At 43.6% G+C, this 144,179-nt stretch overlaps 2 protein-coding genes and 1 non-coding gene across 8 annotated transcripts; 1 reads left to right on the top strand and 2 right to left on the bottom strand.

The window, feature by feature from the left end:
• Positions 1-50,569: 50,569 nt before the first annotated feature.
• THBS4 (thrombospondin 4) lies at positions 50,570-101,000 on the bottom strand. Its single transcript, XM_047778185.1, has 22 exons — positions 100,721-101,000; positions 94,219-94,422; positions 81,866-82,113; positions 79,246-79,354; positions 78,757-78,839; positions 78,364-78,415; positions 77,942-78,144; positions 76,041-76,178; positions 72,463-72,531; positions 70,447-70,599; positions 67,033-67,137; positions 65,868-65,975; positions 65,158-65,317; positions 63,147-63,265; positions 61,939-61,991; positions 58,949-59,142; positions 56,243-56,421; positions 55,323-55,371; positions 55,028-55,224; positions 54,259-54,431; positions 51,345-51,484; positions 50,570-50,795 (listed from the first exon to the last, which is right to left on the bottom strand). Exons 1-22 carry the CDS (start codon positions 100,806-100,808, stop codon positions 50,734-50,736), a joined length of 2,886 nt encoding a protein of 961 aa, XP_047634141.1. The 5' UTR covers positions 100,809-101,000; the 3' UTR covers positions 50,570-50,733.
• On the top strand, positions 53,498-62,781 carry LOC125126128 (uncharacterized). 6 transcript variants are annotated; one of them, XR_007134510.1, is made up of 5 exons: positions 53,498-53,727; positions 54,587-54,886; positions 59,252-59,318; positions 59,903-59,960; positions 60,792-62,781. XR_007134510.1 is itself a non-coding variant. In XM_047778189.1 (4 exons), exons 1-4 carry the CDS (start codon positions 54,399-54,401, stop codon positions 61,001-61,003), a joined length of 729 nt encoding a protein of 242 aa, XP_047634145.1. In that variant the 5' UTR covers positions 53,498-54,398; the 3' UTR covers positions 61,004-62,781. The 6 variants fall into 6 exon arrangements, 3 of the variants coding, with proteins under 3 accessions (XP_047634145.1, XP_047634143.1, XP_047634142.1); XR_007134509.1 differs by having other exon boundaries at positions 53,498-54,886; positions 60,792-62,254; positions 62,344-62,781; XM_047778189.1 differs by having other exon boundaries at positions 53,498-54,886; positions 60,888-62,781.
• On the bottom strand, positions 72,215-72,286 carry TRNAE-UUC (transfer RNA glutamic acid (anticodon UUC)). Its single transcript has one exon. It is a non-coding gene; the product is annotated as a tRNA-Glu (tRNA).
• Positions 101,001-144,179: the final 43,179 nt, after the last annotated feature.

Raw genomic sequence — 144,179 nt, 5'->3', positions numbered from 1 at the left:
TTGTTTTTTTGTTTTGTTTTGTTTTTACACAGCAGCCACAGAAAAATATATACCTTATTTGCTTGAAGCAAAAACACCAGGGAGCATATAATTCAAGGCTTAATTATGTTGTGTGCTGACAGATTGAAAAAAAACAAACCAACCAACTCTGAAAATCAGACAAAGAGACCACTGAAATTGGGGATCAGTTGGCCCTACCTAATTATCTGTTAGTACCCAGCTCTTTCTTTGTGTCAGACGTACATCGTCATTGTCAGTTTCTTCATTTGTTATTATTATTTTTTTTTCCCTTTGGCTGTGCCTGTGGCGTATGGAACTTCCTGAGCCAGGGATCGAACCTGCATCACAGCAGGGACAATGTTGAAACCTTAATCCACTGCACCACAAGAGAACTCTCGTTTCTGTTATTGCTGAGGTCTTAATATGAGGTAGGTTCCAGACTAAGTGCTTGACCTGCATCACCTCGGTTAAAATGCCACTCAGTTCTAGGGGGTAAGTATTAATCTCGGCCTATTTTACAGATACGAAAACTGAGGCCGAGGGTGATGATTTCCCACCTGTGGTTGTAAGTGAATACGTGACAGAGGGAAGACTAGGTCTTAGGTCTGTCTTGCTCCTGAGTCTTGGCTTAGCAGTTCCATATACCATCTTCTCTGTTAGCAAATTCTTACACTAATGCTTCGTCGTTATAGTGAAGGGTACCCCCATCTCTGGAGGCCAGAGCCATAAGGGTGGATTGAGCAATGGTCCATGAACCTGAGTCCTCTGGAGAACAGCATATGCCCCTCCGGGCCAGAGCAGACCTGGCTCCTTGGTTGTGTATTAATAAGTGAGTGAATGATGGGAATGGATGGGATGCGATAGCTGAGGTCTGGCTGCTTCAGGGTCATTGGAGGAGTGCAGGACATCCTGTTGGAGGTGAACCACCAGTTCCTGAGCTGGTGCACACGGTGGGGAAGGAAGCAGGTGAGGTCTCATTCCTGGCCTCATCCTCAGGGCTTGGAAGGACAGCATGCAAATCCCAGTGTAGGAAATGGGGCCTATGGACTGGCGTTTCCTTTGGATTCATAGAGATCTGGATGAACTGGGCCCATCCCACCCTCTGTTCAGCTGCAGGAGGCTAGATTTTCATTTCTTTCTTTTTTTTTTTTTTTGTCTTTTTGCCTTTTCTAGGGCTGCTCCCTCGGCATGTGGAGGTTCCCAGGCTAGGGGTTGAATTGGAGCTGTTGCCCCGGCCTACGCCACAGCCACAGCAACTCGGGATCCACACCACAGCTCAGGGCAATGCCAGATCCTTAACCCACTGAGCAAGGCCAGGGATCGAACCCACAACCTCATGGTTCCTAGTCGGATTCGTTAACCACTGAGCCACGACGGGAACTCCTAGATTTTCATTTCTATTCCTTTCCCAGAAACTATCAATGTTAAGGACCTCAGACTTAGGTAAAACATTCTCAGTGCAAGAGGGGATGGAAAGTCTCTGACAGGAAAGCCTGGTTTTAGAATTTGAAAAGATGATTGAATACAGTTTGATTTTTTTCCACGTAGAGGCAAGACAAGACGAAATGTTGGAGGGGCCAAAGGTAAGCGGCCTGATTTGGCATTTTGCCGCAGCCAAGAGGCACTTTCTCCTCTGCCCCCCACTTCTCATCCACCCACCTCCCCAGCCTTGACCAGCATGGGTTTCCATGAGGCCAGATGGTTGATTTCTTTTACATTTGTGTAGAATTGACATCTTCTATCCCTTCCGATGTTGAAGTAACTTTGTGACTACTCTGTTAGGCACCCTGGTCTAGGAGATTTCTCTCCTTTCTGGAATTTTCTCCACTGGTCAGCAAAGGTAGGAATCCCATTGAAGTTTTGTTAAAGAGCCATGGAAGAGTTCTAGATGGCCCTGCTTGCAGAAGGCAAATACACTTGATCTCTGTATTTTTTTTTTTTTTCTTTTTAGGGCCACACACATGGCATATGGAGGTTCCCAGGCTAGGGGTTGAATTGGAGCTGCAGCCACCGGCCTACGCCACAGCTCAAGGCAATGCCAGATCCTTAACCTACTGAACAAGTTCAGGGATCGAACTCAAATCCTCATGGATACTAGTTGGGTTCTTAACCTGCTAAGCCACAAGGGGAACTCTGAACTTTGTATTTTTTAATTTTAATTTTTTTATTACTCAATGAATTTATTACATTTGTAGTTGTACAATGATCATCATAATCCAATTTTATAGAATTTCCACCCCACAACTCCAGCACATTCCTCCACCCCCCAAACTATCTCCTTTGGAGGCCATAAAAATTTTTCAAAGTCTGTGAGTCAGTATCTGTTCTGCCAAGAAGTTCAGTCTGTCATTTTTTCAGATTCCACATGTCAATGAAAGCATTTGATGTTGGTGTCTCATTGTATGGCTGACTTCTCTTAGCATGATAATTTCTGGGTCCATCTATGTTGCTAAAAATTCTGGTATTTCATTCCTTTTAATGGCTGAGTAATATTCCACTGTGTAAATGTACCATATCTTCTTGATCCACTCCTCTGTGGACATTTAGGTTGTTTCCATGTCTTGGCTATTGACAATAGTGCTGCAATGAATCTCGGAGTACATGTGTCTTTGTGAGTCGTGGTTTTCTCTGGATAGATGTCCAGGAGTGGGATTGCTGGATCAAATGGTAGTTCTATTTTTAGTTTTCTGAGGAATCTCCATACTGTTTTCCACAGTGGTTGCACCAATGTGCAATCCCACCAACAGTGTAATAGGGTTCCCTCCGTATTTTTTTTTAATACGCTTAGTAAGCCTTCAGAGGGTCAGGTGGAATTGAAATTGTATTAAATTTCAGCATCACCTTAAAATAAGTGAATGTAAGACAGCAAAAAATGTATAGACTTTTATGCAATAAATAGTAAACTCAGGAAAGTTTCATTTAGTCAATCAAAGTTTGTTGTCTACCTACTGTTTGTCAAATTATAGAAATTTGGAAAAGAACAGATCCTGCCTTCAACTTGCCCAAATTTTGGGGAAACTATTATACAGTTATTGAAAATCTTGCTTTCAAAGAATTTGGGGGGCCCAATGTGGAAATGTTAGGGAACCAGCAACTGAAACTGTCCACCATGGCCATGCACAAGAATAACAAATTTTCTTAAGTCTCCCACACAGGATGTAGCACCTTTGTTTTTTTGTTTTGTTTTGTTTGCTTTTTTAGGGCCACACCTGTGTCATATGAAGGTTCCCAGGCTAGGGGTCCAATTGGAGCTACAGCTGCCAACCTACACCACCGCCATAGCAATGCCAGATCCGAACTGTGTCTGCGACCTACACCACAGCTCACGGCAATGCCAGATCCTTAACCCACTGAGTGAGGCCAGGGATCGAACCCACAACGTCATGGTTCCTCATCGATTCGTTTCCACTTGCACCACGACAGGAACTCCGCATGTAGCACATTTGGTTGAATGTCTCACCTCATGATGCTTCAAAAGAATACAGATGGATGAAGAGCCCAAAAATAACCTGGGGAAACCCCAGGATATGCCAAGAAGGAGAGAAGACACCAGTCCATAATGTGTCTTGCCAACCTCCCAGAAACCTTTGGCTGGAAATCCTTTTGGCTGAGAGATGCATGTGTCACCAGGAATGGTCCTGCATTGGGCCAGATGAAGGCACAGCAAGATGATTGGCCAGAGACAGGCTGCAAAGCTAACTCCACTTCCATAAAGCCTAAGACTGCAAGCCACATGGCAGAGCAGTGCTCTGGGGTTACCTTACCCTGCTGCTCTCCACTCCAGTGCCCCTTTTCTTTTCTTCCTTTCTTTCTTTCTTTCTTTCTTTTTTTCTTTTTCTTTTTTTTGTGTGTGTTTTAGGGCCATACCTGCGGCATATGGAGTTTCCCAGGCTAGAGGTTGAATCAGAGCTGCAGCTGCTGGCCTACACCACAGCCACAGCAATGCCAGATTCAAGCCACATCTGCAACCTACCCCACAGCTTGTGGTAATACTGGATGCTTGACCCACTGAATGAGGGCAGAGATCAAACTGCATCCTCGTGGATACTAGTCAGGTTCACAACCCACTGAGCCACAACGGGAACTCCAAGTGCCCCTTTTCAATAAAGTCTTGCTTTGTCAGTATGTGTGTCTCTTCAGACAATTCCTTTCCAAGTGTTAGACAAGAGCCTGTTCTCAGGCCCTTGCAGGGGCCCCCTCCAGTAACAGAGTTGTATCACGACACCACCTAAGCACAAAAAACCTGGAAGGAGATTTTTCAAAATGTTAAAATGGGTTATTTTGGCATCGTAGAATTTCGGGATTATATCTTCTTTATACTTTTCAATATTTTAAATTCCTAAAGCAAGTGGCATGATTTTGATCATTAGAGGGAAGAAGATGCCATTAAAAAATGATTGCACCTGATTAGCCACAGCCCACGCTCCCTGTTGCCAGCTGATCCTCTGCCTTTGGCAAGAGATGAATTTCATGAGCCTGGAAGCCCTTCCAGGAAAAATGCAATTACCCAGAACGAATCCACCCTGGGGCTTGGCCAGCCCCCGATGAAGGGAGGGAAGGTGCAGAGAGGCCCATCTGGAGAGGGGCTGTGTGGTGGTTTCTCGGGGACACCCCAAAGCTGAGCTGTGCCCGCCTATGGATTCCCAGGGCCCTAACTTCAAGACGAATTGCTGGTGATGGACTGACAGCTGGCGAAATGCTGCCTTGCCTCCGGTGGGGGGAGAGGGGGGCTGTGTGTCCACCTTGAAGTGTGAGGAGACACAGCTGGGCAGAAGCTCAGGTGACTCTGCATCCCCCTCTGGGCTGCCTGGGGGAGCCTCATGTTAATCTCCAAACAATCAGCTAGCTGCTTGCCTGGGGGAGGGTGGGTCTAGGCTTGCACGCTGGAGAGACCGTTCCCTCCTGCTATATGGACAAGCTAGCGTGGTTCCAGCCTGACCATCTGCATCACAGGGGCAATGGCCGAAGCTCAGGGCCTTGGCCCAGATTTGCTGCATCAGGCAAATCCCCAGGTCACTTAAGAGCATGGCAGCTGACTGGGTGGTTGAATTCACTTGGGCCGCAGGGGGTGGGGGCGGGGCAGGAAGAGGCCCCTGAGGAGGGGGAGCCTGTGGGAAGCCTACCTTCCGGCTGGAGACATGTGGGCTGGAAGCAGTGGCCGCTCCTCCAGAGGCCAGGCCAGAGCAGCTGGAGAGAGCATTGAGAAGCGTCTTACTTCTGCTCTTTAGGAAGGTCCGGACCAGAGGCCCTTCCAGGTCAGCCTCCTCCAGGAATGTGGGGGCTTAGTGGATAATCTCTCTCTGTCTCTCCCAGGGTCCCCGGAGCCTGGTATGAAGAAGAGGCATTATTTTCATTTTCCAGATGGTTTGGGGTGGGGGTTGGGAGGAGGGAAGCTGGGTTGCGGCCAGAGTACTGAGAAAGCTCAGCGCTCTCTCCTTGGCCTCATGGTGCCAGCTGGCTCTCGGGCCAGATACGAAGGCCTTGTCCAGACACCCCATTCTTCCTGATCTCCAGAGAGTTGCCATTTGTGCTGCTGGATTCTCTCCATCAGCTGAAGCCCTGCCTTGGGGCTGCTCAGAGCTACGGACTCCTGGGCCGCCTTCAGGGTGGGTGATGGTGGTTTCCAAGACGTTTAAAATGCTGAAATGCCAGAATGGGTTAAATGCTACCGTATTTTGCAAAATTTTGCATGTTTAAAATTAATGTTAAAAAACCCAAACAATATGAATATAGATTAACTTTGTGTGAGTTTGCCATAAAAAAAAGTATACAATGTTGGTGGCTTAAACAGCAGAAATTGTCTCAGTTTTGGAGCAGGGCAGCGGGGTGAGGGTGGGGGGTGGCTAGGAGTCTGAGATTAGGATCTGTGTCTGCAAATTTGCTTCTCAGAGGCCTCTCCCTTCCACGTGTAGATGGCTCTCTGCTCCCCATGTTGCTAAATGATCTTTTCTCTGTGTCTGTGTCCATTTGCTCTCTTGTAAAAACAGCAGTCATACTGGATTAGGGTCCACCCTAATGGTCTCATTTTAACGTAACCCCTTCTTTTTCTTTCTTTTATGGTCGCGCCCGCGGCATAGGGAAGTTCTCAGGCCAGGGATCGAATCAGAGCTGCAGCTGACAGCCTACACTACAAGCTGCATCTGTGACCTACACCCCAGCTTGTAGCCATGCCAGATCCTTTACCCACTGAGCGAGGCCAGGGATTGAATCCTCATCCTTAATCTGCTGAGCCACCACAGGAACTCCACTTAACCACTTTTTTTAAAGACTCTATTTTCAAATACAGTTACATTCTGAAGTCCTGGGGATTAGGAATTTTGGGAGGATACAACTCAGCTCATAACAAACCTCATTTGGAAATAATACCAAAGTCTAAAATAGGAGTTCCCAGGTGTTCCCTTCAAGGCTCAGCGGAAACGAATCTGACTAGAATCCATGAGGACGCAGGTTTGATTTGTGGCCTTGCTAAGTGGGTTAAGAATCCAGCATTGCCGTGAGCTGTGGTGTAGGTTGCAGATGTGGCATTGCTGTGGCTGTGGCATAGGTCAGCAGCTATAGCTTCAGTTCAACCCGTAGCCTGGGAACTTCCATACTTGCAGAAAAAAAATTTATTTCCTTATTTTGCAGTCTCCCTCCCCTCCTACCCATCCCACATTTGAACTTTATTTTTTTAAATTTATTTTTATTATAGTTGATTTGCAGTGTTCTGTCCATTTTTGCTGTACATGCATTTGAACTTTAAATCAGCCATCTCCCTGGCCCTTTGGCTCAGGTGAGGAATGTGACAGAGAGGAAAGTAGGACCAGACTCCAGGTTCTGAGAGGCTAAAGTGTCTCCAGATGGACCAGAGACTCTGGATCTAGTCCAGGTGTTTGGGTGGTTGGTGAAAGGGTGATATTTCCTCTGGACTGGGCGAAAGACTCCTTCAGGTGGGAGAAGGGAGGAAGAAGCAAAGCAATGACAATTCAGAAATGGGTTTCTAGGGTGTGGGGGGATGTCCTGTGCTCTGGGAACTAGAAGAGCTCCAGGAGACCCCAGAGAGGAAGTGTTTTGTGTGATGTGTGCAGGCAGAGTGATTGCTTGGCCCCAGAAGTTCCCTCCCTGCATGGTTCAAAGCAGAGCAAGTTCCTTCTCAGAAAGGGCACAGCAGTAGTAGCCAAGTTCAGCCTCAAGAGGACTGTGACCTTGTCTTTTTCTTAGGGCTGCACCCAAGGCATATGGAGGATCCCAGGCTAGGGGGCCAATCGGAGCTATAGCCGCTGGCCTACCCCACAACCACAGCAACGTCAGATCTGAGCCCCATGTGCGACCTATACCACAGCTCACGGCAATGCCAGATCCTTAACCCACAGATCGAGGCCAGGGAGCAAATCAGCGTCCTCATGGATGCTAGTCAGATTTGTTTCTGCTGAGCCACGATGGGAACTCCGGAGGTTCTCATTTTTCAGGGGCTGTGGACCGATGTCTCAGCGGGCATGCAGGGCACCACTCCCCAGGTGGTGCCTTCACACTGTGGCCTATGTGGTCAGTGGGATTACAAAGATCTCCTCCCTTCCCTGAGCCATTCTCCCCTCCTCTGGTTATTGAATCAAACACTGACTTAGTACAGCTGGGAAGCGACTTTGCAAATGGAATTAAGGGAACTAATCAGCTGTTGTCAAATAGGGCCGGCAGCCTGGATTACCCAGGCTCCCTGATGGAGTCAAGAAGATGAGGAAGGCAGAAGGGTCCATCAGAGAGATGCTGCGGGCAGCAAGGCAGAGATCTCCTGCGTGTGGGGAGGATTTGCCGCCTCTTTGCTGGTGCCGAGGGGCCCATGTGCAAGGTCCAGAGAGGCTTCCAGGAACTCGGGGTGACCCGGCTGGCAGAGAATGGGGCTTGCAGCCCCTCTACTACAAAGGACTAAATTGTGCCCAAACCTGGACCCGCTTGGAAGATGATTCTTCTCTCAGGTCTTCGATAGGAGCCCTGCTCGGCCTACCTCACCATTGCCTCTGATTTAAGTTCCGAGCAACCGTGTTGGACGTCTGACCTGCAGAAACGGTGAGATAATAATAATAATATAATTAATAATAACAATAATAACAATGGTGTTGTTTTAAGCCACTAAGGTTGTGGGAATTTGTTCTAGCAGCCATAGAAAATGTTTGAATGAGCACAAAGTAAATGACAATATGTGACCGTGTCCAGACACGGACAAGCAGCAGACATTGAAGATCCAGACCCTTAAAGCTCAGGGGAAGTTTTGACGAGATCCTAGGTTCAGATGGTGGCTAAATTCCAAATTGAGTTTATGTTTCTGCCACATTGGTGGGCTAGGGATCAAGACAAAATAAATTCAGTGACAGAGTGTTTGTATTCTGCACACCTGAATTTGTGGCCTGAGATTGGGACTTCATTAGTTTTTAATAGAGGCCGAGAGCTCGATGGGGTTAGAATGAATGTTTCCTAACTGCTGAGAGGTTTTCTGTCCAGGTCAGCATTTTATTTTTGTCTTTTTTGTCTCTTTTAGGGCCATACCTGCAGCATATGGAGGTTCCCAGGCTAGGGGTCCTATCCCAGCTACAGCTGCCAGCCACAGCAATGCCAGATCTGAGCCTCGTCTGCAACCTACACCACAACTCATGGCAACACCAGATCCTTAACCCACTGAGCGAGGCCAGAGATCAAACCTGCAGCCTCATGGTTCCTAGTCGGATTCGTTTCCAATGTGCCATGATAGGAACTCCCAGGTCAGCATTTTAAAGGAAAGGAGCAAGTAAGAAAGAGGCAGAAAAGATAAGAGGTGGGAGCTCTATGTCGGGTCTCCACCCAACCCACAGCCTGCAGAACCTTCCATGGGTGCAAACAAGTAACAGAGGCTGGCTCGTTGCATAGCTGCTCTCATGCTCGTGAAGCTATGGAGCCTTATCTGTCACTGTTTGCGAGGTAGTGTCAGCTGCCTGGGGCTCCCCAAACCACGAGCTTCTGCTTTTTCTGGGTTTCCAGCTGGGAAAGAGTTGGCATTCCTGTTTCATAGCCTGAGCAAACCAGCGGGCAGCCCCTGAGTGAGCCTTGAGAAGAGGAGGAGAGGGGTGGGAGGTGGGAGAAATGGGTGAAAAAGGTCAAAGAGTAGAAACTTCCAGATATAAAATAAGTCATGAGGATGGCCACATGATGGACAGCATGGTGACTGTAGGTCTTTTTGCTGCCAGCTTTATTGAGATGGAATTGACATAGAGCACTGTTTAAGTTTAAAGTATACAGACTAATGATTTGACTTACATGCATCCTGAAGTGATTATCACAATACGTTTAGTGAAACATCCATTATCTCATTTAGATGCAAAATTAAATAGAAAAATTTTTTTCTTGTGATTGAAAACTCTTAGGATTTACTCTCTTAACTTTCCTGTATAACATACAGCGGTGTTGATTATATGTGTCATTTTTACATTACTTCCACTTCCCTAATACTAATTTATCTTTTTAGGGCGGCACTTGTGGCATATCAAAGTTCCCAGGCTAGGGGTCAAATTGGAGCTGCAGCTGCTGGCTTACACCACACCCACTGCAACGTCAGATCCAAGCTGCATCTGCAACCTACGTTGCAAAACAGCAACACCAGCTCCTTAACCCACTGAGGGAGGCCAGGAATCGAGCCCGCATCCTCATGGATATTAGGTTCATTACCACTGCTCCACAACAGGAACTCCAATACTTATTTATCTTATAACTGGAAGTTTGACCCTTTTTTTTTTTTTTGGATGCACCCATGGTGTGTGGAAGTTCCTGGACCAGGGATCAAACCTGCACCACAGCAGTGACTTAACCCACTTTGCCACAAGAAAATACCTGGAAGTTTGTGCGTTTTGACTGCCTTCATCCAGTTCTCCTCCACCACACCCAACCCTGCCTGTAGTAATCACAAATCTGATCTCTTTTTCCTAGGAGTTTGTTTACATATATGTTTGTTTTTGATGTACAGTTGACCTATAACACTGTTAGTTCTTGTTACACCACATCCAGATTTGATGTTTCTATACTCTGTTATCACACAAAGATACTACATAACTATTGACTGTATTCCCCACCCAGTACCTTTCATACCTGTGACTCAGTTATGTTGCAACTGAAAGTTTGTGCTTCTTAATTTCTTCACCTATTTCTTTCCTCCCCTAACTCCTTTTCTCTCTAGCAACCACCTATTCATTCCATCTATAACTTTGTTTCTGTTTTGCTATATGTTTGTTTTCAGATTCCACACGTTAGTGAAATCATACAGTATTTGTCTTCCTCTGTTTGACTTATTTCACTTAGCGTAATGCCCTCTAGGTCCATCCATGTTGTCACAAATGGTAAGTTTTCATTTTTAATGGCTAAGTAATATTCCATTATGTATATATAACCACATTATCTTCTTTAATTTATCTATCAGTGGGCACTTAAGTTGCTTCCATATCTTGGCTATTGTAAGTAATGCTGCATTGAACACAGGGGTGCATATATCATTTCTAATTACTGTTATTTTTTATATTTTGGATAAATCACCAGAAGTAAAATTGCTGAATCATATGGTAATTCTATTTTTGATTTTTTGAGAAATCTCCATACTGTTTTCTAGAGTGGCTGTGCCAATTTACATTTTTACCAGCAGTGCATGAGGTTCCATTTTCTCCACATTTTTACCAATACCTGTTATTTGTTATCTTGCTACCTTTTTAATAATAGCCATTCTATCAGGTATAAGGTGATATCTCATTGTGATTTTGATTTTTATTTCCCTCATGATTACTGATGCTGACAATTTTTCAAGTACCTGTTAGCCATCAGTATGTCTCGGAAAAATATCTAAGATCCTCTGCCCATAAACTGGGTTGTTTGCTTTTTTGATGTTGAGCTGTATGAACGATTGTATGTTTTGGATAATTACCCCTTATTGTAGATATCGCATGCAAATATCTTCTCCCATTCAGTAGGTAGATTTTCATTTTATTGACAGTTTCATTCACTGTGCAGAAGCTTGTTAGTTTGATGTAGGTTTTTTTTTTGTCTTTTGTCTTTTGTCATTTTAGGACCACACCCATGGCATATGGAAGTTCCCAGGCTAGGGGTCGAATTGGAGCTACAGCTGCCAGTCTATGGCACAGCCATAGCAACACAGGATCCGAGCCACATCTGCAACCTATAACACAGCTCAGGCCAACACCAGATCCTTAACCCACCGATGGAGGCCAGGGATCAAAACCGCATCCTCATGGATGCTAGTCGGGTTCGCTAACCACTGAGCCACAATGGGAACTCCTGATGTAGTCTTTTTTGCTTTTGTTTCCCTTGCCTGAGGAGACATATCCAAAATAATATTACTAAGACTGGTGTCAGAGAACATATTGCCTATGTTTTCTTCTAGAAGTTTAATGGTGTCATGTCTTTCATATGTCTTTAATCTGTTTTGAATTTATTTTTGTGCATGGCATGAGATAGTAGTCTAGTTTTATTCCTTTGCATGTACCTTACCAGTTTTCCCAACATTGCTTATTGAAGAGGTTGTCTTTTTCCCATTTTATGTCCTTGCCTCTTTTGTTGTCATTTAATTACCCATATAATGGAGGGCTCATTTCTGGACTATATATTCTGTTTCATTAATCTACATGTCTGCTTTGGGGCAGAACTCACTGTTTTGATGAATTTGGCTTTGTTGTATAGTTTGAAATCAGGGAATGTGATACCTCCAGCTTTGTTCTTCCTTCTCAAGTTTGCTTTGATTATTCAGGGTTTTTAGTGTTTCCATGCAAATTTTATTATTTTTTTTGTCTTTTGTCTTTTTAGGACCACACTTGTGGCATATGGAGGCTCCCAGGCTAGGGGATGAATTAGAGCTGCAGCTGCCAGCCTGCACCACAGCCATACAGGATCAAGCCACGTCTGTGACCTACATACACCACAGCTCACAGCAACGCCAGATTCTTAACCCACTGAGTAAGCCCTGGGATTGAACCTTGTGGATACTAGTCGGGTTTGTTAACCCCTGAGCCATGACGGGAACTCCCTCCATACAAATTTTAGGATTGTTTGCTTTAGTTCTGTGCCATTGATTTTGTGATAGGGATTGCATTGAATTTGTAGATTGTGTAATATTGTCATTTTAACAACATTAATTGTTCCGGTCTGTGAGCATGGTGTATCTTTCCACCTATTTATGTGGCCTTAAGTTTCTTTCATCAGTATCTTACAGTTTTCCAACTATAAGCTTTTACCTCCTTAGTTAGATTTATTCCAAGATATTTTGTTCTTTTTGATGTAATTATAGATGGAATTGTTTTCTTAATTCCTCTTTCTGATAAGTCTACGGTAGTGTATAGAAATGAAACAGATTTCTGTATATTCAGAATGTATCCTGCAATTCCACTGACTTCATAGATGAGTACTAGCAGTTTTTTTGCTGGCATTTTTAGGATTTTCTTTGTATAGTATCATGTGATCTGTTTTAGTTCTTCCTTTCTGATTTGGATGCCTTTATTTCTTATTGTCTGCTTACTGTGGCTAGGACTTTGAATACTAGGAATGGTATTGCAACGTTGAATAAAAGTGGTAAGAGTGGGCATCTTCATCTTGTTCCTGATCCTGTAGGAAATACTTGCAGCTTTTACTCTTGAGTCTGATGTTAGTTGTGGGCTTATGATATTTGTCCTTTGGGTTGAGGTATGTTCCTTATGTACTGACTTTGTTGATGTTTCTATCATGAATGGATGTCAAATTTTGTCAAAAGCTTTTTCTGTATCTATTGCAATGATTGTATGATTTTTGTTTCTTCAGTTTGTTAATGTGGTGTATCACATTGACTGATTTGCAGATATTGAACCATCCTTACATTCCTGGGATACATCCCTCATGATCACGCTGTATGATCTTTTTAATGTATGATTGGATTTGTTTGCTAATATTTTGAGGATTTTACATCTGTGTTTAACAGGGATATTGGCCTGTAATTTTCATTATTTGTGATGTATTTTTCTGGTTTTGATATCAGGGTGAGGCTGGCCTTGTAGAATGAGTTTGGAAGCATTCCCTTCTCTGAAATTTTTTGGAATAATTTGAGAAGGATAGATGTTGACTCAGCTTTGTATGTTTGGTAGGGAGTTCCTGTTGTGGCTCAGTGGTAAACAAACCCAACTAGTGTCCATGAAGATGCGAGTTTGATACCTGGCCTTGCTCAGTGGGTTTTAACCCACTGTGTGGTGTAGGTCACAGACGAGGCTCGGATCCTGAGTTGCTGTGGCTGGCAGCTACAGTTGTGATTCAACCCCTACCCTGGGAACCTCCATTTGCTGCGGGTGTGGCCCTAAAAAGACAAAAAAAAAAAGTTTGGAAGAATTCACCTATGAAGTCATCTGGTGTTGGACTTTTGTTTGTTGGGATTTTTTTTTTTCAATTATTGACTCAATTTCATTACTGATACTTGGTTTGTTTATATTTTCTATTTCTTCCTGGTTCCATTTTAGGAGATTATAAGTTTCTAGGAATTTGTTAATTTCCATTTTATTGGAATGTAATTGTTCATAGTAATCTCTTATGATCTGTGATATCAGTTGTAACTTCTTTTTTATTTCTGATGTTACTAATTTGGGCCCTCTTTTTTTCTTGATGGGTCTGGCTAAAGCCTTATCAATTTCTTTATATTTTTAAAGAACCAGCTCTTAGTTTCATTTATCTTTTTTTTTGTCTTTTTTAGGACCGCACCTGTGCCATGCAGAGGTTCCCAGGCTAGGGTCCAATTGGAACTCTAGCTGCCTTCCTACACCACAGCCACAGCAATGCCAGATCCAAGCTGCATTTGCAATCTACACCACAGCTCATGGCAACAACTGATCCTTAACCCATTGAATGAGGCCAAGGATTGAACCTGCATCCTCATGGATGCTAGTTGGTTTTGTTAACTGCTTAGCCACAATGGGAGCTCCTAATTTATCTTTTCTATTATATTTAGTCTTTATTTCATCAATTTCTTCTCTGATCTTTATGATTTCTTCCCTTCTACTAGCTTTGGTTTGTGTTTGTTTTGCTTTTTCTAGTTCCTTTGGGTATAAATTAAGTTTTTTATTTGAGATTTTTCTTGCTTTGTAAAGAAGGCTGTATCACTGTAAACTTCCTTCTTAGAACTGCTTTTGCTGCATCCCATAAATTTGGGATCATTGTATTTTCATTAGTTTCCAGATACTTATTAATTTTCTCTTTGATTTCTTCAGTAACCCACTGAAGGTTGAGTAGTATGTTCTTTAGCTTCCATGTGTTTATATTCTTAGTAGTTTTTTTCTTGTAGTTGACGGCTAGGCTTATTGCATTGTGGTTGGAAAAGATGCTTGATATGATTTCAATTAAATTTACTGAGACTTTTTTTGTGGCCTAGCACATGATCTATTGGGGAGAACATTTCTTGACTATAGTTAACAATACTATAATGCATATTGAAAGTTGCTAAGAGAGTAAATCTTTTTTTTTTTTTTTTGGCTTTTTGCCATTTTCTTGGGCGGCTCCTGCGGCACATGGCGGTTCCCAGGCTAGGGGTCTAATTGGAGCTGTAGCCACCAGCCTATGCCAGAGCCACAGCAACGCGGGATCTGAGCCGCATCTACAACCTACACCACAGCTCACGGCAACACCGGATCGTCAACCCACTGAGCAAGGGCAGGGATCGAACCCGCAACCTCATGGTTCCTAGTCGGGTTCGTTAACCACTATGCCACAATGCGAACTCCTAAGAGAGTAAATCTTAAAATTTCTCATCATAAGAAGAAAACATTTGTCTTGTGTGTGGTGAAGGATGGTAAATAGACTTAAGCGGGTGATTGTTTTGCAATGTATACAGATATTGTATCATTATGCTCTACAACTGAAACTAATATAATGTCAATCAACTAGAAAAAAAGTGACTGGAGAAGGTTCATAACCGTCCTGTGGGTGACCAGGGGTGCCAAGGGCTCTCTGAGCTGAGGTATTGAACTACATGCTGTTGGTACGTGGCTCTGCTGAAGCTCTCATGGCTATTAAATGTTATATTCTCTTTAGAGTCCTGAGTCCAGTGGAACATCTGGGTCTCTGGGAGCACTGGGAAGCCTTGTGGGAGAGGCCTATTAAGTCCTGTGGTATATGGGTAGGGGAGCACACTCCCCAATCGCATGAACTCAATCCAAATCCTGGCTTTCCTTTTTATTAGATTTTTATTAGATGGGTGAACTTGCAGTTTAACCTCTCTGAGCAGTTGTTTCCTTATTTATAAAATGGAAATATATGTATGTATTTGGTCTTTTTGTCCTTCTTAGGGCCGTACCCTGCGGCATGTGGAGGTTCCCAGGATAGGAGTCCAATTGGAGCTGTAACTGCTGGCCTACACCAGAGCCACAGCAATGCCAGATTTGAGCCACCTCTCTGACCTACACCATAGCTCATGGCAATGCCGGATCCTTAACCCACTGAGCGAGGTCAGGGATTGAACCCGCAACCTCATGGTTCCTAGTTGGATTTGTTTCCACTGTGCCACAACGGGAACTCTCTAAAATGGGGATATTAAAAGTACTTTCTTTCTGCTTTGTTGCAAGTCTTTAATGAAATAACCCATGTGAAGCAAACTGGCATGAAGGACACACACAAGAGATCTTCCTATGATGAAACATAAATGGTCTAGAGTGAGAGATACTGCGTTTGATAGGATTCTAAGGTGTTTATCAGAAGTTAGAGAAAAATGTCTGTTTACTAGGAGTCAACATGTTATAATGTAGTGACATTTGTAGTTTTTGGCTTTCATCTAAACCCCACTTCTTTATAGCACCTATTACTTTCTCTCTTGGAGACCGTACTCCTGGGTACAGTTGTGGTGGAGGCAGTTCTCTTGCCCTAAAGAAGTCAGAGGGACCAGAGCCTCCCCTCCTTGCACAGCTATGGGTTGAATACATGCCTTTGGCTTGGCCAGTTAAACTCTCTATCCTGGAAATTGTCTCTGATCTCCTTTTCTGGACTCTTATTAGATAGATACTAAGCCTTCCAGATGAGTCACCTTTTCTCTCCCATTTTCTGTTTATTTTGTTCCCTTTATTAGATAGCTCCTATATTTTATTTTCCAGGGGTTCTATTGATTTTAATATTTTAGCTATCATAATTCTAACTCCCAAGAGTTCTTTTCGCTTGTTGTTGCGTGGTTTGTTTTTTTTTTTTTTTTTTTTTTTTTTTTTTGTCCTTTGTATGGCTGAACCTGTGGCATATGGAAGTTTTCAGACTAGGGGCTGAATCAGAGCTGCAGCTACCGGCCTGTACCACAGCTGCAGCAAAGCGGGATCCAAGCCTGCTCTGTGACTTAGGCCGTAGCTTGTAGCAACACCAGATCCTTAACCCACTGAGTGAGGCCAGGGATCAAACCTGCATCTTCACAGACACTATGTTGGCTTCCTAACCTACCACAACAGGAACTCCTCTTTTCTGTTTTCTGATTATTCCTTTCCTTCCCTAAAGACAGCATTCTGTTCTTGTTTTGTGGATGCATATTGTCTTAGTTCAATCAGGCTGCTAGGAAAAAAAATACTGCTGACTGGGTAGCTTTTAAACAACAGCAATGTCTTGCTCATACTTGAGGAAGCTGCAAGTCCAAGATCAAGGTGCCAGCCTGTTTGCCTTCAGGTGAGAGCGCCCTTCCTGGCTCACAGCCAGCACCTTCGCACTGGGAACTCACATGGTGGAAGAGGTTGGGATCTCTCCGGAGTCTTTTTTTTTTTTTTTTTGTCTTTTTGCCATTTCTTGGGCTGCTCCCGCGGCATACAGAGGTTCTCAGGCTAGGGGTCAAATCGGAGCTGTAGCCGCCGGCCTGCTCCAGAGCCACAGCAGCGTGGGATCCGAGCCGCATCTGCAACCTACACCACAGCTCACGGCAATGCCGGATCGTTAACCCACTGAGCAAGGGCAGGGATCGAACCCACATCCTCATGGTTCCTAGTCGGATTCGTTAACCACTGAGCCACCATGGGAACTCCATCTCCAGAGTCTTTTTTATAAGGCACTAGTCCTGTCGATGAAGGCTCCACTCTCATGACATCAATGCCTTCCAGAAGCCCTGCCTGCTAATACTATGACCTTTGGGGGTTAGGATTTCATCTTAAGCATTTAGGGAGGGCATACTATTTGGACTGTGGCACAGGTCTTCTCTGATTTCAAGGAGGGTATTATTTAGAGTTTCCAGTATGCCTTTGATTCCTTTATAGTCTCTCTCGGACTCCTTTGACCTGCTTTTATTTTTATTGTTTGGTCTCTCACCTTTTAGAGTGAGGCATTGAAGAGCAAACTGAAAGCTTCCTGGGCATTCCTGCCGTATCCTTCCCTAAGGAGCAACAATCATGATGTTCTTTCTCTGTTATACTTTTTTTCTCTGAGTCTTATTATAACACTTTCCATTGTTTGATATGTTCCATTATGTTAATGAGACTTACAATTTCTTCGTTGTTTTGTTGGGCATAACATTTTTCCTTTTTTTTTTTCTTTTGGAGGTAAATTTTGCTATAAACATCTTTCCACATATGGTTTTTTGTTTCCACCTAAATCATTGTCTGGAATAGATTCTGGGAGTGGAATTGTCAAGTCAAAACTTGTGAGCCTTTTCATCACTCCTTCCTCTGTGTGTTGCCAAATTTCTTTCCAAAGGTAGTGGATGCAGTCTAATGTCAGCAGCAACAAATGAGTACAACCCACAAGCACACAGTTTTCAAGTCTGTGTTTATTGTTGCTTCTTTTAAATGAACATAATAGAAGTCATTATTGTTTATATTTCATTATTGTTTAAATTTGTCTGTCTTCGGTTACCAGGGAGGTTGAAATTCTTTCCTATGGAGCTGGGCAAATTTCGCCTCGGGAAACATGAGAAAGCCCAGTGGATATAGAAAAACTCCTCAAATGATCTTCAAATGGAGGCAAAAGCAAAATATTCTGGGCTGGTGTGTTGGCAGGGGTTCCTAATCTCTGTGTCATGAACTGGGCCAGGTTGACACCCTGAAATTACATGCAAAATGTGTCCGTATGCACAGCAGCAAAGCAGGGAGGGTCCTTGGCTTGCATCATAGTCTCACAAGAATCTGGACCTAAGGCTCACTCTGGGGTGGGACTTGCTTGATTTGAAATCTCATTCTGCCAATTGCCAGCTCTGTGATCTTGGGCAAGCTCTTAACTTCTCTGTGCTGTGAAGTGCAAATGATAACAATAGCAGCTATTTTATAGGATTGTTGTTGTGATTAAATGAGTTCACACAGGGAATGCATTTTTATTTAAAAATTTTTTTTTGCCTTTTCTAGGGCTGATCCCATGGTATATGGAGGTTCCCAGGCTAGGGGTCTAATTGGAGCTGTAGACACTGGCCTACACCAGAGCCACAGCAATGCAGGATCCAAGCCATGTCTGCAACCTACACCACAGCTCACGGCAACACCAGATCCTTAACCCACTGAGCGAGGCCAGGGATCAAACCCGCAACCTCAAGGTTCCTAGTCGGACTCATTAACCACTGAGCCACGACAGAAGCTCTGTAAGTAACACATTTTTAGTAGTGCCTGGCGTCTGGTAAATGTTTAATAAATGTCTATTATTTAGAGCTGTTATAATTAGAGCCTTCCCACAATACAATAGGCTACCTCGTGCAGCTTCTCAGGTCAAAAGTTTGTAGGTGGTGAGTTCCCTGTCACACGAGGTCTTTATGGAATGGATGACAACTGTCAGGGAGGCTCTTGAAACGATCCCTGAATAGGGAGGCACTCTAAATTTCTGTGAATTAAATTTTCCCTCTGGGAGGGTGGCAGGGGTGAGACCAGCAGGCCTCCAGCTGGAGCGACAGCTGTGCTTGCTAAAATGGAAATACACTTATGAACGAGCAGGCTGTTTCAAGAACTGCTCCTGGCACACGCTTCTGAAGATGCCAAAGAGTCACTTGGAACAACCGAGTTGCTGCACCCTGAAGTGCCGAGAGAGTAGAGGTGGGAGAATCATCCTTGGTGCCTGAGAACCCGGTAGAGTAGGGGATTGTGGGTGGGGTGTTGGGGAGCATAAGCTGCCTGCTTCCAGTTACTTCTCTGATGAACAGCACTTGATGCGCATTCACCAATGTCTGTGACTGGAATGTGATGGTGGATGTGGGGCGGGGGTGAAGTTAAAACATGAATAAGACCCAGGACCACGATTCCCAAATGGTTCTAGTTTTCTTTTAATTTAATTTTATTATTATTTTGTTTATTTATTTTTGTCTTTTTGCCTTTTCTAGGGCCACTCCCACAGCATATGGAAGTTCCCAGGCTAGGGGTCTAATCGGAGCCGTAGCCACCGGCCTATACTAGAGCCACAGCAACACAGGATCCGAGCCGTGTCTGCAACCTACACCACAGCTCATGGCAACGCTGGATCCTTAACCCACTGAGCAAGCCCAGGAATCAAACCCGCAACCTCATGTTTGCTAGTCGGATTCGTTAACCACTGCGCCACGACAGGAACTCCTCTTTTAATTTTAAATTCATTTTTTTAGCTGCACCTGCAATATGTGGAAGTTCCCCAACCAGGGATGAAACCTGAGGTACAGCTGCGACCTGTGCTGCAGGTGCGGCAATGCCAGATCCTTTAACCCCCTTCACTGGGCAGGAAATTCAACCTGCACCTCCACAGCGACCCCAGCCACTGCAGTCGGATGCTTCACCCACTGTGCCATGGCGGAAACTCCTCATTGTTCTAGTTTTTGTTTTATTCACTAGACCTCTGCACTATTCTTGGAGGGCAGGTGAAGCCTGGCTAAGAGGTGGAGGCATGAGGATGGCTTGGGGATGCCTGGTCCAGAGGGACCTGGACATTGCTGTCTATGAGCACAGGGTATCCACTTAAGCAAGCTGCAGATTCCTTAGCTCTGGATCAAGAGACATCTGAGTGATCCAGGACAGAGGGAGCTTTGCTTCTGGTTGGTTTATCCAGAAGCAGACGTGGAGTTGCGGATTGGAGTACATGTTTATGTGGAAGGAAGCCCAGGTAGGGGAGCAGAGGGTGAGGCAGGGAGAGGAAGGCAATTACCACCAAGGCCATGGGAGCCTCATCCTGCAAGGTGGGGGGCTGCTTGGAGCCTGTTCTGGGCGGGGGGCGGGTGGTGGTGGTGGTGGTCTTAGTTTCCCTGCCCTCCAAGCCCACGGCATGGGTAGAAAAAGTGGTCTCAGAAGGCTCTAGAAGGCTCTGAAATGAAGAGCCATGGGTGCTGGCAGTTTGACGTCGGTGTATCATGAGGGCCAATGGAGATGGAACCCAAATGCACCTGCCACGGTGTTTGCAGTAGGAAGGTACGTTCCCCTGATGGAACCAAGACCAAGCGTGTTTTGGGAAGCAAGGTGGACCCCACTGAGTGCTTTCTCAGCCGTTGACCCAGGGTCAACACAGAGGTTGGGGTGCTTGCTGACCCTCCTGCACGGTAGAAAATCCAGTATAACCTCACAACTGGCCCTGCTTATTGTGTGATTCTTCATCTGGGGATTCCGCCAACCGCAGAGCATGTTGTACTGTGGCACATATTTATTGTGGTATGTGTATAAGTGGACCTGCACAGTTTAAGCCTGTCTTTTTCCAAGGTCAAGATCAAGCTGTATAAACCTGCTGCTTTTTTGTGCTTCATGAAGGCAGCCAGCCAAGGAGGCACAGGTGGAGCTGAAGTCCAGCCTGGGTTCTGCTCAGAACACACCGTATGGGTCAGAGATACCCCGTGAGCCTCAGGTTCAAAGCCCCAGGGGAGATGAAGGCATGAAGGAAGGTGCGGGTGCGAGGAAGGTATGGAGAAGCCAAGCTGGGGCATTTGAGGTCCCAGGATGAGCTGCCTTTCACTGCTGGGTCTTCTCCATCAAAACAGGAGGGGTGGATGGCCTTCCCAGAGACCCCTGGAATTCTGTCATGTACATCCCATCAGCACTTTCTTTTTTTTCCTCTGCCTTTGTTTTTTAGGGCCCTATCTCAGCATATGAAAGTTGCTAGGCTAGGGGTCGAATTGGAGCTGTAGCTACCGGCCTGCACCACAGCCACAGCAATGTGCCTCTGGCTCTAAAAGCAATTTGTGGTTTTTTACCTCTGGGTCCCTCTTTCTCATTCCTTCCTCGCACATGATGCAGAAATAGAATTACATTGAGTCTTTGCACTTTGCCCTCTCCATGGCCTCACTCAGCTACTGGGGAGAAGTGCCTGACGTTTCGGGGTGCCCAAGACCACCCCTCATTCAAGGACTTGCTAGGAGGAACATAGGCCTCCGCAGACAGCTGAATGCATAGTGAAGATTAATTTGGCAAAGGATAAGAGCAGATTCAGCAAAGGAAAAAGGTGCGTGGGGCAAAATCTCGAGGACGCTAGGTGCAAGCTTCCAGGATTCCACTCCCAGAGAAGTCACACAGGATGAGTTTAATGCCCCCCCCCCACCCCCCCGGCAAGGAGTTGCCACAACAGATGGGAAGTACCCACCAGGGAGGCTCATTAGATTCAATACCCAGGTTTTCCCTGGGGGCTGGGCATGGGAGTGCGCTCTGCCTAGTGTGTTCCGAACTTACAGATGCCTGGGAGAAAGCAGGTATTCAGCGCAGCCACACTGTACAGTATGGGCCACACTCACCTGTTCGGGGAATGGAGGTGGCCCTTCCCCAAACCCAAGCTCTCAGGTACCAGCCAATGGCTGACTTGGCAAGCTGCATCCCCCACCCCCCTACCCTGCCAGGAATGACTTGATGTTATAAGACACTTAAAAATATAATTGATTGTAGAAACAAAGTAAAGCAGAATAACCCAATAGTCTTTGTAGTGGATGCAGAAAAAAAATTTTTTTTTCTTTTTAGGGCTACACCCATGGTATATGGAGGTTCCTAGGCTAGGGGTCGAATCGGAGCAACAGCCCCTGGGCTACTCCACAGCCACAGCAACACCAGATCCGAGCTATGTCTGTGACTTCCACCACAGCTCATGGCAACTCCGGATTCTTAACCCACTGGGTGAGGCCAGGGATCAAACCCGCAACCTCATGGTTCCTAGTTAGATTTGTTTCTGCTGCGCTATGACGGGAACTCCCAGAAAAAACATTTTTATCATTCAGCCTCTGTTCATGATCAAAACTGCAAGCAGGCTTTTGGGATAGCCATCTCAGGCCTGCTGTGTTATTTTGTTTCTGCACAATTGGTGCATGTTTTCTTTAACTATATAATAATTTCATGTTGTAGAACCAGTGACCCCAGATTTGAATTTCGCCTCTGCCGTTTATGAAGGGGAGGTCCTTTGGCAAGTCCCTTTACCATTCTGTACCTTGGTTTCTTCAGTTACAGAAAGGAATCTTCCCTCTCTTCCTCCCCCTCTCCTCCCCCACCCCCAGTGCTCCCCACCCCCCAAGCAGGTCGTTGTCAGGATGAAAGGTAATGTGTACAATGTGTCCGGAATGCTCTCTAGGTCAAGTTAGTGTTAGTGATGATATTAGTGTATAACTATTAATGATAGGAATTACTTTCATGAATCTTTTTTCTCCCTGTCTTGGTTGGTGTGTGAAATTTTGGTCTGATGACTGAGCCGAGGGCAGTGGGATGGAGCTGAATTAAGGCCAAGTAAGAGTCGTGGGTCTTTGTTCTGGGGCAAAAGTGGAGTTCCCCCACCCCACCCCTCCCCTGCTCTTTATCTTCAGGGTAGCAGTGGACCCCCTGGCCCACCGGCTCTGGCTGAGGTTGGGTAATCAGGAAGGGAGGGGCGGTTGGGGGCGGGCCCCCCATTTCCTTGGCTCCTGCGTGGGGTTGTGCAGGGCAGCTGTGCCCCTCAAGGTCCTGTGGGTTGGCACTCCCTGCACCCCACCCTCTCCAGAAATGGTGACGGCTCTTTCCACTGGCTCTGTCAAGGCTGGTGGGGAGAAGTGGGAACAGCTCCCGTCTCCTGCTTGGAGGGCAGAGGTGATGGGAAATGTTGGAAGGGATCCTGGCTTTTCTCAGTTTCCTGAAACTGCCTCCACCTTCAGAAATAGCCCCTTTGTGAATCTCTTCTCAGTTATGAATTGGAGGGCCTTCTGTTTCTTGCGGCGCAAGGCTGGGACAAGAGATCAGGGCACCTGCCTTAGAATCCAGGCACTGCTGTTCCGTAGCTATGGGGCTGGGGACAAGCTGCCTAACAGGCTGTCAGCCGAAGGGCTGGAGTACCACCCTTCTCTGTATTCCCAGCAGGCCTCGCAGAGAGCCCTGGACGTGGCAAGTCGAGGGGGTCAGACTCAGTTCACCGGCAGGGGCCAGGCAGGGGCCTAATGCATGAAGGTGGTTGAAGGGGGCTTGGTGCACGTGGAGGACACAGCCCGGGCCGAGGGTCCTGTGCAGGAAAGCCCGTGGTGTGGCCAGTGTCTGATTTCTTGAGGGCACGTGGAAATCCAGATTTGTATGTGAACTCTTCCAAGTTGTAAAATGTGTGCTCAGGTTAACAAAACCAACAAAACCAAACAACAGTGAAAGCACTGTGTAGGCCAAAGAGTTTATGAGTCAATCAACTTATGTCAAGCCTCTTGTCCCGGCCTGGGAAGCTGCCCTCTGCTCCCTGCAAAATCATTTTTCCTCGTGGGACATGTAGGACAAGGCTCTTTAGACCCAGCTAAAAACTCTCAGGATTAAGTAAGTAGGTTTTATAATTAGACAAATGCTTTATAAATAGAGTCCAAGGGCAAGGGAATCTAGAGACTGGCTTTACAATTCATCTGACTCTAAAATAAATTATACTTTAGCAATTATGATCAGTATTAGAATGAAAATGGCTTTCACTCATACAGAGGGCTGGACTGAGGGCTTTTTTGTAGCCCTCACAGTGCCTAGCACAGTGCCTGGCCCATGGTAATTGCTTATTGGGTATCTGATGAATGACTGAGTGAGTGAATGAATGAATGTGTGAATGGACGAATGGCTCTTTCTTGGCTCACAGAGAAGACTGTTGTGAGGATTTAGGCTGAGGGACATGGAAAAAGTCTTCTCTAGTTAAGTCCTGAAAGAAACAAAAGAAAGTGAGGCCTCAGGGTTCATTCAGAGCCTAATTTGCAATAGTTCAAGTATAGGTTGTTTCATGTAGGGTGCTTATTTTTGTTTAATTGTATGATTTGGTAACTGAGAGTTCTTAAGCACTGAACCACTAGCAGTTAGCATAGTGCTAGGAGTAGAGCAAGTTTTTAATAAGTTGTAGTATTATTTTACTTTGAACATTAGGATTGTCTTTTAGCTAAAAAAGAAAAAAAAAAGCACTTATGGAGTTCCCTGGTGGCTCAACAGGTTAAGGATCTGATCCAGTGTTGTCCCTGCTGTGGTGTGAGTTCAATCCCTGGCCCTGGAGCTTCCACCTAGTGTGGGCACAGCCAAAAGAAAAAGAAAAACAAAAATCAAAAACAAAAACCGGAGTTCCTGTCGTGGCACAGTGGTTAACGAATCCAACTAAGAACCATGAGGTTGCAAGTTCGATCCCTGGCCTCGCTCAGTGGGTGAAGGATCTGGCATTGCAGTGAGCTGTGGTGTAGGTTGCAGACGCAGCTGGTATCCCGCGTTGCTGTGGCTGTGGTGTAGGCCGGCGGCTATAGCTCCGATTAGACCCCTAGCCTGGGAACCTCCATATTCCGCGGGAGCGGCCCTAGGAAAGACAAAAAACAAAAAAAAACAAAAACAAAAAATAACAAAAACCAAGCAGCATTTCTTTCAGAACAGGCCTATTTTTAGAGGATTGCTGCCACCTAGTGGATTCTATGGGAACGACAGGAAGTTGAAGCCTACCGCTAGTGGGCTAGATGCAACTAGCTTTTCTTTTCTTTTTTTTTTTTTGTCTTTTTTGTTGTTGTTGTTGCTATTTCTTGGGCCGCTCCCACGGCATATGGAGGTTCCCAAGCCAGGGGTTGAATTGGAGCTGTAGCCACCGGCCTATGCCAGAGCCACAGCAACGCGGGATCCGAGCCACGTCTGCAACATACACCATAGCCCACGGCAACACCGGATCGTTAACCCACTGAGCAAGGGCAGGGACCGAACCCGCAACCTCATGGTTCCTAGTCGGATTCGTTAACCACTGCGCCACGACGGGAACTCCCGTAACTAGCTTTTCTAATTGAACAAACGTTCTAGCGAAGGCCCCCGGGTAGGGTATGAGGAGTGTTGCAAGTCCTCGTCCTCCAGGAGTTCACAGAAACCACAGGATGGGAAGAGACTTGCGATACATTAGTTCTCAAACCCTGATCCTCAGAATTCTGCTGGGAGAGGCATGGGAATAGGGCAGACTTGGGAGGATAACTCATTAAAAATAAACTAATGGAGAAATTTTTCAGTGAAACTTTAGTGAGAATTTTCTTTCCATACATTTCTTAGACATTAGAAGTCTGCTGCTATTTACTCTAGTGGATGCTATAAAATAAACAATTAATGGACAAGTATTTAGACAAAAACCTGAAATTTGGCAACCCATGGTTATACATAGCCAGACAAGTCTTTTTCTGTAGACGTGTATACTCTTGACAGTGATTCCCGGTGTGCTTTATAGGGTATACATTTGGTAATACTTAGCAAGTTAAACTTCATAGAGGGAAAATTTGTGTCCTAGTTCACAGCTTAGGTAAAAGACTGAAATGAATCCTTTTTTCAGAGTACTTTGTGTTTGTTTATTTGTTTTTTTGTCCTTTTAGGGCCACACCCACGGCACATGGAAGTTCCCAGGCTGGGGGTCTGATCAGAGCTGTAGCTGCCGGCCTACACCACAGCCACAGCAATGCCAGATCCAAGCTGCGTCTGTGACCTACACCACAGCTTGGCCTATGCCACAGCTCAGGGCAATGCTGGATCCTTAACCCACTGAGCAAGGCCAGGGGTTGAACCTGCAACCTCGTTGGTCCTAGTTGGATTCGTTTCCGCTGTGCCATGACGGGAACTCCATTTTTTCAGAGTACTTAGAGCTGAAACTGTGACTTCCGAGGGCTCTCCTCCAGAGCAGGATTGGGACCTGGCTCCACCACCCAGCCACAGATCAGAAGCACTTGGCTTGGGGCTATTTTGTAGAATTACTAGGATGAAGGATGTGGCCCAGTCTAAACACAGGCAGCTTTTAGTTAAATTAATCAATTAAATTTTTCTTTTTTTATTCTGTTGGCCACTCCATTGCGTATGGTGTTCCTGAGGCAGGGATCAGATCTGAGCTGTAGTTGTGACCTAAGCTGCAGCTGTGGCAATGCTGTATCCTTAACCCACTGTGCTGGGCAGGGGATCAAATCTGTGTCCCAGGGCTCCCAAGACTCCCGCCAATCCTGTTGCACCACCGTGGGAACTCCTGATTTTTCTTTTTATGGCAGCACCCACGGCATATGGAAGTTCCCAGGCTGGAGGTTGGATCATAGCTGCAGCTGTAGGCCTACAGCTGTGCAACATCAGATCTGAGCCACAGTTACCATGTATGCCACGGCTTGCCGCAATACCGAATCCTTAACCCACTGAGTGAGGCCAGGGATCGAACCCACATCCTCACGGACACTGTGTCGGGTTCTTAACCCACTGAGCCACAGGAGGAACTCTAACTTTTAATTTTAAGGGTCAGTTTAAACAGTAGGAGCTGAATCCAAGTCTGATTTGTAGTGGCTCAGGAAGCTGAGTTGGGGTCCAGCCTTGGTGGTGTGAGTTGGGAGTTAAAATCAAGGCTGTGTGTTTTGTTTCTATTTTAATTGCTTCCATTTATATCACTTAATCATCTATACTCCTCTTAGCCAACTTTCTCCTTAGCCCATTTAAACTGCTCATGGGTTGGACGCTTTCTTATCGCATATTCCAATTCTTCTTATAGAAACAACACATGCACAGGAGTTTTATTTTAGAATAGTTCATGTGCTTTGCAGCCTCCCCATTTCTGCATGTGGATCTGGAGCTGCCTGTGTCTGCCTCTGGGGAATGCAGTTGGATGGACTGTGTCCCCAGAGACACCCTCTGGAGCTGGGGGTGTGGGTGGGGGAGTGGTCCTGCTCCCCTACTTCTCTATTCCAAGCGCAGATCCCTTTAGCCCGGCCCCTCCCATCCGCCCTTGACTTTTCTTTTGTCCCATCCCCTCTGTTGGGGCCGAACAGACGCCCCCTTTTTCACTCTGTCCCGTTGTCCTCTCACCCAGCCAACCTCCAATGTCAGTTCTTACTGGGGCTCCTCCATTCACCCCCACCCCCATCCCCCGCCGTTCAGGATCCCTGGGCTTATATGACTTCAAAATGTGAGACTAGGGCCTTCTCTTTGGTGGGCAACCCCCCTACCATTGCTCTTTGGCCACTGGTAAAAACTTGTCCTTCACCACACGGGGGCGCTATTTCCAGGGTGACCGCAGTGATGCTCCTTGTCATGGGCCTGTTTGTCATTACAGGCTGGGCTCCCCAGAGCCCCCGCTCTGCTCTTAGGGTGTGGGCTCAAATTTTGAAAAAGAAGAATCATGTCGGAGACCTTACACTACTTTTTTTTTTTTTTGGTCTTTTTAGGGCCGCAACCGCCGCATATGGAGGTTCCCAGGCTAGGGGTCTAATTGGAGCTGTTGTTGGCCTACGGCGGAACCACAGCAACACGGGATGTGAGCTGCGTCTGCGACCTACACCACAGCTCATGGCGATGCCGGATGCTTACCCCACTGAGCGAGGCCAGGGATCGGACCTCCAACCTCATGGTTCCTTGTTGGATTCGTTTCCACTGCGCCACAGTGGGAATTCCTTTGTTTTTTTTTTTTTTTTCTTTTTTAGGGCTGCACCCCTGGTATATGGAAGTTCCCGGGCCAGGGTCAAATCAGGGCTGCAGCTGCCAGCCTACTCCACAGCCACAGCAACGCCAGATCCTTAACCCACTGAGTGCGGCCAGGTATTGAACCCTCATCCTCATGGATCCTAGACAGGTTCATTACTGCTGAGCCACAAGGGGAACTCCAGCCCTACACTTTAGATCACCAGCAGCTGAGATCTTTCAGAATATGGTGGAATAGCACCTTGAGACAGTGACCTCCCGCTCCAGTTCATATTTCCCCTTTTCCCTATTCCTTCTATTCAGGCAGAGGGTGGACTCTGAGCATACCCCCTCCCCCCAAAAAAAACCCTATCAGTGTTGTCACTGGGCTGGTTTTTGTTGGTTTTGTTTTTATTTATGAGAGCAGCTTTTATACACAGAAAACTCAATTTATGGCTCCTTTGGATCCTTGCAACAAGAATCTAGAGGTGAGGAAACTTGAGAACTAGGTCATTTACATACGAATCCAGGGGAGCTGGTGATGAGGCTTCCCCCTTTGGAGGCATACACTTGGGGTCCTGTAACCCTGGGCTGTAGGAAGGCTCAACCTCCATTTTCAGGTCATAAGAAAAATCCCATCCACTGTCCAGAGCTCCAAATCTTACATCCTTGCCCAAATCTTTGGCTTATTAGTAAACAACCTCAGTCCACTGAGTTTACCCCCAATTTTTTGAAACTGTGTAGTTTCCTTAGTGGGTAAAGGTATTTTGTTCCTGAGAAAACTTAAAATTGAGTATAGAGATGCTGAACCCATTGTCCTAATATTTTTGCGTGGTGTTTGGGAATTGTCTTTGACCATGTGGTATTTAAAGTACTTGGAAAACAAAACAAAACGAAACAGATCTGCTCTTAGAATTCCCACTGTGGCACGAGATTGGTGGCCTCTGGAGTGCTAGGACACAGGTTCAATCCCAGATACAGGGAGTTGGGGATCTGCTGTTGTTGCAGCTACATAGTAGGTTGCACCTGCTGCTCAAATCTGACCCCTGGCCCAGGAACTTCATATGCTATGGGACAGTCAAAAAAGAAAACAAACAAACAACAACAAAAAACAAAACAGGGAGTTCCCCTTATGGTGCAGAGGAAATGAATCTGACTAGTAACCATGCGGATTCGGGTTTGGTCCCTGGCCTTGCTCAGTGAGTTGGGGATCTGGCATTGCTCTGTGCTGTGGTCTAGGTTGCAGATGAAGCTCATATCCCAAGTTGCTGTGGCTGTGGCATAGGCTGGCAGCTGTAGCTTTGGTTCGACCCCTAGCCTGGGAAATTTCTTGTGCTGCAGGTGCAGTGAGAAAAAGCAAGAAAACAAAACAAAACAAAGTACTTGAAATATTTAAAATAATTTGCCATGTTAGAGAATCTAATAAAGTGAACTTATGAGTCCAGTGAAAACTTGAGTCCAGTGACAAATGTATCGTTGAGTACCTGATTTTAGACATAATTTTGAGTTAAAAGTTATGGGAGACTTTGGTCGAATGTATAAATAAAAGTCAGGTGGTTTAGATAACATGTATTTGTTATATTTATGAGTTACTTAAGTATGTAGATAGGTTTTGCCAGACAAACGACAGAAAAATTTAAATATTCTGAACTTATGTTACAAATTAATGTAGCATTTTGTTATGTTAAAGATCAATATATTAAATGTACATATGCAATTTTTTAATTTTTAAAAATTTTATTGAGGTATAGTTGATGAACAATGTTGTGTTAGCTTCAGTTAGACATACACATATATCCCTTCTTTTTACCCCAGTCTATTCTAGGTTATTATAGAGCATTGAGTAGACCTTCCTGTGCTATACAGTAGGTCCTTGATAGTTTTCTGTTTTATATATAGTAGTGTGTATGTGTTAATCCCATCTTCCCAATTTATCCCTCTTCCCCCACAGTTTCCCCTTAGGTAACCACAAGTTCGATTTAGAAACCTGTGAGTTTGTTTGTGTTTTATAAATAAGTTCTTCTGTACCATTTTTATGAGATTCCACATGTAAGTGATATCATGTGATATTTGTCTTTCTCTGACTTATGTCACTTAATAGGATAATCCCTAGGTCCATCTGTGTTGTGGCAAACAGCATTATTTTGTGCTTTTTAATGGCTGAGTAATATTCCTGTGTGTGTGTGTGTGTGTGTGTGTGTGTGTGTGTGTGTGTGTGTGTGTATATACACACTACGTCTTCTTTATCCGTTCCTCTGTTGATGTGGATGTTTCCACGTCTTGACTATTATAAACAGTGCTTCAATGCACATTGGTGCATGTGTTTGAATTTTCAAATTATGGTCTTCTCCAGGAGTGGGATTGCTAGGTCATACGGTAGTTCTATTTTTAGTTTTTGAAGGAAACTCCATACTGTTCTCCACAGTGGTTGTATCAACTTTCTTTTTTTTTTTTTCCCTGCGCCCTCGGCATAAGGAAGTTCCCGGGCCAGAGGTTGAATTCAAGCTATGGCTGTGACCTGTGCTGCAGCTACAGCAATGCTAGACACTTCACACACTGTGCTGGGCCAGGGAACAATCCCACACCTCAGCAGTGACCTGAGCTACCACAGAAACATCAGATCCTTAACTATCCTGTTCCACTGATCTACATTTCTTTTTTTGTGCCAGTACCATACTGTTTTGATGGCTGTAGCTATTTAGTATACTCTGAAGTCAGGGAGCCTGATTCCTCCAGCTCTGTTTTTCTTTTTCAAGATTGCTTTGGCTCTTCAGAGTCTTTTGTGTTTTCATATCAGTTTAAATTTTTTTTTTGTTTTAGTTCTGTAAAAAATGCCATTGGTAATTTGATAGGTAATTCAATCACATTGAATATGTAGATTGCCTTGGGTAGTATAGTCATTTTTAACAGTATGGTTCTACGAATCTAAGAACACGGTAGGAGTTCCCGTCGTGGCTCAGTGGTTAACGAATCCAACTAGGAACCATGAGGTTGAGGGTTCGATCCCTGGCCTTGCTCAGTGGGTTAAAGATCCAGCATTGCTGTGAGCTGTGGTGTAGGTCGCAGATGCGGTTCAGATCCTGCGTTGATGTGGCTCTGGTGCAGGCCAGCAGCTACAGCTCTGATTAGACCCCTAGCCTGGGAACCTCCACATGCTGCGGGTGCATTCCCTGCCTCCCCCCCCCCAAAAAATAAGAACATGGTATAACTTTGCATCTGTTTGTGCCATCTTTGATTTCTTTCATTGGCAACTTGAAGTTTTCAGAGTACAGATCTTTTGCTGCTGCTGCTGCTTTTTTTTTCTGAGCCTGTGGCATGCAGAAGTTCCAGGGCCAGGGATCAAACCAGTACCACAGCTGCAGCTCAAGCCACACCAGTGACAATGCTGGATCCTTAACCTGTACCTAAAGGGAACTCTTTTGCTTCTTTAGAAAGGTCTATTTCTAGGTTGTAAATGCCATTTTAAATGCTTAAGAAAATTTAATCAAGTTTGCAAATAGGACTAAACAATTAAAAGCTTAAAAGGGATTATGAATTTTGCAATAGAGTAATAAGTAGATTTGCATACAGTATAGTAAAATAATTAGAGTAAAAATGGAATTATAATTGATTTATAATGTTGTGTTAGTTTCAGGTGTACAGCACAGTGATTCAGTTAGACATGGACATATATCCATTCTTTTTCAGGTTCTTTCCCTTGTAGATCATCAGAAAATATTGAGTATAATTCTTGGTGATATATAGTCAGCTCTTGTTGGTTATCTGTTTTATATATAGATAACCCCACCCTCCTAATTTATCTCTCCTCCCTCTCCCTAAGTAATACAGTTTTTAAGTTGAGCTTATAAACTTAAAATTTTGCAATCTGTGTTGTTAATTAATTTTGAAATACAGGAATAGTAACCTGGGAAGGGAGAGTGAAGACTTTCCTTTCTCAGAGTTCCTGTCGTGGCGCAGTGGTTAATGAATCCGACTAGGAACCATCAGGATGTGGGTTTTGATCCCTGGCCTTGCTCAGTGTGTTAAGGATCTGGCATTGCCCTGAGCTGTGGCTTAGGTCTCAGAGGTGGCTCAGTTCCCGAGTTGCTTTGGCTGTGGTGTAGGCCAGTGGCTACAGCTCCGGTTCAATCCCTAGCTTGGGAACCTCCATATGCTGTGGGTGCGGCCCTAGAAAAAACAAAAAGACCAAAAAAAAAAAAGTTTTTTTTTTTTCTCTTCTTGAGTGGAGGCAAAATGTACTCCCCTGCCTTCCCTATACCTGCTCTCAAACCCCAGGGCATCTCCTGATGTTCTCAGTGCCCTCCTCCTGCCCCAGATCCTACACCCAGTGGGATCTACCCAGGCACCGTCTTCTTCCCTCGGTGACTCTACCCTTCCCTTTCCCAGTGACACCTCCCACACCCTCAGGTCCCTGGATCTCAGTGAGAAGTCGGGAGGTGGATAGGCAATGAGACAAATTAATTCTAGTCGGTCAGTGAACGATGGCTACTCTGACCCCTAGAGGTGTTAATAAGTCTCAAAGGACGACCTAACTAACCTAAATGAAACTCTAACAGGAATTTGAGTCACTGTGCCATGGTTGAGTAGAAACATTCAAAAATTCCAAGTGGGAGTTCCCATCGTGGCTTAGAGGTTAATGAATCTGACTAGTAACCATGAGGTTTCGGGTTTGATCCCTGGCCTTGCTCAGTGGGTTGAGGATCCGGCATTGCCATGAGCTGTGGTGTAGGTCACAGATGCGGCTCGGATCCTGCGTTGCTGTGGCTCTGGTGTAGGCTGGCGGCTACAGCTCCGATTGGACCCCTAGCCTGGGAGCCTCCATATGCCACAGGAACAGCCCTAGAAAAGGCAAAAAGACAAAAAAAAAAAAAATCCCAAGTGGCAACTTGGGGAAGACGGCATCATACCTGCTAGTCCATTCCCACAATGTATAGCTGGCAATGGGCTAGCCTCTCTCAGGTGCTTTCGGATTTTCATAACTCCACCTCACTGCTTTTTAAAAATTGAATATATTTGACGTACAATGTTGTGTGGATTTGTGTACATGTTAATTTTTTTTTTTTTTTTTAGGCTGCAGGTACGGCATGTGGAATTTCCCAGGCTTAGGGGTCAAATCGGAGCTGCAGCTGCCGGCCTACGCCACAACCACAGCAACAGAGGATCCAAATTGCGTCTGCGACCTACACCATAGCTCCCAGTAATGCCGGATCCTTAACCCACTGATCAAGGCCAGAGATCGAACCTGCATCCTCATGGATCCTAGTTGGGTCCATTTCCACTGAGCCACAATGGGAACTCCAGTATGTTAATTTGATAAATTTATATGTTGCAATGGAATTACTGTTGTAGTGACATTTCACACGTCTATCACTTTGCATAATTATCATTTCTTTTTAGTGATTGGGATAATTAAGGTTTAGTTTAGCTTAGCAAGTTGGACGGTTATTGTATAATATAGTGTATCTTCTCTGTACTGGCTTTGGATCTCTATGACTTATTTACTACTCATTGAAAGTTTGTACCCATAAACAGCAGCAACCTTATCCCCTTACTTCCCATCCTCTGGTAACCACCATTTCACTGTTTTTCAAAAGCATGAGTTTTTATTTTTTTAATTCAATGAATTTTACTATATTTACAGGTGTGCAACCATGATTACAACCTAATTTTACAACATTTCCATCCCAAACCCCTAGCCCATCCCCCCTTCGACCTGTCTCCTTTGGTAACCATAAGTTTTTCAAAGTCTGAGTCAGTTTCTGTTCTGCAAGTAAGTTCATTGTATCCTTTTTTTAGATTCCACATATAAATGATAGCACATGATGTTTATGTCTCAACTGTCTCACTAACTTCACTTAGCATGATAATTTCTAAGTCCATCCATGTTACTGCAAATGCCATTATTTCATTGCTTTTTATGGCTGAGTAATATTCCATGGTGTATATGTACCACATTTCTTTATCCACTCCTCCGTTGATAGACATTTAGGTTGCTTCTTGGCTATTGTATAAAGTGTTGCTAATGAACATTAGGGTACATGTAGCTTTTCGAGTCAGTTTTCTCTGGAAAGATGTCCAGGAGTGGGATTGCTGAGTCATATGGTAATTCTATTTTTAGTTTTTTTAGGAATCTCCTTACTCTTTTCCATAGTGGTTGCACCAATTTATATTCCCATCAACACTGTAAGAGGGTTCCCTTTGCTCCATACCCTCTCCAGCATTTAAAGTTTGTAGACTTTTTGATGATGGCCAGTCTGGCTGGTGTAAGGTGGTACCTCTAAGTAGTTTTGATTTGCATCTCTTTAACAATTAGTGATGTTGAACATCTTTTCATGTGCTTTTTGGGCCCTCTGTATGTCTTCTTTGGAGAATTGTCTGTTTAGATCTTCTGTCCATTTTTTGATGGGGTTTACTTTTTTGGTATCAAGCTGCAGGAGGTGTTTATATAGTCTGGAGATTAATCCCTTGTTAGTCGTTTCGTTTGAAAATATTTTCTCCCATTCCATAGGTTGCCTTTTCATTTTCATTTTGTTTCCTTTGCTGTGCAAAAACTTTAATTTTAGTGAGATCCTACTTGTTTATTTTAGTTTTTATTATCATTACCCTAAGAGGTGGGTCTGAGAAGATATTGCTATGGTTTATGTAAGACAGGGTGCAGCCTATATTTTCCCCTAAGAGTTTTATAGTATCCGGTCTTATATTTAGGTCTTTAATCCATTTTGAGTTCATTTTTGTGTATGGTATTAGCGAGTGTTCTAATTTCATTCTTTTACATGTAGCTGTTTAGTTTTCCCAGCACCACTTATTGAAGGGCCTGTTTTTTCTCCATTGCATATTCTTGCCTCCTTTGTCATAGATTAGTTTACCATGGGAGTGTGGCTTTCTCTTCCATTCCACTGATCTATATTTCTGTTTTTGTGCCAGTTCCATACTGTTTTGATGACTGTAGCTTTATAGTATCATCTGAGGTCAGGGAGCCTGATTCCTCAAGCTGTTTTTCTTTGTCAGGATGGTTTTTGCTAGTTTGGGTTTTTTGTGCTTCCAAACAAACTTTAAAATATTTGTTCTAGTTATGTGAAAAATGCCATTGATAATTTGATAGGGATTGCATTGAATCTACAGTTTGCCTCTATAGTCATTTTGACAATATTGATTCTTCCAATTCAGGAGAATGGTATATCTTTCCATCTGTTTGTGTCATTTTTGACTTCAATCATCAGTGTCTTAACAGTTTTCAGAGTAAAGATCTTCTGTCCCTTTAGGCAGGTTTATGCTTAGGTTTTTTTTTTTTTTTTGGTCTCTTTGCCATTTCTTGGGCCACACCTGTGGCATATGGAAGTTCCCAGGCTAGGGGTTGAATCAGAGCTGTAGCCACTGGCCTACGCCAGAGCAACAGCAACGCGGGATCCGAGCCACGTCTGCAACCTACACCACATCTCTCGGCAATGCTGGATCCTTAACCCACTGAGCAAGGCCAGGGATCGAACCCACAACCTCATGGTTCCTAGTCGGATTCGTTAACCACTGCGCCACAACGGGAACTCCAGTGTTTGATTTTTTTTTTTGTCTTTTGTCTTTGTTGTTGTTGTTGTTGTTGTTGTTGTTGCTATTTCTTGGGCCACTCCCGTGGCACATGGAGGTTCCCAGGCTAGGGGTTGAATCAGAGCTATAGCCACCGGCCTACGCCAGAGTCACAGCAACGCGGGATCCAAGCCACATCTGCAACCTACACCACAGCTCATGGCAACGCCGGATCGTTAACCCACTGAGCAAGGGCAGGGACTGAACCCACAACCTCATGGTTCCTAGTTGGATTCGTTAACCACTGCGCCACGACGGGAACCCCCCTTTATTTTTTTTGTCTTTTGTCTTTTTTTTTTTTTTTTTTTTTTGTTGCTATTTCTTGCTGTGTTTGATTCTTTTTAATGTGATGGTAAATGCGACTATTTCCCTAATTTCTCTTTCTGATCATTCATTGTTAGTATATAGAAATGCAGTTGATTTCTGTGTATTAATTTTGCATCCTGCAGCTTTACCAAATTCATTGATGAACTCTAACAGCTTTGTTTTGATTACCATTTGCGTAGAATATTTTTTTCCATCCTCTCACTTTCAATTTTTATGTGTCCCTAGAACTGAAGTGGGTTTCTTGAAGACAACATATGTATGGGTCTGTTTTTATATGTGTTCAGCCAGTCTACATCTTTTTGTTGGCGCGTTTAGTCCATTTACATTCAAGGTAATTATTGATACGTGTGTTCTTATTGCCATTTTATTAATTGTTTTGGATTTGTTTTGTTGGTCTTTTTTCTTCCCTTCTTTTTTTCTCTTCTCTTGTGGTTTGATGACTATCTTTAGTGTTGTGTTTGGATTGCTTTTTCTCATTTGTGTATGTATCTATTGTAGATTACCATGAAGTTTTGATATAGGAATACACACACACACACACACACACACACACAATCATTTTAAGTTTTGGTCTCTTTAATTGCAAATGCAGCTCCAGTATCCTGCATTTGTACCCTCCTCTTCTCATGATTTCTGGTTTTGGTGGGATATTTGTGTGTAGATAATTTCCTACTTTTACATATATATTATATGCATATGCCTTTACTGGTGAGCCTTGTCATTTGTAATATTTTTATTTCTACTTGTGGCCTTTTCTTTTCCACCTAGAGAAGTTCCTTTAGTGTTTGTTGTAAAGCTGGTTTAGTGGTGCTGAATTCTTTTAGCTTTTGCTTGACTGTAAAGCTTTTGGTTTCTCTTTCAAATATGATTGAGAGACTTTCTGGGTAGAGTAATCTTGGTTGGAGTTTTTTTCCTTTCATCACTTTATATTGTGCCACTCCTTCTGGCCTTGAGGTTTCTGCTGAAAAGTCTGCCATTAACCTTCTCGGGGTTCCCTTGTATGTTATTTATTTCTTTTCCCAGCTGCTTTCAATATTTTCTCTTTGTCTTTAATTTTGGTCAGTTTGATCAATATGTGTCTCGGGGGGTGTTCCTCTTTGGGTTTATTTTATATGGTACTCATTGTGCTTCCTAGATTTGAGTGAGTGATTCCTTCCCCATGTTAAAGAAGTTTTCGGCAATTATCTCTTCAAATTTTTCTCTGGCCTTTCTCACTTTCTCCTCTTTCTGGCACCCATATAATAAGGATGTTGGTGCATTTACATTTGTCCCAGAGTTATCTTAGATTGTCTTAATTTCTTTTCAGTCTTTTTTCTCCTTTCTGTTCCACTTCAGTGATTTCCTCCAATCTATTGTCCACTTTGATTATTTGTTCTTCTGCCTCCTGTATTCTCCTGTTAATTCCTTCTAGTGAATTTTTTCTGTGTGTCTTTTAGGGCTGCACCCATGGCATTTGGAAGTTCCCAGGATAGGGGTAGAATAGGAGCTGTAGTTACTGGCCTACAGCACACCCACAACAACACCAGATCTGAGACACTCTGCGATCTATACCATAGTTCATAACGCCAGGTCCTTAACCCACTGAGCAAGGCCAGGGGTCAAACCTATGTCCTCATGGATGCTAGTCAGGTTTGATACTGCTGAGCTACCATGGAAACTCTTCCTTCTAGTGAATTTTTTATTTCAGTTATTGTATTTTGCATCTCTACATGCTTAATCCTTAAATCTTCTATTTCTTTATTCAGTCTTTCTTGTAATTTATCAATCTTCACTTCCAGTTTATTTCCAAGATCTTGAATCATCTTTATTTATGTTTTATTTTTATTTTTTGTCTTTTTTTTAAGGGCCACACCCACAGCATATGGAGGTTCCCAGGCTAGGGGTCTGAGCGGAGTTGTACCTGCCAGCCTCTGCCACAGCCATAGCAACGCCAGATCTGAGCCATGTCTGCGACCTACACCACAGCTCACGGCAATCCCAGATCCTTAACCCACTGAGTGAGGCCAGGGATCAAACCCACAACCTCATGGTTCCTAGTTGGATTCAGTTATGCTGTGCCTCGGTGGCAACTCCTTGAATCATCTTTACTATCCATAGTCTAAAGTCTTTTTCATGGAGGTTGGTAATCTCCAGATCAATTATATGTTTTTCTGTTTTTGTTTTTTTTTCTTTTTCTTTTTCCTTTATCTGAGTCATAATTCTCTGCCTTTCATTTTGTAGAGGTTTTTTGTGTGGTCTCTTTTTTTGCAGACAATATGGTTGTAACCTCTCCTCTCTTGCTTCTGATGTTTGTCCTCCTTGTGGCTGAAGCTGGTAAGGGAGCTTGCTGCAGGCTTCCTGATAGGAGTGACTGATGCCTTCCCACTGGTAGGTGGAGCTGATTTTTATCCCTCTGGTGGGTGGGGCTTTGTCTTTGGGTGAGATTTGAGGTGGCTGTGTGCCTTGGAGGAGGGGGGTGTCTTTAGGCAGTCTGTTTTCTGATGGGTGGGGCTGTATTCCCACCTGGTTTGTTGTTTGGCTTGGGGCTTCTCAGCCATGATGGGTAAGGCTAGATTTTTCCAAAATGGCCTCTTCTAGAGGAGCTCACACTGTTGATTACTCCTGAGACCTTTGCTTCCAATGTCTTTCCCTGACAATGAGCCACCGTTTTCCCAGGAGAGTCTCCAAAAACTGTAGGCAGGTCTGACCTATTCCTATGAAGTCTTACTTTCCAGTCTGTGGGCTGCCCACCTGTGGGTATAGGGTTGCTTACATTGTGTAAGTGCTTCTCCTACCATCTTTTTTTTTTTTTTAGAACTTTCCTACCTTTTTATTATTTTATTTATTTATTTATTTTATAATTTTTAAAATTTTCCCACTGTACAGCAAGGGGGTCAGGTTATCCTTACATGTATACATTACAATTATATTTTTCCCCCCACCCTTTCTTCTGTTTCATCATGAGTGTCTAGACAAAGTTCTCAATGCTATTTCTAAGTTGTGTCTGATAAGCCCAAGCTCCCGATCCCTCCCACTCCCTCCCCCTCCCCCTCCCATCAGGCAGCCACAAGTCTCTTCTCCAAGTCCATGATTTTCTTTTCTAAGGAGATGTTCATTTGTGCTGGATATTAGATTCCAGTTATAAGTGATATCATATGGTATTTGTCTTTGTCTTTCTGGCTCATTTCACTCAGGATGAGATTCTCTATTTCCATCCATGTTGCTGCAAATGGCATTATGTCATTCTTTTTTATGGCTGAGTAGTATTCCATTGTGTATATATACCACATCTTCCGAATCCAATCATCTGTCGATGGACATTTGGGTTGTTTCCATGTCCTGGCTATTGTGAATAGTGCTGCAATGAACATGCGGGTGCACGTGTCTCTTTTAAGGAGAGTTTTGTCCAGATAGATGCCCAAGAGTGGGATTGCGGGGTCATATGGAAGTTCTATGTATAGATTTCTAAGGTATCTCCAAACTGTTCTCCATAGTGGTTTTACCAGTTTACATTCCCACCAACAGTGCAGGAGGGTTCCCTTTTCTCCACAGCCCCTCCAGCACTTGTTATTTGTGGATTTATTAATGATGGCCATTCTGACTGGTGTGAGGTGATATCTCATGGTAGTTTTGATTTGCATTTCTCTTATAATCAGCGATGTTGAGCATTTTTTCATGTGTTTGTTGGCCATCTGTATATCTTCTTTGGAGAAATGTCTATTCAGGTCTTTTGCCCATTTTTCCATTGATTGGTTGGTTTTTTTGCTGTTGGGTTGTATAAGTTGTTTATATATTCTAGAGATTAATCCCTTGTCAGTTGCATCATTTGAAACTGTTTTCTCCCATTCTGTAAGTTGTCTTTTTGTTTTCTTTTGGGTTTCCTTTGCTGTGCAAAAGCTTTTCAGTTTGATGAGGTCCCATGGGTTTATTTTTGCTCTAATTTCTATTGCTTTGGGAGACTGACCTGAGACAATATTCATGATGTTGATGTCAGAGAGTGTTTTGCCTATGTTTTCTTCTAGGAGTTTGATGGTGTCCTGTCTTATATTTAAGTCTTTCAGCCATTTTGAGTTTATTTTTGTGCATGGTGTGAGGGTGTGTTCTAGTTTCATTGCTTTGCATGCAGCTGTCCAGGTTTCCTAGCAATGCTTGCTGAATAGACTTTCTTTTTCCCATTTTATGTTCTTGCCTCCCTTGTCAAAGATTAATTGACCATAGGTGTCAGGGTTTATTTCCGGATTCTCTATTCTGTTCCATTGGTCTGTCTGTCTGTTTTGGTACCAGTACCACACTGTTTTGATGACTGTGGCTTTGTAGTATTTCTTGAAGTCTGGGAGAGTTATGCCTCCTGCTTGGTTTTTGTTTCTCAGGATTGCTTTGGCGATTCTGGGTCTTTTGTTGTTCCATATAAATGTTTGGATTGTTTGTTCTAGTTCTGTGAAAAATGTCCTGGGTAATTTGATAGGGATTGCATTGAATCTGTAGATTGCTTTGGGTAGTATGGCCATTTTTACAATATTGATTTTTCCAATCCAGGAACATGGAATATCTTTCCATTTCTTTACATCTTCTTTGATTTCTTTGATTAAAGTTTTATAGTTCTCGGCCTATAGGTCCTTTACCTCCTTGGTCAGGTGTATTCTGAGGTATTTGATTTTGTGAGGTGCAATTTTAAAAGGTATCATATTTTTGTATTCCTTTTCTAATATTTCATTGCTGGTATACAGAAATGCAACTGACTTCTGAATGTTAATCTTATATCCTGCTACTTTGCTGAATTTACTAATCAGTTCAAGTAGTTTTGGGGCTGAGTCCTTAGGGTTTTCTATGTATAGTATCATATCATCTGCATACAGTGACAGTTTTATCTCTTCTCTTCCTATATGGATGCCTTTTATTTCTTTGGTTTGTCTAATTGCTGTGGCTAGGACTTCCAAAACTATGTTGAAGAGCAGTGGTGAGAGTGGGCATCCCTGTCTTGTTCCAGATTTGAATGAGAAGGCTTTCAGTTTTTCCCCATTGAGTATTATATTTGCTGTGGGTTTATCATAAATGGCTTTGATTATATTTAGGAATGTTCCCTCTATACCCACTTTGGCGAGGGTCTTGATCATGAATGGATGTTGGACTTTGTCAAATGCTTTTTCTGCGTCTATTGAGATGATCATATGATTTTTGACTTTTCTTTTGTTGTTAATGTGGTGTATGATGTTGATTGATTTGCGTATGTTGAACCATCCTTGTGAACCTGGGATGAACCCAACCTGGTCATGGTGTATAATTTTTTTGGTATGTTGTTGGATTCGGTTGGCTAAGATTTTGTTGAGAATTTTTGCATCTCTATTCATCAATGATATTGGGCGATAGTTTTCTTTTTTGGTGGTATCTCTGTCTGGTTTTGGAATGAGGGTGATGGTGGCATCATAGAATGTCTTTGGGAGTATTCCTTCTTCTTCAATCTTTTGAAAGAGTTTAAGGAGGATGGGCACCAATTCCTCTTTATATGTTTGATAAAATTCACCTGTGAAGCCATCTGGTCCTGGACTTTTATTTGTAGGGAGTGATTTTATGACCTCTTCAATTTCATTTCTAGTGATCGGTCTGTTCAGTTGGTCTGTTTCTACTTGATTCAGTTTTGGCAGGCTGTAAGATTCTAGAAAATTGTCCATTTCTTCCAGATTGTCAAATTTGTTGGCATATAGTTGTTCATAGTATTCTCTTATGGTTTTTTGTATTTCTGCTGTATCCGTTGTGATTTCTCCTTTTTCACTTATAATTTTGGTTACTTGGGTTCTTTCTCTCCTCTTTTTAGTGAGTCTGGCCAGGGGTTTGTCAATTTTGTTTACCTTTTCAAAGAACCAGCTCTTGGTTTTATTAATTTTCTCTCTTGTTTTTTGAGTCTCTATTTTATTGATTTCTTCTTTGATCTTTATAATTTCCTTCCTTCTGCTGACTTTAGGACTTTTTTGTTCTTCTTTTTCTAATTCATTTAGGTGGAGGGTTAAGTTGTCAATTTGGGATCTTTCTTCTTTTTGGAGAAAGGCCTGTATTGCTATAAATTTCCCTCTGAGCACTGCTTTCGCAGCATCCCATAGATTTTGAGAGGTTGTGTCTTCATTATCATTTGTTTCAAGGTAGTTTTAAATTTCCTTCTTGATTTCCTCATTGACCCATTGGTTTTTTAGTAGCATGTTGTTTAGTCTCCATGCAGTAGGTTTTTTCTCTTTCCTTTTCCCATGGTTGATTTCTAATTTCATGGCATTGTGGTCAGAGAAGATACTTGAGATAATTTCTATGCTCCTAAATTTATTGAGATTAGCTTTGTGTCCCAATATGTGGTCGATTCTTGAGAATGTTCCATGAGCATTTGAGAAGAATGTGTATTCTGACTTTTTTGGATGTAGTGTCCTGAAGATATCAATTAAGTCTGACTTTTCTATTGTTTCCTTTAGGATCTCTGTTGCTTTATTGGTTTTCTGTCTAGAGGATCTGTCCATTGATGTGAGGGGGGTATTAAGGTCTCCTACTATGATTGTATTCTCATCAATATCTCCCTTTATGTCTGTTAATATTTGTTGTATGTATCTGGGTGCTCCTATATTTGGGGCATATATGTTGACGATAGTAACATCCTCTCCTTGGATGGATCCCTTAATCATTAAGTAGTATCCTTCTTTGTCTTTCTTTATGTCTTTTGTTTTAAAGTCTATTTTGTCTGATATGAGTGTTGCGACTCCTGCTTTTCTGTCATGTCTATTGGCGTGAAATATTTTTCCCCACCCTTTCACTTTCAATCTATATGTATCTTTTGTCCTAAGGTGAGTTTCTTGTAGGCAGCATATTGAAGGTTTTTGCCTTTTTATCCACTCAGCCACTCTGTGTCTTTTGATTGGGGCATTCAGTCCATTGACATTTAAGGTGATAATTGATAGATGATTATTTATTGCCATTTGAACTTCGTGTTCCAGTTGATTCTATGGTTCTCCATTCTTCCTTTCTTTTTTTTTTGGTTGGATGGTCTCCTGTTATTATCTGCTTGAGTGTATTTTTTTTTCATTTTTTGCAAATGCAATATTTGGTTTTGGCTTGTGGTTGCCCTGTTTTTTAAGTATGCTAACCCCTTCCCATAATTGTGTGTTTTAGCCTGATGGTCCTGTAAGTTCAAACACTTCATTACTATATTAAAATTAAAAAGAGAAACATACAAACAAACAAACAAACAAAAAGGGTTATTTGTTTCCTAACATCCCTTGCCCACATTTTATGGTTTTGATGACTCTTTTTTATTTTTTTCTTTTTAATTTTATTTTGTTTGGAGCATGTTCATGATTAAATCTGTATGCTGGCTTATTTGAGTGACTGCTCTCTGATTGCAGTTTCCTCAGTCCTAGTTCTTCCTCTTCTTTTTTTTTTTTTCTTTTTTCTTCCCTTTCCTTCCTTTCTTTTTGGTTTAGAGAAGCCCTTTCAATATTTCCTTTAACCTGGGTTTTGTGTTGCTGTATTCTTTAAGTTTTTGTTTGTTGGAAAAAATTTTTATTTCCCCTTCTATTTTAAATGATATTCTTGCTGGATAGAGTATTCTAGGTTGCATATTTTTTCCTTTTAGCACTTTAAATATCTCTTGCCATTCCCTCCTGGCCTGTAGTGTTTCTGTAGAGAAATCAGCTGATATTCTTATGGGGGTTCCCTTGTAGGTAACATTCTGTTTTTCTCTTGCTGCCTTTAGGATCCTCTCTTTATCACTAACTTTTGCCATTTTTATTATGATGTGTCTTGGTGTGGGTCTGTTTGGGTTCAGTTTGTTTGGGGCCCTCTGTGCTTCTTGTATCTTGAACCCAGTATCCTTTAGATTTGGGAAGTTTCCAGCGATAATTTCTTCAAATATATTTTCCATCCCCTTATCTTTTTCTACTCCTTCTGGAATTCCTATTATGTGTAGATTGGCCCGCTTTATATTATCCCATAGGTCTCTTATATTGCTTTCCAGTTTTGTGATTCAGTTTTCTGTCAGTTGACCAGATTGAGTGATTTCCATTATTCTATCTTCCATATCACTGTTTCGTTCTTCTGCATTATTCATTCTGGTTTTTACTGCCCTTAGTTCAGTTTGCATCTCTGCAAATGAATGTTCTAGTTTTTCTTGGCTCCTCCTTATATTTTCTAGTTCCTTTCTGAGGGTATCTGCATTACTGTTCATATCTTCTCTTAATTCCTTCAGTATTTTCACTATTTCTCTTTTGAACTCCCGGTCTGTCAGACTGCAGAGATCTGTTTCATTGTTGACTCTTTTAGGTGAGTTCTCCTGTTGGTTTGACTGGGGGTGGTTTCTCAGCTTCTTCATCTTGCTTGTTGTTTTCTTTTTCCTGAGGGAGTTGTACTCTCCGTTATCGGGCAGTGTTTGCCTTGTCACTGCCTTGGAATATTTGCTGAGGGCCGGCGTTGTTGGTCAATCTTTTTTGAGGCAGTGTGGCTTTTCTGGAGTGTTGATGGGGCTAACAGTGTTCCTTTCTCGGGGACTAACCTCTGGAGCCGAGGTCTCGGTGCCCAGCCCCCACCCAGTCGTCTCAATTTTTGGTGACTGTGCCCGTAGTTCAGATGGTCCGTTCGGTTCTTGATCGGCTTTTCCGTACTCCAACTTACTGCTACACTCTTCTCTGCATCTGGAGATTCCTCCGGTTCGTTTGATCTTTCCCCCGTGTAGGTGACTTTCCAGGGTGCGGGATCCCTTTCTCCTCCGCAGTTCCCTTTCGGGAGCGCCCGTCCCGCTCGGATTCACCTTCTCTCACTCTCCTCTTTTCTCCCGTTCTGCCCAGTAATGTCACGAACTTCTTGCCATTATTGGAGTTTAGGTTCCTCTGCCAGCGATTGGTTGCTGTTCTGTGTGAGTCATTTATTCTGTAGATGTGCTTTTTTTGTTGTGTTTGTGGGAGAGGGCGAGCGTGTCCCCCTACTCCTCTGCCATCTTGTCCTCTCCTACCATCTTGATGTAGCCTCCTCTTTGTCTTTTAGAGTAGGATATCTTTTTTGACAGTTCTCAGCCTATTTTGTTGAAGGTTGTTCAGCAGTTGGTTGTAATTTTGTTGTTTTCATGAGAGAAAGTGAGCTATAGTCCTTTCAAAAGTATGAGTTTTTAGATTCCACGTATAAGTGATATCATACAATATTTGTCTTTCTCTCTCTGACTTAGCATAAAGTGCTCAAGGTTCATTCATGTTGTGGCAAATGGCAGGATATTGGCCTTTCTCATGTCTGAATAATATTTCATTGTACATATGTAACCACATCTTTTTTTATCCATTCATCCATTAGGCATTTATGTTTCTGTATCTCAGCTATTGTGAATAATGCTTCATAATGGAGTGTGTATAGTGCTTTGAAATCCTATTTTCATGTTTGCTTTGGGTATACTCTCCGAAGTGAAATTGCTGAATCTTACGGTAGATATTTTTTTAAATTTTTTGAGGAAACTCCACGCTGTTTTCCATAGTGGTTGGACAAATTTACATCCCACTCAGAATGTTATAAGGGTTCCTTTTTCATCACATTCTCGGCAGCACCCCTCATCTTCTTCATGATGCTCATTCTAATGGGTGAATTGGATCTCACTGTGGTTTTGATTTGCATTTTCCTGATGCTTAGTGATGTTGAGCATGTTTTCTTCTGCTTGTTGGCCATTTTGATGTCCTCTTTGGAAAAATGCCTATTTAGCTCTCTGCCCATCTAGAAATAGGATTTTTTTTTTGTTATTGCATTGTATAAAAGTATATTTTGTGGAGTTTTTGATGCTGGTAAAAGCTTTTATTTATGGAATTATTTTAGATTTGATTCATTCTTCCAGTGTTCCAGATATATTTTTGAAGAAATTTCTTTTAAAAATGACATGTCTGGAGTTCCTATCCTGGTTCAGCTGAAATGAATCTGACTAGTATCCATGAGGATGCAGGTTTGATCCCTGGTCTCACTCAGTGGGTTAAGGATCCAGTGTTGCTGAGAGCTGTGGTGTAGGTTGGTGGCTGTAACTCTGATTCGACCCCTAGCCTGGGAACCTCCATATACTGCAAGTGCAGCCCTAAAAGACCAAAAAAAAAAAAAAAAAAAAGAAAAAAAAAAGACATGTCTATGTCTCATTAGAAAATAAATTTAAAAAGGATAGAAAATATCTATACAAATATCTCTAATGGCATTTGTTTGGAAGCAAGCAAGCAGATACTCAGCCCACCCCTAGCCTTTTTTTTTTTTTTTTTTTTTTTGCCTTTTTAGGGCTGCACGCATGGTATATGGAAGTTCCCAGGCTAGGGGTTGAACTGGAGCTGTAGCTGCTGGCCTACACCATAGCCATGGCAATGCCAGACTGGAGCTGCATGTCTGACCTATGACCAACACCACAGCTTGTGGCAATGCTGGATCCTTAATGCACTGAGCAAGGCAGGGATGGAACCCACATCCTCATGAATATTAGCCAGGTCCTTAGCCCACTGAGCCACAATGGGAACTCCAAGAGACCCATTTTTACCTGATCATTATGCATAATGCAATAAATGGAAGACATCTTTGTGAACAAAACAGTGAGTTTAAGATTTTATTCCCCTGGATTATCTGGCACCCATGTGAATACTGATCATTGAAGGGAAATGAAAGCAGAATTGCCAGACCCTTGATTTTTTTTTTAATAATTAAATTATATATTGGCATATAGCTGATTTACAATGTTGTGTTAGTTTCAGATATATAGCAAAGTGACTCAGTTATACATAGATATATTCTTTTATATATTCTTTTCCATTATGGTTTATCACAGGATATTGAATATAGTTCCCTGTGCAATATAGTAGGACCTTGTTGGCTATTTTCTATATAGCAGCATGTATATGTTAATCTCAAATATATATTTGTTTTCTAAGTCTGTGAATCTGTTTCTGTTTTGTAAATAAGTTATTTGTATCATTTAAAAATTTAGATTCTGCATAAAAGTGATATATGATACATATCTTTCTCTCTCTGCCTTACTTCGCCTAGTGTGATAATCTCTAGGTTCATCCATGTTGCTGCGAATGGCATTATTTTGTTATTTTTTTTTAATGACTGAGTAGTATTCCATTGTATACATATACCACATCTTTATCCATTGCTCTGTCAATGGACATTTAGGTTGTTTTCCTGTCTTGGCTATTGCAAACAGTGCTACAATGAACATTGGGATGCTTGTATTTTTTCAAATTATGGTTTTCTCTGAATAGATGCCCAGGTGTGGCATTGCTGGATCATGTGGTAACTCTATTTTCAGTTTTCGGAGGACCTTCCATGCTGTTGTCCGTCGTGGTTGTACTAATTCACATTCCCACCAACAGTGTAAGGGAGGGTTCCCTTTTCTCCACACCCTTACCAGCATTTATTGTTTGTAGACTTTTTGATGGTCATTCTGACTGGTGTGAGGTAATACCTCATTGTAGCTTTGATTTTCATTTCTCTAATCATTAGTGATGTTAAGCACCTTTCCATGTGCTTTTTGGCCACCTGTATGTCTTCTTTGGAGAAATATCTATTTAGATCTTCTGCCCATTTTTTGATTGGCTTGTTTGTTTTTTTGATATTGAGCTGCAGGGGGTGTTTGTCTATCTTGGAGATTAATCCCTTGTTGGTTGCTTTGTTTGCAGATATTTTCTCCCATTCTGTGGGTTGTTTTTTGTTGTGCTTATGGTTTCCTTTGCTGTGCAAAAGCTTTTAAGTTTAATTAGGTCCCATTTCTTTTTGTTTTTATTTTAATTACTCTAGGAGGTGGATCCAAAAAGATGTTGCTGGAATTCTGTTTTGGTACAGAGGGTTAAATATCCAGCATTGTCATTGCAGTGGTTTGGGACACTGCTGTGGGGCACAGGTTCGATGTGCATGGGCATAGCCAAAAAAAAAAAAAAAGAGCGATATTGCTGTGATTTATGTCCAAGAATGTTCTGTCTTATTTTCCTCTAAGAGTTTTAAAGTATCTGGCCTTAAATTTGGGTAAACTATTTTGAGTTATTTTTGTCTATGGTATTGGGGAATATTCTAATTTTATTCTTTTACATTTGGCGGTCTAGTGTTTTCAGCATCACTTACTGAAGAGACTGTCTTTTCTCCATTGTATATTCTTGCCTCCTTTGTCATAGATGAATGACCATAGGTGTGTGGGTTTATTTCTGGGCTTTCTATTCTGTCCATAAAAATATATTTTGGGAGTTCCCATCATGGTGCAGCAGAAACAAACCTGACTAGGAACCATGAGGTTGCTGGTTCAATCCCTGGCCCTGCTCAGTGGGTTAAGGATCCGGTGTTGACTTGAGCTGTGGTGTAAGTTGCAGATGTGGCTTGGATATGGTGTTGCTGTGGCTCTGGCATAGGCCAGCAGCAACAGCTCCAATTAGACCCCTAGCCTGGGAAACTCCATATGCTGTGGGTGTGGCCCTAAAAAGACAAAAAAGACTAAATAAATAAAGCACCCAGGGAGGCAACAAACAAGCAAAATATATGTATATATTTTGAATATTTTGAATATTAAAACCCTTTTCCAATATACAGTTTGAAAATTTTTTCTCCCATTCTGCAGGTTGTATTTTTCTTTTTGTTCACTGTGTCTTTTGCTCTGCGTAAGCTTTTGAGTTTGATACAGTCCCATTTGTCGATTTTTGCCTTTGTTGCTTGTGCTTTTGGTATCAGGTGCAAAAAATCATTGCCAAAATCATGGTCAAAGAACTTCCTCCAGTTTCCTTCTAGGAGTATTTCTTAAACAGGCGGTTTCCTGAAAGTTTCCAGCCTTCTACACCAACTTTCAAGTTGTCAGTGAGGGATGAGTAGGGATAAGTGTCCAGTTGTGTGTTGCTAAATGTTTGATAATCAGCTCTTTGGAGCTCTGATTTGTACGTTTGCCAATTTCTGTGGTGTGAATACTCCCACCAATTTCAAAATTAAACAGTTTAACAATTGGCTCACAAACTTCCTGAAAATTTAATGGTTGGCTCTCTTGAGCTGGTACATGCTGGTTTAAGCACACAACTGGATACTGTTCTATTTGCCCTCTGATGACTGGGAAGACAGAAATTTTTATATACAATGTAATAAGCTCTCTATAGTGTTACATTCTGAATCTCCCGCGAACCCATGGAACCAGAGCCCATGGAACCAGCGAGATTACAGACACAGAAGCACTGATTATCTAGAGAAGTCTTCCTGTGCTTACTGGGAGCACCTGCCCAGCTACAGCAGAGAGATGTGTGACGGTGGGGCAGGGAGGCTGCCTCTTTCCTCCTCAGGAAGGCAGTGTAGGGGAGAATATAGGAGCATAGGATGGTTTTGGTAGATATTGGTCTCACTGAAAGTTAGATCAAGATACAATGACTTCATTTCAGATTCACATCCAGAGCCGATCTACTAACACACACACTTTCCTCTTAAAGTGTATTTTATGTACAGGGTTTGGCATGTACTTTAGTGATTAGAATGAAATCCCCCAAGATCTGTAGCCTTCATCACACACTGCCTACTAAAGTGTCAAGGATTCCAAAGGGCACTAAAATTTTATAGGATAAAATTCCTTGTATACCTGTAAAGGTATAACCTAACTGTACCATAGAGTGGGTGGAAGACCAGGCGGGGCAAAGAGCTCCTGGAAGCCCTAAGGGTTCAGGAAATGACCTTCCAGTGGGATACGGAAAGCAAGGAAAGGGCGGAAGCTTGAGAGATGACAGCTTTTAAACATATGAATTTCCTTCTTCCTGGGTTTTTTGGGAACTGAGAAAGATGTGTAGTTGTGGAAGCACAGGTGCCCAGAAATCCTGGGAAGCAGCTCCTGCAGCAGGATCCACCTGTGACATGAGACAGTGTCAGCTGAGGGAGCAATTGGTAGACAGCCCTGAGTTCTGTCCACTCATCGAATACCTTGATTGAAGATCTAAATCCTGAATTTTGAAGCAACATACATGTGTATGTCAGAGGCTTTCATGTGAGAGGTAGCCTGAACTCCTCCACATCTCATATTGATCATTGTATTTGCTGACTACTGAAGTCATAATGAAACGGTAATGACAGTGTTTATCCTTTATTTATGATTTAAGATATTTCCAGGAATTCTGGAATAGGAGAATACATTGCTACCCAGAAATAGTCCTTGAAACAAAAATCTGAGGGAATGTATAAAAATCAAGTTTCAGAGTTTCCATCGTGGCTCAGAGGTTAAGGAACCTAATATTCATGAGGACGCAGGTTCAACTCAGTGGGCTAGGGATCTGGTGTTGCTGTGGCTGTGGTGTAGGCCGGTGGCTACAGCTCCAATTGGACCCCTAGCCTGGGAACCTCCATATGCTGCAGGTGCAGTTCTAAAAAAAAAAAATCAAGTTTCTGTCCAGTACATACAGCAATGCTGCTGGTGCCAATGCAGGTAGAGTGTATGTTGTGTGCAGTTTCCTGAGTTGTAGGGGGGCCTATGTGACCCATCAACACTGCTGTCTTTGTCATGCAAGAGGCATTCAGCCAGTGAAAATTTACTGGATAGCAACTACATGCCAGGTACTCAGATTATACAGATTGTGCTGACATAGCCCTTCAGGCTCAGTAAGATGACATTCCACTAGGGGGAGCCAAATATACAAGTAAACACAGTAAGTGTGTGGAAGGTGCTGGGCTAGAATTCTGGGCAGAACTGGACAAATCTGGCCCCAGGATGAGTCAGGAAAAGTCCCTTATAGGGAAGGTGTGCCAAGCAGTATTTCTGAGGCTCCTTACCTAAAATAAGGCAGCTGCTGAAGTTAGCATGGAAACTGTTAGGCTTCTGCCTCAAGTCAGCTGGAGAGATAGAAGATGAGCCCTTTGGCCTGAGCCTTTTGATTGATGCATATGCTCACACTCACACGCCAGCAAAAAAAGATCCCCCTGCAAGCTGAACATGGACCCCGCAGAGAACAGCACACACACACCATCAAAGCCTGAGCAATATCTGGTTTTTAGAAATTATCTCTTCTTTATTGCCACATTCATATAAAAAGTTTGGTATACTGGGGTGGGTAAAAGAAAGCCACAGTGTATAAAAAGAAAACTGTAGGAAGTTAAAAAATATATGGCTTTAGTGTTTGGAAAAGCAGTTGTGGATTGCTTCCTCGGTTTAGTTATCCAGGCGATCGAAATTCTGGGTCTGAAACTCTTGGAAGTCCTCTGGGATGGTGTCTGCAAGGGAGAACAGGCACAGGAGGTTAGGCCCACTCCCCCCGCCCCCGCCCCAGCCCGCATCCCTGTGCCTCTTGCGCTGGGAGGCCGCCTGCAGGGGTCGCTGTGGGCCCACCCAGTAAGGCTCCCAGAGACCCAGCAGTCGTTTTCCACCTCAGGCTGCTCTGGGAATTGTTGGCTTAAAGCCCAGGAGCTCTCATTCACAGGCCTAAAGAAAATTAGCAGACAGAGTGGATTTTTGGAGTTTATGATTCTTTTTGAGCTGGAGGAAAATAAAGAGTGCCTGTCAATTAAACCTGATTGACTTTCTCATTGAACCCCAAATCTTAAGCCAAGCAGTGTAATTCTCTTGGTCTCAATTTCCCCACCTATCAAAGGGGAGAAAGGAGATCCACCTTTTACTTGGATTACACAGCGATGATCAGGTTTCGGTGAATACGGGGCATGAACTTTGGGTTTTGGGGGCGGGGGGTGGGGATATACTGTACAATAAGGGGGCATTATTTTTTTCTAGTAGAAACACTGTGCAGTAACAAGGCTATATGGTACCATTGCAGCGATACTTGAGGTTGGACCAGATGATATTCTCCTGGGAGAAGCAGAACACGCCAAGCCGGCCTCCACGCATGGTGGTGTCTATGGTGACCCCGGAGTCAGCCACCAACTCGGAGCCCTCATAAAATCGCACCCTGCAGACAACACAGCCAGAGCGAGGCTCCATGAAATGCAAACCAAGGTCAAGGGGAAGGGCCCAACATGAGGTTCAGGGGCCCCACTTCTTATCCACCTGCGTCTCTGCTCTATTTCATACCACACCCTTCACAGACCTGCACTGGGCTCCTGGGGCTGTGCTCCCCCCTTTCCCTACTAGACTGGGACCATGTGCCTATGTCCTCTCCTCTTCTCTCTCCAAAGGCCTAGAGTGATGATGGGCACAGAATCCAACTCCACGGGTAAATGCTGATGAATTAAAGAGAAATCGCGACGGGACCCAGGACCTGGGTTTTGTGACTTTCCTGTCCGGTGAGGTACCCTGCCCCAGACATCATGGTTAAAAAATGCTGCTCTTGGAGTTCCAGTCATGGCTCAGTGGTAACAAACCAGACTCGTGTCCATGAGGCCATGGGTTCGATCCCTGGCCTTGCTCAGTGGGTTAAGGATCTGGTGTGGCCATGAGTTGCATGTAGGTCATAGATGGGGCTCATATCCCACGTTGCTGCGGCTGTGGCGTAGGCCAGCAGTTGTAGCTCTGACTGGACCCTTAGCCTGCGAGCTTCCATATGCCATAGGTATAGCCTTAAAAAAAGAGTTTAGAAAACCCCACAAAAAACGCTCCTCTTCCCTAGGTTTGACTGGTATCAGTTGGTGGAATCCCGGAGCAGTGATTCTCCTACACCCCCACAGCAGCATTTTAGAAGTTTGTGGGGGCATTTTGAGCTGTTGTCATGGTCCTTAGTGACAGAAGCCTGGGACACCAAGTGGCTACAAGGCCCTGGAGACACTTGATTGTTCAATCAATGTCTGTCCTACTCCAGGCCCTTTTGGGGGTCTCCTCCAGGCACTGGGTGAGGTGAAGAGCCTGTTTATAGTCATCTGGGCCTAGAATCTCTTGCTTATATGTGAACATCAAGTATTTCTTTTGCACTAATAGGAACTGATTTTCCAGGGTAAATTGAGAAACTGTTGAGTACAGTTGACCCTGAAACAACACAGGTTTGAACTGCGTGGGTCCACTTATATGCAGATTTTTTTCCCCATAACTACTACTTTACTACATGATCGGAGGGGGATTGAGTCTGTAGATAGATAAGAACTTGAGCATCTATGGATCTTGGTATCCATGAAAGGTCCTGGAACTTATCTCCTGTGTTGTTCAAAGGTACTTGAACTTGGTTTTGTTTGAAAATTCAGAGCTGTCCACCACTTTAGAAATGCACACATCACCCCTGGCAACGCCACTGTTGTGTCCCCAACACAACATCTATACAGGACCTCACCTCCTTGGTGATTCTAGGTACAGGTGCAAACGTCCATCTCATTTTGTGTTTTGGTGTGGTTGGGTCAAAGCATTTAAAGGATTTTGTTATAAATTCTTATTTCAGTATTAGGGATCAGGTTTTCCACAATTATATGGGCAGGGAGCTTATATTTTCTGTGATTTTATTTTTGGACAGAAGAAGGGGACTTTCAGTGTATTTGTTGTAAAAGAGGGGCCTTAAACTTAATAGGGCTGAGAAAATGATTATTTTACTACGAGACAAGCAGATCACATTTGAGGTAATGTCTCCAAGAAGAACAAAATATGAATTAGCCCTCATGATCTCCGTTTTTCCACTAGGCTGCTTTCCTGCCCAGGTTGGGAAAACATGATCAGCCTCCCTTCCTAAAAGCACTACATGAGCTGGTGTAGGTGTTGATCTGCAAGTCTGAGGCATGAAAAAGAAAGAAAACCAACTAAATTCCAAAGACGGATTCGTAAGGCATCCTAGCTTCTGAGAATAGTTGTTTTTTATGCTTATTTTTGGTCTTGTTCTAGGGCCGCACCCGTGGCATATGGAGGTTGCCAGGCTAGGGGTCTAATCGGAGCTGTTGCTGCTGGCCTACACCACAGCCACAGCCAAGCCGGGTCTGCGACCTACACCGCAGCTCCTGGCAACGCCAGATCTTTAACACACCGAGCGAGGCTAGGGATCAAACCTGCAACCTCATGTTCCTAGTCGGATTCGTTAACCACTGAGGGAACTCCTGAGAGTAGCTGTGTTTTAAACAGTCCTACAAGGAAATGAGACAGATGACACTGGCTCCCATGAGGACTGGTTCAGACCAGACCCTGGGTCAGGCACGAAGGAGAATGAGATAAAATAAGACACGGGTGCTGCCCTGGTGGACTTATCAGACCACAGGGGGCTCATGCAGCATGAAATGTTCTCAGGTAAGTGATGATACAGGTGCCCCAAGGGACCTCGTGGGAGTGTGGCTGGGGTCGGCGTGGCAGAGGGGAGTCATGGATCCAGTGCCCGAGGCCTCCCCCACAGAAGGTCCTTCTACCCCCAGTTTGGCCCTAACGTCCAGGCAGTCAGGGCTGGGGTGTCTGATGGGTGAATCAGAAATCACAACACGACCCAGTGGCTTTGTGATGCCGGCTGTCGGGTGAGTTCCCCGGACCAGACATCAAAGTTAAATATCACTGCCCTTCCCCAGGTCTGACTGGAATCGGTTGGTGGACTCCCAGAGCAGTGATCCTCCTTGGGAGGGCCCGCACCCCCGCAGCAGGGTTTTAGAAATTTGTGGGGGCATTCTGGGCTGTCACTGTGGCACTTAGAGTTCTCCCACCTCTCTTCTGGGAGCCTGACGTCTGGGCACGCCCTCCGGGACCATCTGCTCAGGGAAGCGAAGGCTCCTCGATGCAGAAGGAGGGTGCGCTCTGCTCCCGGTGCCCAGAAGGACGGGGTACCCCACCTACCTGATGTAGCCCACCTGGGGCCGGTGCTGCAGGAACCAGCGATAGGACACCTTGTCCTTCCAGCCCACGTTCCTGGAGTCCTTCCACAGCAGCCTGACCTGGTCGCTGGTGTCCCCCGTGTGCCACAGGGAGTTGCGGAGATGCTCCCCTGGTCCTGTCTTAGACTTAACCGCCTGGACAATGACATGCGCGAGGTCTTAGAACAACACACAGACCACCCTTCCCACATCCCTAGGGTGGGGAGTAGGTGGGAATTCATGGGGTTAGGGTCCGGTGGCTTTGGATCTGGGCACGAAGCAAAAACCCTGAAATGCCATTTCTACTGCAGTGACGCCCAACCTTCTGGTCATCAGCTGTGGATGCATTCCACTGGCCCAGCCCATGTTCTTCCTGCTGTAGAGCCATCGCTCCCCCATGTGGCAGTGAGGACTCTGACATCTGCCTTTCCGTGTGCCAGGGGTGATGGAGGCAGCCTTCCCACACGAAGTTGGCCGCATCAAGGAAACACACGAGCCCGTTTCCTGAATGGGTACCCCCCCAAATCTTCCCCACCTCCTGGGCCTTACTGGGCTGACATTCTCACCCTCAGCCCCCCAGTGGAGCACGTCGCTCGCACACGGGAGTGGAGGTAAGGTCCCGGGTGGGTTCCAGTGTTCCCTGTCTTGAACGCGAGTGCAAATGTATCCATTTCTCAGACAAAGAAATGCCATTCGGGGTAAGACAGAATTGAAAAGGAGGGTGAAGTGCCCCCGAAAAAAGGGCGATTCACCTTGAGCTGGATGCCGGGTTCTGCAACGGCTCGGAACGGGGTGGCCTGCCAGTATGTCTGCTCCGTCTGCTTCCACATGACCACGTAGAAGCTGGAGCTGTCTTGGTAACCGAAGATAAAGCCGGCATAGTCATCGTCCGTCTGGGTGTTGACGTGGAAGGTCCCTTCGAAGTCAACCCCATTAAAAGCTGTGTAGCCTGTAGAGATCAGAAGATGATGAGAAAAACACACAAGCCACCGGAGCAGCGGGAAAGCATGCATCTGACACAAGTGCTGACGGAGCTCCAAGACTTACCCACGGCCAGGCCGGGATCGCTGTTCATGGTCTGCACGATCTCCATGCCCTGCAGAGAGAGTCGAGGGAGTTAGGAGCAACCTCAGAGGGGATGGAATAAGCTCAAGGGAGCCCAGAATCTCGAGGAATCACTGGTCAGTGATGCCTGACCTCCAGCTGAAGATTTCATCATCCGAGGAATCTGTTCTACCCACGTAGGTGCTCAGAGAAAACACACAGCTGCAGAAAACCAAACAAAACAGGAGTGCCTGCTGTGGTGCATCGTGTTAAGGATCCGGTGTTGTCTCTGCAGTGGCATGGGTTGGCCCAGCACAGCGGGTTAAGGATCTACCATTGCTGTAGCTGTGGTGGAGGTCCCAGCTGCAGCTTGGATTTAATCCCTAGCCCAAGAACTGCCATATGCCATGGGTGTGGCCATAAAAGAAAAAAAAACAAAAACAAAAAAACAGAAAATGCCCAAACTTGAATAGAAATAGTTGTGCTAAAACTGTCACTTAAGCTGATTCAATAAACCCTTTGAGAACTGCTTCTAATGAATGTGACTTGCTGGGTGACACTGGGACATCTTCTAGGCCTCCCTGTGCCTGCCTTCTTCTGTGAAACAAGGAGGAGGGCACATGGAAGGCAGTCTACTGCAGAGATTAGGAGTGGGGCTCTAGGGTCAGGCTGCCCAGGTCCTACACCCAACAATCTTAGCTGCTACGTGCAGCGAAGGGCTACCCTGAGGGATCATTCAAGTCTTCGAAGACTTGACCTCATCATCTGTACAATGAGGCTCATGAAAATGCCCTGTCACAGGGCTGTTGTAAGGAATAAATGTGACATGGAACAGTGTCTGGCTCAAGTCAGCACCCTGGAAATGTCCCCTCCTGTTCTCAGAAGGACCTGTGCTGAGTCATTGCTGATCCCATGACATGCACCTGGTTCAGGACCACCCAATTGGGATCGATCTGGGCGTCCCCTTCAGGGTCCAGGACCACAGTCTGGTAGGCCCTGAAGTCGGTCAGGGTGACCTCGGCGTTCTCCGGGCAGACGTCGATACGGTCGATGACCTGGTCCTGGTCAAAGTCGGTCTCGCAGATGTCTCCCACGCCGTCGCCTGGGGCGGGAGGGGAGGAAGAGGGGAGCTGGATAACGCCTACTAACCCCGCAACACCCTCTCCACGACAGGGAGGGGCTGAACAAGGAGCAGAGAAAGCCCAACCCCAGCTCCGGGCCTCAGTTTGCAACCCGCATGGAAAGAGTGTCTTAGGATCAGCCTCACCCTGGAGCCCAGCTGTTCAAAGCTGACCTGACAAGAAGCCCTGGGTGTCCTCTAGGACAGAGGTTTCATCAACTGGTGGCTCTTAAGCCTGACCTCACCTAAGCAAATGTCTACAGTACTTTCTGGTCTGTGATGCTAAAAAGCAGGGAAATTATTGTTGCCAAAATCTCTCCATGAGTAATTTACAGTGATCCTTAGGATGGATCTAGTCCACAGTATGTTCCGTCCAGCTTGACAGGATGATATTAAAATTTGCATTTGCTTTAAACTACAATGAGATGTCACCTCACACCAGTCAGAATGGCCATCATCAAAAGGTCTACAAACAACACTGGAGAGGGTGTGGAGAAGAGAGAACCCTCCTTCACTGTTGGTGGGAATGTAAGTTGATGCAGCCAGAGAACAGTATGGAGGTTTCTTAAAAAAACTGCGAATACCCGTTGCGGCACAGTGGAAATGAATCTGACCAGTATCCATGAAGATGCAGGTTCTATCCCTGGCCTCGCTCCATGGGTTAAAAGATTGGCATTGTTGTGAGCTATGGGGTAGGTTGAAGACATGGCTCAGATCCCGCAGCTGGCAGCTCTAGCTCCTACTGGACCCCTAGCTTGGGAACTTCCATATGCTGCAGGCACAGCCCTAAAAAGCCAAAAAAAAAAAAAAAACAACCAAAAAAACCCCCAAATCCCCCCAAAACAATAACCAAAAACAAACTAACAAACCCCAAAATGAAAAAACTAAATACAGAACCAACATATGATCCAGCAATCCCACCCCTGGGTATTCCCAGAAGAAAACCATAATTTGAAAAGATACATGCACGGAGTTCCCGTCATGGCGCAGTGGTTAACGAATCCGACTAGGAACCATGAGGTTGTGGGTTCGGTCCCTGCCCTTGCTCAGTGGGTTAACGATCCGGCGTTGCTGTGAGCTGTGGTGTAGGTTGCAGACGCGGCTCGGATCCCGTGTTGCTGTGGCTCTGGCGTAGGCCGGTGGCTACAGCTCCGATTCAACCCCTAGCCTGGGAACCTCCATATGCCGCAGGAGCGGCCCAAGAAATAGCAATAACAACAACAACAAAAAGACAAAAAAAAAAAAAGATACATGCAGTGTTTATTGCAGCACTATATACAATAGCCAAGACATGGAAAGCAACCTAAATGTCCAGCAAGAGAGGACTGGATAAAGAATATGTGGCACATATGTATAATGGAATATTAGCCATAGAAAGGATGAAATAATGCCATTTGCAGCAACATGGATGGACCTAGAGATTATCATACTGAGTGAAGTCAGAGAAAGATCCATCATATGAGATCACAAATATGTGGAATCTAATAAAAGTGAAACAAAAAAGAACTTATTCCATAAAACAGAAACAGACTCAAAGATTTTGAAACCACATGTATGGTTACCAAAGAGGAAATGTTGGAAGGGGGGACTGCCTATACACACCACTCACTGTATACAAAATCGGTAAGTAATAAGGACCTGCTGTAGAGCCCAGGGACATCTACTCAGCACTGTGAAATAACCTACAAGGGGAAAGAATTGGAAAAGGAATGGCTATATGTGTAACTGAGTCACCTTGCTATACACCTGATACTGTACAACATTGTTGTCGACTAGACTCCAATAAAGTCTATTTTAGGAGTTCCCATTGTGGCGCAGTGGAAATGAATCTGACTAGGAACCATAAGGTTTTGGGTTCGATCCCCAGCCGTGCTCAGTGGGCTAAGGATCCCGCGTTGCCATGAGCTTTGGTGTAGGGCGCAGATGCGGCTCGGATCTGGCATTGCTCTGACTGTGATGTAGACTGGCAGCTATAGCTCTGATTGGACCCCTAGCCTGGGAACCTCCATATAATGTGGGTGCGGCCCTGAAAAGCTAAAAATAAAAATAAATTTTTTTGTTGAAAAAAATTTCATTTGCACAGCTGGGGACAAGCATGCCCTCACCACCATCCTCACTGCTCTGCTGTCTCACTTCTGGCTTTGTGCATACTTTTCCTTAGTAGCTTGGCCCCTGCAGCCATCAGGGTTTATGAACCCCCGACTACCCGCTGTCCCCGACACTGGGGCTGCCGTACTTCCTCTCCGCCCTGCTCCTTCCCTGTGACTCCTAGTGAAAGGCGCAAGGAAGATGGCAGAGCGGCTCTCCAAGCCCTGAGTGGGCGCCCGGGCTGCTTCCCCGCCCCATGTGGCCTCATCCTGGGGCTGCACAGATGCAGCTCCTCTCTGAGAGCTGGAATCCGGTGTCTACGGGACGCCTCCTGTCCACACAAGCAGAGGCTGCTCAAAGAAGCTGGGAGAGGGGCCACTATGTGCCTGGCTGAAGGGAGCCCTCAGCTGAGCCTACTTACTGTTTCTGTCCTCCTGGCCTGGGTTGGGGACCAGCCGGCAATTGTCCGGTCCAGGGGGCACCAGGTCTGGGATGCCGTCATTGTCATCGTCATCATCACACTCGTCGCCAATTCCATCCTTGTCAGTGTCCAGCTGGGCACTGTTAATGACAGTGGGGCAGTTGTCCGTGCTGTCCTGGTGCCCGTCTCCGTCACTGTGGGAGAAAGGAGAGGTGGTTGGCGTCACCGATCGGCAGAGGGCACAACAAGAGGGAGAGTTGGGGTTTGGGGTCGTAACCCCTTGGTCTTTTATCAAACCCACAGGTCCCTGGATGAGGCCACCAGATGGGGCGCAGAGACCATTTCCCACATCTTCAACCTGTTGCAACAAGTAGGTCATTTCTTGCTCAAGGTGATAACGGTCAAGGTCTGTGATGTTGTGACCAGGTCGTCCTAACAGTCCTGGTGTGATGGTGACCCCCGACTGAGAGAACATGGGAGGGGAACACAGGGACAGCGGAGCCATCTGTTTGCCCTGAGTCCTGGCATAGCCACACACTGGTATGTGGCCCCAGACGTGACACCTGACCCCTCTACAGCTCTGCGTCCTCATCTATACAATGGGAATAAGAACAGCCTACCTCGGGCATTCTCGTTGTGGCTCAGCAGATTACAAACCCAACTAGTACACATGAGGTTGTGGGTTCGATCCCTGGCCTTGCTCAATGGGTTAAGGACCTGGCATTGCTGTGAGCTGTCGTGTAGGATGCCACTGTGGCTCGGATCCTGCACTGCTGTGCCAGGCTACAGCTCTGATTTGTCCCTTAGCCTGGGAACTTCCACATTCTGTAGGTGCAGCCCTAAGAAAAAAGCAAAAAAAAGGAAGAGCCTACTTACAGTGGTGTTATGAAGATGAAATGATTAGAATTTTGCATGTTGCATTTAAATATATTAAGTATATTTAAATATTCCTAGGGGTCGGCCCTTGGGAAGCCTGATGGCGTTTCCTTGCCGATACTCTTCACTGTGTCTGGTGAGTAGATGAGAAGGATCAGAGGTAAAGGTGCAGGGAGAAGGGCAAGGAGAGCAGGGCCGCCCTTCCCGAAAACCAAGCACCTAGGCTGGGCTCGGTCCTGGTCTAATGCACCTCTTAGAAGCCTCATTCACTACCCCTGACATTTCTTCTTTCCCGGCCGAGGCCACCTGAGGATGAGGCTGCCCTGTCCCCAGGCTTTCCCAAGTGGACGGAGGCCTCCCATGGTCACTATGGATTAGAGCGAATACTCCCTTGACCACCTCCACCCATAGCCCATCCTGGGCCAGAAACTGACCCCACACCGTCCATGCTGGGATGAGGAAGAGGGGCCAGGGCCAGTCCCTGCCCTTCAGGCCACAGCACTTCCTGGATGGGTCCCAGAGGAGGAGAGGTCAACCCGGACAAGCCAAAGATGATGGGGCTCCAAGAGTGGAATTCCTAGGCATGTGGCAGAGCTGCTTTCCAAATCACAAGACGGAGCTATTTCCATTAGCAGCCATTCCATACAGCCCTGAACATTTTGATGCAAAACCAAGCAGTTTCTGTCCTCAAGTTTGTGGGAATGAAAATGAAGTGGAACGAGTCACTTATTTTAGGCAAACAGCTAGAGGCTGGTGGGACGGGATATTTTAGAAATCACTTAGATGGCAAGCAGAGTGCAGGACGACCTGCAGCAGGGGACATTCTGATGTGCATCACTGAGGGAAGTTGTCAGGGTACCAGACCCACCTTCCACTCAAAAGCACAGACATCCTAGGTCAGACTGTCACCGTCTTGCCTCTCCTCTTGCTGTGACAATAATAATACCACAGCTACCATTTTCTGCAGGTCACCTGAGGGCCAGAACCATGCCTGGAGCTTTGCCTGTGTTAATCTTTTATTTTCATCATCACTTGCCAGATGCATTAATCCTCTACTTTGCAGAGGAAGAAATTGAGACGCAGAGACTGAGAAGTATGTTTAAGGTCACTGGCATGTACTCTGCGGCAAGGATGCGGAGCACAAGGACAGAGATGGGACTTTATAGGAGCCATCCTTGAGCAAAGCTGGGCTTGAGAGCTGCTGACGGTAGGGCAGCCTCTAAGAAGGGGCTGGGAAGGGAGGCTACGTTTCTTCCTGCTTTGCCTTGTAGACGTTTGCCTTTCCCCCTCTCATCCCTGCCCTGCTGCCCTGTGATTACTTATGGAGATGAAAGGGTTTGACGTCTTGGACTACAGGTGCCTCGACGGCAGTGATGTTCGTTTTGATGTTCCTCTGGCATCTGATCCAGCCCCATGTCATAACATAGGGACTCCATCCCTGTGGGGCTAGATGCATTGACAATATTCATCTGCATAGAACTGTTTCTCCCAAATAAAGAAAACCAAGAGAAAAAATTCCAAGGATTGGAATGAATTAACAGTGATCCCTCAGCAAACTCACAGCTTTCTATTTGGGGATGATGGCGAGGCTTTCCTGAGCTGAAAGAATTGAAGAGCAAATGAGCTCCTATCTATGGAGTGCTACCAATGTAACAGCAACTGTGATATGTACTTTCCATCACTTAACTCAAACTGGACAATAGTCCCAGGAGTTACGCTCCACGGTCACCCCTCTTTTACAGATGAGAAAAAACTGAGACAAAGAGATTAGGTAACTTGCCTGAGATTAAGGGATGTGTACGTGGCGGAGCTGGGATATCTATGAGCTGTGTCACTCCAGAGCCCCTCTCTAAAGCGTGATGCTATGCTGCCTCTCCTGTAACAGATGCTCAGTTGCGTGAGCACTGAGTGGCCCTTCCTGATTCTGTCACTGCCCCCATACAGAACTTCCAGTGGAGGTGCAGTGACCCTGACCAGACGCAGGGCTATTGTCCCTCTAGTGGCTCCATCTACCCAGAGAGATCCCAAAGCGTGGTAGCAGCAGAAAGCTCTGAGAGAGGAAATTTTGTCTGGATTTTTCCTCTGGCCCTATGCAGCTGGGAGACGTGCCATACCTGTCCTGATTGGTGTCACAGGAGTCCCCAACCAGATCATTATCCACGTCAGACTGCAGAGAGAACAGAACGTGTTATTTCTCCCTGGGCCTGCATGCACAGAGTGTTCCAGAGAAGGCAGACCTTGGCCCATCATCCCTGGAGCTCAGGAATTATTTCTCTGGAACTGGGGTGGTGCAAACTGCAAAAGGACAACACCATATTGGTGTAGGCACAATGCTGAATTTTCAAAAAAGCCTTCCAAAATATCAAGCTCTGAGGACGGGCTGCCCACACACCAGATGAGCCGACTGGAGCAGGGCGCCGGGGCAGCACGGTGAGCGGAGACGTGGCTCGCGGGCCTGGGTCGGAAGGGAGCCAGCCACACGCCCGGAGACGCAGCACACGGATCTTGCTTTGTTTCAGGTTTGCGGAACTGAGCCAGCCGGGCAGGGAGTCAGAGGGCAACTGTGACGTCCCTCTCCCAGGGCTTTAAAAATACGTGACACATGGTACCCAGTTCTCCAGACAGGAAGGAGGAGAGCGCAGGCAGACAGCTCATCACTGATTGAACCTAATTGGAAATGTCCATCCAGAGGCTGCTGCAGAGGTTTGGGGATGAAAGGAACACGAGGTGCCCAAAGCTTAATTTCCATGTTACAGTTTTCTTTGAGCAGAAGAGAACGTGTGTGGGGCATCATTAAACTCCTATCACTAATGTCACAGGGACCATACCACCTTTGGGATTAGTCTGGACGCCTCAGCTCTCCCCTAACGCTTTCCCCATCACCTCCACGCCTAAGTATACGACTCCACCGCTTCTGCCATTAGGAATAAGGCAATAGCAAAGAGCTGGGCAAGAGGGCTCTGCTGTGTTCTTTCAGACACTAGCCTTTTTTTTTTTTTTTTTGCCTTTATCTAGGGCTGCTCCTGTGGCATATGGAGGCTCCCAGGCTAGGGGTCCAATCGGAGCTGTAGCTGCCAGCCTACGCCAGAGCCACAGCAACGCAGGATCCGAGCCGCATCTGCGACCTACACCACAGCTCATGGCAACGCCAGATCCTTAACCCACTGAGCGAGGCCAGGGATCAAACCCGCAACCTCATGGTTCCTAGTCAGATTCGTTAACCACTGTGCCATGACAGGAACTCCTTTCAGACACTAGTCTTAACAAGTCTCTGCCTAGGGGAGTTCAGCCTAGAGCTTGGATTCCCCTGGGCCCTACTCACCTGGTTAGGGTTGCTGACATCAGGACAACTGTCACAGGCATCCCCCACGCCATCACCATCCCGGTCTTGCTGGTTACGATTGGCAACTTTGGGGCAGTTGTCCAGGATGTTTTTTATTCCTACGAGAAAAGAATGCCTCCCTGAGTCAAGCAAACACCACAGAAAGGCCCAGAACCTAGACTGCCAGGCACGCTAGAGATGAGGTCTGTACTCAGGCAGGCAGGGAGGGACATCTGCCTAGGGCTAACCTCAAAGAACCAATACCTTTTGCAGCAATTATCTGGAGGGACCATCAATGGATGGGTTCCGGGAGACTCAGAAATGAACAGCGACCTGCGGCATGTAGCCACAGAACTAGAATTGGTCCAAGATCTCAAAGGGGGTGTTACTGCAACCAGATGGGGGTGACATGAGGGCTGGATGGGCCAGCCTTGGAGAGGGAGGACCTCGTGGGTGTGTGAGCTATGACTGGGCCTGGGATTTGGGAATCAGCAGTGGTGCACTGGGGCCAAGCCCAGCAGGCCCCTCTCTTGCCGGCTTCCCGCTTGGTCGTGTCATCTTGTCTTGGGAGCTTGAAATCAGCGATGGTAGGAGTGGAAAGTGGCTTTACATCATGGAAAGTGGCACGTGCCACAACTGGGGGCTTTTTTTGGTTTTGCTGAGCTGGTTTACCATCAGGGGTAGTGTTTTAAAGCGGTATGGATATTCTGGAGTGGGGTGTGTGTGTTGATTGGTGGAGAGGGGATAGTGTATTTTATTTTTTTTTTTTGGTTTTTTGGGTCACACTCATAGTATGCGGAGGTTCCCAGGCTAGGGGTCGAATCGGAGCTACAGCTGCTGGCCTATACCAGAGCCACAGCAATGCGGGATCTGAGCCAGGTCTGCGACCTACACCACAGCTCACAGAAATGCTGGATCCTTAACCCACCGAGCGAGGCCAGTGATCGAACCCAAAACCTCATGGTTCCTAGGTGGATTCGCTTGCACTGCGCCACGACCAGAACCCCGGGATAGTATATTTCCAAAAGGATTTTCCTTCAAGGCCCCATGATGTATGTTTTGCAGAAGTTACTGGATCCAGCCTACACCTTGGTGATAGTTGTCTACATACTGTGGAAGCTGTACAGGAATAAACACCCTTCCTTGAGTCCTGGGAGGCTCCGGAGCTGTGCTCCAGGGGTCCCATTCACAAAGACTTCCATATGAGGCCCCCTCCGTGGGCCATAGGGCTGGGCGATGCAGCCTCCCTGACAGCTCTTTCCAGAATGGGGTGGCAGTGGGAGGGGAGGGCTATCCAGTCTCCGGGAAATGCTTGATTCTCTTTGGGAGGAGACTGACCTGGGGCTGTAGCCTGAGACCCTGCCCAGGGCCTCTCACTCCCTCGGTCCTCCATTTCCAGGACTCGGAGACATGAGAAGTGGGGTGGGGAGGAGGGGAAGGTACAGCCTTGGAAGACAGATGTCCTTCAGAGGCACGGCCCTGACAAGACACTGCTTGAAGGGGTTCCTACAAAGTTGCTGACAGTGAGGCTGAGTTCTCGAAATACCAGGGTTATTCAAGAGGGAAGGGGGCTGGGAGTTCCCGTTGTGGCTCAGTGGTTAACAAATCTGACTAGGAACCATGAGGTTGCAGGTTCGATCCCCGGCCTTGCTTAGTGGGCTAAGGATCTGGCGTTGCCGTGAGCTGTGGTGTAGGTCGCAGACACAGCTTGGATCCCATGTTGCTGTGGCTGTGGCGTAGGCTGCCGACTACAGCTCCGATTTGACCCCTAGCCGGGGAACTTCCATATGCCGCAGGAGAGGCCAAAGAAATAGCAAAAAAAAAAAAAAAAAAAAAAAAAGAGGGGAGGGGGCTATAGAGTTTCCTCGGTCTCCCTCCCTCAGGTGCAGGGCCACATGGAACCACCCAGTGAAGGAGGGCCCTGAGAGTCAAATTCTATCCCACTCCTAAGAGAGAACAAGGGAGAAAGGACAGATGGGTCCCACGTAAAAGACAACTAAGACAAACCCACCATCTCCATCCATGTCATCGTCGCAGGCATCTCCTTTTCCATCCCCATCAGTGTCTCTCTGGTCATTATTTAGGACATTCCGGCAGTTATCACAGGCATCCCCATAGATATCTTTGTCACTGTTCCTCTGATCCATGTTGTGGGTCAGGACACAGTTATCCTAAAGAATCAGAAGACAGACATTTGCTCATTTTTTTTTTTTTGGTCTTTTTAGGGCCATAACTGCAGCATATGGAGGTTCCCAGGCTAGGGGCCAAACTGGAGCTATAGCAACTGGCCTATACCACAGCCACAGCCACGCCAGATCCGGGCCATGTCTCTGACCTACACCACGGCTCACAAACCCCTTGATCAAGGACAGGGACTGAACCAGTGTCCTCGTGGATGCTAGTGAGGTTCCCTTCTGCTGAGCCACGACCGGAACGCCAGTATTTGCTGACTTTTACTGAATCCCTGCGGTGTGCCTGGTCCTGCTGTGGATGCCAGTCGACCTCCACCCCCAACCTCATGAGATGCCAGAACTCAGGAGGCCCAGGGCTGTCAGTTTTATACTTTAAATATTTGAGAATCTTAGAATAAAAAGTGGCAGTGCTATGGGAACACAGGCATGGAAACCAACACTGGGGATGACTAAGAGAAATAGTGGGCTTTCTTCTAGCATCGTTGGTTCGAGGCAATTCAGAGGCCCTCCCAGCAAAGCAGGAACCTACCTGCTCATTCAGGATCCCATCTCCATCAGCATCCTCGTCACAAGCATCTCCGATGCCATCTCTGTCTGCATCTTCTTGGCCAGAATTTGGCACGTACTTGCAGTTGTCCTAAGTCGGAGAAACACAGCTCAGAGAGAGAACTTTTGCCTTTTTTTTTTTAAATTAAGTTATTGAGGTATAACAAATAAAATTGTAAGACATTTAAAGTGCATGATGTAATGACTTGATAGACATATATTGTAAAGGGATTCTCCCATCATGTTAATTAACACATGCATCACCTCACATATTTATCCCCCTTCCATTTTTTTTATGGCCACACCCATGGCACATGGAAGTTCCTGGGCCAGGGATGGGATCTGAACTGTAGCCGCAATGCAAGATCCTGTAACCCACTGCACCACAGTGGGAACGTCCCCTCTCCTTTTTTTTTTTTTTTTTTTTTTTTGTCACGCTCACAGCATGCAGAAGTTCCTGGGCTGGGGACTGAACCCATGCCAGAACACTGACCTGAGCCACAGTGGTAACAACTCGGATCCTTAACCCGCTGTACCACACGGGAACTCTACCCCTTCTTTTTTGCTGAGAACACTGATGTTCTACTCTTTTAGCAAATTTCAATTATACCACAGTGTTAACTATAGTCACCATATTACACATTAGCTCCTTAGATCTTATCTCAGAAGTGAAATTCTCTTCCCTTCCACCAACTTGTCTCCATTTCCCCCACCCCCATCTCCCACCTCTTAAGTCAAAAACTATTTCTGACCTCAAGTCTGATTGGGCCTGCCCTGCTTTCTTTTTTCTTTTTCTCTTTTTGGGCTGCCTTGCAGCATATGGAATTCCCCAGCCATGGACTGGATCTGAGCAACAGCTGTAACCGAGGCCACAGCTACGGCAACACCCGGTCCTTGAACCCCCTGTGCCAGGTGGGGAATCGAACCTGTGTCCTGGCACTGCCACGACACCGATAATCCTGTTGCACCACAGCAGGAACGCCCCTGCTTTACTGCTGGCTGCTTTGGTACATTTGAGATACAGCTACTTAGAAAACACAATTTTAAATGAAACCCCCAGAACCACTCCCTCATATAAGATGTGGCTTTGGAAAGCCAGACTCGTGTGTGTGTGTGTGTGTGTGTGTTTTCCCATCTGCCCTCCTTACTTTTTTGCAGTTTCTGGCAGAGCACGGCAGTTCTTCGTCTGGGTAACTGTCGATGTCCACGTCTTTTCCACAGATGTAGCCATCACCAGCCCAGCCGACCCCACACTGTGAAGGGAAAGCCCATCAGAAAGCCTGGGAGCTGAGCCTGGTGGGAGGCTCGGTGGCCGACAAGAGCCTCATCCACAGAGGGAGGGCCCAGAGCCAGAAAGCTTTGTGGGGTAGGATTTTAAAGCTATTACTTTGAGCTTGGAATAGTCTAATGGTTCAAAATTCAAAAGGCACAAAGAGAGGTAGAGTGAAAACTTCTCTCTCCTACTCCTTGGCTCCGGAACTGAGGCAATCCTCATGAATACTTTCAGAGGCAGGCCAGGCAGAGACCAGCAAACACACATTCTTTTGCTCCTTTTGTCCTTTAGCACAACTGGTAGCGCAGATATGTACACTGCTCTGCACCTTGATTTTCATTTAATATTATTTTCCTTTTGGGGCTGCATCTGCGGCATATGGAGATTTCTAGGCTAGGGGTTGAATTGGAGCTGCAGCTGCCGGCCTACGCCAGAGCCACAGCTCTGCAACCTACACCACAGCTCATGGCAACGCTGGACCGTTAACCTACCGAGGGAGGCCAGGGATCGAACCCACATCCTCATGGATACCGGCTGGGTTCTTAACCTGCTGGGCCACAATGAGAACTCCCCACACCTTGATTTTTTAAAGAAATCAACATTATATCTTGCAGCTCTTTCTGAATCACTGCATGTAGTCTGTGTCATTCTTTTTAATGGGCACAGATGTATCATTATCATACCTAAGGTGGAATGAATGCATGTGCCTCAATTAATTCAACCAGGCCCCCACTGGTGAGTGTCAAGTTGTTAAAACCTTTTTCTATCGCTAACAATGCTGCCACAAATAATTCTAGTACATTGCACATGGGCTGGTTTCTTAGTGAGAAATTCCTAGTTCAAAGGGTATTTGTGTTGGCAATTCTCACTTACTGGCAAAATGTTCTCCATATGATAATCTGATTTCTTCTCCCAGTGGAAATGAATGCACACATGGGTAGAGTGGCTGCTGTGGTCCTTTCCCTATCATTCTGGAGCCAGAGTCATATCTCTGAAGCGAATGGTCTTCTAGATCAATTTCTACCACAAGAGGAACCTTCCACGCTGCTTTACCTCTATTCTTTTCTTTGAACAGAAGTGCTTTCCCACAGGGGCACTGCTGGGTCTGTGTGTTTTCTACTTCCCTGGAAAGGTCTACCCGAGTTCCATGGCCACCATCAGCCGCTGAGAGCAAGCCTTCACAGTCAGCACAATAGGCATTCATGTAACATTTATTCCACACCATTCTATTGCCATTTTCTCTAATACTTACAACGATGCCGCAAGGTCATCATGATCCGTTTTTTCCAAAAGAGTCAGCTCAGCTCAGAGTGGCTAAGTCCCTTGCTCAAGGACTCAGAGCTAGGACTCGAACGCAAGATGGCCCAGTTCAGTGTCTTTGGCCACTTACAGTTAGTTAACATGCCCTGTGAGTTCTCCCTCTGATATTCCATATCCTAGTTGGCCTAACTAAAGGATGAATGATAAACCCCAGGCAAAGGAAATCCTTCCATAAGTAGTCTCCTGGCCTGGGACCTGGGAGCTCAGTCCAGGAGCAGGATGGTGGCTCACAGGAGAACAGGCAGAACAGCAGGAGAACACAGGAGAAGTGGGCCTGGAAAATGACAGGGAATCAGCAAGGCAGTGGGGGAGGAGGGGGTAGTACGAGGGTCGAGAAGAGAGTCAAGGCCAAGGGAAAAGAAACCTGATACAAGTAAATCTTAGATTTCCTGCCCTCATTAATCAAAATAAGGTGATTGAAGACCAGTGGCTTTCTCGGCGGCAGCCTGTCTGTTCTCATTCCTCTTCGGCAACCAGAGATTTAGGAGGCAGGATTCCAAAGAGACCCCTCCCATAACTACCCTTATTTCCATTCAGTTGCTCCTGCAGGGCCTTTAGGAGGCTTAGAAAGCTCAGCCATGGGGTCTGGTCCTTGACTCATTTTTAAGGAAGAAAAAATTTTTCCTCTAAGAACAAATGCATTTTTAATGAGCCATTTTCTGGCAGATTATTTTGGTAGTCGCACCAAGTGTATTAATCCTTTACCATCTGTCGTTGTGCCTTATTACAAATTCAAAAACATATTAAGAGCCCCATCACCCACCATCCCAGGGGAGTCATTAATTTGTGCACCGAAAATGAGGATTTAAACACAGATCTACACTTGCCTCTCAATGGGAATAACCATGCCCCATCGATAGGAGTAAGAAAAATTGTTGATTTTTCCTCCCCCTTTGACCCAGCTTGTTCTTCATCAGTTCTTGTTACAGACAGACAATCTGCATTGCTGGACAGCGCTAACGTCATTACAGCTATTTCTTTAACTGAGCTGTGATTCGTCTCATTTTTTCCTATTTGAAAGAGACAGTCTCATTGTAGAAAATTTTACGCACATAGAGAAATCTGAGTTTGAAGTATAAAGGAGAGAGAAAAAGTCTCCCAGAACCCAACCTGCCACTCAGGGTGATGGCCAGGAACCCAGTGAATCCCAGACTCTGAAGGGCCTGGCTCCCTGGGGAGGAAGCAGGAGGCGAGCAGCTGTGGAAGCTGGCTGATTCTGCCGCAGTGTCTAGATTCCGGGGAGCATGAGACAGGAGGCGGGCTGGCAGCAATGTGCCTCCTTCCTCACCAAGAGCCCCCTACACACCTGCCGGGCCGGAGACTCATGCGAGGCTGAACCTGTGCTGCTGTCTTCCTGGCCTCCTCCTGCTAAGTCGGATTCCCAGGCTGGGAACCTTAGGGGGGAAGGAGAGTGAGCACCCACTGAGCTGCTTCTGAACCTGGCGGAGGCGGACGCCAAGAAGAGCGGCCTCGGAGGAAGAAGGTTTCTCTCCCAGGGTTTACAACAGCAGATCCCCACTCCCTGCACTGCGGCTCACCCCTCTGGGGCGGTCAGCCAGATGTGGAAACTGGACATATTCAGGGTGAGGGCAGAAATGGCAGCTGTATGCGCACAGAAACAGGCAGCATAGCAGTCGGGAGGCAGGAAGGTGCTCTATTCTCTCCTGCCGCTCATTTCCCAGGCCTTACACCGAGGGTGCCCACCGCTCAGGGGCTCTACCACTGAGGGATCCAAGGGGCTGGGGTCGACCCACAGCCCGAGGCGGAGAGAAAAGGTGGTGGCGGATGGCAAGGAGGATTTCAGGCTGCTCCCCGAAAACTCTGCTGACTCTTACTACCAGCCCTTGTTTCGTTGGATGGGAGTGTTTTCCTTTTTGAGTCCTTTTACCCCGAGGCAAGAAGAAACCCAAGAGGGATGGGACTTCAAATGGAAGAGGGAAAATGACAAAGCCAGGGACCGCAGGCTTACCACACACGTCACATCCCCCTGCCTCTCTTCGATACACTGCGCGTTCACACTGCAAGGGTTCAGCTCTGGATTTCTGCAGTTTCTCTCCATTTTGCAGCCCCTCATCTGATCGCCGATGTACCCTGGTTTACAAGGCCCACAGCGGTAAGATCCCTGCAAAGAGAGGAAGATGATGAGCCAGAGGCTCAGAACTGTGAGTGAGCAGAGGTCCTGTGAATGTGCTCATTTCTAGAGGGTGATTGATGCCAGGACGAAGTGAGCCCCATGCCAGCTTTGGCTTATGTGTGTGTCTTATAAGATTGTGAACGTGTTGGGGGAGACACCACCAATATACCCAGGGTCTTGGTGGAAGCTGCAGCAGGCCACAGAGACGTGCAGGAATAGGACGAAGGCAGAAGAGTGGCCGGTGAGCCAACCCACTTTGACTTGCCAGCCTCACTGTGGAGGGAAAGGGCTGAAAGCTCCAATCAAGTCCTGGGAGGTGGAGTGAAAGGACTGCTCTGGGGACAAAGGACATGGTTTAATTAAAAAGCAAGTTAGAGGGAGTTCCTGTTGCAGTGCAGCAGAAATGAATCCAACTATTATCCATGGAGATGTGGGTTCGATCCCTGGCCTCGCTCATTGGGTCAGGGGTCCAGCGTTGCACTGGGCTGTGGTGTAGGATGCGGATGCAGCTGGGATCCTGAGTTGCTGTGGCTGTGGCATAGGCCGGTCAATTCAAGCTCTAGCCTGGGAACTTCCAGATGCCAAGAGTTTGGCCCTAAAAAGCAAAATAAAATAAAATAAAAAGCAAGTTAGAATTTTTTTTTTTTTTTTACTGTTCCTTTGCCTTGTTTACAATTGATTTTTTTTTGTAAACAATCAAGTGACAAAGAAACAGGCACACAGAGAATTCTTTTTTTTTTTGTCTTTTCTAGGGCCACACCCGTGGCATATGGAGGTTCCCAGGCTAGGGGTCTAATCTGACCTGTAGCCACTCTGATTGGGCCCCTAGCCTGGGAACCTCCATATGCTGCAGGTGTGGCCCTAAAAAGACAAAAAAAAAAAAAAAAAAAAAAAACTTCAGAAGCAGTAAGTCCCAGTATATGCCCAGGCAGTATAGCACTGTGGGTAGAACAGGGCTCTGCAGCCAGAGTGGACATCTTATGAGATGTGTAGCCTTGGCCTAATGAGTTAATTCTCCTTGTGCCTCAGTTCCTTCAACTGTAAAATGGGGATAATAATAGTGCCTATTTACAGGTTGGTGTAAGGATCAAAAGAAGTGACCTGATATTTATCAAATGCTTTGACATATAACGAAACTAGGAACCTAGAGATTTAAAACCTCTGCCAGGAACATACAGTAAGGGAGAAGCAGTCCTACCTGGAGTCAGTGGTTCTTTCAATGACAGTCTATTGTGCCACGCCTATCACTTTGGAAACAGTGGACGGGAACTTTGAGAAATGAAACCTAGATCTGATTACATTTTAGACCCCCTAAGTACTATCATTTTAATTTACTATAAATGACTTTTGGGAAGTTCAATGAAAATAATGAATACCGTATGGAAATTGCATTGTTGCCAGTAAAATGCTTTCTGGAATACGAAACTATTCATACAAACTAAGAAGCTCTTTAAAAAATACAAGATTGGTAACATTTTATTCATTAAGTATTTATCCAAAAAGCTTTGATAGAAGATGAACAAGTTTGGCATTTATAAAATTAAGGATAAAATTACTCTTTTTTTTTGGCTGCTGCATACAGCGGCTTGATGTGGGATCTTAGCTCCCAGACCAGGGATTGAACCTTGGCCGCAGCAGTGAAAGTGCCGAGTCCTAACCACTGGACCACCAGGGAACTCCCATAAAATTACTCTTGTGTTAAAAACTTTTTCAGCACAAATTTTTATCCTCATTTGTCAATCAAATATATTATGCCCACGAGTTTTCCACGTATTTTGGGGTTATAATTTATAGTCATATCCTCGTTTTAATAACTGGTCTTTGATAATAGGAAACATGACAAATACTCACCAAGGTGTTAACACAGATAGAATTGAGAACACATGCTCCGTTTCGACACTCATCAATATCTGTGCAGACCTGGTACAGAAAAGTTTAGAGAGACACTTGTTTTAAGTAGACATGCACATACATTTCACTTCGTTTTGACGTCTTTGTGTGAAGCTTTGACACAGAATTTCAGGTAGGCTGGCGATCAGAGCATCACTTTAGCCATCTCCCTGTGTTTGTACCCATCTGTACTCAACCTAATTTCAAGTTGATAGATAGATACCAGAGAGTCAACTACCTACCTACCTACCTACCTATCGTCTTTTTAAGGCCACACATGACGCATATGGAGGTCCCCTGGCTAGGGGTTGAATCGGAGCTATAGTCGCTGAATATCCCATGCGGGATCCCAGCTGTGTTTGCGACCTACACCACAGCTCACAGCAAGGCCAGGGATTGAACCTGCGTCCTCATATATGATCGTCAGATTCATTTCTGCTGAGCCACGATGGGAACTCCAGACTCTCTGGTATTTAAAGCTGTTCACAAAAGACAACTTATCCAATTGTCTGTTCCACAACCTTTTTAAATCAGGAAGATTCTTTTTCATCCTGCTTGGACAGAATGCATTTCTTCCACCCAGGGGATCCCTTTCTTCAGTTCTGAAAAATCCTTAGCTTCCTTCTGCTCCCGTTCTTTCTATTCCTTCCTTAAAATTACAATTAAACAAACACTGGACTTTCTCAATCGCCTCTTAACTCTTCACCTCAGTGACTCTGAACCTCTTCTCCCTGTTCTTCCTTATCTTTATTTTTCTGGGCTAAATTATAGATGATTTCCTTAGATATCCTTTCCAGTCTATAAATTCCCCACCAGCTGTCTTGCCCATCTATTGAATTTTGAATGCCAATGAGTTTATACATTTATAAAATTATACATATAATTTTAAAAGAAAATTTCAAAGTTTATTGGATCTGTATTTACCTAGAACAGTTTGTGGCTTACTTCAGATTATGAGTAAATGCTTTCTGCATGAATAAAATAATAAGATGGATGTGCATTTCTATCAAAACTCTTGCTGGCTACGTGATTTTGCACAATTTCCACAAGCATTCTGAATCTCAGTTAAATTGCCTGCAAATTGAAAGTAAGAGTTTCTTTTTCAAAGCATTACTATGATAATTAAGGAGGATATCATATATGACATAATTAATAGGAGGCCAATTAATTGAGCTTTCTTCCTCTTTTACCTAGAGTCCCAGTTTTTACCATTTCAAGATATACCAAAATCTGCAGTCTATTCTTTGCCTAAAAGAGGTAGTTTTCGTCTCTACAACATTCACATATATTTAAAACAATTTTTTTTCACTGAATACATTTTACTTGGCTATTTTTGAAAACTGCCTCTTTTCTTTTTTCTTATATTGCCCTGTCCCTCAACTATGGTGTCTATTTTTTCCTTTTTCTCCTTACCTTTTGAACTTATTTTACATTTGTTATTTTTCCTCATGAGTGCTTCTTTGTCTGAAAAATCCTTAGCCTCCTTCTGCTCCCATTCTTTTGAGTCTTGTCTTTAGGGGCCCTGCCTTTGCTTGTGGGTGTCCCACGGGTCCTGAGTTTTGGAGTCTCTTCCCAAAGTGATATGGCTTGGACATTAGCCAGGGTCCTGAGGATTTTACAGCTCCAGGGCTGTTTTTTAGGTCAATTTGGGGGCTTGTATTTCTGTATTCTAGGTGTAACACTGATTTGGAGCTCACAACTGCATGTGGTACAAGCTTTGATTGGCTGTGGGCAATTCTCATTTTTGTCAACCATGTCCCAAAGCCGACATCAAGGTTCCTGTTAATTTTGGGGGCTAAGGAAGTTTTCTCACCTCCTTGCGATGAGTGGTGTAGGTCTCTGAGGCTTCTGGCTTTCTTCAGGGGTGTGAGGTCTTTCTAAAGGTTCAAGACTGCATCTGCGGTACCCACACAGGGCCTGAACCCCAGTTTCCCACTTGAATGACCTACACCTAGGTCCCATCTTTCACGAGCTGCTGTGGCATTAGCTTGCACCCACAGCTCTGACTCTGAATTCCCTCTTTGTTTCCTGAACCTGCACATTTCCTTTTATTTCTTTTGATAATGGCATGCATTAAAATTTAGTGTTAAGGGAGTTCCTGCCATGGCACAGTGGTAAGCAACCTGACTAGTATCCATGCAGATGCAGGTTTGATCCCTGACCTTACTCAGTGGGTTAAGGATCTGGTGTTGCCGTGAGCTGTGGTATAGGTCACAGAGGTGGCTCGGATCCAGCATTGCTGTGGCTGGTGCGTAGGCTGGCAGCTGCAGCTCTGATTTGACTCCTAGCCCGGGAACTTCCATATGCTGTGGGTGTGACCCTAAAAAAACAATAAAGAAACAAATAAATAAAATAAAACTTGAGTTTGGTCAACCATGTTGCTAGAAATCCACTGGAGGCACTCCTGCCTAGCTTACAAAAAGCACCTATTTCTTGAAGTCTATTTTCCTCGGTTTGGTCTTGGAGATTTTGTCGTTAGAGAAGAGGAAGAAAAACTTTAGGTCATTACTCCCATGGCTTCTTGTTATTCCTATGTGTCTAACTTGCCTTTTTCTAGTCTAAAAAAAAATGATGCCCTCTAGAATCCTTTGATAGGCAGCTAGCAAATAACGAACCTCGTGCCCTTCTTCAAAGCTAATAATTTTCCTAAGGTAGTAAAATATATTTATAGACCAATCATTTTTAAGGGCTGAAAACATCAAAAAGAATTTCACAGTCAGTCAGTTAAATAATGACTGGGATCTAACAGAACATTTGGAAATAAATGCAGACTGTCACCAAGTGCTCAAGTGCTTTATGGCAATTTATGGCTTAGAAGAAGAATGGGGGTTTCCTTAGGGGATTATTTCTACTCTTGAAATCCTCTCCTCTCTAAAACAGCTTCCGATCAGCAACAGTGACTTTATAAAAGTGATCTAATTCTTCCAAGCTTTTATTTCTTTCCCCGACTCTTCAGTTACTCTGTGGGACAAAATGCTCAAATGGCTACCAACAAGTCTGCATCAGGCTGTGAATTCAGTATTATCCCATTCCCTGTTTTTCTTTTCTTTTTTTTTTTTGTCTTTTTGCCTTTTCTATGGCCACTCCCTCGGCATATGGAGGTTCGCAGACTAGGGGTCTAATCGGAGCTGTAGCGACTGGCCTGTGCCAGAGCCACAGCCACACAGGATCCGAGCCACGTCTGCAACCTACACCACAGCTCACGGCAACGCCAGGTCCTTAACCCACTGAGCGAGGCCAGGGATCGAACCCGCAACCTCACGGTTCCTAGTCGGATTCGTTAACCACTGCGCCATGACGGGAACTCCTCATTCCCTGTTTTTCAAGTGAATGCCCCATTTGCAAGCTTCCTCTTCATGAGCGCTGATGAACAGATATATTCAGAAATGAGTTGGAAAACTCCCCAACCACAGTGCATCGGGATATTCCACATGGTGCTGGTTGCTCAAGGAGGTCAAGGGTTATATGGAAAGAGACAGGAACCAATCAGACGTTTTCTGTCGGTCATTAGAGATTCAAAGACCCTAACTTCAGCCCACCTGCTTGTTTGTCTTGGCAAAGTTGATCCCAACACCCTGCACTGTGGGCCCCGTGAAGCCCACTGGGCAGGCGTCACATCTGAAGCCAGGAGCCAAGTTCACGCAGCGCACGCCTGGGTAGCAGGGATGGTATCTGCACTAGAGAGAAACAAAAATTCAGTCTTCAGCCACATGGAGCAAACACTCTCAAACTTCTGTTCCTCTATTTGCACAAACTTGTTGATTCATTGAACCATCCATTTTTGGGGGGTGGTTGAAATGATAAAGGCAATAGAGGCTTCCAATTGCACAGTTAACTCACAGAATCCCTGACTCACATGGCCTGGTCTGGAGGTTGCCTTATTGTGGGCTTTGCATATGACAGAATAATGCACAGCGAGATGGAAAGGGTCCTTGGTATTAACCAGTCTCTCTCTCAATGTAAATTCCCTGACATTCTAACTTGGAATTTTAAAATCTCTGTGAGAGGATGGTGCTGCTGGACCACTTGTCAGCTGGCTGTTGGTTTTAATGCCTTTGGACTCAACTGACTACTGAAACGAAAGCCAAGGCACTGGTTTCCTCAGTAAGATGGGATCCATCAGGAGCTGTGCCTGCCTTCGAGCCCTATCAAGTCCACGGTTGTTCCAAAGCTTTCTTTCACGGTCTAGGAGATGTGTTCTGATTTTTTTTTTTTCCTAACCACTTCATCTAATGTAAAAAACATGACCACTTCCTGCCCTTTCAAAAGGAGGAAAATTCCAGCTCACAGACAAAAAACAGATGCAGTTCTATGAAACATGGGCAGATGTTCCTCCAATTGAGGGCTTAGCAGAGACCGTCTTAATTGCTTACTACCTGGGGACAGAATAGCTACCCGAGCCTGCAGATCCGTGCATGTGAGCTAAGCTCCTTCCCGCCTCCCTGTGGCCTGATGGGAGGGGAAAGGCACACGCCGGGGGCAGCCTTGCTACCTGCTATCAACCCTGCTTTAAGGCTGGACTAGTGGACACTGAAATAGTCTCCTTCAGAGGCACTGCCAGCCAGTCAAACAGCCTGTGTTTGCTGAATGTCTTTCCGGCTCCATCTATGGGCACTTTTGGTTACTCATAGGTTACAGAGCCTCCTCAAAAAGGTCTTGCTGGGAGTTCCTGTTGTGGCTCAGTGGTTAACGAATTTGACTAGGAACCATAAGGTTGTGGGTTCGATCCCTGGCCTTGTTCAGTGGATTAAGGATCCGGCGCTGCCATGAGTTGTGGTGTAGGTCGCAGACACGGCTCAGATCTGGTGTTGCTCTGGCTTGTGGTGTGGGCCGGCAGCTGTAGCTCTGATTCAACCCCTAGCCTGGGAACCTCTATATGCCTCAGATGTGGCCCTAGAAAAGACAAAAATACAAATAAATAAATAAATAAATAAAACAAGAGAGGAAAAGGTCTTGCTGGTTTGAGATTCTTCTCGCCTCCTCTATTTTAGGAAGCCTGAAGATATCAGTTGCAACCCCTGAAATACACCCTTACCGAAATCTTTCCCCTCCCACATTTGCAAATGAGTGGGAAAGAAAACCAACTGTAATAGAGACTACTTAAGAGAAATACTCAATGTTAAGAGTTGAAGGCCAGTATATCTCAGCCCTGTAGCCACACCATCCTATGTCTCTGGAGACAGAGACATGGGATCATGGCCCCAACTGTGTCATGCCTCCTCCTTCCCACAGCTCATGTGTCCCTAAGGATTCCTGAGGGAGTGGAGTTGGTTTTAGCAAAAATTTTGACACTGACATTTGTAAGACCTGAGGGAATGGTTTCTGGGTAGCCTGGAGGACAACCCAAGTCATCCTTGAGTCATCAGGCCGGCTTCCTTTCCCATAAAGCTGTAGGGTGTCCGAGGGGACCCCCCCCCCCACTGTGTAGTTGAACTTGTACCTCATCCACGTCAGAACAGGTGACCCCATTTCCTGTGTAGCCCTCGGGGCAGGGCCCACACTGAAAGCCGTCTCTGGTGTCAGTGCATCGGACGCCACGGAAGCACGGGTTGGAGTCACACCGGCGCACGGGGGGTGTCGGGGAGGCTGGGGGTGCGGGGGCCACCAGGGTGTTTGGGGTTGGAGACTGAAAGCTGAGAGGACCTAGAGAAAAACCACCATCCATAGGCTTAGTCATCGCCAAGAAAACAGAGCTGATACAGAAGGAAGTTTAGTTTCCTGATGAACATTTTCCCCCTTCCCTCCATCTCTGTGCCAAACCTCCAAAACCACAGCCAGCGGAGGCTCACCCACCCAGGCCCTTCATCAGCCGGCCTCTGCTTGTCCAGCTCTGAATGTGCCAGTTACTAGAAAAGCACTTACCGCAAGCCTGGCATTCAGCTATGGTGTTTCGCAAAAATGATGTTTCCTTGACCTTTAGAAATGGGAAGGGAAAAAAAAAGGATGGAAATGGAATACCTGATGCAAAATCCAAGGGTGAAAGAATCCGTGTATAGCAAACTAAATAGTCCTTAAAGGAGCATGCAAGGAGCCCCTTGGGGCTCCCTCTCCATCAGGAGCCCTGGTGTTTATCACAGGCTGGTCCCCATTTTTAGCATCCTTCTGGCAGAGCTCCAGGGTGGAGGCTGCATAGGGCCACCTGAGGTCTGGCTTCAGATCCCCCTCCCTACCTCTGCAGACCTGCAGCAATGCTATCTCGAACAAAAAGCTTCTCTAAGACTTAGGGCCCATCTGATGGAATGTCCTGCATGTTACCTGTTGTCTCAGAAGATCCTTCACCTCTCCCAGCAGCTGGTTTAGTTGTGACATTTGCCCCAAGAACTGCCGATTAAAGTCTCCTGCAGGAATGGCAGAAGGTCAGGAGCACTGAGCCAGTGACAGCCTCTTCTACTGCGACTCAAAAACAAATGATTTCCCAGAGAATTATCATGACCCAAAGCCTAGAGGAGAGGACTGTAACTTGGGGTAATCCATCTAATTTAGGTAATTCATCGAATTCACCTAAAAAAATCAAGATAAGGATGCCACGACTAGTTAGTCCAAACTCATGCGAGTCATACAAATAAAAGTGCAATGAAAATATCTCTTGCCCTGGACTTTGGCATAAGAGCCTGATTTCTGTCGGTACATCCTATAGGACTGCTCTGCTGACAGTCCACCTTTTGGGATGGGGACCCAGCCCATCGGGAGGCCTGGGAGTTTGTCTGGGTTGATGGAGGTGTGCAAACATCTCAGAGCCCACACCTGTGTTCGTGGCAGCCAGTGGCTCACTCTGCTGCAGGAAGCAGTCTTGCAGGCTGGCCGCCTGGAACAGTGAGCCTCTCACCACCAGCTTCAGCTCTTCCAAGGAGTCCTGGAAGAAATCAGATTCATACCACACATTGCTGACGCCGTTCGACAGCCAGGGAGCTAGCAGACTTGCACATTTTTCAAAGCAGAGTAGGCCTGAATATGTGGATCCTGAGACCTGACATAATTCTGTGGGTCTGCATTTTTCCTGACGCCTCCCAGCCCTATCCTTTTGACAGATGCAAATATGGAAGGAGCCAGAAGCCTAGGAAAGTGCTGGCATCCAGTGTGGCCTGAGAGTTGTCCTTCATGGTAAACAAGTTATTTTGTAACAGGAACCTCATAAGAATTATTTGTTTATGGAGTTTTGACTGTAATGATTAAGACACTGATCCCACTTCTAAATACTATTGTTTTTAGGATGTCCTGGCTCCAGATTTTGGCAAAGTCTCTGGTTTCTTTGGGCTACAAGAATGAATAAATAGTATATATTAAAAAAAAAATTTTTTTTTGGCCATGCCCACAGTATGCAGAAGTTCCTAGGCCAGGGGTCAGGCCCATGTCATAGCAGTGACCTGAACCAGCAGGGACAACACTGGATCCCTAATCTGCTAGGCTCTCAGGGAACTCCCAATAAACAGCACTCTATGATGTATATTTTCACATCACCAGTTGGTATCAATCATTCATTACTGGTCATGGAGTCAATTCCCTCACCCCTTTACTTTGTAGCTTTTCTCCATACTCACTCTCTTATACACATGACAGAAAACGTTTGACTGCCATCCTAAAGCCCCATCCTTGTTTTAGAAGTGAGTATCCTAAGGATTTTCTGAGAGTTTCTGCTTTTTAGTTTAGTTGTTAAGATGTATGCGACACACACTACATAGAAGAGGTCATGTTGGAATCAGATCATAAGCTCTACGGAGGCAGGGCCATGACCCTTTTACTCACTACAGGATCTCTAGTGCTTAAAATGTGCCTATTGAGTGACTGACTGACTGAGAAGGTGAATATGAAGAGAGAGCACTGTGGTCCTTGTGGATAGTCAAAGGAGGTAGAACTTTTGAAAAAAAATGCCACGGAGTTTCCTTGTGGTACAGTAGGTTAAGGATCTGGTGTTGTCACTGCTCTTGCATGGGTTCCATCCCTGGTCCAGGAATTTCTGCATGCCACAGTCACGGCCAAAAAAAAAAAAAAAAAAAGAAAAGAAAGAAAAAAGTGCCAAAAAATTCCATCCTTTTCTGATGACTGTGTCATGGCTGACTCCTGGCTTTTAGAAACTGACTTATTTGGTGGTGGATACTAATTTGAGAAATGGTCAGTGACACAATTTCTGACTGTTATTCTGATTATTTGGGCTACTGTGGGGATTCAGAAGGAAAGCTCAGCATATCTCTCTACTAATTTTTTTTTCTCTATATAAATCTATATATAAATCAATACTAAATATACATATCACTCTTTCTCCCTCTCTCCAAACTCAGATTTGGACTTTCTTCAAATTTCTGCATGAAAATGCTTCCTATTTTTCAAATACAAATTCTAGCATCAGATACTTTGTTTTTATAGTATTATCTAAAACTTCTTGGCATTCTCAGTTATAATGGAAATTACTATTTACATCCTACTTTGTGCAAAGGGCTTAGAACAACTTATTAAAAAGCACATGAAATTCAGTGAAAGCATACATACTAAAATAATGAAACAGAGATGGAACCTGATGATCAAGATAAAGAAGATAATAACAATGATAAACTGATTTATCAATTTATGATAGATTGATTTAATGGGCCACAAGTGATGAAAATAGTTACTGATAATGGCACTGACTTTCCTATCAGATGAAACTGAGGAACTATGACCAGTTATAGTAATAACTGATAGAAAAGACAAAGAATACTGGTTATTTACAGGAAACAAAGAATTTCCTATCACAAAATTCTAAAAGAAATACATGTAGCAATTTCTACCATAGGTACAATATTATGATTTAAAACAAACAAACAAACAAACTGCCATCAATGCGTCACACAGTGGAAGACAAAGGTGATGCGATTTTTAAGGCCTCAAAGAACTTCCTTGACAACAGGTCCTTTTGGTAAGGGATATTCTAGTAAGACCTGTGAAAAATGTTGTTCCTGGTGCTTGGCAATTTCCAGTCATTCTTTTTTACTTTTGCTAAAAAAAACCCCCAATAAATAATAATGTTATAGAAAGATTAAAAATAGATCACCCTATGACCCTAAGACAGTTAAAAATTTTTTGCTATTCCTTTCCTACTTTACAATTATATTCCCAAAGTCTCCACTCATCATCTAAAGAAACAGCTCGCAATTGTGACTTCATGTAAGACTCAGTATCTTTTAAAATAGGGATGCCTAGGTACCACCCTGATAAATTGATCTAATTTGTCTTGAGGGTGTGCCCTCTTAACAGTTGGTTTTTCAGTTCTACAAGGGATTCTCACATGAAGCCCGAATCAGCCCACTCTTGACCTCAGCCCACTCTTCTGTGTTTCCTGAGCCTCAGGGACCCATCTTTCCATGTCAGAGAATGGTTTGTAGGGTCCCACCTGGGCCTTCCTCTGGAAAGTCCTCAATTCAACAGACCCGGGACTCTGGGAGAGGCCAGCAAAGGCCCTGGGGAGATTGTGAATGGAATCCACTTGGGTGCAGTCCAGGTAGAGCTCCACGGAGCCGGACCCTCGGTGCAGGTTGGTCAGTCTCAGGAGCAGCCTGTGCCGCCTGCCGTCAGCCAGCTGCAGGTTGTTGAAAACCACCAAGTGAATCTTCCCATCATTCTTCAGATAGCGGAGGACGGCTGGAAGCAAACACAGATTGGTCAGTGAGGAGTTCAGGGGAACGGGGATGATTCTGTGCTGAATAGCCTCCAGGTGACAAGGACAAGGCTGGGTCGTCAGAAAGATGCAAGCCAGTCAGAAGCAGAAATGCTCAACGTCTTGCGTGCCAGGCATAGTTCTAGGCACTGGGCACCCACTCAGTGGCTGAGGATGTTTTGTGCTCATGAAGAAACAGATAACCAGGAGTTCCCATCGTGGCGCAATGGAAACAAATCTGACCAGGAACTGTAAGGTTGCAGGTTTGATCCCTGGCCTCGCTCAGTGGGTTAAGGATCTGGCGTTGCCATGAGCTGTGCTGTAGGTCAGAGATGAGGCTCGGATCGCATGTTGCTATGGCTCTGGCGCAGGCAGGCAGCTACAGCTCCAATAAGAACCCTAGCCTGGGAACCTCCATATGCTATTGGTGCAGCCCTGGAAAGACAAAACAAAAACAAACAGAGAATGAGCAGCAAATATGAAAATATCATGTACTTTCAGACAGTGGTAAATACACTATGCAGGCGGAAACCATCAAAGATCAATTCACATCCAAGTAAGCTCCTGAGGGCACCAATGTATTAATTCACTACATATTTACTAAGCACTACTACAGGGCTGGGTGCTACCCTTGGTTGCTTTAAATGCTTCATTTCTACTCATTGCAACCCTATGAAACTGGAATGATGACAGGTGAGGAAAGTGAAACTCAGAGAAGTGAAGGGACTTGCTCAAGGACAGACTGAGCGACAGGACTAGACTCCAAAAGTCAGTGCGGTTTAGGCCACGACTAAAAGAATGCTAGGCATGGACAGGCCTTTGCAAGCATATGTTGAATGGAGTGTAATCTGTCATGTTGTCCCTCGGCAACCTCGCCTCAAATTTGAACAATGCTCAGTTAGAAAACTGAGGGCATAAAAGGTTGCAAAAAAAAGGGGGACTTTGTGGGACGTCCACCACAAAGTGGTAGAGTGAAAAAATGGTTATAAGTCAGTGAAATTTCCATTCTGTAAAATATATGGATTTATGTACATATACGTATATACACATATGACAAAACTGGAAGGAAACATGTCGACATTAATACAGTCATGGCTGGGTGCTTGGATGATGTGTGTTTTTTTTTTCTTCGTTTTCAGTGATTTTTCTAAAAGAAATACGTATTACTTATATAATGATTAAAAAAAGTAAAAAAGAAAGGAATTCCACACATAAATCCAGACTGTGCTGCAGTCAGCTTGTATGATTCATGGCAAGTATCTTGGAACATCTTTCCTCAGGTACCTTTTCTGTAAAGTTGAAGTGCCAACTGGGTGCTGCCGCCATGGAGTAGTCAGCCAGGAGGACCTGTTTATATTGCAGTATGGCCAAAGAAAATAATCTCTACAATGAAAATTTCAGAATCTATTTGAAGACTTTCTCCAAATACATTAGACTTTCTAGGTTAATTTCCCCACCCTTCTAAAATCTGATTAGATTTGCTTTTCCATTTGACCATGGCTAGAGAGGGCCAATTGGCTTCAGGTTCTGTGGTAAAGAGAGATGCCAAGAGCCATCAGGAGACCTTCTCTTATGCTCATGTGGTCACCACCAATTGCTGAGAGAAAAGAATTGGTAAGACCTGGCAAGACAGGCTGGCTAGAAGGCCTTGCCATGACTGTAGAACAACATGACATTTCCTGAAGTAAAGTACTGGTGAGACTTAAATAAAATGTGGTATGAGGAGAAAAAAAGATGTGAGTAGAAATTCTTGAGCTCTTTTAAATATGGGATACAACAGAATTTTTACCTCTTTAATGTTGTTGAGAATTTATAATAGCAGCAGCATGGCTGGAAATTGGAGACACAAGGCACACAAGAGGAGGAAAACTGAGCCCAAGTACATGCACTATTTGATATTGTAAAAATGTCAATTTCTTTACTATTTTGAACAGCTTTGCAAATCCATGGTATTTTTACGGGCCAGTAAAAATACCACTTGGACCACCAGACTTCACTCAGGTCATAGACATATATACTCAGGATCTCTTTATTTTCATTATGGCCACAACCTCTGCTCCTCACAGTAACAGTTTAAGAGGATACACATAGTAGCTTAAAACAATACCCTTGGTTTTTCTCCCCTGGGATTTCTGTGGAATTTAAAGGAAATGTACTTTCATGGACCTCCTGCCTGCTTTTAGCAGGCCTTCCAGGGCCTGTGGGCCATGATTAGTTTTCCTAACTGAATCACTAAGTTTAATTTTATAAATAGTACCTAGTGGAGTACTTTATGCATAACAGGTGCACACTAAATGTTGTGAATATGAACTTTCAATGAATAATTAAATGACTGCATTGAAAGCTTCTCGCATATAAATGAAAAAGTTTAGAGAGTGGCAATTTAACATCTCGTGCAGGCAGCAAAACCCACTATTGTGTTCATGCTGTCATTTAAGGGCATTCTTTACCTTTGCCTTGCTTTGTATTGCAGTGCCACACTGAAATGATAAATTCCTTGCACTCCTAGATCTTGTGACAATAGCAAAAGAAAAAAAAAAAGGAAAAGAAGAATGATGGAAACTTCCATCTTCACAACATCTGTTAGCAGAAAAATTATCAAGTGCTTTGACACTGACCATTCTTCATACTTGATCCAATTATTCTCCTTTTGCTCATGGCTTTCATTTTTCTTTCTTCTTTTTTTATTGCAAATTCCTTACTTCAGTGCTTCTATACTTACTTTATTTTCAAAGCAGTAAGACTACTCTAGAGGGGAGAGAGGCACCTGCTCAGAAAACATTTTCACTTCAGTCACACTGAGTCTGGAAACAGCCTCAAGCTCTGCCCCCCCCCCCGGAACCTGCAGCCTGGGGGAGTCCCTGACCATCGCCAAAGCAGCGCTGTCTGTGGGGAGAAGAGAGGCCTGGCTCCCTTCCTCTCTCCTTTCCCCCTGTCCCAGTGCTTGCTTTGTGCAATCTTAGCCCAACACACACACACACACACACACACAGCCAGAGCAGAAGGAAGCAAAACACAGAGGGGTAAATACTAGTGAACCGGTGGGACCACTACTTCTGCCTCCAGGAGGCACAAGCCAGGCCCAGAAGCTGGAGAATCTGCCAGAAGTGGTTCTCCCTTGGGTCCACTGCACCTCTGCCCTCAACACCTGGGGAGCACCTCACTCAGGAACACAGAAAACACGTCTGTTTATTCGGCAGAGCCATGTTCAGTTCTCTTGCTTGCTTCTCTCTGAAACGAGTTTGCTTGGGCCTTGGTTCTCTGGCAGAGCCGGTACCAAGAACTTGTCTGATTAGGACTGAAGGCTGCGGGTCTTTCAACAGCCTTTCTGTCTCTACTCTGTTCCATCTCTGGGTTTCTCTGCCAGGTTCCTGAAGCACCTTCCTGCTGAGGGTCTTTCTGTGTTGTTTTTTTTCTGGACTGACAGCTGGAGCTTCTTATAGGATTGCTCTGACCCAATTACCGCCTTCTCAATGCAACAGATGTGCCAATGACATCCTTGGCCAGCTCCCTCAGAGTTCCTAAATCACGTCTAAACTCCTTATCCCACGACTGGTCCAACTTTTCCACCACCGGCCATACTGCTGATGAGCAGTCAGCTGAACAACCTGTTCTAACAACCCGTTTTCAACCCTCTTAGCGTTTTGCAGCTTCCCTCATCCTTTTCTTTCTGTGGTGGAATGTGCTTTCTCCATCACTCTCCTTCCTGCTCTGTCATTGCTACAAATCTGAAGCCAAGAGCCAGGTCAAGGCTGGACGTACCTGCCTCATTCACATTCCCCAGCACTTTCTCAGAGCTTTGCGAGGAGGTGTAGTTCTCCAGGACTCAGATTCCACTCATGGCTCAAATATTTCATCTCTATGTGATCCTGGGCCTGGAGGTGTCCTTTCTTTTTCTTTTTTTTTTTTTTTTCTATTTTTGGCTGCCCTGCGGCATATGGAGTTCCCGGGCCAGGGATCAGATCTGAGCCACAGTTGTGACCTACGCTCCAGCTGTGACAATGCTGAATCCTTTAACCCACTGAGCTGGCCAGTGATCAAACCTGTGTCCTGGAGCTGCAGAGACGCCACTGATCCCACTGCACCACAGCAGGAACTCCTTATCTCTTCGTTTCTTAAATTATTGAATGGAGTTAAGAAATGCCTCCCTTCCTACTTTGTTTTGCTTTCAGTGGTGGTCAAACAAGAAAATGCAAAACTATTAGCTGCTATGCAGATGTAAGTACTAGTATATTTAGTTCTTATCTTCTCTACAGGAGCATAAACTCCTAGGACCAGAAGTCTGTTTCTTACTAATTTTCCCATACACTATAGCATCTGAAAGCATCAGTACAAATATATGTTGAATGAAATACAGATAAAATAGAGTATTCACATGTCTCCTCTGATTTGTTTTAATCCAGTCTTCTAAAAAATTGGGGAGCAGTTTCTATTGGTTTATTTATATAAATCCTTTCCTTCTAAACTTACCTTCTTTGTGTACTTGAGAATTTGGGGCCTGATTTTATGGCTGCATTTCTGTGCCTGGGTAGCAGGCTGACACAGGAACCATGTAGCCTCACGTGATTTAATGCCATCTCAGTGGCTGGCAGGAGATGAAGCAAACCCAAGCAGCGAAGAGTTGAAATATTACTATCTTGGGAAAGAATTTTCAAAAGGTGCTTTCTGAAAAATGGACGTGGTAGTCAAAAACATTACGATGTGTCGAATGTCAAAGCTATGAAGCAGAGTGCCAGCTTTAAAGAAGTGGAAATGGATAATATTTTGTCTGTTTGGGCAAAGGAGTTCAGAGTGACTCGGGCTGTAGGCAGCAAACTCGGCAAGGTAGTCTGGGGCTTTCTGCTTTGCTTGGCAAATGACTTTGCTCTTTGGCACTTTTAAATATATGATGAAAGCCCTTGCTGTCAACCTTTCCTCTTCTTTTTAAATAATTGTACATTAAAAAAAGCCTTCTTGCCATTAATGTCTCTTGTGATGGATATTCTTGTCTGCCTCTCCTCATTTATCTTTATGCCCTATACACTGCATCTTTGTACCTTCAGTGCTTTGGAAATACATACAAAAGGTAAATCAGCAAATTGCTTTTCCCGAAAGTACTCTGGGTGACTCCTGGGCGTGAAAAATGTAGGCTGTATGTTCCAAAATTTTCTTATAGGCGTTTAAACCAATGTCAAGTTTACAGAAAACACAAAACACACACATACACAGCAAAAAACCAAAAAACAAACCAAACAACCAAACAAAAACCCATCCAGTGAAAGAAAGCCCAGCAATTATATTGAACATGTACAAAGGGCTTTATATTTTAGTAAATCATGAGGCATCATTTTACAGAGCTATCTGGTAGGTACAGAGCTGTACATATGCCCAGAATCCCAAGGTCATGTGATAGGAGAGTTGCAAAGCAATTTTTTTTTTCTTTGCTATTTCTTGGGCTGCTCCCGCGGCATATGGAGGTTCCCAGGCTAGGGGTCGAATCGGAGCTGTAGCCACCGGCCTACGCCAGAGGCACAGCAACGCGGGATCCGAGCCGTGTCTGCAACCTGCACCATAGCCCACGGCAACACCGGATCGTTAACCCACTGAGCAAGGTCAGGGACTGAACCCGCAACCTCATGGTTCCTAGTCGGATTCGTTAACCACTGCGCCACGACGGGAACTCCTGCAAAGCAATTTCTTAAATGCCCATGGAACGCTCTCTAGCCTCAGTAGAGCCACAGAATATTAGCATTATAAGTCATCCAGCTTAATATCGCACTTCACAAATCCTTTCAATAAAAGTGCAGCCTCTACCAGCACATTTCCAGTAACAAAGAACTCATTACTTTGCAGAAAAACCCATTTCACTTTTGGATTGCTCCTCCAGATTTTCCTAATTCAGAGCCAATCTCCGTTTCCTCTGACTTCCACCAGTGTGTCCTAATTTCACTCTTCAGAACTATAGACAGATTTACTCTTATCCTCAATCTAAATGATATTCTTCAAATATTTTAAGGCAACTTTCATCTTTCTCATGTCTTCTGTCTGGTTCCTTTATTTCTCGAGTCCCTTTAACTTGTGACTTGTGATGTGGTTTAAAAAATAAAAAAAGAAAAAGAGAGAGACCCAGGGGGTACTGGTTTGTTGATTTTCCTTAAGATACTCTCTGACTTGACAGTGTCCCTGTGAAACATGTCCACAACCAGACACAGGATTCTAGATGCAGCTGGACAATGAGGAGTGAAGTGGGACTATTAGCTCCCTTAATCTGGCCACATGTATGTACTAATGAAGCTTAAAATTGAAAACGCTTCTTAAAAAGGTGCATCACCGTATCTGTTCATTCATTCATTCAGGAAGTGTTTTTTGAGCAACTACGAAGCGCCAGGCACCATGCTCAGCACTGGCTGGTTCTTACTGTTGTTGGCTACACTCACTGAGGACAGGTCTCCCACATCCTGTGTGTCTGTGATTTCCTTCCTAGAGGATGGATTTACATTTATTATAGTTAAATTTCATCTGATTGTGCCCTATGGTGTCAGCCTGGTAGGATCTTGTTCATCTTGATAATGGCATCTAACATGTTCAACTCTTTTTTTGTGGCTCTGTGCCAACTGCATACAGAGTAAAGTACTATCGATGTTTTCACCTAAGTCACTGATCCGTGGAAAAGTTCAATGGCCAATATAGAGCCTTGTCAAAAACCACTAGATACTTTGCTACAAGGCAATTCACCAATCCCTAACAGTACCATTTATCTAGCTCATTTAATGCTTTTACAAGTATTATTTTGAAAGATATAATGAGTGACTTCATAAAATTCATAATCTGGCATGACTTTTTCTTTTTCGTCAACCTATTTGCCTTCAGGTAATCCCAGCTTTCTTTTCCAGGCAACCCCAAAATGCATGAATAGTAATACAACCCTCTGAGGGGTTGTCCTGAAGTTCATGAAAATTCTTTCCACTTTCTGCATGCGACCACTTGAAAACTGAGCTTATGCAAGGGTACCTCATAAGAATATTGTGGGAGTTCCCGACGAAACGATTCTGACTAGCATCCATGAGGACACAGGTTCCATCCCGGCCTTGCTCAGTGGGTTAAGGATCTGGCGTTGCCATGAGCTGTGGTGTAGGTCCCAGTCATGGCTGTGGTGTAGGCCAGCAGCTACCGCTCTGATTTGACCCCTAGCCTGGGAACCTCCTTATGACTTTGGTGTGGCCCTAAAAAGACCAAAAAAAAAAAAAAAGAATATTGTTTAAGTTAAAGGGGAAAATGAGTGTTGAGCCTTTAGCACAGCCCTGGTTCACTGTAAGGGCTCCATAAGTAAGTATTATTATTAGTGTTTGAGGCTCCTCATTTTCCCCCTTCATTGCTGGGTTCAGAATTCTCATTTTTAAGCTCCTTGCTCCCTCTCAAGCAGTATCTCTTTAACCTGCAGGCTTCTGAGCAACTACCTGGAACTATGTGACTTTGCCTATCATACATAGGCTGAGGAGTGTGGCTGACTCTCCCCAGTCATTACTTGGGGTTCCTTTCATTTCCACAGTGGCTTGAAAATTAAGGCTAAAGAAGCAGTCTTCTCATACTTTTTCTGAAGCTGAAGCTTTCATTAAGGCAAGCCAAGAATCCACCAAATCATTTTGGGAAGACAGCTGCCTAAATAGTAGAGAGGTGTCTCCATCTCTCACCATCTACCTACCTACCTACCTACCTACCTACCTGCCTATCTACCCAGGAACCTGAAATTTGAGCATCACAATCTAAAAAAAAGCTACTTTGTATAAGTCAGTTCTTACAATCAACCTGGAAGGCAGCTGTTATCACCCCCACTCTAGAGATAGTACACTGAGCCTAAGAGCGATTCAGAGATGTACGCATGGTGACCCAGTTGTTAAGACTTTTAACTGTGACTAAAACTCAGGATACTAACTGGAAAGTTGCCTCTATGCCAGATTCAAGAAAATCATCAACCCTATCATCTATCCAGCTGGGTGGTTTCTGTAGAATGTTTATGTCTACCAAGATTATACCACCTGCATCATGAATAAATTGATATATCATTTATATTAGAAATACTACCTGTATCTCTTTCATATCCTCATGCAGATGGTCTTCAACACTCAAAAATGATTCTGAGCCAGAACTACTATGTGACAGACCCTGTATACTCTAGAACTTCCACAATAGCGTCTCTCTTTTTTAATAAACCAAGCTACTCTATTCGATCACTTCATGAGCCACTTCTATGTACCGGGCACGGTGCCACCTGCTGCAATAGATGCAAAGGTGAGTTAAGGGATGCTCATCCCTGCCTTCAGGGCACTTATAACCTATTGGAGAAAAGACCTGTAAGTGATTCAAGTACACGGCTGCCTAAGAGGAGCACCTTCCGTGGAGGTACACAGTCATATAAGGAAAGGTGTCAGTCACAAGTTTGAGGTGTGTCTTGCATGTGTAGGATTTCAGTATCTGAGGATGGTGCAGGGCTTGTATGTGGGAAGCAGAGGGCAAGAGCCAAAGCACAGAGAAGGAGACACAGCCTGGGGGGGCGGTTTCCAGGGAATGGTAGGTAGTCCATTCAGCTAAAGCACAGGCTGCGTGGATGGTTAGGAAGGATGGATGAATTGGGAAAGACTGGGTGGCAGTCAGATAGTGGAAAGCCCTGAATGCCAAGCAAGGACATTTGCACCACATTTAGTTTGGAATGGGAAGCCACTACAGGTCTCTGGGGTCAGGCATGACTTGATCTAATGATGAGGCAGACATGGTGGGATGACCTGGAGAGGGTGAGAGCAGAAATGCAGGGCTTAGCGGCAAACCCATTCTCTGCTGTCTTCATGAGACACATTTCAGTTTCTTAGAGGGGCTCATCTAAGGCCCAGAGACAACCAAAGCGTGCTCTTTGATGCTATCTGTGCAGTCACCCTCTCTCAAATCACAGCCTTTGATAAAGGGAAAGTTGTGTCCTCTTTCCCTCTCCAGCATTTTAAGTCACTATAGATACACACTGATTACTTCTGTTTCACTGTTTTCCAGGCTGCGCAACAGAAAAGGAGATGAGCCTTGCCTGCTGAATAAGGACTGGGGCTCACCTTCCAGGAAGATGATTCTCCACCTCCTGCAAATCATGGCAGGCTACTTATGATGGCTGTTCTCTTGGTCCTTGCAACCCCGTTTCACCTATCCTCAGGTGAATGGCCTAATCCTTAGGCCAGAATGGCTCCACCTGCTAGTTTATTAAAGGGAAACATCTGCCCTCGTGATGGTGGTTAACCCGAGGGGCTGTGAGCAACGTCCCTCGGCTGCTGGTTTCCCTGGTAACTGATGAGCCAACCTGAGGTCAATTTCTCCTATAAATGGTAGCCTCCTTCTTTCCCAAGTGCCTTGTCTTGCTTTCTATCTGCCATACACAGTGGGGTGTCACTCCAGGACCTTTTGCTGCAGACATGTAAGATCCCCCGTCCAATAAACCATGGATGTCTTGGAGTTCCCGCTGTGGCGCAGTGGAAACGAATCCGGCTAGAAACCATGAGGTGGCAGTTTGATCCCTGGCCTCCCTCAGTGGGTTAAGGATCCAGTGTTGCCACGAGCTGTGGTGCAGGTCACAGATGCAGCTCAGATCCTGAGTTGCTGTGGCTGTGGCGTAGGCCGGCGGCTACAGCTCTGATTGGACCCCTAGCCTAGGAACTTCCATATGCCCTGGGCGCAGCCCTGAGAGACAAAAAAAAAAAAAAAAAAAAAAAAAGCCAAAACAAAACAAAACAAAAAAACCCATGGATGTCTCTGTCACTGTCTCTGAGCTCTTTCTTTGGTCTCGAGGCTGGGCAATAAGATTTGTAGGCCTGAGGGGTGCAGCCCAACCCCACTGCTAAACATCTCAATGGGCAGTCACAGCCAGATGCCACATCTTTTCCTTGGACTCGATGGACTCAACCATATCCCTTTCTTGGTCCAGGCAGAACGGGCTGCTGCTCTTTCCTAGAACTTTCAGATTCCTGAGGGATGGCCCATCTCTGTATTTTTCCTTTTGCACCAGGGAAATTCTCTATGTCAAACTGTTCAAATCTCCCAACTCTCACACTAGTATCAATTCCCCTTTGTTTTCTGAGAATTTTCATTTCTGAATGCTTTTAAGACACCTCTAAAAAAATCTCCCCCCCTCCAAAGTGCTTTTTATCTTTTCTGGCAGGTAGAGAGCTATTCACAATCCTTTTCTCTTGTTTTTTTCTCCCCTAACATGGAGATCAGCTGGTATACACTGCTTACTCACACGACTGGTGATTCTTCAAAGGAAATGCATGAAGAACCCCCCTTCCTATCCATCTATCTAGCATCACCCTGGATGACACAGAGCGAACAGAAAAAAATCAGCTTGGGAGACCTTGCCCCCTTGTTTTCTCACAATGGCCAAACTAGAAATAGAGGGTGAGATTCTGTGAGAGTGAAAGGCTAGAAGCAGAGTTTTTCACTCTACAGAGGGCCTTTTAGCCACTGAGCAGAATGAGCGCAAAGAAAAAGCTTCCAAGGCATTTAAAAAAGAAGGTTTAGTGAAAAGTTACTGTTCCTTAGATGAAGGGCAGTTTTTATAGATCAAACAGAAGAGCTGGGTTGTTGGAAGAGGAGCTATTCCTTCAATAGACGTGAGGCGAAGTGGGGTTCTCTGAATCAAGGCAGTGAGATGGGCGAGATCATGCCCATTGGGACTAAAGGGGGGCAGATAAAGCAGGAAAGGTTGAATCATCTACTGAATCACGAACCACGTCCCCACTCCTTAGGCCAGAGCATTACCTAAAACCTCAGCACCACCCCTGAGCGGCAGAGAGGAACAGACAAAACAAACTTGTGAGGGGTACGGGAAGGGAAAGAGGATATTGTAACTTGACATAAAAGGGATTAAAACCCTCATTCCTTCTGGCTTTTTGATTCTGTCATCTTATGAAAGCTTGGGATTAGGAAGTCCTTTTAGCACCTAACACCTGCAGATGTAAGTGTTCAATCACTTAATATCTGAGAGCGTCTAAAGGTTGAGAAATACCTACTTGGTAAAAGCACAATGAAACAAAGAGAAAATCTAGCCTGAAGGACCAGTCCTCTTTTTTTTTTTTATTTTTATTAAAAGCATGAAGTAGCATGGACACGTATCTGTCACATTCCTCCATAAGCAGGAACAGGTGTTGTCCCCAGGGCATGGGTGGGAAGAGAGGAGATGAAAAAACAGTGATCTTTTTCTTCTGAAGTCATTTGGTAGGACATGTAGGAACTCACTTTGACAGTGAAACATGTGACAGCAGAGGGACCAAACAAAGCACAGACCTGTGTCAACTGGCTCAGAACAGCTAGAAAAGAGAGCTGTTCATTTAATGCAACTGCTGAGGTGGACTGTCTCCATCAAGACCAGGAAGGTGCTTGCAGAGCTAGGAGTTGGGTCTGCTAAGCCATGTGCTCCCAAAGGTGGTGGTTATGGGCTCAACACTTGTGTCCCCCTCTCCCCTCCAATTCAGATATTGAAGTCCCTACTCCTGATGTGATGGTATCAGGAAGTGGGCCTTGAGGACGTGATTAGCTCTAGGTTAGGTCATGAGAGTGGGGTCCCATGATGGCATTAGTGTCCTTATGAGACAGAACTCTCTTCACTGGCACACAATGAAGAAAGGCCACGTGAGGACACATAAGAATGTGCCTGTCAATAAGCCAGGGGCCATGCTCTCACCAGGAACCAAATCTACTGGCACCTTGATCTTGGGCTCAGCAGCCTCCAGGCCTGGGGGGAACAAATGTCTCTTGCTTAAGCCACCCAGTCTATGGCATTTGCTATAGCAGCTTGAGGGGACCCACAGAGTGGCCTAAATTGTCCTGGGTCCTGTCCCTTCCAGAACTAGATCCAGAATAACCTGAGGATGGAACCATGTCAAAAGGCATTTTGGCCACCAGCAATTCTTCATTCTTTCTCCCACTATCAACCGCCCCTCTCTACAGAGGTAAAGGTACACCCAGAAGAAGTTGGCACAGCAACAGTGTGGGGACCCATCATAAGGAAAGGAGGCCCTCACATCCCGGAAGAGGCAAAGCAGGATATTTAAGAAAATGCTTTCTACAAACTTGCTTACCTTTGTTTAAGCGCCCCATCACAGTAAATTCAAAATATTTGCTGTTGTCAGCAGAAGAGTAAAGGCCGAAGATGGTGGCTGAGCTTTTTGTCTGCAGCTTGAAGGTGGAGATCACATAGAGCTCGTTCAGGGTGGGGTCTGACAGGATGGGCTGCAGAACACTCGGGTTCAGCCTCTGGCTGGCGGATGGCAGAAGGTCAAAGACTGGGGAGAAAGGGGGAGAAAAGGGACAATGAGTCAAAGACTTAAATTTGGGGCAAACACGGGTTTTGAAGGGAGATGACTGGACAGGAAGCTGGGAAGTAAACGGACATTGTCATCATTTTCCCACGCTGTCAAACTTGCCAGCTCTTCCTCATCACTCTTACAGTGGCTGGACAGTTGAATGAGAGAAATGTAATATCCTCTTCATCACTCGGTTATAGTCCCTAAGAGAAGACAAAATTTTCAAACCCCCAATTCAGCATCTGGCTGAAGAAATAGTGACTCAGAAAATGTCCATTAGGAAAAGCACTGAACACTTAATATGTAAGGAAGGGGGGCAGGTGAGTGCATCCAAATCATTGATTTTCTTATGTTCTAGCTGTGAATGTCTGCCCTGGGGTCCCTCATGTGCCTCCTGGACCAGAACCAATTGTCTTTTCCTGGTCAGTGATAAAATGACACAGGGGATGCAGCAGAAAGCATGGAGGTGGTGGGAGATACACTGTCAGCAAAACAATGTGCCACCTTTATGAGACCTAAATGTTCCCCTTTTGTGCATTTACAGTTGCCCAGTATTTCTCTGCTAAGAAATGCCAGTGTGGGGAGTTCCTGTTGTGGCACACTGTAAACAGAAATGAATCTGCCTAGTAACCATGAGGATGCAGGTTCAATCCCTGCCCTCACTCAGTGGGTCATGGATCCAGCACGGCCATGAACTGTAGTGTAGGTTGCAGGTAAAGCTTGGATCCTGCATTGCTGTGGTGTAGGTCAGCAGCTGTAGCTCTGATTCGACTCCTCGAGAACTTCCATATACCTCAAGTGTGGCTCTTAAAAGCAAAAAAAGCCAAAAACAAACAGAGAAACAAAAAAACCAAAAAACCTCAATGAGGAAAGAAGCCAGTAACACTTTCTCTCAAACTTTATGAAAGCTATGAAAAAGTCGGTTCAGTTAATTTAAAAGGTGAAAGTCAAAGTTGGGTAGTACCCACTAAAAGTTACTTAGTATTTCTCTTGGTTTATGCAAATATTTTTTGAACAATTCCATAACCTGCATGAACTTCAGGCTCCAGAGCTGTTTCCTGGATACAATAGTGTGGGTACTAAAAAGAGTCACAGTATCAACCCACAATTTATAAAGCAGTTTTACAAATCAACAAAATAAGTAACCTAATAGAAAGACGGGGAGCTCCCGTCATGGCACAGTCGAAATGAATCCAACTAGGAACTGTGATGTTGCGGGTTCGCTCCCTGGCCTGGGCTAAGGATCTGGCGTTGCCGTGAGCTGTGGTGTAGGGCGCGGCTTGGATTTGGTATTGCTGTGGCTCTGGCGCAGGCTGGCAGCTGTAGTTCTGATTCGACCTCTAGCCTGGGAACCTCCATATGCTGTGGGTGAGGCCCTAAAAAGAGAAAAAGACAAAAAAAAAGAAAAAGAAAAAAAGAAAAAATGGGGCAAAGAACATTTACATAAAAAGAGTTACAAAGACAAATAAGCACACATACATATATAATATGTATCTAAGTGATTAATGGTGAAAGAATTGCTAACATAAACAATAAGATTATTCTCACCATCAAATTGGAAAAACAATAAAAACAGTATCAAAGGCCCTAAGACACACATACTTTTTGATTTAGAGATTGAACTATAGGAATTTATTTTAAGGAAATAATGGACAACATGGTAATGTATTTAGGTACAAGGAGATTCACCACCAGTGGTAACTTCAGAGTTTCTATTTAGGAAGGAGTTATGTGAAAATGTAATTGGAAGAGATGGGAAGCCTGAATCGTTGCTGGCATAGCACTTTGTCATAAAAACATAAATTGTCCTTAGCAGAGACGGGCTTGACAGAGATCATGGAGATTTTAGCCATCCCAAGCCACCCTGTAGCACCGCAAATATTCAACAAATTATTCATCACATCAAAACACTGACAACAACTAAGTGTTCTATGTTAGAGCCTTAGATGAATTTAGGTTCACTCAAAAGTGGAATACTACCTATTAAAAAGGATAATGCAGTGGGATATTTAGATATGGAAAGATGTTCCTGATATATTAAGTGTAAAAGGATCATAAAACTATATGTATAACAGGCTCCCATTTGAAATATATATATATACATATATATTTGCATAGAAAAAGATTTGAAAGACAGTTCAACAAAATGCTAACATGGATACCAGCTATCTCTGGGTTGTGTAATTATACATGTTTCATTTCTTTTTATTTTGCTTGTCTGATTTTTAAAAAATAATGAACAAGCACTGCTTTTGTACAAAAAGAAAAAGAATCAAAGTTATAAAACCAACAGGCAAAAGCCCAGTTACTTCCAAATGTCTACTCTTTTTAATAAAAAGACAATCTGTCTTCAGATTAGATCTATATTGTTTCTTTCATGTGTTCCAAGGACTTTACACAGTAATGATTTTAATACTAGCAGTGTTGGAAAGCAGAATATCTGTTATGTTCCTTCTAGCATCCCACATTCCCCAAACAGGAAGACTGCTGCCTACTGTACTTCAAAAGGGGCACAGAATGTTTAAATTTCCAGAGAACTGGAAACTTTATACTTCCACCAGTGAGAGCAAAGTGAAATAAGGCAATATGTTTAAAAGTTCCATTCAGGACAAGGCGTCTTCGGGAAAGAGACGTGTGTTTAAGAGATAGCAACTGCATGCCAAAATAAACTCTTTGTGTTCTTGATTCTTGCTTTGACCATGATTATCTCCTAATTCAACTCAAGCTAAATTTACCGTATTTCAATCTGTATGGTTTGTCTAATCTACTGGCTTCTCTCTCAAGAGGCAGCATTGGGATTAGTTAGTAATGAGTTTGGAGAGTGTTTTGAAAAAGAAATGAGACCCTACAAATTTCTCCTGATCTTATTACACCTTAGTAATAGCACCAGGATCTAAGCACAACCTGCTGGTGTTGGAGATGAAATTACTGCTACTGATGAGCCCAACTACCAGGGTATGAAAATCGAATACATACTAATAAGACTAGAGAAGCAGCTCATAAGAAAAAGGAGATAAGCAAATTATTCAGTTGAGCTGATAACTGCAAGACTAATTAACTCAATAAAAGAATCTATCAGAAACTTGACTTAATCAGATCATCCACAGCAACTAAATTAACCAGATAATTTAGGAAGTACATAGTCCGATTCCAAGCCTCCATAAAAGAGGCAGCTCCATCTAAGAAGAAGCAAAAATTCCTGCAGCACACCATGAAGTTGTGTGCTCAAATGTAAAGAATTGATGTAACACAAAATATCACACTCATGAAATCAAGTATATTAAATAAGGTCTGCAATAAGAAAACTTTTTTTTTCCAGCTGCACCTGCAGCATGTGGAAGTTCCCTGATAGGGATCGAATTTGAGAGGGAGCTGCAACCTATGCCACAGCTGCAGCAATGCTGGATCCTTAACCCACTGTGTTGGACAGGGGATTGAACTGGTGCATCCAGAGAGACAAAGCTGCATCATTAATTCACTGCGCCACAGCAGAAACTCCAAGAAAACTTTACAGTTGTGTTAAAAAGCATCCTTTCTGACCCCAAAAGCAAAGGCAACAAAAAGAAAATACAAACAAGTGGGACTACATCACACCAAAAAGCTTCTGCACAGTAAAGCAAAACAATGAAATTAAAAAGGCAACCTACAGAATGGGAGAAGAATCTGCAAATCACATCTCTGATAAGGGGTTAATACTGAAAGCATATAAAGAACTCGTACAACTCAACAGCAAAACCAAAAAAACCGCAAAAATAAATAATAAAACCCAACCAGATTTAAAAGTAGACAGAAAATATGAATAAACTTTTTTTTTGTCTTTTTGCCATTTCTTGGGCCGCTCCCTCGGCATATGGAGGTTCCTGGGCTAGGGGTCGAATCGGAGCTGTAGCTGCCAGCCTATGCCAGAGCCACAGCAACGCAGGATCTGAGCCATGTCTGCGACCTACACCACGGCTCACGGCAACGCCGGAACCTTGACCCACTGAGCAAGGGCAGGGATTGAACCCGCAACCTCATGGTTCCTAGTCGGATTCGTTAACCACTGCGCCACAACGGGAACTCCCTGAATAAACATTTTTCTAAAGAAGAGATACAAACGGCCAACAGGCACATGAAAAGATGTCCAACATCACTAATCATGAAGGAAATGCAAATCAAAACCACAATGAGACATCACCTCACATCTGTAAGAATGGCTATTAACAAAAAGACAAGAAATAGTGAGTGTTAGTGAGAATGTAGAGAAAAAGGGACTCTTGTATGCCATTGGTGGGAATGTAAGTTGGTACAGACACTATGGAAAACAGTATAAAGGTTACTCAAAAAATTAAAAATAGAACTATCATATAATCCAGGAATTCTGCTTCTGGGAATTTATCTAAAGAAAACAAAACCATTAACCTCAAAAGATAAATGTACCCTCAAATTCTTACAGCACTATTTAAATAGCCAAGATATGAAAACATCCTGTGTCCATCAATGGATGAATGCATAAAGAAAATGTGAGATATATATATATATATATATATATACATACATATCTCACATATACATATATATACACATATATACAATAGCATACTGTTTAGTCATAAAAAGGAATAAAATGTTGCCATTTATGACAATATCAATGGACATAGAGGGTGTTATGCTTCGTGTAACTAAGCGTAAGAGAAAACATAAGAGCATAAGAGAAAAGCGTAAGAGAAAGACCAGTGCTCTATAATCTCATTCATATGTGGAATCTTAAAAACAAATGAACCAAAAAGAACTCATAGATGCAGAGAACAGATTGGTGGTTGCCAGATGTGAAGGGTGGGGGTAGGGTAAAGTAGGTGAAAGAGGTCAAATCGTACCAACTTCCAGTTATAAAATAAGTAAGCCATGGGGATGTATGGTACAGCCCGGTCACTATAGCTAATAATACTGTATTGCATATTTGAAAGTTGCTTAGAGAGGAGATCTTAAAAGTTCTCATCACAAGGAAAAAAAATGTAGGTGATGGATGTTAATTCGACTTATAGTGATGGTCATTTTGCAGTGTATACAATTATCAAATCATTATGTTGTACACCTGAAACTAAAATAACATTATATGTCAATCATCCTTCAATTTTTAAAAAGGGCTTCCTTTCTTACCTCCCTAGAAGCAAGGTCGCAATGAATAAATACTGTCAACGACAACATGGAAAATATTTCAACCCAAATAAAAAGCAGTACAGTATCCTCCTGCACGCACAATTTTGGTTGCCTGCTCTGGAAGCAAAATGAGTTACTAGGTGAAATGCAAAGTTTAAACAGACCATTAGTGCAGTAGGAAGGACAGGAACTTGAGAAGACCTGCACAGGCATTCTTCATTCTAGTTTTAGAAATAACAGTTTTTACTTCAAGGTGCATGTCTCTCCCAGCTTTATTTCCTTAGTCAGTAATTAATCAACGCCAGGCATCGATTTCAAACAGATGAAGATCATCACGGGGTAGCCAGTTAGGGCCATAAGACCTTCTCTTGCTTAAATAATTCCTTCCTTTGGGTCTTTTCAAAATTCTGTTTAAGCTTTAAGTGCTTTCTGCCCAACCGTTATTTTCACTCCATCTCACGAAGGAGTTTGAAGGCTGATTATCCAGTTGGCTTTTCAAATTATTTATCGAAGTTTTAGAGTAGAGCAGACCCATTTCTCAGTTCTTCCTGTTCCATTTCCCTCAAGAAGCAAGAGATCAGTCCCACCCCCAAAGGAGGCCTCAGGGTCCCAAGCAAAGTTGGAGCAGAAAAAGGCGAGCGGCAGAACAAAAGAGAAATACTGCCCCTTTCTCTGGGGTGTCAGCCTCAGACCATCTGGGCGAACGTGGTTCCTGGTGTTGAAGGATTTAGGCTGCAAGGGGTGAAGGGGAGGGCGGGCCCGAGAGAGCCCAGGCGGACACAACCCGGATTTCATCCTACTCCAGACGGAACCTGTGCGTTCGAGGGCTAGGGCCGCGCCTTAAGCTTGGAAGTAAACCCCTAGTCTTTGCTTAGCCTGAAAATAAGTTTTGCATCCCTCAAACTACTGTATGGGGAATTGGTCTTAATCGCTGGATAATCGAATTTCCAAAGATTCTAATCGCTAATTACCACTTCCAAGCACAAAATGCTTTGACTCTGACCCAGAGGGACAGAGAGGTGCCGAGCGAGGCCCCAGGAACCAAATTCGCCCAAGGGGAGCAGCGGGACGGCGGGTTCCTCGACCATGACCGAGGGACCCGGGCCCGTGGCGCCCGCCCCGGCTCGCGCCCACTTACCCTGGGGGGTGGCCTGGGCGCCGGCCGCCAGCCACGGCTGCAGGGCCAGGTGCAGGAGAAGCAGGGCGGCTCCGCGCGGGGCCAGCATGTTGGTTCTTAGGGCTCCCTGCGAGCGCGCGCGCGAGTACGGCACGGTGGGCCCTGCCCGAGTGGGTGGGCGGTGCGCGGTGCCTGGGTCAGGAGCCCGGCGGGCGGCGCAGGTGAGGGGAGCGCGGCGTCCGCTGCCGTCGGGGGCGGTGCTCGCGTTTCCGCGCCGCACAGCTGGGTGCGCTGGCGGCTGCGCTGGGCGCTTTATGGTCTGGCCGGCCCGGGGCGGGGGAGGGCCGAGGCCAGGGCGGCCCCCTTGGCCGAGATCCCCTCTGGCCGGGAAGTGTGGGGACTGCCGGAGCGGGGAACGTGGGCGGTGGAAAGACATGAACGTGTGGACGGCGCCCCGGGCAGATCTGGTCCTGGGGTGGGTGGGCGTAGTCGCTGGCGAGGGGGTTTAGGAGGATGGGAAGAACGAGGATGGGCAGTCAGGGGCTGGTGAGAATGTGAGGACACGCAGGACCCGGTAGAGACAAAGGAGAAGAAAGAGGCAAAGGAGCAAGAAAGTGACGCTGACCCGCTAGCTTTGGGCACCATCGGTCTTCTACTTCTTGTCCTTCTCTTGTTTTCTAAACAGAAGAACCGGGTTTGGACAGGCTTTTAATGCCCATCTTGGGTTCCCTTCCCAACGAACCCTGAAGGCTCCCCAGGATCCTTTTGCCTCCTAAGGTGGTTCAGAGAACACTTGGTTTCTTTTATTTCTTCAAACTTTTTCTTCAGTACTTCAAATGTTGAAGATTTTCTCGATCAAGTTTTGAGATGTGAACAGTGTTTCAAAGTTTTTGAGTTTTTTAATGGAAACAAAATACATCTCAAGGAACCCATCCAGACAGAACCATTTATAGGATGGTAGTGTTTTATGGAAAATTTATTTTCAGTCCGGCTTCCAAACACTGCCTGCCCACTTCTGTTCTGCCCTCCCAAAAGATTCCATGTGGCAGTTTAAAGCTTGGGAGTAGGACCTAAAAGAGAGAGAAGGAACGTAAGGAAGGAGTCTTACTCTTAGGCAAAGCCCCCTAAAAATAATGTGGATTAACTAGAGGAAAAAATATTTCAGAACAATGGCAAACTTTTCCCTCTTAAACAGCCTTGACTAATGGAGAAAATCCAGCAAAGTATTTATATCCCTATCTCTAAGTCTCAAAAGAATTCCATCTCAAAGTTTAAGAAGCTGTCTGCTACAGGCTGGAAGATTAAGGCATTATCTTGTTGCCAAACTGGGCAAGAATACCCACCCCCACACACCCTAGTTATAACTCCATTTACAGCTAAGGACCTGGGAATTTGTGAGCTATATTCAAAGCTTCCTTCCATTTGAGATCTAACATAGTTCTAATCCAGGCTTCAGTTAATGCCACATTACACTCAAGTCACTGTATAGAGCGGGTCACCACACGTCTACACTGAGAGAGCAATGAAGACACAAAGGGCACATGTTTCCCGCCATGTGGCTGCACGCTAGTGAGATGAATTAGTCTAGAGACTCTTCAAGTCTCCAAACAGCATCCTCAGGAGTGGCCTGGGTTAGAGGGGGCTGCAGGGTCCCAACTTCTACGTTAATGAAACAGTTTTGCTCATGTATGTTTTATGCAGTGGACTTAAGAGTAAGCAGGACTAAAATGTAAGTTGACAGAAAATGCTGTTTTCTTAATCATTTTTGTTTAGTCATTTTTACTAGGCATTCCAAAATCCTAGCAAATTTCCCTCAAAATAGCCTGCACAGGTAGGCACATAATAAATATTGGTTGAAACTAAATGACCATTGTCACTGAACAACAAAAGAATCAAAAGCTTTTCTGCCAGCCTAATAGAACTTAACAATTTAGTTTTGCTTTTAAAGAGACTGCCTTTTCATGGAGCTATTCTTTGGGGAAGCTCAGTCAGCTTTTTATGTACTCACAATCAAGAGGAAATTTGACTATGATAAAATTCATTAAATTGGCGATGAAATTTATGGTAAATGAGGAGAGAGTTGTTTTCTCCTCTGTGCTATCTCTTTAAAATATCTGTTGTTAAAAAAAAAAAAAAAAGAAAGAAAGAAAACACTGGAGTTCCTGTCGTGGCACAGTGGTTAACGAATCCGACTAGGAACCGTGAGATTTCTGGTTCTATCCCAGGCCTTGCCCAGTGGGTTAAGGATCTGGCATTGCTGTGAGCTGTGGTGTAGGTCGCAGACCCAGCTCGGATCCCGCGTTGCTGTGGCTGTGGGGTAGGCTGGTGGCTACAGCTCTGATTAGACCCCTAGCCTGGGAACCTCTGTATGCCAAGGGAAGCGGCCCTAGAAAAGGCAAAAAGACCAAAAAAAAAAAAAAAAAAAAAAGTTGAGTTCCTGTTGTGGCTCAGTGGTTAATGAACTTGACTAGTATCCATGAGGATGCTGGTTCCATCCCTCACCTTGCTCAGTGGGTTAAGGATCCAGCGTTGCCATGAGCTGTGGTGTAGATCCAAGACAAGGCTTGGATCCCGTGTTGCTGTGGCTGTGGCGTAGGCCAGCAGCTACAGCTCTGACTGAACCCCTAGCCTGGGAACCTCCACATGCCTTTGGTGTGGCCCTAAAAAGACAAAGGAAAAAAAAGACAAAAAGATAAAAAAAAATCTGTTGTTATATTTATTGCACTGAATTTTCATTTATTTTAGGACTATATTTATTTAATTTTCCCCCAATATCAGACTGTGAGCTCTTTAGCACTATCTCATTTATTTTGTAGTCCCAATTCCAGTGCTGGCACTTAATAGTGAGCAGCTCATTGAACTGACCTTCCTTCTCTTGGCACTGTAGAGTAAGAGGTTTTGATATGTTAATAATCCATTCTTGCCATAGATTGCAAAAAATGGCCCCAATGCTTCACTCTTCTCTATATATTGTTTACTTTTCTAAGATTGGCCATGTAGCTTTCTTGGTCAATAGGAATTTAGCAAAGGTCCTACAAGCAGAAGCTTAAAACATACTTGTGATTGGACTTGACTTACCCTTCTACCTCTGTCTTTGCTGTGACAGCATGGCTGTGCTAGCCTGTTGGAGGATGAGACATGGAGCAGAGCTGAGTCACCCACAGCCACCCTGGGCAAAGCCAGCTGAAATCAGCAGACAGCTGACTCACACAGGTGAGTAGTTTCAGGCAACATCAGCAGGGCTGTCTTCTTGACTCCAGGTATGCAAGCAATGAGTTTATTTTTGTATGCCATTAAGATTTTGGGGCTGCTTGTTATGTAATATTATTGCAGCCATACAGAAATATTGTAGCAACTGATACACTAGATTTGTTCCATTTCTGACTGTTGTAACAGAGTATGACCCCATTTTTGATGTTTGCTGACAGCTTTCAAGCTTCACCACTCCCCTTCCTTTTGGTCCCTCATCTGAGCAAGTTGATAAGAAAGCCTGGGTGCTCCTTCCTTTGGTGCTGCGCAAGCTCTCGACTGTGTATGGAAACCCTCTCCCTAGCCTCACACCCTAACCATCATGAAAACTCCAAAGCCAGTCTCCTTTCCCTGCTCTCTGAAGCCATCTACAGACCTGCTTGGGAGCCCCTCCGCTTTCACCAGAAAGCCTGACAATGTGAGTAACCTTTTCAAACCTTTTTGTTGGTGGGCGTGGGAATACCCACTCTGGTCCTGCTCCTCCTGTTCTTCTGAAGTGGGAAAAATTACTCATATAACATACTGTTATTTAGCACAGCTACATAGAAGCTGATAGTTGTCTATTAATATATGATTAAATTTATCATTAGTTATGTCGAGTTTTCTTTTTTTTCCTTTTTTTTTGGTCTTTTCTAGGGCTGCACCTGTGGCATATGGAGGTTCACAGGCTAGGGATCTAATCGGAACTGTAGCTGCCAGCCTACGCCAGAGCCAGAGCAACGTGGGATCCGAGCCTCATCTGCAACCTACACCACAGATCACGGCAACACCGGATCCTTAACCCACTGAGCGAGGCCAGGGATCGAACCCACAACCTTATGGTTCCTAGTTGGGTTCATTAACCACTGAGCCACGATGGGAACTCCAACTTATGTCAAGTTTTCCACTTGAATTTTTTTTTTTTCCTATACCCCCAGCATGTGGAAGTTCCCGGGCTAGGGATCGAACCCACACCACAGTTGCGGTACTGCCGGATCCTTAACCCACTGTGCTACATGGGAAATTCCTCTACTTGAATCCTTAAAAGGAATAGAAATAGAAGATAGTAATTAACATTTAAAGATGGTTTAAAGGGAATATGATTTACATTCTAATGTGTGATGACATTTATGCCACAGCCCTGGAAAATGTACACTTTGAGCTGCTTTTTAGTTTAGTGTTAATAAAGGAAGATTCTTGATTAAATGACAGGAAAATAGCTTCTCTCCAAACTAGTTAACACGAATAGGGGCGTTGTAAATGAAGCAGGTGACTTTCGATTAGTGTGCAATTAAAAGGAAAAAAAGCTTTTTTTTCAGAACTCAAAAAAACATAGTTTGCTTTAGTAATCAGGCACTGAAGATTAGTGAAGCAAGAAAAGAAGTATGTAAAATTACTCATTTCAATCTCGCTAAGCGTCTAAGTAGACTATTTAAAAAATCTCATTGAGGTTCTTTAATATACTTTACCAAATACCATGTAAAAATTCGTTAGAAAAATAGCCAGAAATGCAATCGTGAGGACATTTATTACAAATAACTATGTCTACCCAACTTGAAGTCCAGAGAGAGTTTTGACAATTAACATTTCTTTTTTGTCTTTCTAGACACACACCTGTGGCATATGGAAGTTCCCAGGCTAGGGTTTGAATCAGAGCTGCAGCTGCCAGCCTATGCCACAGCTACAGCAACGCTGGATCCAAGCCATGTCTGTGACCTACACCACAGCTCCGGCAATGCCAGATCCTTAACCCACTGGGTGAGGCCAGGGATTGAACCTGCATCCTCGTGGATACTAGCTGGGTTCTTTACCACTGAGCCACTATGGGAACTCCTGACAACTAGCATTTCTTAAAGGAACTGCTTTGCTTCATTAAATAATACATTAATCCATCCAAATGGTGGTTCCTACAAAATCTTGCAATAACAAGATTATTGTACCAGGAAAATCCCAAATTTAGTGCCAGATGTCTAAATGTATTGCTAAGAAATCATGACGTAAAGTGCGATGAAATCATAGGACATAAAGCAAACTTGTCAAATATGCTAAAATTCTGTCTACTTGGATGTGAAGAGTTTAGAATGGGGATGATTTGATTTTAATTGTATTTAAATTCATCTATGGGTTGTCGAAAGATTTGTAAGCAAATGAATAGTATTACTTGAATTCCTGGGGCATGTTTAACCTTACTAAAGGAACTAACACATAAAATATTTTAGTAGTTAACTGTCAACAGGAAAATTGATACTGCTAATTACAAATGAGCCCTAACAAGTTCATAAAGGAGCTGGACCATATATATATATATTTTTTTTTTCCCTAATTCTAAAAGTCTAAAATTTTGTGTGTGTTGCTATACAATCATTAACAAAAGTGTTGAGTTCGGATATTTGCCTATCAGTTGTGAAAACTAATTAGTTTTTTTTCATTACTGTCATCAGTTATCCAACAAATAATTATTTATGTATATGTTTGTTAATTCACTCAACAAATATTTCTCGACAGTCTTCTAGAATGTTCCAAGCACTGTGTTAATCAATAGCCATACTGAGATGAATGGAACACAGTTCTTTGTTCTTCAGCTCATAGACTGCTTGGAAAAACAGATGATATAAATAATACGATAAGGGCTAGAATAGGCATGTGTCCTAAGAAATGGGAAATGCAGAGGAGAAAGCAACTTGTAGTGAGAGAGGATTAGAAAAGTCTTCCTAGAAGAGCCGGCTTTTCATTGGGGTCATGAAGGATGAGGAGGCATTCTCCCTGTGACAAAGAAAGGGGAGAACACTGCTAGCAGAGGGAATGCATATTAGGTTCAGGACCATGGTTGAAGATGTCAAGGTGATGTCTGGGGTTCTGACCCGGGCCACTTGGCAGATTGTCGTGGCATTCACTGAGGGGTAGATGACAATTTGGCTTGGCCATGTTGAGGTTAAGGCACCTTTAAGACATTCAAGTGGAGCTGTCCATTAGGCACTTAGTTACATGGGTCTGTAACTCAGGAGAGAGACTGATAGGTATGGGCATCATTAATTGACAGGTAGCAGGCAAAGGTGTAGGTATAGATAAGACTATCTAAGAAGTGTGTGTAAGATGAGGAAAGGATACTGAGAAACACTAGTGTTTACAACCAGTAGAGAGAGAAGGCAGCGATCAAGATGAAAGATGCAGAAGGAAATTGGGAAAGTGTGGTATGGGAGAGGCATGGCGAATAGTATCAATACGGTGAAGAGATCGGGCAAGATAAGGAATGGAAATGCACATGCTTGGGCTTATCACCCCAGAAGTCATTGGTGACCCCATTGAAAGCCTTTGGGGGGAGTGGGGTGGGAGAAAGAAAAGCCAAGTTCTGCCATTTGAGGAATGAGAATGACAGAATGGCAAGTGTAGTGTACAACTCATGATAAAGATAACTTTCAAGAACTTGCCTTGAAGTGTTAGGTGGAGATAGGGCAGTAACTGCTGGGAGAGATAAGGACACATTTTGACAGAGATGGGATGGAGCTGCCAGGGAGGAAGTTCTTGATATGTGACTTTTCTTAATCAGGAGGCATAAAAAAGTATAACTAGTATCATGTGTGTGGGGGAGTCTATTAAATTTGGTGTTTTCTGAGAGTTCCCATTGTGGCTCAGTGGAAACGAATCTGACTAGCATCCATGAGGATGCAGGTTCCCTGGCCTCGCTCAGTGGGTGAAGGTTCTGGCATTGCCGTGAGCTGTGGTGCAGGTCAGCAGTTACAGCTCTGATTCACCCCCTAGCCTGGAAACTTCCATATGCCTTGGGTGTGGCCCTAAAAAGACCAAAAATAAAATTTTTTTTTTGCTGTTTTCTTATCATTGTTTTTCATTTTCTGTGTCACATCATCCCCATAGCAACAGAAACTTCACAAGAATGCAGGCTGTGTGTATGGCTGTGTGTGAAGACAGTAACAGAATTCCCATCTCAGGGATTGATCACCTCCTATAACGTGAGGTCCAGAGGGAGAGGGTTGCAGGGTCAGTTCAGTGAATTGTAGTGTTAATGCCTCTGGATTAGCTCTTGGACTTCCCTCATAGATGCTGCAGCTCAGCATCTCCTGTCTTTATATGACGTCATCCCAAAGTAGGAGGCAAAAGTGAGGCTTCTGCTTTTTTTTTTTTTTTTTTTTTGTCTTTTAGGGCTGCACCTGCGGCATATAGAGGTTCCCTGGCTAGGGGTCCAGTCGGAGCTGTAGCTGCCAGCCTATGCCACAGCCACAGCACTTGGGATCTGAGCTACATCTGCAACCTACACCACAGGTCATGGCAATGCCAGATCCTTAACCCACTGAGCGGGGCCAGGGATCGAACCTGAAACCTCATGGACACTAGTCATTTTCGTTAACTGCTGAGCCATGATGGGAATTCCCGCTTCTGCTCTTTTATCTCTTAGTCTCCATTGCGCTCAACCTTTATCCAATAAAGAAAACCTTTTCCAGAAGCACCCAAACAGACTTCTTTGTGCTCAGGTCTCATTGTCCAGGAGTGGGTCACAGACATACCCATGTCTTGTTTGCCAGGAAGGGTGGAAAGGTGCTGACGGTGCTTTCAGCCTCTGTTGTGGGAGTGGGCTCCATCAGGAGGGAAGCGGGGGAGGAGGATCACTGACTGGGCCAATGTGGTTGCCCCAGGCTCTGTGTCTCCCACTCCGCCAGTGCTCCCTGCAGGGCTGCATGCTTACAGATGGGTCTTTGGCAAATGGTCCTTATTGTCTTTTGAGGTTCCTAGCTCAAAAAAGACAGGTAGGTGGAGCTAGAGGAGAAGTGGTAAACTTGTAAATCAGAAAAGGAGGGAGGGGGTGGGGAAAATAATGGACTTAGGGAAAAGTGGATGGGCAAAAAGAGATGAAATAACTTCAGTTTCAATGGGCTTAAGGTGAAGAATACTCTCTATATAAAAACTTTTGGACCAGGGATTGGCAAACTGTGACCCACAGGCCACCTCTAGCCCTCCATCTGCTTTTGTAGGGTCGACAGCTAAGAGGAATTTTGACATGTTTAAGTGGTTGTAGAAAAAAAAAAAAAAGAAGAGAAGTATTTATGACATGTAAAAATTATGTAAAATTCCAATTTCAAGATCTAGAAATAAAATTTTATTGGAACACAGCCACGTTCGCTCACCTACAGCTGTTTTTGTGGCACAAACGCAAATTCGGGGAGTTGCAACCAAGTCCACATGGCCCTCAGGGCCTTAAAGTCTTTGCTCTCTGGGCCTTCATGGGAAAAGTTACTGACCCATGTCCTAGGCCATCCATTTTCAGAAGTCCTATCCATCAGGTCAGACTTAACTGATAAGCAGAAGGAAGGATGGAAAGGAAGAGGAAACAAATATTAGTGTGTGGCCAACCCCCTCCCCCCAAACAAAACCACAAATATTAGTGGACTTCCATTGCTGATTCCATTTCTTTTTTTCTTTTCTTTTCTTTTTAGGGCCTCACCCTTGGCATATGGAGGTTCCCAGGCTAGGGGTGTAATCAGAGCTGTAGCCGCCAGCCTCCACCACAGTCACAGCAGCGCCAGATCTGAGTCATGTCTGTGAGCTACACCACAGCTCATAGCAATGCCGGATCCTTAACCCACTGAGTGAGGCCAGGGATTGAACCTGCAACTTCACGGTTCCTAGTTGGACTTGTTTCCACTGCGCCACGACAGGAACTCCACTGATTCCATTTCTTACTCTCTTCTCCTAGGGCCTAGGAGTTGAGGGGCTCTTGCTTCCCAGCACCACAAACTCATAAATATTAAATCTGCTGTCCTTCTCCATTCTCTCTAGGGGCAGTACTCCTCCTGTGATATTACAATGGACCAGTGTTTCATCAGTCTCAGGAGAAGGTGGAAGGCCTTGGTCACTGACTTGAAAAATCTGTCTAAGGAAAGCGTGCTTCCTTTTATGGATCTAGGGAAATACGAGCTGCAAGTGTATTTTATTATGCCATTTGAGCATTACATTTCATTGGTACATAGCATGTGTTTCATCATTCATGTCAGTTAAAAATGCAATTCTGACTTGCATAATTCTCAGAAAGAGATTTCCTTATGGCATTCTGGCATATCCCTTCACAAAAGTGATTCCGAGGACGGATGTAATTGCTAGGGATGTCGATGATTTTGGCTGCTGCATTTAAAAATTGACCAGGGGGAAAGGAAAGTAGACATGACAAATCCAATAAAGGACGAGGTGCAGCAGAAAAACCTGAAGTGAGAAAAAGGAAGCAGAGGCATTGGGAACAAGAAGAGAGACGGGGAAGGAAAGGTGAGGATGCAGCCTAGGTCCCTCAAGGACAAGCTTACTGTGTCCCGGGGTTGGGTGCTAATTCCTTTTAAAGGACCTCAAAGAGCCCCATTGGATACCTTCATTTTTCTTTTATGACACACACACACTCTCTCTCCCAGGAGGGTAAGCATTCCTTTCCTAGTGCCCCCTGGGTGGAACCAGCACGTTCCAGTGCAGCTCCCCAAAGTCACCAGTGCTAGTGCTAAGGACCGTAGTGCTAGTCCTTTTGAGGACTGATGTTCCACTTATCTTGGTTATAGCAGCAATCTGTCAATGTTGTCTGTATACCTGATAGTTGAGCAGCAAAAATCAAGGCCTGAGTCTTGCTCCAGCACACTGGAACGGGGCTTCTCCCATGATACTATGACTAGATTTTTCATCTTCATTTGTACAATCCAACTTACTTGTATGTATATGTTTGCACTCATATCCATGCATGCATATATATGCATGTATGTTCATAGGTGCTCACACGCACACACACACACCCCACCACCTTCTTCTCTTTTCTGTGGGAGAGTCTTAGTAAACCACATAATAGTAATCAAATTTATCTCCTTCAGATTAGAGCCCTGTCTTATATTTGATCTCAGTCTTCACGACCCTGAGGTGAGATAGATAAGATGGTTATAATTCCCACTGTAGACTAGAAAACTAAAGGTCGGGAAGGTTGAACAAACTATGCAAAGGAATGCCAGAGCTTGGACTCAAACTCAGGTCTCTGACCCTGGGTCCAAGGCCCTTCTACTCTGCCGCTCTGCCTTTGTGAGAATCAATGTCTGATTAATGCAGGAAACCCTGCTTCCTGGGCAGGCTAAGGGATGGGAAGCCATAAGAATGAATTTCTTGGAGTTCCCATCGTGGCTCAGTGGTTAATGAATCTGACTAGGAACCATGAGGTTGGGGGTTCGATCCCTGGCCTTGCTCAGTGGGTTAAGGATCCGGCGTTGCCGTGACCTGTGGTGTAGGGGTTGCAGACGTGGCTCGGATCCCGTGTTGCTGTGGCTCTTGTGTAGCCCAGCGGCTACAGCTCCGATTCGACCCCTAACCTGGGAACCTCCATATGCGGTGGGAGTGGCCCAAGAAATGGCAAAAAGACCAAAAAAAAAAAACCCAAAAAAACAAAAAACCCCAAAACAAAAACAAACAAACAAAAACAGTGGCAGTTTATTCCTAGGTTGAGGCTCTGACTTCAGAGACTCCCAGGATGTGTGAATTTGAAATATTTCCGAGAAAGCTTGGTGAAAACAAGCAGAGGAAGTGTCCCGGTTAGGAATGCAGCAGGCTCTGCGGCCATACCACCTGGCTTTGATCCCAACTCCATACTGTAGGCCCTTGGGAAGACATTTAACGGCTATTCTTTCGATTGGAGAGTTATTCAGAAGATGGAAAGGCTAATGGTACCCATTGTAACGTGACTGAAGATGCCAGTAGCACTTTTTTGGTGAGAGAATAAATATAAATATTTAACCTAGTGCCTGGCATATAGTTGTTTCATTATTATTAACATTTTTTGGGGAGGGGGTGAGGTTTAGGTATTTCCATTTTTATTTTTTATTTTATTTTATTTCTTGTCTTTTTACCATTTCTTGGGCCAATCCCGCGGCATATGGAGGTTCCCAGGCTAGGGGTCGAATCAGAGCTGTAGCCGCCGGCCTACGCCAGAGCCACAGCCACGAGGGATCCGAACCTGGTATTGCGACCTATACCACAGCTCACGGCAACGCTGGATCCTTAACCCACTGAGCAAGGCCAGGGATCAAACCCACAACCTCATGGTTCCTAGTTGGATTCGTTAACCACTGACCTGTAACGGGAACTCCAAGGTATTTCCATTTTTAATTGAGTTTGTTAATCTATGATTATCCAGAGCCTAAGTGAGGGGAGATGGGGAAGCCATAGGTTGCCTTGACAGTCTTTAAACAAGCAGAGCATGTTCTTAGAGAAAGAACACCCAACCCTCTTGTAAAAGAAGGGAAGGACAGCAGGATTTAGAAGAAATTTTAATTACTCTGACTACAAGCAAAATGAATGCTTTTGCTGTCTTAGTAACCTAGGGCTAAAATTGAGCTCCAGAACCAAGGGGGAGGCTGAGCTATACTACAGAGAAACACTATCTTCTCACTCCTGGGTACCTCAGTGGGCAGGTGCGGCGAGATATGTTGGCCAACATACAGATCAGAAAAACAGAGAGCTTTGAGGGCTGTTAAAGGCTAAGGCAAATCTCATGATAAAAATATCCTCCATCCACACATGTAGTGGACGCCAGGGAATAATTCTTCTCCTATAATCAGGGACTGTGGGACATCATGGAATGTTATGATTCTGCGATTTGCTTGTTGCTGAACAGATGTTTGTTCATTTTCCCTTTATTTCCCTCTTTCTCTTTAATAAATGTTCCCGTTCATCAACTGAGGCTGCTCTTCATCCAAAGTGAGGAAATCAGTGGTGACCCACTCAGCTCTCTTGGGGGATGGTTTGCCTTGTTTTTCGTTTTTTTTTTTTCCTTGTTAGGGCCACACCCACGGCACATGGAAGTTCCCAGGCCAGGGGTCGAATAGGAGTTACAGCTGCTGGCCACAGTCACAGCCACAGCCACAGCCACACCAGGTCTGAGCCTCATCTGTGACCTACACCACAGCTCAGGCAACACTAGACCCTTACCCCACTGAGCGGGGCCAGGGATTGAACCTGCATCCTCGTGGATACCAGCTGGGTTTGTTAACCACTGAGCTACAGTGAGAACTCCTGCCCTGGTTTTAAATGGAGCCTTGTGTTGAAACAACACATCCTTATAGGGTAGTTTAGTCCAGAGCATCCCAAATCCCCTATAATAAAGAAAAAAATGCGTGCACAAGAGACACAGGCTTTGGAGTCTGATCCTCATATAAGCAAGTAAAGCATGAAAAAAGGGATTGATCACACTTGTCAAAGGGCTGTTTTCACTGTTGTTATGAAAGGAATTTATGATTTACCAAGAAGATGTTCCTTCATGATCTTTACTATGCATTTTCGGTACATAATGGACAATTATGATTTTACAATGACTAAGTAAATGCGCTTCATAAGCTAGGGGAAAAGACTGGCTTGTTAGAGTACTTTTTTTGTCTTAAGACAACCATATTTTCATCTGGGTAGCTGAAAGATAAATATACCGTATTAAGGCCAGAGGCTTTTTAATAATAATATGATAGGGAATATTTTTTTTGAAACTTGCTTGTGGCTATTACTGCTATTTAAATCTCTATAGGAATTGATAGAAAAATAGTCATGATGGAACTTATTTAAAATGTTCTGTTTTTGGGGTAATATACTAGAACCAGATGCCCTAAATGACCCTCCTAGTGAAAATAATGAACATATTGGGGGAGAAAATATTTTTAAAAATCAGATGAATTACTAAGCTGTAAGAAAGTAAGAAACTCATAGAGGCCAAATATACAGTTAGAGCCTGAATCCTGGTAGTTAGATGAGCATGAAAGTCAGCTTTTACGCTGAGAGTAAATGGTGAACCCTGGGGTGTTTACCTTCTGTTTTTATCACCTTCACAGGTGGAAGGGATAAACAATGCCCAAGGCCCTCCCATGGTGAAGAGACCAATAGGAGGATGCCCTCTCCCATATAAAGCTGAGACCTGAGGGAGTTGCACCCTCAGTGTAAGAGGAGATTAGGAAAAAAACCCTCTGGGGAGTTCCCTTCATGGACTTGTGGTTAATGAACCCAACTAGGATCCATGAGGTTGAGGATTCAATCCCTGGCCTTGCTCAGTGGGTTAAGGATCTGGCATTGCCTTGAGCTGTGGTGTAGGTCGCAGTCACAGGAAGGCCAGCAGCTACAGCTCTGATTTGACCCCTAACCTGGGAACCTCTACATGCCCAGGGTGCAGCCCTAAAATAGCAAAAAAGAAAAGAAATAAACCTCTGTTCAGAAGGGGAGAAGAAAGAAGTTTCTCTTCTTGATCTTGGCTCTTGGGTAGGGGAGAAAATCCCCCTGAGAATTTTTACCTACACTTATCCATCCTGTGGATTTTTTTTGTTGGTTTGCTTTTGTCTTTTCCCAAAAAAATTTAAAATTTGAATGTTTTGAAACCTACAGAGAAGTCGAGGAGAAAGCACATGGAACAGTTCTAGAGTCACCAATTTCTCCATACATTTGCCAGTACCTATATCTACACATATGTGAACATATCTCTCTGTGTGTGTGTGTTTGTGTCTATAGATAAGTATCTGGGTTTTTTTGTTTGTTTAACCAATTGAAATTAACTTATAATCATTGGACACTTTACCTTTAATTACTTCATCAGGCATCTTCCTATATAATCACAATATCATTATCTCACCTCAGAAAAGTAATAATAATTCCATAATATCATTTAATATATACTCTGCATTCTAATATTCTTAATTGTCTCCCAAATATGACTTAAACAGAAGCTGTTCAAAGTGCATCACATTTGATTGTTCTGTTTCTTAATTTCTTTTAATTAAAAGACTACCCTTTTGCGTGTGAATAGGCAGTGACTTTTTTTGGAAGAATTCAGGCCAGCTGTCATGCAGAATGTTCTGTATTCTGAATTTGACCTATTGTTTCTCATGATTAGATTCAGCTTGGAGTTCCCATTGTGGCTCAGCAATAATGAACTCATCTAGTATTCATGAGGATTTGGGGTGGATCCCTGCCCTCCCTCAGTGGTTAAGGATCTGGCATTGCCAGCTGTGGTTGATGCCAGAAAGATGTTACCAAAGTCCCGGTTCTTGTTCACGCAGTTGAAGAATGAACTCGAACACACAGGCAGCAAGCAAGCAAAGTCTTTACTATAGGAAAGCAAGTAGCTCCCAGGGCTGCTGGAAGCGGGGAGAGGAGCCCCTGATCTCTATTGTCCTATAGGGGTTTTTATCCCTTAAAGATGGGGAGGGGGTACCAACATGGGGTCCAGAAAGATGTAGTTTTCTCCCATTGGCCTTACTCAATTACCTATATCAGTCCTTATCCAATAGGGGTTTTAGGGGTGGAAATGCCTTGTAGGTCTCATAGTTTCTTTGCCCTTTTCTTCCTGTAAACTGAGTCACAGGGGGTTAGGGATTCATGTCCATCTGGGCATAGGGACCCTCCCTATAGTAAACAAGGCCTGTGGGGATGTTACTCCCTGGAGCCCTTGAGCCACAAATCAATAGTCATATCAAAGAAGGCATCGAAGCCCAGGCTCCTACAGGACTACCTGAGTTAATTCTGCTTCGTGGTGTAGGTTGCAGACATGACTTGGATCCTGCTTTGCTGTGGTTGTGGTGTAGGCTGGCAGCTGTAGCTCCAATTCAACCCCTAGCCTGGAAACTTCCATATGTCTCATATCCAGCCCTACAAAGCAAAAAAAGAAAAAAAAATATTCAGGCTAAATCTTTTTTTTTTTTTTTTTAGTCAAGAATGCTTCATAGCTGATGCAGCTTCTTGCGGTTTTGTAGTCCCAAACTCATGCTACTCTATATTGTGAAAAAAAAAATAGCAGAAAACTCATAGTGCCTCCAGGCAACCCAAGTCAAAGAAAATCCTCTCTGAGGACAACAACTTTAATCCAGTTCTCAAAGAATTCCTACAGATAATGTTCCAAACAAAAAAAAGAAAAATTACAGAACATTCAAGGAAATAAGACCCCATAGGTGAGGGCCAAAGGAAACAACAGACACAGAGTCATACTTTCAGACTTACAAGCTATGCAATAAATGTATTTAATAGGCTTCAAGAAACAAAAGAGAAGCCTGAAAATAAGGACAAGAAACCAAAAAATTGTTAAAAAAAACCCCCCAAAAACACAAGGATATTTGAAGTAGAACTTCTAGAAATGGAAAGTAGAATTGAAATTTAAAATAATGCATAAATTAAATGGCAGTTTGGACAAAATTAAGAGATAATTAGTGAAGTGGGGAAGATAAATCTAAAGAACTTATACAGAATATAGCGCAGAGAAACAAGATTAAAAAGAAATTTGAGAAGCTAAAAGCAAAAGAAGATAGAGTGAGAAAGTCCATATGTCTAATTGGAATTCTCAAAGGAGGTATTAGAAAGAATGGAAAAGAGACAATATTTAAAGAGATAATGGCTGAAAAATTTTCAGAATTGTTGAAAGACGCCAAACCACAGAATCCTAACAAAACCCGGATAGGAATGAGTAATCATTAATGGAAGATGGAAGCATGGAATATTATTTTTAATGTGCTGAGAAAAATATCAATCTCAAACTCTATAATTAATGAAAAGACTAAGAGTAAAATTAAGACATTAAAGACAAATAAAACTGAGTACAGATCTTCAAATATGAAATTCTAAAGGATATACTTCAGACTCAGAAAACGAACTTGAATTAAAGTCTGAAATGCAAGAAGAAATTGTGAGCAAAGCTTTCATAAATAAATAAACATTGATCATATAAAACAATAACAATGATGTTTAATTTATAGAATTCAAAAGCAAGATAGAACTAAAGTACTATAGATTATAAAGTTGGGAGAGAAACAATTAGATGTAGTCTTATAATGTCCTTGTATTTTTTAGGAGCAGGTAAAAAGAAAGATTAAGCTTAGATTTTATTAAATATTAAAATATTCACGCTAACCTCTAGAAGAATAGAAGATCTGTTGCTCAGAAAGTAGCAGAAGGAAGAAATTTAACAAGGAAAAAAAATCTCAAAACCGCAAAATTCTTTTGGTTTTCATGTCACTAAAGGACACTCTGGGATTGTGTCATCCATATCACTGAGTTTTTCTTATATGAAGATAGAAATAAGAAATTTTCTTCTGCTCTAAGTACCAGAAAAAAAAATTTAATTTTAGGAGATTTCTTTATGGCTCATAGGTAATTTTGTACCTATTATATTTTCATTTTTGCTTTTACCACTTGGAAGCACTTCCACCATAATAATTATGTATGAGCTACTATCCTATAGACCTTTTCAGTCTTCCCTCCCACTTTGATTATCTAAATTTATTGCTTTTCTGATCCTGATTTTCATCTTGTGTTCTTGTCTGAAATACTCTGTGGAACAAATTAGGTAGGCCTAAAATAAATAAGTAAATAAAAATGTAAAAATATTTAATTGAAGGATCAATAAGTAAAAATAAAATGATTAAAACAAATGAAAGATTGAAATCTGGAAAGTGGCAGCTATTTCACTTGCTCTTTAGTCTTCTTCATTAGTGGCAGTACAGGGAGAGCTGAGTGGATTAATCAACCCTGCTTGAATCAGTTCACTCACAGTTGGAAATCTAAGCAATTTGCCTATGCTTGGGGTTTTTAGTAGCTGCGAGTGCTGCAGACCACTAAGAAGACAAGCAAAATCTATTATGAAAAAGAGAAATGAGGACTTATTACTGGCCAACTTTTAGAGCTAGTTGTAATTCTAAACATGATGCTATACATATATACGTTTCATCATTTATGAACAATTTTGTCTCTCAAGTAGAAACTGTAATGGAGAAGAACATGCCCTCCTTTGATATAATGCAGCTGATTAAAGCAGTTGAATTTGTTATAAGATTTCATCTCCCTTGATTCAATTTATGCTAAAAATAAGGTTCTTTCTCAGAGCAATCCTACTCGAAAAATCAGTGGAGACATTCAAAAGAACACAGAAAATAAAAGTGAAATAAAACAAAATGACATTTTAAAGACTGAAGAGTAGGTGTTATGTGGGAGGAGGCCAACCACAGGGTGACCCCAAGGATTAGGCTATGAAAAGAAATAGCCTTTTGCCAGCTGAGCACATGTAATGGGTAAACCCAGTATGCAGCCACATCTTATGCAGAGAACAGAGACTTGATTTTAACCTGCTCTGATGAAAGATTTTAACATATTTAAGGAAAGACTGGGGCAGTCAGAAAGGGAACTGATCAGATCCTGAAATCTGGAAATGGGTGTCACCGGAAGAGTCAGTGAGGCAAAATTTGGCGGTGGACACGTGTGTCCTCCTGGCCCAGTTACAACCCTTCTGGTCCAAGTGGCAGACAGGCCACGTGGTAGAAGTGGATGCATCAGGTGATCAGAGGCTGACCCCATTAAACTTCACCTTTGTTGCTTGCCAAGCATCTTTCTGTTAAATTGGCTTCTCTGCTGTTTGTCTAAGAATGTACTTGCCAGGCTGAGGCTAATGTCAACCTCATAAGAGACTTGCCTTTTATTTTTTAATTTTATTTACTTATTTATTTATTTTTGTCTTTTTGCTATTTCTTGGGCCGCTCCCGCGGCATATGGAGGTTCCCAGGCTAGGGGTCTAATCAGAGCTGTAGTCTCTGGCCTACACCAGAGCCACAGCAACGCGGGATCCGAGCCCCGTCTGCAACCTACACCATAGCTCATGGCAATTCCGGATCGTTAACCCACTGAACAAGGGCAGGGGCTGAACCTGCAACCTCATGGTTCCTAGTCGGATTCGTTAACCACTGCGCCACGACGGGAACTCCAAGAGACTTGCCTTTTAATGACAGCGGGGGCGGTCTGCTCATTATTCTTCAGCGTCCCTCCCACCCTGACAAGAGAAGAGCTTCTAAGACTGAATCCCTGACCCAGGTCTCTGGTGCTTTCGCCATGGAAAGGAACACCATCTGGGGGCCATCTGCCAGTCTTCCCTGTGATGCCTGGCCTCCCCAGGGACCTTCTCCATGAATGTGGACAATCAGCAGTCACTTTACACTAGTAGAAGAGGATGATGCTGTCCCTGTGAGACAGTGATTGTCAGAGGCTCCTTATCAGAAGAGGGAATGTGCGAGGAAGCATGGGGGTGAGCTTCAAAACATGGGTTTACCAGAATTCCCATTGTAGCACAGCAGAAACGAATCCCACCAGGAACCATGAGGTTGTGGGTTTGATCCCTGGCCTCGCTCAGTGGATTAAGGATCCGGCGTTGCCATGAGCTATGATGTAGGTCGCAGATATAGCTCGGATCTGTCATTGCTATGACTGGGGGGTAGGCTGGCAGCTGTAGCTCTGATTGGACTCCTAGCCTGGGCATCTCCATATGCCGTGGGTGTGGCCTTAAAAAGCAAAACAAACAAAAAGCAAAACAAAACATGGGTTCACCTCTCCCAGTGTAGCTCCTAGAGTTAGTGCCTAATTCCTTCCCTCCTACCCACCCAAGGTGAGGCAGCCTCCAGCCATTTAGAATGTGCCCTCCTTTCTCCCTGGAGATGTGTAGTCTTCTATAGAAGGTCTCTCACTCCTGATCAGGCCATGCCAGCCCCAGAAGGACCTCACTCACCTTGGCTGTACCCGATACCTAGGTTCCCTAGGGGACGTCCATCCCTGAGACAGTCAGCTCCTGCCTAGGAGGTGTTTTTTGCTGTTACTGACTCAGTACTAAAGAAACTAAAACTTTCCCATCCCCTAATTGGGTCTTTATTTTAATTCCCCCCTCCCAAGTCTGATAGGGTAACCCTTTTTCCTTGCTTCCTCTTTCCTCATCTAAATTTAGATAATGTTCTAAGGTTGAGTACTGAATGTTAATTACTATAAAGGATGTAAATTTTCCATTTCAAGATTACTTCATGGAATGATAACATTTCCAAGTTCCTGGGAATTACACACTTCAGCTGAGAAGCAGTGTTAGGGAGACCTTGGCTTTACCTGTATCTGGTAGTGATGACATAAAACCATCACAGAAAGGGCCTCAGGTATGAGTACAACCCTATCCTCCCCTTTCTTTGCATGGATATGCTGGGGTTCAAGGAGGTTAACTTATTTTCCAAGAGCATCAGTAGCAGATGGAGATGAAAATCCAGAGTTTCAGGGCCTTGCTACTGGGCTCTCTCCATGTCTGCATTGGAATATGGGGCTATGAGTAAAGCCCTTTTTTGGACTCTTCAGGGAATGCCAGCTAAGAGAAGTGTACTCCATAGCTCCCTGCCTATTTTCCTCATTCTGGCTCCATTTAGAGTCTCTTTTCCACTTTGCTCACACCCCAAGTTTTTGTACCTTGGGCTGTAACACACATGCTCAACAATGCTATCAGCTTCTCCATGGTATCTGTCATTTTTTTCCTCTTCTCCAACTTTGATAATATTACACCCTCGGGCCCCAGCGCAACCTCTTGATCTCAATCAGCCTAAGACTGTCGCAGCTTTGCCAGGTCCTGCTACATCTACAGAGCACCATTCTGCTTCTGGAGTTACCACCACATCTGTTGGGGACCACTGTTGTGTGTGCTGGAGATCACTGTTCCATCTTTTGGGAACACTATTCATGCCTACTAGGTACCATGGCCACAACAGTTGGGGCCACAGTCATGTCTGCTGGGTATCTGAGGATTCATTTCCTCTAAGGAAGCTTATTTTTTGGGGAGCTACTATTACAGCTGTGATTTATTGGGTGCTTACTATGTTCTGGGCCCTGTGCCAAGAGCTAACTTTACCTCTTTGAATTCCTTTTTTTCTTTTCTAGGGCTGTGCCCGTGGCATATGGAAGTTCCCAGGCTAGGGGTCCAATCGGAGCTGTAGCCGCTGGCCTATACCACAGCCACAGCAACTCAGGATCTGAGTTGCACCTGCAACCTACACCACAGCTCATGGCAACGCTGGATCCTTAACCCACTGAGTGAGGACAGGGATTGAACCTAAACCTCATGGTTCTTAGTCAGATTCATTAACCACTGAGCCGTGACAGGAACTCTTTGAATTCTTATAAAAGCCTGGTGAGGCAGATACTACTATTATGTCCCTATTTTGCAGATGAGGAGATGGAGGCTTAGAAACGATATGTGACTTTTCCAAGGCCATGTAGCTAATGCAAGATGCAAACCCAGATCAGTGGGGATCTGGAGCCTGCTTCCTTTCTTTTCTTTTTTTCTTTTTGTCTTTTTAAGGCTGTACCCGTGGCAGATGGAAGTTCCCAGGCTAGGGGTCAAATTGGAGCTGTAGCTGCCAGCCTACACCACAGCCACAACAATGCGGTATCTGAGCTGCGTCTGCAACCTATCCCGCAGCTCATGGCAATGCTGGATCCTTAACATACTGGGTGAGGCCAGGGATTGAACCCGAGTTCTCATGGATACTAGTTAGGTTCGTTTCCGCTTTGCCACAATGGGAACTCCCCTGGAGTCTGCTTTCTTGATGTTTATCCTCTACTGCCTGGTAGGGGTACACTTGGGCAGCCCATCACTACTACCTGTCAATTGTGCCTGGCTACGGCTAAATCCCAGAGCTGAAGGGATATCACTTAATGGAGATACCACTTTATTCTTAAAATACCAGTATGTAGGATCCTGGCAAGACACCTCTGGAATTCAGAAACTGAACATTTTTTTGGTGAGGGTGGGGAGGGCAGAAACTTACTTCATTTGCAAAATTCCCTTTATGTAGCTGAGAAGTCCCCTGTATCCCCTGTATTCCAGCACTGGGTGTGTCGGGCAAGATGGGGCGAGGGCGGGAGGAAGAGGAGAGAGGAATACTCCTAGGAGCCCATTGGCCATTCTGGAAAGCAGACAATCTATGGTCCCTCGTCCTCCATCTGTTTTGGTCTCTTTGGTGTCACTGTTAGGGCACACTGGCTCCTTTCTTTGTCTTATTCCAACTGCACAAGAGGATCAGCTGGTTGGTTACTCCTATGCTATACAATACAGTACCACTCTCAGTGAGAGTTGCATTACCAGGCTTTTTCAGAGATTGCTGATCTACTTATGTTCAGCCTATTGATAGTGGCTTTTTTTTTTTTTTTTGAAGTTCTTAACAAACATTTTTTTTTTGCTAACTTTTTTTTTTAAATTATTTATTATTATTTTTTTCCCACTTTTAAGTTAGGTTCCATCCCCTGGTCCTGTCAAGTGGCAGGAACTGGTCTTTGCTCAGATAGAGGGGGAAGCAGGCATGTATGCTTTTCTTAGTCTCTTTCCTCTCCATATACTTTTATTATGTCCAATTACCACTCATAGAAGGGGATCCATTTGTACTAGTGCTACCTGACTTGGGTCAGTATAATTACTGGGTGCTTTGGCTCAAAACAGAATCATATTTCAGTATTTTTATCCTCTACATGAAGTGACTTGTGCTGATATGTAACAGGTCTTAGGAAAGCATCTAAGCCTAGAGATGGACATAGACAGAGTGCAAAGTAGGGCACGTCGTGGAGATGCTGTTTCATTTGGTTCTCTTCATGGACTGGGGTTTGGGGAGCAGATTGGAAGCATGACCCTGAGAACCTCTTCCTGCAGAGCTCTGGGGAGCCAGCCCCTGGGTCATTTCAAAACCTAGCCGAGTTTAGTGTCACCATCACTACTCAAGGGACATCACTGGATGTGTGCAATCTCTAGTTGTTCTTGTCTCCCTTTTACCTCTCTTTATGCCTCTGTGCTTTGTGGGTAGCCTCCTCGATGGAATAGTTTTTGATCTAAAATAATCTGAAAGCTGAACAAACTCAAGCAATAATTTGCCTTCCCTCTCATGATTGTTCCCCAATATCCATTCACCTTTCTTCTTTTTAGTTAACGAAAGTTATAGGGCCTCCTCACCAAAGACTATTTTCCAGCTTCTTTTGCAGCTCTGGTGGCTGGCTGTTCTAGGTATTCTAGATAAGGAGATATAAATAGAAGGGGCTTGTGCAACTTCCAGGTCGCGTCCCATCATGGATATGCTGTGCATGCTGCCATCTGGCCATTGGGGGGTTGTTGACTGACACTCCTCTTTAGGAACTGCCTCAGCTGAAGACCCTCTCATCCAAGGTCCTGTCCCCTCCCAGAAGAAGCTCATAGCCAATAATTCATCAAGGGCTACAAAGGCCCAACTTCTCATCCCAACTCTGAAGGACCACCTCCTTTTCAGGGCTAAATATTGGGTCAGTTGAGGCCTGATTGTGATTGTCCTGCAGGCTAACTTCTCCCTCTGCACAATTTTGCTTTCTTTCAGAGGTTGATCCCAAGAGCACTTCTTAATGAACCTCCTACATGCTAATCCTCATCACAGATTTCCTGGGAAACTCACCCTGCAACACATCTTTAAAAGAAAACTGCTCGTCTCTTCCTCTGTCTACTTTTCTATAGGCTGGAACACAGAGAGTGTGGTGGTGAGTGAGCTTTGACCATATGAATGAGGAAAATGACTCATAAGGTGGAGGAGAAACAAGAAAGAAAGTACATGGGCCAATGGATGGTGTCATGGGTCAAAGTCACCATGCATGCTGGATCCCTGACCACCGACATCCTTCCAGTCTTCTATGTGAGAGAATAATCAAGGTTGATTTTATCGGAGCCGCACTACTGTTGGGTCTCTGTATTAGAGCAGCTTAGACTGTACCCTAGGAGAGGGAGAAGGTGTGATCAACCCTAGTCAGATAATTTAAGACGTTCTAGACTAGAGTAAGGATTCTTGACTTTATCTTAAGGGCAATGGGTCTTTGCTGCATCTTGAGGCATTGTGATATTATTTGTCTAAGAAAAAACTGTGGACCAGAACTGAGTTGATTCGCCCTTAGAGCAGAATTGCCTTGACATTACATTTTTTTTTAAAAAAGTAACATTTGTCAGAGTATTTGCCTACATTTAGTTAGAATGACTCAATTATTAGACTTTTTTTTTGTATCATCCTCACAAAATACAAATTTGTGAACTTCAAATTAATAAAGGCAGAATTAGAAGTTCATGCATTCTGCTTGGCATTTTGTTTGAAACACTGTTCTTTTGAGTTTCTCTTTACTGGAAGTAGATTTGATTTTTTCACTCCCATCTGGGAATCCTGTAGAACTTGAGTGGAAAATAGGATTATGCTGAAAATTCCTTTCAGGAAGGAATGATTAGTGACTCTATAAGACTGCAGAACAGTAATTAGAGCCACAAAGACTTGAAAGGTCAATTCTATAAAAACTTCCCCATAATATGTGTAACCGCATTACCTTCTTGGTTTAGACAGCAAACTAAATTCATATGTTTTCTTGGGGGAAAATAGAAGCAACAACATCACAGCAACATTCCCTGTCAAATTGTTTTCTGAAAAATAAATAGGAGACATTTTCCCAACTCTGGTTCATAATACATCTCTTGGCAATTTGTTTTTTTTGGACACACATGCATGATTATTCCGCTAGGTGGTCTAGGTTGGAATTTCAGTTATTGCTTTCCAAATAAAACACTGCTTTTCCAGAAACCAGCAGACTGTGTACTAAGTGTTCTCTCAGAGCTTGGATGAAGGCTGTGTTGGGAACCTGAGCCTTCTCCCGAGTACTTTCTACTGCTTTTTTCTCTCAAAGAGGAAAGAGAAGCTTGTCCAATAGAGCCTCAGGTTGCAAAAAAATCCCACATCTACCAGCTCAACTCCTCAACCATTTCCCATCAGTTCTCTACTGGTATTTCTCCCTCTCTCCCAGACAGACAGATATTTATTTATTTATTTATTTATTTATTTATTTACTGCTTTTTAGGGCTGCATCTGCAGCATATGGAAGCTCCGGGGCCAGGGGTCGAATGGGTGCTATAGCTGCCAGCCTACGCCACGGCCACAGCAATGCAGGATCCAAGTCGAGTCTGCAACCTACACGACACCTCATGGCAACACCAGAATCTTAATGCACTGAGCGAGTCCAGGGATCAAACCTGTGTCCTCGTGGATACTAGATGAGTTTGTTTCCACTGAGCCACAATAGGAACTCCTCCCAAGACATTGTAAAATGAAAACAACATGAAATATGGCTCTCGTCTTATTTCTTCAAGACCAGGATGGGCTCGTTTTCTCCTAAGACACATGTGCCACACTTGGTTATAAATAAGCTCCTTTCTTCAAAACGGTTATCCTCATCCAGAGATGGTTTTGCCCACCCCCTCCCCAGGGACATTTGGCAATGTCTAGAAATATTTCTGGTTGTTGCAAGTGGAGGATGCTGCTTGAACTTAGTAAGTAGAGGCCAGATGGCTGCTAAACATCTTACAATGGACAGTAGCACCCCCTAAAAAGGAACTCTCCAGGCTCAAGTGTAAGTAGTGCTGAGTTGAGAAGCATTGCCTCAGTAGGAATTGAACTTATAGTGAATTATTTTCCAAACATATTGGCTATCATATACTTTGGATTTTATTCAGGAGCATTATTTGGACACAAAATTGCCCCTTATATTATAGTGACCAGATTTAATAAATAAAAATACAGGAAGCTGAGTTAAATTTGATGTTTTTATTTGTATGAAAAATGTATCCATTTTTCGTATGAAAGTCAAATTTAACTGGGCATCTTGTATTTAATCTGGTAACCTTACCTTAGATGGAGATATTTGCCTTAGTTTTCACTGGTAGAACCACTTTTGTATTTTCATTTAAACCACTGATTTCACCTAGAAGATGATCATTGTTTAAAACAATTTTGGGGAGAGGTCCCATCGTGGCTCAGTGGGTTAAGAACCCAACTAGTATCCATGAGGATGCGGGTTTGATCCCTGACCTTGCTGGATGGGTGAAGGAAATGTGAGCTGTGGTGTAGGTGGCAGATGCGGCTCAGATCCTGCACTGTGGCTGTGGCATTGTGTAGGCCTGCAACTGCGGCTGTGGGGTAGGCCTTCAGTTGCAGCTCTGATTTGACCCTGGCCTGGGAACTTAAATATGCTGCAGGTGTGGCCCTAAAAAGAAAAAAAGAAAACCAACATTTTTTGTGTGTGTGATCATGTGGTACATAAGCAAACCAATTATCTTTCAGAAAGACTGTATTACTATGAACATAGCTTGAGAGTATCTTTAGTTTCTTCTCTGAAAATTATATCCATCTGATTTTTGTTAAATTGCTGTGATGTGATAATAAACTTTCTAATGTTCTTACACTCAGCTAGGAGTGGTCTACATTTATTCTGGACTTGGGCATACTTGTCCTAAAATCTTACCCCACATACACAAATCAAGGTCTTTCATTTTCTTTTCTTACAGGAGCATCTGTTGCTTTCTTCACTCTCCAAATAAAACTAAGTGGTTACAATTTGAGAAGAATATAAAAAATATTGATCATCTCAGACGCAATCCAATATTCCATCGACATGACCAGAAGAGAAGGGACCGTAAGATTCAAGACAATAGTATTTGTCTTTCATTAAAAGTATGTGATATGTGTATGAGCCCAGGGCTGGGATCAGAAGACCTGCATCCTGGTTGAGGTTCTGCCACTGGCTTACTTTGGGCCTCTCTCACCAATTCTCTGGGCTTTAATTTCATTCACCCTCTAACATGCATCATCTCTCTGGGTTCTTACGAAACCCTGCCAGCCACGCAGAAGAGGGAGCCATGCCCTATCCTGCCCCCGCTTACACAAAACAGGAATCTAAAACTTAGGGAGGTGGAATTAACTGCTCAGACCAACACGGGGAAGAACCTGACAGTGACTCCAGTGCCCTAGAATTCATACCTCCAGCCCACCCCTCTATTCCAGGCTCTCTCTTTCCAAAGTGTAAGATGCTTTGTGGTTGGGTATATTAAAATATGTTAGAAATGACTTAGTTGAATCACAATCATCACCTCTGCTAAATTAAATCTTAAAGAATAGTTAATTCAGAGAATTGCAAATTTACTTATTAAATTAACTTTTAACTGTGTTTATTTTTATTATGCATGGAATTACAAGCTGCTCAGCTTTAAGAAATCCATAATCTATTACCCTTTGCCAATATAGGAAGAGCTGGAGAATATTACAGTAAAAGTGAAGACATTCACAATATTTTGTGTTTCATAGCACTGAAGCACTAAAATAATCCCCAAAATTGGGCATATATCAGGACAAAACTCTACTTAAAAGAGACACGTGCACTCGCATGTTCATTGCAGCACTATTCACAATAGCCAGGGCATGGAAACAACCCAAATATCCATCAACAGATGACTGGATTAGGAAGATGTGGTATATAAACACAATGGAATACTACTCAGCCATAAAAAAGAATGACATAATGCCATTTGCAGCAACATGGATGGAACTAGAGAATCTCATCCTGAGTGAAATGAGCCAGAAAGACAGACAAATACCATATGATATCACTTATAACTGGAATCTAATATCCAGCACAAATGAACATCTCCTCAGAAAAGAAAATCATGGACTTGGAGAAGAGACTTGTGGCTGCCTGATGGGAGGGGGAGGGGGAGGGAGTGGGAGGGATCGGGAGCTTGGGCTTATCAGACACAACTTAGAATAGATTTACAAGGAGATCCTGCTGAGTAGCATTGAGAACTTTGTCTAGACACTCATGTTGCAACAGAACAAAGGGTGGGGAAAAAAAATGTAATTGTAATGTATACATGTAAGGATAACTTGATCCTCTTGCTGTACAGTGGGAAAAAAAAATCCCAAAAGGAGCTAAGGAAAAAGAACAAGGAAAACCCACCTTGCTCCAGAATACACCAAATGCAACTTTTCCACATGAACTTTGCCTAATTACTGTCACTTCTGAGTTCTTCTTCTTATTCCACTTTTAAAAATTGGTTTACGTATTTAAAAAATTTACCACCGTTGCACTAGACTAAAAGTTGCCACTCTGCCCCAATGGGTGAACACTTCTCAGATGAGATTCATCTCTTTGTCCATTTCTAGATTTTTCTGAATTTCTACATCAAATCCACAGACCACAGAGAAGAGAAGACTCTAGCAAGGGAGAAGCAAGAAGGGTCCAACCCGATGTCCTCAACAGTCTATCCTGCAGGATGAGTCCGACAGAACCTCAGAGATGTGTCTTCAGAATGAATACCAAGAGCGGTGGTGTCACCAACATTTGAAAGCACCTGCCAGGAAGGCATAAGACTCATGACGTCCCCAGGTCAGTTGAAGGCAGTGCTGACCCCACTCACGGAATTTAAACAATATCATTGACACATCTTAGTTGCCCTAAAAGTGATAATCCAAAACATTTCCATTTTCTCCTTTTAGGAGAAAAAAGTAAATCCTTAAGGCAACCCTGAATGGCGCTTCAAAAAACCTAGTTTCCAGTTTCAGTCTAGCTGTTGTGTCTAGGGTTCCTGGTAAATACATAGAATATCAGAAAGCTGAAAAGGGAGGTTTTCAAGATCTTTTTATTTTATTTTTATTTTTTATTTTTTTATATATATATTTTTTATTTTCCCACTGTATAGCAAGGGGGTCAGGTTATCCTTACATGTATACATTACAATTACATTTTTTCCCCCACCCTTTCTTCTGTTGCAATGTGAGTATCTAGACAAAGTTCTCAATGCTATTCAGCAGGATTCAAGATCTTTTTAGCTGTAAAATTGAGTCCCCTTTATCATCGCCTCTCTGGCCCTGATTCATTTATGCCACATTAAGAGAGTCCCAAGTATGAATGACCCATCTCCCTACTTCCTCTCACATATTTCTGTATGCTCAGCTGCACTTTTAACTTTTATTATTATTATTATTATTTTCTTTTGCTTTTTAGGGCCACACCCGCAGCATATGGAGGTTCCCAGGCTAGGGGTCTAATCAGAGCTACAGCTGCCAGCCTATGCCAGAGCCATAGCAACGCCAGATCCGAGCCTCGTCTGTGACCTATACCACAGCTCACGGCAACGCCAGATCCTTAACCCACTGAGCAAGGCCAGAGATCGAACCTGCAACCTCATGATTTCTAGTTGGATTCATTTGCGCTGAGCCATGACGGGAACTCCCACTATTAACTTTTAAAGAAACAGACTTATAGAGGAATGTTTAAAACCCACAATATATGAAGAGCGTCTCCAGAATCTCTCACCAATCTGTTTCTGATGATAAATACCAGATGCTATAGAGGACGATTGACTATGTAGACAACTTGCATGTAAATTATACAGTAATGACAAGAAAGGGGTCTGGAGGGATATGAGATTTCATTTTGAACTTGGCTGAGGCATCTGCTTCTGCTCCCAAAGGGGAGCAGTTTTGAGTTGCTATAGGTTCATTCATACATATATGTTCATTGTTTACTCTTTTCTTCTTGAGGCAATTGCATTTGCTCTCCATTTTTTTTTCTTTTTCCCTTTTTCCTTTGGAAGAACTGCTTTTGTGACTGGATTGTAGAGATCAGAATGCCATGGGCAGTTTCTTGAGCCTCATGTGTAGTAAGATGGTTACTCAATAAGGGCAATAGTTGATTGGGCAAGTCACTAGTAAACAGTGTGATGTGACATTAGCCTAACCCTTCAAAAAGCTCTCTAGGGAGTTCCCTGGTGACTTAGCAGGTTAAGGATCCAGGATTGTCATAGCTGTGGGGCAGATTTGATCCCTGGCCTAGGAACTTTTGCATGCCATAGGTGTGGCCAAAAAAAAAAAAAAAAAAAAAAAAAAAGAAAAAAAGAAAAAAAGAAAAAGCTCTCTAGTTTCAAAACCATCCCTTCTCTTTTTCTATCTCTCCCTACTTATTTCTCCTCTTTATCTCATCTTATTCCCCCAGATCTCTTTCTTTTTTTAAAAAAAATTAATTTAATTTTATTGAAATTGGAGTTCCTGTCATGGCTCAGCTGTAATGAACCTGACTAGTATCCATGAAGACAGGGGCTGGATCCCTGGCCTCATTCAGTGGGTTAGGCATCTGGCATTGCTGTGAGAGTGAGTAGGTCACAGCCACAGCTCAATGTTGCTGTGGCTATGGTGTGGGCTCCCATTTGACCCCTGGGAGCCTGGGAACTTCCATATGCTATGGGTGCAGCCCCCCCACCCCCCCAAAAAAAGACTCCAAAATTTTATTGATATAGAGTCGACTTAAAATGTGTATTACTTTCAGGTGTATAGGAAAGTGAATCAGTCATGCATATAAGTATATCCATTCTTTTTTTTCAGATGGGTTATATTAAAAATTATTGAGTAGATTTTCCTGTGTTATACAGTAGGTTCTCATTAATCATCAGTTTTATACTGTAGTGTGTATATGTTATTTCCATCCTCTCAATTCTTCCCTTCCCCCAATGATTTTACCTATCGTAACCATAAGATTGGTTTTGAAATTTCTGAGTTTGTTTCTTTCTTTTTTTTTTTTTTTTTGGTCTTTTGTCTTTTTAGGCTGCACCCTCGGCATATGGAGGTTCCCAGACTAGGGGTCTGATTGGAGCTGTTGCTGCCAGCCTGGGCCAGAGCCACAGCAACGCCAGATCCGAGCCATGTCTGCAACCTACATCTCAGCTCATGGCAACACCAGATCCTTAACCCACTGAGCAAGGCCAGGGATCAAACCCACAACCTCATGGTTCCTAGTCGGATTTGTTAACTACTGCACCTCGACGGGAACTCCTGTTTGTTTTAAAAATAATTTCTTTTGTGTCATTTTTTTTATTCGATCCCACATATAAGTGATATCTGATCTCCTTCTTGCTTCCTCTGTCCTTTCCCTAAATATTTCCTAAATCTCCAATTTGCTTTTTAAAAGTGTATAAAATGCTTGAGGCATATATAAAGGTATTAAGGAATAATATAACAAACATTTGTTGCTACTTCTCAGCTAAGTTTGTTTTTCAAATTATAAAAACCTATTCTATATTACTCTCCTATATATTCACCCTCCATTTTCCATCCCAGGAGTTAAACAAGTGAGCTTAAGCTTGCTACTCATTCACCTCTAACAGATTATAGTATGGAACTTAAAAAAACCCAACGTGTTCCCCCTGAAAAAATTACCTTCTTTGTTCTTATGATATGAATCAGGGCATTTAAAACTATTTTGTATAGGGAATTCCCGTCATAGCTCAGTGGTTAACGAATCTGACTAGGAACCATAAGGTTGCAGGTTCGATCCCTGGCCTCACACAGTGGGTTAAGGATCCGGTGTTGCTGTAAGCTGTGGTGTAGGCTGAAGATGTGCCTTGGATCCCACATGGCTGTGGCTGTGGTTGTGGTATAGGCCAGCGGCTACAGCTCCGATTAGACCCCTAGCTTGGGAACCTCCATATGCCTTGGGTGTGGCCCTAGAAAGTACAAAAAAAAATAGTAATTTAATAAAATAAAATAAAACTATTATGTATAGAATGGATAAACAATAAAGTCCTACTGTATAGCACAGGGAACTAAATTCGATGTTCTGTAATAAAACATAATATAAAATAGGAAAAAGAATATTTATGTATGTATATATATCTGAATCACTTTGCTGTACAGCAGAAACTAACACAACATTGTAAATCAACTATACGTCAATAAATAAATTTTAAAAAAGAATCAGGGCATTTAATTAAATTTTAAAAGAGAAAGATAAAATGAGGTTTTTCTTTTTCTTTCTTTTTTTCTTTTTAGGGCCACACCTGTAGCATATGGAAGTTCCAGGCTAGGGGTCCAATCGGAGCTGCAGTTGCCAGCCTGCACCACAGCCACAGCAATGCCAGATCTGAGCCACGTCTGCGACCTTCTCCACAGCTTGGGGATCGAACCTGCATCCTAACATACTACTCTGGTTTGTAACTTCTGAGCCATAAAGGGAACTCCAAAACAAGGGTTTTCAAATGGAATTTCACTGAAATAATAGTTTCTCAAGCTACCTCCTGTGGGTGGAGTAGGCACTAGTTCAAGTTTCCCGGCACCATCAGTGCAATTGTGGTCAGATGTCTTTTTCTGAATCTCTTTAGTTCTTTAGTTTGGTTCTCAGTCTTTCCTTTTTTTCTTTTTTTTTTTTTCTTCTCCTTCTGGAGTTTCCTCAACTGTTCAGTGTTTCTCTCCTGCCTCATTATAGGATTCACCCCAATGTCATTTACTGCTTGGACAATTTATTCTTGAACATAAATTGTTCTCTCTGCTTTGCACCAAACGAATATAGTTGACTTTCTCTGCACCTTTTTCTACTTAAAAGACATGGTGAGAAAGGATGCAGAACATTCAATTAGGATGGAGCCTGAGGTCACTGAGAGGGGTGCTTCCTGTCCTTCGGGGGCAGGATGACTCTTAAGCAGGGCAGAGGCCACAGTCCTTGGGCCTCTGTTCCTCTTTGGAAAATGCTAATGGTTTAAGGGCAGCAGAGTCATCCTCAGCGACTGGGCCTTCCTGACATCTATTGAGGGGGTGTCAGTCCCCAGTCCCCAGTGCCAGAACTGAGAGAGACCTCTGCTCCCATCAGGCCTAGTGGATGTGCCTGGGTAGAGGTGCCCTTGATGTGAAGATCTGGCTGCTACTGAAGGCGGTGGCTGGACACCCAAAAAGCAGAGTGCTTACTGTGGATACTCACCCAATGTAAGCCCAGAGTTAGATGCCAGTCAGTCTGCTATTTTAATGTGGATGAGAGTTAACAAAAACAGAGTGCATGGCATGGTATAAAATACGAGAGTAGGAGTTCTTGTGGTGGCTCACTAGTAACGAACCCAACTAGTATCCATGAGGCCCCGGGTTTGATCCCTGGCCCTGCTCAGTGGGCTTAGGATCCAGCATTGACATGAGCTGTGGTATAGGTCACAGATGCAGCTCAGATCCTGTGTTGCTGTGGCTGTGGTGTAGGTCAGCAGCTGCAGCTCCAATTCAATCCCTAGCCTGGGAATTTCCATATGCCATGGGTGCGGCCCTAAACAACAACAAAATACAAGAGTAAAAGATGTCTAATCAATTGACTTGAAGTATAAAGAATATTGGAAGTAGTAGAATATTGTATAATACTGGCTTTTTCCAAGTAATGGTATTTAAGTATTTTTCCAAATTGTTCCCCCCGCCCCCATTCTTACAATATGATTTATTTACATCTTTGGTAAGTAGTTAATTTCAAGAATGTCTATGAAGTAAATATGGTTTAGTATAAAAAGCTTGGGCTGTGGAGACAAACAGAACTCCGTAATAATCCTCATTAATCACTTCTGGGGACAAGATATTTACTTGTGGTGTATCCAAGTCCAAATGCCTTCGCTTGGGCTCTGACTATGCCTGGAGTCTCATTTCTCATTATCATCTACTGCTCACTTTATCCTCCTGAAGTGTTGAATTACCTGTTCTCAGACCCCAGCATCTTCTTTACTCTCTGTCTTTACTGGAGTTGTTATCTCTGCTGGGGACTCCTCCTGGGTCCCGGGAGCTCCTTGCCTGGCCATGATTCATCCGCAAGCTGTCTGCAGATGGATGGATTATCCCTTCCATACAACTTCATAATACCCTGAACTTACCTCTGTAATACCCTGAACGTATCCCTATAATACCCTGAATGTATCCCCCATACCCTGAACTTATCCATAAGGCATCAGAATGGATGGTGTGTGTTTATATCCTCCAGTGTAAGCCCCTCAGAAACAAGAATCTTATTTATCATGGTATCACTAATGTCAACATTTAGTAAACTCAGTAAGCATTTGCTGTATTGGAAGGGACATTTCTCTGAAATGAGTATAATACTATCCCTGGGATTATTGTGAGGAGGAATTTTAAAATGCTGATGCTAATTCTGTTACTCAGCCTTCTTCTAACGTATTTCTAAAACACAGAAACAAATACACAGTACATGCAAAGAAAACATATATTGACAGTCACCTCTCGATGTCGTTTTTGTACTCAACATTTTCTACAGAAATATATGTTCAATGGAATTACACCTATATTTGCCAATTTTAAGACACCACTTGGCGCTTGTGAAATCCAAATAGCAGGAAGATACTTGTGGACCAGATAAGCATTTAATTGAGAGTCGGCTGGTCTGTCTTAATTTTTATAAACTGTTGGCCATATCTGCAAGTAGAAATTATCTTGAAGAAGAATAAATGTAAAAATATATTGGTTTTCTGAGTTCCCGTTGTGGCTCAGTGGTTAATGAATCCGACTAGGAACCAAGAGGTTGCGGGTTCGTTCCCTGGCCTCACTCAGTGGGTTAAGGATCCAGCGTTACCGTGAGCTGTGGTGTAGGTCGCAGACGTGGCTTGGATCCCGCATTGCTGTGGCTCTGGCATAGGCTGATGGTTATAGCTCCGATTAGACCCTTAGCCTGGGAACCTCCATATGCCTCGCAAGCGGCCCTAGAAAAGGCAAAAAGACCAAAAAAAAAAAAAAAATTGGTTTTCAAACAAGTCCACCTACATAATGAATGCATCTACACCTAAAAAGATCAAAGAGAAGAGAATTTTTTTTTTCTTTTTGCCTTTTCTAGAGCTGCTCCTGCAGCACATGGAGGTTCCCAGGCTAGGGGTCTAATTGGAGCTGTAGCTGCCGGCCTATGCCACAGCCACAGCAACGCCAGCTCCGAGTCGAGTCTGTGACCTACACCACAGCTCACGGCAACTCTGGATCATTAACCCACTGAGGGAGGCCAGGGATCGAACCCGCAACCTCATGGTTCCTAGTTGGATTCGTTAACCACTGAACCACGACGGGAACTGCAAGAAGAGAATTTTTTTCTTTATGGTGGAGATATTTGGGGATATTTCTTTTGTCTGAGGAAGAGACTTCAACAATTCCAACCTCATAATCCTTCTTCCAACCAGCATCATACACAAACCCAAGTTCCTGGAGCATCATCCCTGAATACTGACACAAGTCCCTGTTCCCCACTGCAAAATACATCCAAGAGAACCTCTTCTGGAGTTGCCTTGCTTACTCTCTTTATTCTGTTGGTTTTCAGTATTTAGTTAGTCTTGGATGAGAGTTTAAGGCCACTTAATTACCTGCACCCACAAAGATGGGAAAAGGCACATAAACTGTGTTTATTCACACAATAGTCTTTTTTTTTTTCTTTTAATGGCTGCACATGTGGCATATGGAAGTTCTTGTATCAGGGATTGAATCTGAGCTGCAGCTGTGACTTGCGCCACAGCTGTGGCAACACTAGACTCTTTTAACTCACGGCAACAGCCAGGGATTGAACCTGCACCTCTGCAGTGACCTGAGCCACCGCAGTTGGATCCTTCACCCACTGGGCCACATGGAGAACTCCTTGTACAATGGTCTTATCCCAGGCTTATGATGGGAATCAAAGGTACAGAGCAGAAAGCTGTGGTGGCAGTTACAGAAGGCATGAAGTATTTAGAGGCCAAAGGATGGATATGCCTTGGAGAGGCAGGGGTCAGCAAAAGAGGAAGTTTCTAGATTTGGGGAGAGGATGCAATGGAAAGATAGGACAGACGTCAGAGTAAATCACTGTAAGGACGGGAAGACCTTGTGATGAGAAGCAAAAGATGGGTCTGAGACACTGGAAACTGAGAGGGGCAAAAAAATTCTGTCCTTTTAATAACTGAACCCGTTTTGTGTCCCTCTCTCCCCTTTAAGGGGAACTACCATCACCTAGGAGCATCTATGATATGCTTGCTGGCTGCTGTGGGGGATCTAAGACTTGGCTCCTGCATTTGAAGTAGAAAACCAGGAGGCAACTTTATACTGTATGCATGAATTCTGTGATATAAATTAATAATATTAGCAAGTATTTATACACAAAGATATTTTGTCAAGTATTCAACATATATTCCATTCTCCCATTACCTACTCAGTATACCTTTGGGCTAGATTTTAGTTGTTGCTTCAGCATCTTTATGAACATGGGAAGAGAGATTTTAAAAGCTGCAAACAATACACGAGTGTAAACTGTCCTGTGACACCATTTCAAACTCACTGGACTCTGTCCTTTCCTCTTCCTAAGTCATATACATTACTTGAAATATACACTAAGTAAGAAATACACCTAGTCTGCTAAGATAACATTTAAAACATTGATGTGAGTAATGGTTGACATTTCAAGAGGAGATTTCATAAAGTGGGGTACCAGACAAGATGTGTGTCATTTTAATCAACTGATATGATTGTGTATCTATAGACAGAATTTATAGATATGGACTATTTTTAAGTGCTAAGAAGTTTGCTGTTTAAACAATTTATGTATAAAGCAAAGAATCTCTCTGTAATGAACCCCTACTGATCCAGATGGCAGGATTTCACAAAGCAAAGCTTAGCTGTTCTTCACTATAAATGGTAGCTTATTAATCTGGAAAAGTGAGTGCAGCTCCCCTAAACTTAACAGAATCATGGAATGACTTACGTTCTGGAAATAACTAAGATTTTTTTATATACCCATTTTTAAACATTTCAGAAAATGGTACTTTATGACATTTTAATTATTGCCATAAAAGAATGAGGTGTGTGAATTTTTTTTTTTTTGTCTTTTTGTCTTAGGGCCGCACCCGTGGCACATGGAGGTTCCCAGGCTAGGGGTCCATTCAGAGCTGCAGCCGCTGGCACAGGCCACAGCCACAGCAACCCCAGATCCGAGCCTCGTCTGTGAACTACACCACAGCTCACGGCAAAGATGGATCCTTAACCCACTGAGCAAGGCCAGGGATCGAACCGCAACCTCATGGTTCCTAGTTTGGATTTGTTTCCTCTGCGCCACAATGGGAACACCGAGGTGTGTGAATTTAATGTTTTTTCCTAGTAAATTGACTTAATTCAATAGAATAAACAGAAATGAATTTATATACATATGAAAATTATATATTATAATTACATTTTGATAATTATATTTAACATACTTATATAAGATATAAATATATAATTTTATAAATATGTAATAAATACACTTAATTATATTATATAATTCTAGTAATTAAAATAGAATTATACTATATAGACTATATAATGTATGAATTATAGATGTAAGTTTATACACATACATAAATTCCTTTATATTTTCTCTATTGAATTGAATGTGTACAATATATTTGAATATATATAGATACATATATATTCTAACAAAATATTTTTAAAAATTTTATTGAAATATACTTGATTTACCATGTTGGATTAATTTCTGCTATACGGCAAAGTGACTCAGTTACACACACATATATATATTCTTTTTCATATTCTTTTCCATTATAGTTTATCACAGGATATTGATATAGTTCCCCATGCTATACAGTAGGACATTGTTTACCTAATCTATATATAATAGTTTGCCTCTGCTAATCCCAAACCCCCAAACCTTCCCTTCCCCCCACCTTCCCCCTTGGCAACTAAAAGTTTGTTCTCTAGATCTGTGAGTCTGTTTTTGTTTCATAGTTACGTTTGTGTTGTATTTTAGATTCCACATATAAGTGATACCATATGGCATTTGTCTTTTTCTTTCTTTCCTTTTTTTTTGGGGGGGGTTTATTTAGGGCCTCACCCACGGCATATGGAAGTTCCCAGGCTAGGGGTCAAATCAGAGCTGCTGCTGCCAGCCTATACCACAGCCACAGCAACCCAGGATCCTAGCCACGCCTGCGACCTACATCACAGCTTACAGCAATGCCGATCCTTAACTTACTGAGTGATGCCAGGGATTGAACCCACATCCTCATGGACACTAGTCGGATTAATTACCACTGAGTCACAATGGGAACTCCCTTGTCTTTTTCTTTCTGACTTACTTCACTTAGTATAATCATCTCTAGGTCCATCCATGTTGCTGTAAATGGTATTATTTCATTTTTTTAATGGATGAGTAATGGATAGAATATATATCCATTCTTCTGTGATGGACATTTAGGTTATTTCCATGTCCTTGCTATTGTAAATACAGCTGCTATGAACATAAAAGATACGTGTGCACGTATCTTTTAGAATTATTGTTTTGCCTGGGTATATATGCACAAGAGTGTGATAGCTGGATCATATGGCAATTCTATTTTTAGTTTTTGAGGAACGTCCTTACTGTTTTCCACAGTAGCTACACCAGTTTACATTCTAACCAACAGTTAATAGGGTTCCCTTTTCTCTATACCCTCCCCAGCATTACATTATTCCTAGACTTTTTAAAGATGGCCATTCTTTTTTTTTTTTTTGTCTTTTTTAGGGCCGCACCCATGGCATATACACCACAGCCCATGGCAATGCCAGATCCTTAACCCACTGAGTAACGCCAGGGATCAAACCTGCGTCCTTATGGATACCAGTTGGGTTTATTAACCACTGAGCCACGATGGGAACTCTTCACATTTAATTCTTAAAAAAACCCTTTATTTTCAAATAAATAGGCTCATAGCAAGCTGCAAAACAAATGTACAAGGAGGTTCTGTATACCCTTTGTTTCCCCTTGTGTTAACATCCTGCATAACTACTATACACTATCAAAACAGGAAATTGACATTAGTACGATTCACAGAGCTTTTTCAGGTTTCACTAGTTTTACATGCCCTCATTTGCATGTATATGTGTGTGCATATATGCAGCTCTGTGTAATTTTATCACATGTAGATTTGTGTGACCACCATGACAATCAAGATCAGAATCATTTCTTCAAGGCTTTCAGGCTATTCCTTGTAGCCACACCCACCCCGTAACCCACCCCCCCCAACCTCTGGCAACCACTAACCTTTCCATCTCTTGTTATTTCAAGCATATTATATAAATGGAATCATATAGTATGGAACATTTGGAGATTGCGTTTTTCCTATTCATCATAATTCCCTGAGATTCATCCAAGTTGTGTATATTGGTGGCTTATTTCTTTTATTCCATGGTAAGGATGAGCCTCAATTTGTTTAACCATTCACCTGTTAAAGGACATTTGGCATTTTTCTAGTTTTTGACATTCGTGAGTAAAACTGCTATGAACATTTGTGTACAGTTTTTTTTTTGTCTTAACATAGATTTCTATTTCTCTGGATAAATGCCCAGCATGGCTACAGTTGGTTGTATGCTAGCATCATAGTGCAATGCCTCTCAGTGAAATGTCTTATGTTTTTTTGCCAGTTTCTACTTAGATTATTTATTTTACTGTTGAATTTTGAGAGTTCTTTATATATTTTCTATATGGCTCCTTTGTTAGCTGTATCCAAGTCTGGATCTTGACTTTGCATCCTCTTCACAACATCTTTTGCATCTTAACATTAGTGTGGTACATTTGTTACAGTTATTGAACAACAATGATGTATTATCATTAAAGTTCAAACTTTATTCAGATTTCCTTGGTTTTATCTAATTGTTACCTCTCACCTCCAACAGTGATGATGCCTACCATCTGCCATCCATATACTTAACTATTCAACCCCAGAGTATATCTGTATATCTATACAGATATCTATATGTATCTCTCTCTCTCTATCTATATCTCAGGACAAAAATTATTAATCCATACCCACAGGGAATATAATTTTATCAACTACAGTAGAGCCTTTTGCCCTTAGACACACAGATTACACCGATTTCCATTGTTGCTTAGAGTAAGACCACCTTCCGTCCCTTACAGTGTAGTTGTTTCATGAATTTTTTTGTTGTTGTTGTTGTCTTTTTAGGGCCATGCCTGTGGCATATGGAGGTTACAAGTCTAGGAGTCTAATCAGAGCTGTAGCTGCTGACCTATGACACAGCAACACCAGATCTGAGCCACCATGTCTGCGACCTACACCACAGCTCACAGCAACGCTGGATCCTTAACTCACTGAGCTAGGCCAGGGATCAAACCCACAACCTCGTGGTTCCTAGTCGGATTCGTTTCTGCTGCACCACAATGGGAACTTCTGTTTCATGAACTTAAGGTGGATCCTTTTGTCACAGATCCATCCTGGGATGCCCTGACTTCCTAAATAATTTAAAAAATTTGTCTATATTGAGGATCACTTGTGCTATAAAATTCTATGAGTTTAGACTAATGAATCACGTCATGTATCTACCATTACAATATCATACAGAATAGTTTCATCTCCCTCAATAATCCCTGATGCTTTTCCTAGCCCATCTTCTCTCTTTCCTTCACCCCACCCCTGGCAACCATCATGTTTTTACTGTATATATAGTTTAGCCTTTTTCAGAATCTTGTGTAATTAGAATCATATAGTTTGTCAGATTCACTTTTTTTCTTTAGCCACATGCATTTGAGTTTCATCCATGTCTTTGGGGAGCTAGATAGAGCACTCGTTTTCATAGTTGAATGATATCCCATTGTATGGATATACTGCAGTTTATTTATCTACTGACTTATTAAAGGATATCTTGGTGACTTCTGGTTTGGGATGACTTTAAATAAAGCTGCTATAAACATTCCTGTGCAGATTTTTGTGCGGATATAAAATTTCAAAATAAGCAGAGTAAGTATTTAGGAGCACAATTGCTAGATTTTATGATGTATTAGTTTCTGAGGGCTGCTATAATAAATTACCACAAACTAGGTAGCCTAAAACAACATAAAATTTATTCTCTCATAGTTTTGGACTTTAGAAATGAGGTGAAAATGGGGTGTTAGGCGGGCCATGTTCTCTCTAAAGACTCTAGGAAAGAATCCTTTCATGCCTCGTCTTAGTTTCTCCTGGCTGCCAGAAATCTTTGGTATTCCTTTGTCTGTAGGTACATTGCTCCAATTTTTGCCTGTTTTCATAGGGCTATCTTTTTCCTCTGTGTGTCTGTGTCTCTACGTCTCCTTCTCATAAGGACATCAGTCATTGGATTTGAGGTCTATCTTAATTCAGTATGATCTCATCTTAGCTTGATTACATCTACAAAGCCCCTCTTTCCAAATAAGGTCACATCACAAGTACCAGGGATTAAGACTTCAACATACTTTTCTGGGAAAAACAATTCAACCCACAATATACGGTGAGATTATGTTTAGCTGTAAGAGAAATTGCCAAATGGTCTTGCAGAGTTTTGTGTTCCCATCAGCAATGAATGAGAGTTCTTGTTGCTCCATGGCCTTGCAAAACGGTTGGGACTGTCAGTTTTTTTAATTTTAGCTATTCTAATAGGTGTGTAGTGACATCTTATCATTGCTTTAATTTGCAATTTCCTAATGACGAATGATGTTGAATATCTTTTTAAATTCTTACTTCCATCTGTTTTTTGTTTTTGTTTTTGTTTTTGCTTTTCAAGGCAGCACTAGCGGCATGTGGAGGTTCCCAGGCTAGGGGTCCAATCAGAGCTACAGCTGTTGGTCTATAACACAGCCACAGCAACATCAGATCCAAGCTGAGCCATGTCTGCAACCTACACCACAGCTCATGGCAACGCCAGATCCTTAACCCACTGAGCAAGGCCAGGGATCGAACCCACCTGGTTCCTAGTTGGATTCGTTTCTGCTGCGCCATGATGGGAACTCCTGCTTATTTCCATCTGTATGCCCTCTTTGATGAGGTGTCTGTTTACATCTTTTCTTCGTTTTTAAACTGGGTTGTTTGTTTTCTTGCTGAGTTTTAAGAGTTCTTTGCATATTTTGAATATTGAATATAAGTCGTTTAGCCAATATGCTTTGAAAATATTTTTTCCAAATCTGTCTTATCTTTTCATTCAAACAGGATATTTTGTATTTTCATTACTCATTTTTTTTCCTTTAAGACTTCCTCTTTGACTCATTGATTATTTAAGAGTTTTTTGTTTAATTTCCAAGACTTTGGAGATTTTACTGTTGTCTTTCAGTCACTGACTTCCAGCTTGATTCTAGCATGGTCAAAGAATATATTTTGTATGATTGCATTAAAATTTTTTTTGTTGAGGTTTGCTCTATGATTCAGGAAATGGTCTACTTTGGTGAATATTCCATGAGCTTTTGGAAAGAATGTTTGTTCTGTTGTTGTTGATTGGAGCATTCTATAAATGTCAGCTAGATCCTGCTGTTTAATTCATCTTGCTGTTTGCTTATTTTCTGTCCAGTAAGTCTATCAATTCCTGAGTAAGTGGGGGGAGGGCTATAATTATGGATTTGCCAATTTATTCTTTCTCACTGATCAGTTTTTGCTTCATGTAATTTGAAGCACTGTTATTTGGTGCATATATTTAGGATTGGTATTTCTTCTTGTTGGATTGGCCCATTCTTTGTTATGTAATATTCCTCTTGTCCCTAGCAGTTTTCTTTATTCTGAAGCATAATTTACTGATATTAATACACATCACTCTTACTTTTTGTCTGATCAATGTTTGCATGGTATAGCTTTCTCCATCCTTTTATGTTCAACCTACCAATGCCACTATGTTTGAAGTTCTTTGTAGACAAGTGTTTATCTGGGTTGTGTATTTTCATTCACTCTGCCAATTTCTGTCTTTTAGTTGGTATATTTAAACCATTTGCATTAAGAATAACAATTTATTTTGTAGGGTTTAAGCCTGTCATTTAATTATTTGTTTTCTATTTGTTCTCTGCTAATCATTCCTCTGTTTCTCTCTCACTCTAGCTTTCCTTTTTGTGGGTTACTTGAACATTTATTAGAACTCTATTTTGATTTAATGTTTTTGACTATATCACCTTGTATAGTTTTCTTATTGGTTGCTGTAGGTATTACAATATACATATACAACTTACCACAGTCTACTGGTATATGATGTTTTATCACTTTTAGTGAAGTATTGAAAACTTATTTCCCTTTAGGATCCCTCACTATCCCCCTATCTTAAAATAGAATTCTCTTGTTTCTACGTAATTGATCTCTATGCCAAGTGATTTTTTTGTTTGGTTTAATTCTTTTTAATACAAGCATACTTTGTTTTACTGTACTTCACAATTATTGCATTTTTTAAAACAAACTGAAGGTTTATGGCAACCCTATATCAAGCAAGTCTATTGGCCCTATTTTTCCAACACCATTTGCTCATTTTGTGTCTCTGTGTCACATGTTGGAAATTCTCAAAATGTTTCAAACTTCTCCACTACTACATTTCTTATGGTGATCTGTGATCAGTCATCTTTGATGTTACTATTGCAGAAAGATTGTGACTCATCAAAGGCTCAGATGATGGTTAGGATTTTTTTAAGCAAAAAAGCATTTTTAATTAAGGCATGTACATTGCATTATTTTTGGACATAATGCTATTGTACACTAAACAGACTATCATGTAAACATAACTTTTACATGCACTGGGAAACCAAAATATTCGTGTGACTCATTTTGCTGTGATATTTGCTTTATTGTGATAGTCTGGAACTCAACTGGCACAATTTCTAAGGTATGCCTGTGCAAAATACAGACAACAGTTTCACTATGCTGGAGGAGCAACATATATCCCTTTCGACGTATATCACTGCCCAATAGGCTTGATGCCAAATGAAAGAAATAACCTGGCTCCCCATTTAAATTTCTAAGCCAGTCATAAAACCATACTAACTTGGCTTGACTTCAAGATGGCTGAGTTGAAGCTGCTCACTGCTGAAGGTTTAGAGTCCATCTTCTTTCGATTCACAGGGCAGTTCCTAGGATCTCCTCCCTCTTCTATCATCCCCAGGACCAAACTGCAAAGGGCACTAAAACCAAGGTCTCCACATAGGACTTCTAACAGATGGAACTGGTAAAATGTGAATTGATCCTGTTATGTTCTCTAGCTAACTTCATTTCCATGAAAAAATTGAATAAAATACTTAAAGAATGTCTCTTTGAAAATGCATCGAATTATTAGCTTGCCCATGGCTGTCACTTGATTTGTCTCTTTCATACTGATTTAAATTTGACCCTTGCCACTGTCAGCAAAGTTTCCATTCACATTTTTACTGAATCCCTGGTACAGTCTCTAAACAGCTTTCTTTCTCTCTTTAAAGCCACAATCTCTTTCCCTCAGGCTCTTTTGATTTGTTTTCTAATATTACAGGGAAATTTGAGGGTAATGGATTTGAGCTAAGTCAGCATCTCATGCTCCCCTTGAAACTTCCTCCCGTGTCAGAAGGAATGTCTCTCATTGTCACTGCCAGCTCCACTGCTCAAGCTCCTCATCTCAACCCCTCAGTCCTAGGGTAATTCCTCAGACCCATCCCTCTTTTCTCTGGCATCTTCAGGCTTTTTGCTCACCAGGTGGCCAATCTGTCTTCATCTGTATGTAGATTCATCCTGTCATCTTCTTCAAATACTTTACCTTGAGACTCCTGCTCCTGTTCTATTTCTTTCCTTCCTTCATCTGATATATCCCTCAGGATATACCAGTCCCTATTCCTGTTACCTAATTTTCTTTAGTAATCACTTGAAATTGGACTTCCAACAATGTGTTCAAGGAAAAATGCTCAGTGCAAGGGTGCCAGATGACTTTCTTTTAATAATATTCTTCAGCATTTCCTCCCTTCATTTTCACATTTTAATTCATATAATACAATTTATGAGTTCATAAAACTTTTCCTCCTACAGTGTCCATGAATCAAATTATTCCACTCCTCCATCCATGACTGTGTGACTCCATTACTACTG

Source organism: Phacochoerus africanus, chromosome 4 (assembly GCF_016906955.1).
Source record: "Phacochoerus africanus isolate WHEZ1 chromosome 4, ROS_Pafr_v1, whole genome shotgun sequence".
NCBI classification, from domain to species: Eukaryota; Metazoa; Chordata; class Mammalia; order Artiodactyla; family Suidae; genus Phacochoerus; species Phacochoerus africanus.
The sequence above is the reverse complement of the archived record's forward strand: the minus strand, read 5'-3'. Positions and strand labels throughout refer to the sequence as shown.

Bases quoted from the DNA above. Each gene is read 5' to 3' on its own strand.
- LOC125126128 (XM_047778186.1), top strand. From the start codon at position 54,399: ATGCTCCCCTGGTCCTGTCTTAGACTTAACCGCCTGGACAATGACATG. The intron at 54,887-59,251 runs GTAAGGTCCCGG...TCAAACCCACAG, and splicing joins GCTCGCACACGGGAGTGGAG to GTCCCTGGATGAGGCCACCA. The intron at 59,319-59,902 runs GTAGGTCATTTC...AAATATTCCTAG, and splicing joins TCTTCAACCTGTTGCAACAA to GGGTCGGCCCTTGGGAAGCC.
- THBS4 (XM_047778185.1), bottom strand. From the start codon at position 100,808: ATGCTGGCCCCGCGCGGAGCCGCCCTGCTTCTCCTGCACCTGGCCCTG. The intron at 78,840-79,245 runs GTGTGGGCTCTG...CCATTCCTGCAG, and splicing joins ACTGGCTGCCACGAACACAG to GAGACTTTAATCGGCAGTTC. The intron at 55,372-56,242 runs GTGCATGTCATG...CTCTCTCTGCAG, and splicing joins ATTGGGTGGTCCTGAACCAG to GGCATGGAGATCGTGCAGAC.